Genomic DNA, 125,379 nt, shown 5'->3' with positions numbered 1-125,379 from the left:
GGAAATCTCATCGGAGGTCTCATGAGGCCTCGGATGTAACCTCTGAGACCCCGAAAGGCCTCGTAAGCACTGCTGTGCCACCAACACAACATGAAGTCATGAAGTTGTGACATCATGACGTCACGTTACATCACAGGCGTCATTGGGCACTCATAACCTAGGGGCTCAGGTCAGCACTCCTGTGTGTAGCTATGGTGCACAGTCAAAGGGGGCAGAGGGAGGTGCTGGCAATAGCAGCACCACTGACCAGATTGGTATGCCTCCAGTCAAAGCTAACCCATCCTTCTCATTGTGGTGGTGGGAGCAAGCCACAGCCACAGTTGGAATGGCCAATGACCAGTGGTAATGGGAGTTGTAGTCCAATAATATCTGGGCATTTTCCATCCCTGCTTTACATCAATTCCTCAAAAACAGTCCTCAAACTCAAAATTCTAAAAGAGCAATAAATGGAAAGATTTGCTATTCAAAAAAAATAAATAAATCAGAATTGCATTCTGAAATTCTGCCAGATGTTGAAGAATGATAGTGTTGTATAGACAGTAAAATGCATGCAATATATAGGATAGGGCTGTGCACAAATAGCCTCTCAAATTTCTCTGCCATATTTCCGGATAGACAAATTGGTGGGCTATTTTACTAAATTTCTGCAGGGACTGTCAGGGGCAGGGACCACAGTATCTCAGAAGTGGGGCCCAACTTTAGCAGTGGGAGCAGCACAGCTTCTTTTCTTTTTTTAATGAATTTAAAAATTGCTGCCACTGGAAATGGCAATAGCAGTTGCAGCAGGCAGTGAGGCAGCACAGGCATGGTGGCACTGCTCACATGCCTTCCCAATGCCAAGTGTCACTGCCAGTTCCAGAGAGGGAGAGGGAGAAGATGACTCAGGCAAGGGAAAGTCAGTGCTTTGATGCCTCAGCACAGAGACAATTCAATGCTTTTGCTACTGTGGCTGCATCACCCCTTCACCCTCAACAGCAGAAGCAATACTCCATTAATGCCCAGTATTTGGAAAGCAGTAATTGTGCTGGGTACAATTATGGGGACGCAGGTGGCGCTGTGGGTAAAACCTCAGCACCTAGGACTTGCCGATCGTATGGTCAGCGGTTCGAATCCCCGCGGCGGGGTGCGCTCCCGTCGTTCGGTCCCAGCACCTGCCAACCTAGCAGTTCGAAAGCACCTCTGGGTGCAAGTAGATAAATAGGGACCGCTTACCAGCGGGAAAGTAAACGGCGTTCCATGTGCTGCACTGGCTCGCCAGATGCAGCTTGTCACACTGGCCACGTGACCCGGAAGTGTCTGCGGACAGCGCTGACCCCCGGCCTATAGAGTGAGATGAGTGCACAACCCTAGAGTCTGTCAAGACTGGCCTGGGATGATGGCAGCCTGACCAACATCCTCACCACCAGCGCAACACCTACCCACCCAGTTCCTCAAATCTACCTGGATTTGTCATTTATTTATTTATTTCACCAAGCTTTTATACCACTCAAAACAGAAAAAAGAATATCAGAAATTGCCTTAGAAAAATCACATCTCAGAAATTTAGGCTCAGCTCCAGTATCACCCATAGATAGGTTGTGAGAGGGCAGACAAATGCGCAGGATTTTTATAAGGTAAAATTGGTTTTTTAAAATGACTTAAGTATAAAAAGGTTAAAAACTGGGGATAAGAACTTGTTGAATTTATAATTTGAATTGGAATATAAGAAGGGGAGGTGTGGGGAAGTCAGGGAAATATGTTATAGAAAATAAGGATTGCAAACTGTACATGTTTTTAATTTTTCTTTTTGTTATTTTCGTTTTGGCTTTTTAAAATGGAAAATTCTTAATAAATATTTAATTAAAAAAAAGACAAATGCGCAGGACTGAGGAAAATCATAATAATCCGCACCATATGAATGTTTGCTACTGTGGCCTCTGGTGAAAGATTTTCTTACTCAGTCTTTTCTTCAGGGCTCTTTTCACCTCCTCATTTCTCAGACTGTAGATGACGGGGTTCACCATGGGGATCACAATGGTGTAGAAGACGGACACAATCTTGTCTTGCTCCACTGCCTCAATGCCTCCAGGCTGCACATACATGAAGGTCAAGGACCCGTAATACAGTACAACGGCAGTCAGGTGTGAGGCACAGGTTGAGAAGGTCTTCTGTCTGCCTGTGGATGACCGCATCCTCAAGATGGTGGAAATGATGTAACCATAGGAGATAAGAACAATAATTGCATTCCCTACCACTACAAAAGTGGAAAGGGCGAAGAGTACAACCTTGGAAACATAGTTGTCTGAGCAGGAAAGCCGCAACAAAGGAGGGATGTCACAGTAGAAGGAACTGATTTCATTGGGACCACAGAAGGAGAGCCTAAAGACACCACTTGTGTGGACAATGGCAATAAAAAGTCCCACCAGGTAGCTCCCAGCCACAAGCTGAAGGCACACATTTCTGGCCATGGCAATAGGATAAACCAGTGGTTTGCAGATGGCAACAAAACGGTCATAAGCCATAGCAGCCAGAAGGTAGCACTCTGTTGTAGCATAGAGGGTGAAGAACCACATCTGGGTCGCACATGCATTGTACGAAATCACCTTCCTATTTGTAAGGAGGTCCCACAACAGCCTGGGAATGATAGTGGAGGAGTAGCAAATGTCAATGAAGGACAGGTTGCTGAGGAAAAAGTACATTGGAGATTGCAAAATGGGATCTGTCTGGATTAACACAATCATACCCAGATTTCCCATCACTGTTAGGAGGTAGATTAGTAGAAAGAGCAAAAACAAGGGTATCTCCACTTCAGAATGATCTGTGAATCCTAAAAGAATGAACTCAGACACCTGGGTTCTGTTCACCTCTTGCATTTCTCCAATATGATTAACTTTCAGTCAGGAATGACAGCTAAAATTAGGATAGATAAGGGGAAGGATTGGAAAGCAAAGTGAAAAGCTGAGGTAATACAAGGGAGTGCATTGCAAACCATCTTTTAAAACTGTGATTTCCATTATTGGAAATATACTTTTCAAAAACACCTGTTCCTGTTGCATAATGACCAAGGTGTTGGAGAAGCAGTTGAGATGGTTGCCCTAATTGTTTCTCCAACTGTCTGCAAGCCTGGCTAGGCTTTTATAAGGGAGAAAGTCATGTGTGTGTTCTGTGAGCGACAAAGAAATGGAGAGAGGTAGGGTGGTGTGTGTGTGTGCATGTACATGATTGTGGCTCCAACAAAGCATGGCGCAAAGGAGAAAGGGGGAGGATCACAAAGGGCTTTGTTCTCCTGCTGCTCTCCTTCCCACCTCTGAAAACAGTGCAGCCCTGTAGGCACCTGGTGAGCAAGTGGGAAGTTAAGATGGGTTAGAGTAGACAGGGTTAGCCAGTGAAGAGAGCAAGTTCACAGCCCAGAGTATTTTATCAATGTACGCCCCACTTTCAGCCATAGCTCTCTTAATGGATGACTATGTCCCTTTGAAACTGTATGGAGCAGGATACTCCATTCCATTCCCACTGTCTCTTTCCCACTCTTCCCTGAATAAACAGTGTTCTCTGGCCACTGATCATGCTCAGTTTTCATTGGTCTGTTTTTGTATTTTTCCCCAAGTTAACCAGGTTTGCTTGTTTTTTGCTATATCTACAAATCTTTCGGTTCCCCCAAAGTCTGCTGACACCTCTCTCATGGCTGGCGTTACAGTTTTGGCTCCATAAGGATTGACGCTTGAAGAATGAGTTCTGGACTGGTATAGATTGGGGTGGGAAATGGAGGGAAAGTGTCCCCAAAAGATGAATGTCACCGACCAATTTCATATGTAATATCTGGTCCATTCACTAAATAGTTTACCTAGTTTGATAGCCTGTTTTGTTATTTGAGCAAGAAGACAAAAAATCACTCTTTACACTCAGCAAATTTCTGCAGCGGGTACAAGGACACACAAACTGCATTGAAATTGCAATAAGTCTCTTTCAATAGATATCTGGCCAAATTAAACAGGGGCTTGTCTGATGGTAAGATATGAATTTGTCTCTTGGTGTGCTTAAAACAAAAGCCTTAACTCAATCCTTTGGCTATTTCCCAATGGAATCAGGGGCTGCTACTAATTTATAGCTCTCAGAAAACCAGGAGTGCTCTACAAAGGTTTGATTAGCACCTTACCTTGTAGCTTTAGCAGTGACGTGCATGAAATAAAAAAGTTTTGTAGATCATTCAGTGATTCTCCTCTGATATGGTCCATGTTTCTGGTTTAATCTTTCAGTTTTAGCCGGTCAAGGCTTAATATTAAAAGGAGTCAAGGGGAGTGTGACTTCCAATGGAGAAACAAGGATTTTATAGTTGGTTTTGGAAGTCTCTTTGGATATCATAACAATATAAATGCTCTGTGGACCTAATTAAAATATCTTGTTGCCACATCTTGAGAAAAGTCAAATTAGACACTGAGAACAACCCTCTATCACCATCCAAGTTTATTTATTTATTTAGATCTTTTTAACCCCATTCTTCAACTGACAAAAGTCTCTGTGAGCAGCTTACAAATATCAGTGGTAAGACAGTCTTTAACCCCAGGCTTGCAGACTAAAGCAACAGCAAAAAAGGAAAAGGGGGTGTAAGGCAAACACTTGGAAAGGTAGTATTAGAAGGCTGTCTGCAAGTCTTTGACTTCACCAGCCTTGCCTACCTCTTCAGTGAAATGGATGTTAGCATCTAGAAAAAGAAAACATTAAATGTGGATAAATCCACATACATATATAGGAATAGTAGTATTCCCCAATTTTTTTCAAGCTACACCCACTCATGGCAGTTATTTGGGGTCAAGAACCATCCCTGCCACCAGGAGCCCACCTCACTCACTCATTCAAAATCCCAAATTTACTATTGGGCTCAGTCTGGCATAAAAGGTTGGTCACCACTGATTTAAAGAATTGGGAGGTGCAAGGGCTGGGGGAGTTAAGTGGTGCTAAGATGCAAAGGAGAAGAGCAGAGAGGATAATGAACAGTGTATTCCAGCCACTGACCATGTTCTTCATTGGTCTGTTTTTGTGTCTTCCCCAAGCCACCCAGGTTTGTTGTCTTTTGGATACTTCTACAATCCTTTGGGTTTTCCCACCCAAAGCCAGCTGATACATATTTGCAACATAAGGATTGACAGTTGAGAAATGGGTTCTCTGCTGGTATATATTGGACTGGAGAATGGAGTTAATGGATTCCAAAACAATGACTACCAGAAACCAATGTCCTAAATAAAGTTTGATTCCTTCGCCAAGTATATTGCCTATGTTTTGACATTCCAACTAGAAAACAAAAGAGAACTCTTTACAATCAATCAATTTCCTCAATGGGTACAAGAACACATTGAAACTGTAGTAAATTTCCTTCAGTAGGCTTTTGGCCAATTAAACAGGTGTTTTATCTGAGGGCAAGACAAGAATTTTTCCTGGGGTCTTTGTGTTTTGAAATACCCTAACTAACTTAAAACAAGGGCTGCTACTTCTTTAAATCTTTCAGAAAACCAATAGAGCTCTAGAAAGGTCTATGACCAGAACCTTACCATTTGTTCTTTGACAAGTCAAGGGATTAATCATGCAGACCACACACTGAATTAGATGTTACAACAAAAACCAAACTAATACAGAACTGGTACAAAACAAATGTTAGGAATACCAAATACAGTGGTACTTAATTCATTCCTGAGGTCCGTACTTAACCTGAAACTGTTCTTAACCTGAAGCACCACTTTAGCTAATGGGGCCTCCTGCTGCTGTCACGCCGCCAGAGCACGATTTCTGTTCTCATCCTGAAGCAAAGTTCTTAACCTGAAGCACTACTTCTGGGTTAGCAGAGTCTGTAACCTGAAGCGTATGTAACCTGAAGCGTATGTAACCAGAGGTACCACTGTAGAGTCATATTTCATTGAGACTTGCCACCCCCATGATTGGCATATTATATACAGTAAGTAACAAATGGCCACAAAATGGAAGCAAGATCCATAGGTTTACCTAGATCTAGATGTACCCTTAATGTATAAGTCAGTTTCTCAAAAATGGGAACAAGCATTATTTTATAGAACCAAATATTTAAAGAAAAACCTGAGGACACCTTCCAGCCCTGTGATATTGTCAAATGAGCAGCTCCTATTAGGGGAAAAAATGTAAGTGGCTTGTTTATTTATTTATTTATTATTTATTTATTGAATTTATATACCACCCTATACCCAGGGGTCTTAGGGCAGTTCACAGAATTACATATTAAGTCTGTATTAAACAAATCAAAAATGGATAAAAGTCATAGTTACGGGTTTAAAGGCAACAGTTCACCTATTATTTCAGAAATTTCTTTCATTAACTCTTCTCAAAATTCGTATACATGTTTGCAAGACCACTGCATGTGCTCTTTCAATACATACCTTCAAACACATAGGGGACCCAAATTTAGATATATGTACAAGATGGGCTGGGGTCAAGACCCATCAATGGGCTACTTTTAAGGAGATTTCTCATGTATTTCTGGAGACAAATCAAAAAGGAGTAGGAAGCCATAGTTCAATTCCTGGCATGTTGCAGCAGAGCTGGGAATGTACCTAGCCTGAAATGGGGAAACAGTGATATTTTCTCTCTCTCCAGAAAAACGAGTTCTGATATATTTTGGCTCAAATCCAATATTGTGTGAGACAAAGGTGCAAGATAGGACAACATTTTAACAACAAGAACCACATGAATATTCACTGCTTTTGCTGCGGGAGTAAGATATTATTGCTTAGTCTTTTCTTCAGGGCTCTTTTCACCTCCTCATTCCTCAGACTGTAGATCATGGGGTTCACCAAGGGGATCACAATGGTGTAGAAGACGGACACAATCTTGTCTTGCTCCACTGCTTCAATGCCTCCAGGCTGCACATACATGAAGGTCAAGGACCCGTAATACAGTACAACGGCAGTCAGGTGTGAGGCACAGGTTGAGAAGGTCTTCTGTCTGCCTGTGGATGACCGCATCCTCAAGATGGCAGAGATGACATAAGCATAGGACACAAGAACAATAATTGCATTCCCTACCACAACAAAAGTGGAAAGGACGAAGAGTACAACCTTGGAAACATAGTTGTCTGAGCAGGAGAGTCGCAACAAAGGAGGGATGTCACAATAGAAGGAGCTAATTACATTGGGACCACAGAAAGACAAACTAAAGGTCCCACAGGTGTGAACAATAGCATTCACAAGCCCCACCAAGTAGCACCCAGCCACAAGCTGAAGACAGATGTTTCTGGCCATGGCAATAGGATAAACCAGTGGTTTGCAGATGGCAACAAAACGGTCATAAGCCATAGCAGCCAGAACGTAGCACTCTGTTGTAGCATAGAGGGTGAAGCACCACATCTGGGTTGCACATTCATTGTATGAAATCACCTTCCTCTCTGTAAGGAGATCATACAGCAGCCTGGGAATTATGATGGAGGAGTAGCAAATGTCAATGAAGGACAGGTTGCTGAGGAAAAAATACATTGGAGACTGCAAAAGGGAGTCTGTCTGGATCAACACAATCATACCCAGATTTCCCATCACTGTCAGTAGGTAAATTAATAGGAAGAGCAAAAACAAGGGTATCTCCACTTCAGAACGATCTGTGAATCCTGAGAGAATGAACTCAGACACCTGGGTCCTGTTCCCCTCTTCCATTCTTCCAGTATGGTTAACCATCGATCAGTAATGAGGGCTAAAATTAGGATAGATAAGAGAAAACATTGAAAATAATAGTGAAAACCTGAGATAATATAAGAGTGTGCATTGGAAACATTTTTTTTTTTAAAAAAAGAATGTGATTTTCATTTATATAATTTGGAAAAATATTTTTCATGTTGCACTATGAACCAAACTCCACTTACATTAGGCAAATGCATGGCCACTCCAGAGTTAATTTTATATTTGTGTACATTCATCAAAATAAAAAAGACAGGAGGGGCTTTAATGAGTGTGTGCCACCATTTCAGATTTTCTTTACCACTCTCAACTCTTCAGGGACCAACTGGTCATGCCTTCCTTTCATCACGCAGCCCCCACTGGAGGATTTGTACTGCCTCATCACAAGCCTGGGTTTGCATGAAATTATCATGGTGTATGGGAGCAAAAGAGAATGGAGGTTGCACACCAGCCATGGCCATGACCTGGGAATGAGAAGGCAAAGGCACTGAGAAGGGTAAGGTGGTGGTTTTAAAGAAAGGCAGACATTTGAGTAAAGCATGGATAGAGGAAACAGAGAATGAAGAGGTGGATTTAAACAATTGTTGCTGTTGTCGTTTAGTCGTTTAGTCGTGTCCGACTCAATGGTTCCTCTTCATCAATGGTTCCTCTTCATCCTGGAGAAGAGTGACTAGTGGGGTGCCACAGGGTTCTGTCTTGGGCCCGGTCTTATTCAACATCTTTATCAACAACTTGGATGATGGACTCAAGGGCATCTTGATCAAATTTGCAGATGACACCAAACTGGGAGGGGTGGCTAACACCCCAGAGGACAGGATCACACTTCAAAACGACCTTGACAGATTAGAGAACTGGGCAAAAACAAACAAGATGAACTTTAACAGGGAGAAATGTAAAGTATTGCACTTGGGCAAAAAAAATGAGAGGCTCAAATACAAGATGGGTGACACCTGGCTTGAGAGCAGTACATGTGAAAAGGATCTAGGAGTCTTGGTTGACCACAAACTTGACATGAGCCAACAGTGTGACGCGGCAGCTAAAAAAGCCAATGCAATTCTGGGCTGCATCAATAGGAGTATAGCATCTAGATCAAGGGAAGTAATAGTGCCACTGTATTCTGCTCTGGTCAGACCTCACCTGGAGTACTGTGTCCAGTTCTGGGCACCACAGTTCAAGAAGGACACTGACAAACTAGAACGTGTCCAGAGGAGGGCAACCAAAATGGTCAAAGGCCTGGAAACGATGCCTTATGAGGAATGGCTAAGGGAGCTGGGCATGTTTAGCCTGGAGAAGAGGAGGTTAAGGGGTGATATGACAGTCCTGTTCAAATATATAAAAGGATGTCATATAGAGGAGGGAGAAAGGTTGTTTTCTGCTGTTCCTGAGAAGCGGACACGGAGCAATGGATCCAAACTACAAGAAAGAAGGTTCCACCTAAACATTAGGAAGAACTTCCTGACAGTAAGAGCTGTTCGACAGTGGAATTTGCTGCCAAGGAGTGTGGTGGAGTCTCCTACTTTGGAGGTCTTTAAGCAGAGGCTTGACAACCATATGTCAGGAGTGCTCTGATGGTGTTTCCTGCTTGGCAGGGGGTTGGACTCGATGGCCCTTGTGGTCTATTCCAACTCTATGATTCTATGATTCTATGACTCTTCGTGACCCCATGGACCAGAGCACGCCAAGCACTCCTGTCTTCCACTGCCTCCCGCAGTTTGGTCAAACTCATGCTGGTAGCTTCGAGAACACTATCCAACCATCTCGTCCTCTGTCATCCCCTTCTCCTTGTGCCCTCCATCTTTCCCAACATCAGGGTCTTTCCCAGGGAGTCTTCTCTTCTCATGAGGTGGCCAAAGTATTGGAGTCTCAGCTTCACGATCTGTCCTTCCAGTGAGCACTCAGGGCTGATTTCCTTAAGAATGGAGAGGTTTGATCTTCTTGCAGTCCATGGGACTCTCAAGAGTCTCCTCCAGCACCATAATTCAAAAGCATCAATTCTCCAGTAATCATACTGGAAGAATTTAAACAATAGCAGAGGTTTAAGTAAAGTACCTTCTTACAATGGAATATATGAGGGCTCCACACCCTTTATATCTCACACATGAGATATGTGTGAGATAATGAAATAAAAAATAGTGACTATTTTAAACAATGACAGAACTTTGAGTGAAGCAGGGGTGGAGAAACACTGAGAGGAAAATTGTGGTTTTAAACAAGAACAGATGTTTGAGTAAAGCGGGAATGGAAAGACATAGAGGGAATTGCCCATTTTAAAACAACAACTGGGGTTTAAGTAAAGCAGAGATTGAATGATACAGAGGAAAGTTGTGGTTTTAAATGACAGCAGAGGTTTGGGGAAAGCCAAGATGGAAAAATGCCAAATTTAAAACAACAGAGGCTTGAATAAAGCAGGCATGTAGAAAAATTGAGAGAGGGAAAGGAGTGATCTTGAACAATGACAGAGGTCTGAGTAGAGTAAGCAGGGATAGGTGACACTGAGGGTGGGGAAAAGCAGTTTTAAGCCAAAATTAAAGCTGTTTACTCCATTCAGTGTGCCCCCCCCACTAAATTCAGAAATCACAGTTTAGTAAGCCCTGCATCCTCAACTAGATACTCATTGGTTTCCAGCTACTCAAACTAACTGAAAACAAAAGATTCAAAGTTCATTAAAATGGATATTTACCTAATTTTTTTAAAAAACACATTTCAGTAATGGCAACTACTATTCTTGCGGAAGAAAGATTATTCCTTCCCCATAAAAACTCAGCATGTATATTATAGGATCTGATTGCATCACCTCAGCCTTACCTGTAGTCAAACAGAATTTTCTTCATATTGTGCACTGATTCTAGAGGCTATGAGTGTACATGTGTTTTAAAGAACTGATTCTAGAGGTGATGAGAGTATATGTACTTATCGAACAACAGAAAGCCTTGGGGGCAACTTCCCATGACACTCATCCTAGAGAGACCACGCAGTAAGAATCACCATCTTGTTAGTCTCATCGGGTAATTGTAATGTGTGACACAATGCTGATTCCTTCCTTGCTCTGAAGCAGGGATGGGGTCCTGAGGCCCTTCAGATGTCGCTAGACTCTCAATCTTCTCCAGCAATCATGGCCAATAGTCAGGGATGATGGGAGTTGCATTCCAGTAATATCTTTGTGGCCCCCTTCCGAGATTACAGACTGACTTTGCAGATATGCCTCCATGCCAGGGCTATCAGCATCTTTTGAGTAAAGCTTGGATAGAGGAAACTGAGAAGGAAGTGGTGGATTTAATGATTTGTACTTTTTTGAAATGATTTGTACTTTTTTGAAATGATTTGTACTTTTTTGAAATGGGTCAAGGCTTTCCTGACCAGAAAGGCAGGTGCTGCTTCAGTAGTCAAAGCTCTACTGAAGGATATCATCCCCCAGTTTGGAGGTCCTCAAATAACAGAGCCAGATTTGGGATCCCACTTCAATAATCAAGCTGTTTAAACAGTGCTTACATCCTTGGGAATAACCCAGCAACTGCATCCACTGCATTGCCCACAGTTATCAGGGCTTGTTGAGAAAACTACTGGGAAAATTAAGGTGGGATTGGAAAAACTTGGTGAAGAAACATAGCTTAGAATCACCTCAATGGTAGGTACAAGCCTGAGCCCCTATGAAGTCCTCTTTGGAAGATTATTTCAGTTAACTGGGCCATTATGCATTCTATATGCTTCACTAATGGGAGGAGATTAAAAATTGGCTGAACATGTTGAAGAACTCCAGAATGCATTGACTCTCACTCTTGCGCTCTTTAGGAATACTCAGTCCTGGCCTCTGGATGTGGCCCTGTATGATCTGCAACCTTGTGACTGGGTCCTCGTAGAGAAGGTAATAAGAAAGAAAGAGCCACAGTGGGATAGCCCTCATCAGGAACTTCTGGCCATTCATCCTTCTGTAAAATGGGAAGGAAACAACACCTGGATTTGCTGCATGCAAGTTAAAATGAGTTCCTGGCCTGTTGCAGTTTTTACCCTGGAGGTTAGAGGAACACTGGGTGCCTCGGGGGAGCACAGCTAAGGGACTGACCTGCTAAGGGAAAAGGTCACTCCAGAACCAGACCATAGAATTACAAGAACGAGAAGCACAAATGGAGTTGGAGGAATCACAGATATTCCCCTTGAGGCTATGCAGATGACCAAACTGAAGCATTTCTCCAGAAAGACTGGTAAACTGAAACAAACTGTTTCCCTTTTGGAAGGCCAACTATTGATAGAGAAAATACTAAGATAGAAGATTTTTCAAACTTTCCATCTGAATGATCTGGACCTGAACGTCACCAGGGAGTTTCTCGCCCTTGGTGGAATCATAGTCTTTGGTGGGTGGTTGCATTATTATTTGTGGTACTTACTCCTTTGTTTTTTATATTTCTTTTTGGTTGGACTTAACATGTACTATAAATTTGTTGTTGCTTTTAAGTCTTTTTAGTTGTTGTTTTTTAAATCTTATACTTATGAACTGCCTTGAGATCTACAGATGAAGGGTGGTATACAAATTTAATAAATGAAATTTATTGCAATGTTTAATTCTTTGTCAGAAAACTATATCTCAACAAAATGAAAGGTGGGGTTTATTGCAAATACAGAGTATTGCAATGCAGCCTTTCTTCTGTACAGAGGATGATGGGAAGGACTTCAACTAATTTAAAGAAAATTTGGATGAAACCACTACAGTGGTATCTCGGGTTAAGAACTTAATTCGTTCCGGAGGTCCGTTCTTAACCTGAAACTGCTCTTAACCCGAAGCACCACTTTAGCTAATGGGGCCTCCCGCCGCCACTGCATGATTTCTGTTCTCATCCTGAAGCAAAGATCTTAACCCGAGGTACTATTTCTGGGTTAGCGGAGTCTGTAACCTGAAGCGTCTGTAACCTGAAACATCTGTAACCTGAGGTACCACTGTATGTGGCAAGGGTTGGAAGGATTCTGTTCTCCAGTATGATTTGTCACCAAGCATTGGGGTGATAGTATATTTCTGTTTTGCTTGGAGTCAGCAAATGCAACCGGCCCTATAGTTGGCATGTTATTGGCATGTTATTGCAGGCTGCCTGTTAAATGTGTTAAAATGGTGGGAATGGATGGTGGGAAATAAATGAATCAAACCCTCTAGGAAGTTACAAGGAACAGAAAACAATTCCAAAGGGCCATGCAACTACAATAATAGCAGAGGACCAGAATGGATACTGTATGGTTTCCCAGAATCCAATTTGACTATTTGATTAAGCCCTGAGAAAGGTTGGGTATTTAAAGATAAAATAAGTGCAAACTTCTCAATTCCTCAGTCCTTTTCTTTATATTTTTGGCAAGAGGCAATGTGTTGTGCTATGGATAACTCAGGTTTTAATATTTTAGGCTGGGAGCAAAATTGTAACTGGTATAGGAATACAGTGGTACCTCGGGTTAAGAATTTAATTTGTTCTGGAGGTCCATTCTTACCCTGAAACTGTTCTTAACCTGAGGTACCACTTTAGCTAATGGGGCCTCCGGCTGCCGCATCACTGGAGCACAAGTTCTGTTCTCATCCTGAAGCAAAGTTCTTAACCCGAGGTACTACTTCAGGGTTAGCGGAGTCTGTAACCTGAAGCATCTGTAACCCAAAGTACCACTGTAGTAAGTATAGGGGAAATTCACATGGCTTACCCCTCCACATGAATATTCATTCTCTATATTTTATTTGTGGACAAATAACATATAGAAGGTTATTTATGGGATGGAGGAGAAGGGTGCACAAGGCACTCATTCTAAGGGATCCATGACATCACTGAAAAAGAGAGGTACCATTGCTTTCAAAACAGTGCTGGTTGATGGGTTTCCCCTAGCAGCAGGTTGAGTGTGGCTAGTCCAATTTTAGTATATGTGCTGCCAAAGCGAGCACAAGTGTGGCTAGTCCAAAGGCAGGTAAAGGATTTAGCAATAGGGGAGGAGAAGACAAAGAAAGAACAAGATAACCACAAAACCAGTGAAGTTGAGAATCAGTCAAGTCTCATTCTCAAGCATTTTCTAGGGGATCTCATAACCTTGGTTGGCTTCAGGAATTTCATGAAAGAATAATTTATTAATTCATACAGGAAGACTCATCTTTCTATATTGTTTGACTTCCATTTTGTTGCTTTTACACTTGCCAAATTTTATAAATTAAGAAAAACCATTGCAGGGATAGCAAAGAACTTCCTTATACATTATTTTCTGGAAGCAACAAACTAGTGTGAACCATGGAAAGCAGTAATGATGACGGTTGTGTAAAGGACTGCAGGCCTTCCTGGGCCATCTGCCAGGCTGCCTGTTCACTCATCCCACCCACCTACTCACTCAGCTAAGCCGTCTGCTCGTTCAGACCCCAGGCTTCCCTCTGTTGTGCAATCATGGAAGCAAACAAACAGGCGGGTGGCAGCATCACAGGGAACAGGTGAAAGCCCACCTGGACTGCCTGCCCGACAGTGTGTTTGCTTATTCTGCTGGCCTGCTCATTCACATAGTCATCCTATCAGCTTTGCTCGTTCCATCCACTGTTGTCATGCTGCAGTTCACATGGTCACCTATTGGCGGCCACACAAACTGCAGCATGATGACTTTTTCCCTTCTAAAAATATTTAAATATAAACACAGTTATGGCCTATCGCTTCTAATTATTGGCAGCCACTTTATCAATAACCCACCCAGGTGTTCGTATTCCCATGTTGCCTCTGGATGGCAGATAGGCTCTCCTACAATTATTAACTTTTCACTCTCCCAGTAGTGTTACATCAGTGTTTCTCAAACTCGGGTCTCCAGCTAGCAGGACAAGTGGTCAGGGTTGATGGGAGTTGTAGTCCAAAAACAGCTGGAGACCCAAGTCTGGGAAACACTGTGTTACATTCTCTTTGCCACACTAATGAACGGAAACAACAACTATAAACCACTGGTGTTATGCCACTTTGATGTACAGTTTCCATACAGATTTAGGAGATGTGTGTGATGTCAGAGTACAGGCAATGGCATGTAGACAGAACATGATGTATTGACAATATTCAGGATACAGAGGTTGACAAATATAGTAAATTGATTAGCTACAGCTCTGGCCTTGGTTCACTTGTAGGATTAAATGATCCTCATTTACTTAACAATCTTGGTTCTAATTAGTAACTTCTTCAATAACTTGTGGCTTGCCCTGTGAGTCTTTATTAAAACAAACATTTCCTGGATTCTGCACCCCAGAGAAGACAAGCAAATGAATAAATAATTGTGTACAAAGGACATTATTAGGAGGATATTAGTGTTGGCATTCTTTGCTGATAAAGTCCTATTATTTTTAATTGCAACATACAGAACTCTGTAGCACAGTCTATAATTATTCCCTATGGGCTTTGTTTGTTCCATAACAAAATAACCCTTAGAGTATTTGTCACACTATGGAATGATATGATGCAAAATACATCTTAAAAGTGTACATGTGGAGTTTGGATGAGTATTGAAAATGCATTGAAAATCAACTGGAATCAGTATTTATGAAAGGCAGTATATAAAGGCCTCAAACAATAAATACATTAATAAGTAGTTAATGGTATGGACCATAACAAGGGAAAAGTTGTTGCTCAGATAATTTCCTAGCATATTTTGATGAAATAAAAACCCATCTAAATGATACATATTTTTTACCTGAAGGGAAAATTTTCCCCATGATTCTCAACTTTCAACTTTGTACATTAATTGAAGGTTAGGTATTCTCACCTCCATGGCATTAAAATAATTTCACAGACCTCTGTTTTTAATGCAGATTTTGTTTCAAGTCTTTATCATGCTTATTTTTGAAGATAGTCACTTCAGAATTGGTGAGGGAACATATTAGTGACTTTTTCTGAAGTAGAGTTACTATCTTGAAATCAGACCATGTGATCTGACCATGTGGCCAGCATGACTAAGCCGCTTCTGGCGAACGAGAGCAGCACACGGAAATGCTGTTTACCTTACCGCTGGATCAGTACCTATTTATCTACTTGCACTTCGACATGCTTTCGAACTGCTAGGTTGGCAGGAGCTGGGACCAAGCAACAGGAGCTCACCCCGTTGTGGGGATTCGAACCGCTGACCTTTTGATCAGCAAGTCCTAGGCTCTGTGGTTTAACCCACAGTGCCACCCGCATTCACTTTGTAGTTGTGTCTTAATTAATGTGGCCTTGTAGTGGGTCAGTGAAGTGCACTTACTGTTCCTCTTTCTTACCTGAATCACACAGGCAAAAAAACACCCAAGGGTGGGAATGGCAGCCTTCTACTGCCAAGGGTTGCATTCCTTTGGTGGAAATTTGTTGGCATGGAGGGCACATGCCCAGGGTGGACAGAGGCAGCGCAAATGATAGGCAAAGTTTTCTGAATGAACTAATTGAACATAAAGTGTCCCACTCCAGTTTTCAACATGGCTGCCTCAGGTATGGAGCTGACAGGCTGTCTGTGTAAGATGGCTGCCTAATTCCTCTTAGCTTGCCCTACCCACCTCACCTTCGCAGTTCCCCTCTTTCAGCCAGCACTAGCAGACGGAGGGGGAGAAACTTGTTGCTTTGGGGATGCTCTGACTAGGAGTACCCATTGCTCTGTTAATCTTCATCTAACCCAGTGAGTTTTTATAATTTTTACTGCATTCATTCTCTGTGCCATTGTAATTATTTGAAAGAGTAACTTTTACCCCTAGAGAAGACACAAGTTTTAATAGATTGTGTTCCTTTCTAAGCATACATCAGTTGAGAAGTATTTTGTCAGTTTTATAGAGAAGGCTAAAGAAGCAGTATCTGGCAATGCAGACTAATTCTCCATTTTTCTGAAGCAGGTTACAATATTACTATTTTCTGGAACTGGCAGTACAGGCTTTGCCTTTCCTCACTTCTCCTCTTCATCTCCTGTTCTGAAATTGTCTGGTGATGTCTGAGGGCAATCACACCACTGTGACAGAGTTCATTTTTGTAGGCTTCACAGATGATCCAGCCTAGAGGTTATCCTCTTTGTGGTGTTCTTATTGAACTACCTGGCAAATTTGGTTGGGAATGTGGGCAAGATCCTCTTGATCCTCCTGGATGAGCAGCTTCACACACCCATGTACTTCTTCATCTGCCAGCTCTCAGTAATGGACCTGGGCTACTCCACTGCCATTGCCCCAAACATGCTGGCTGACTTCCTGTGGCAACGTAAGGCCATCTCCTTCTCCAGTTGTGTCATTCAGTTTGTGTTTTTTGTGATATTTGTGGATGCTGAATGTTACACCTTGGCTGCCATGGCATATGACCGCTATGCTGCTATCTGCCGCCCTCTCCATTACTCCTCGGTCATGTCAAATAAGGTGTGTGTGGTGCTAGGGATTAGTTGCTACTTTGCAGGTCTGATGAGTATGGTGGCCCACACCAGTCTCACATTCAGCCTAGATTTCTGTGGGCCCAACGTTATCAACCACTTCTTCTGTGAGATCCCTCCACTCATAGCATTGTCTTGTTCTGACACTTCCATCAGTGAAATCCTCCTCTTCTTCTTCTGTGGAGTCAACGAGTTCAGCACCATCATTGTCATCCTTATCTCCTGTCTCTTCATCTTCGCTGCCATCTTGAGGATCCGCTCTGCTGAGGGCAGACGTAAAGCCTTCTCTACCTGTGCTTCCCACCTCACCGGGGTCACCCTCTTTTATGGGACAGTTATGTTTATGTATCTGAGGCCACCATCAAGCTACTCATTAGATCAGGACAAATGGGTCTTTGTGTTCTACACACTCATGAACCCCACACTGAACCCTCTAATCTACAGCCTGAGGAACAAGGATGTGAAGGAAGCATTTAGAAGAAAGCCACTTCCGAGGTGGAGAGTAGGTGGGGTTGCGGGCCCACCCCCCTCCCACTCACGCGGGGGCTGGCTCAATCGGCGGGCTGGGGACGCGTGACCTGGCTCATTTAAGGCCGGTGCGCCCGGGGACTGCCCTCTTTGCCCCGTACCACCTGCCTGGTTTTCCCATCCCACCCACCCTTTAGGGTTAGCTAGCTTTGACCTTGCTATGGACTCCGGTTGGTCGCCGCAAGGGGCCTGGTAGGAATTTTTCCAACTTGGCGCACTTCCAGCCTTTTGGTTTTTTCGCCTACCTCGTAGCAAATGTCACAGCTTCCTCGGTATTGGCGGTTAGGCATTGGCAGAGGTAATTGTTATGCAAATGAAGGGGGAGGGAAGCGCCATACCTTCCCCCAATGAAAAGGGTAGTCCGGTAGAGGACTCTGGGGGGCGTTGCCCTGTCCGAAACCTAGGGAGGTGAGAGCCCACAGCACACCCCCGAGTGGTGACACCTGTGGGATCCTAGTTGGCGTACTTCAACAGGACCCCCACGGCTGGTGGATAACCCTTCCCGGTCTCCATGCCGGGTAGTCGATAGGAGCCAGTGCCTAAGGCCAATACCTTCCAATTCTTGTAATCAATAAAGTTGTGGCCTTTTATGCCCATTAATCTTAAATAATGTGTCCAGTGTCTTCATTTCACATGGGGGGAGGGGACTTGCCACGCAATCATCAACAAGAAAATGTTTTCACACTAACTCTGGTTATAACTATGAGGTGGTTCATAAAGATTGATGAGGAAAGGGATGCACTGTGTACCTAGTAGAGCAGAGTTATTCTGTGAAGTCCTGGTTATCTACACAGCCGTACCTTGGTTTTCGAACAGAATGTGTTCTGGAAGTCCGTTCAACTTCCAAAATGTTCAGAAACCAAGGTGCAACTTCCGATTGGCTGCAGGAGCATCCTGAAGCCAATTGGAAGCTGCAGAAGCTGCACCGGACATTCAGCTTCCGAGGCAAAGTTTGCAAACCGGAACACCTACTTCCGGGTTTGTGGTGTTCGAGTTCCGAGTTGTTTGTAAACTAAGCTGTTCGAAAACCAAGGTATGATTGTATACCAAATACGGTAAGTCTATTTAAAGGAGGAAATGTATAAGGAATGGTACATAGGCTGGCTAATAAAGAACTGTTGTCATAATGTCTTTCAATATGAGTGTATGTATGTTTCCTGATGGAGCCTTTGGATGCAGAGGCAGCATACAACTAAATACCAGCTGCTAGGGACAAATAATAAGGGAAGCTGTTGTCTTCATGTCCCACTTGTGAACTTTCCAGAGGCATCCAGTTAGGCACTTTTGAAGCAGAATACTGAACACAATGGACTGCTGATCCAATTCAGCGTGGGAGGTGTATGTGTGTGTTTGTGTGTGGGGTGTTTCTATGTTGCTTTTCATTCAAATGAATCTCAAAGCGGCTTAAGAACAACAACATGATAGAACATAATAGAACATCACAAATACAACATAAATCGTATAGTATAATTAACAAATAATCAGTGAAACAATTACAATCTATAAAACACTGTCAACCAAGCAATGACGTAAAAATAAACTAAACATCACAATTAAAGCAAAAGTCATATTTTATGATTACCAAATAATATAGCATTAGTAATCTATAAAATAATATTCGGAACACTTAACAAAATAGCAACCAGAACATAAACTAAGCACTGTTATGTTAATACACATAATCTCCCACCCCTATGACTCATAATCTTGCACTCTCTTCAGCTCATTAGAATACACATACACATAACGCCTGCAGCAGCAACTCCCTTCTGAAGGTTCCTCAGGCTAGAGGTGGGGTGGCAAAGGTGAAACCAACAAACTCCTGATAGCAAACAGGGTGTGTATCCCCTAACAGTTCTTCTTCTTCTTCTTCTTCTTCTTCTTCTTCTTCTTCGTCTTCGTCTTCGTCTTCGTCTTCGTCTTCTTCTTCTTCTGGAAACAGCTCCCTTATGAAGGTTCCTAGGGCTTGAGGATAGGGCAAAGATGGTGGAAAAGCCATTACCTTCTGGCCAACACAGAGTCTCTCACCCCTCAATGGATATATTCTGAAATACAGGAGGACTACAGCATAGGACTAAGCTTCCAACTTTAGGTTTAAAAGAAATAGGCTGCTGGGCTATGGTATATAACATCATATACTTAAAGTATTTAGGTGGTCATTCCCTTTCCCCAGAGAATCATGGAAGAAGTTGTAGTTCTGTGAGGTGGGGGACATGAATGTCTAACAGTGACTTCTCATTAAGTACCCACTCAAAATATAATTTCAATGATCTTTGGAGGAATCCATGGCAGTTTTAATTATGAGGTACTCTACTTCCAGAAGAGGAACTTCAAAGGAAGCACCATCCACATTTGGCTGAGGAGGATGCTGTGACATATTGGGAGGACTGAGTCAATTCTAGGTATAATTTTCTGTATAACAGCACAAAATTTGTGTTGCTGAGGAAAGGTTCAAGAGAAAGAACTTCAATTAACATCTTTAATTATCTCTGTAAGGATGAAAGGGAGAAAGTGACAAGGGGAGTACCCTTGAGAAGTATTTTTAATGGCTTCCTGTGGAGCCATGTAATCCTTGCATCAGCCATCTGGGGTTCTGAGCTGGATAAATAAATACCACCTTTCTGACTTGCCAGTTTACAACAGCTAAGAAGCAGAGGAGAGGACAAAAGTATGGACTGAGCATCTAACTTTCAGGTGGGATAAAGTTTTTCAAAGCAGGAGGGGCTCAAGGTTGTGTAAGTAGATATGTGAACCCAAGCTAGCTCAGGGAATTTTGGGAATTTGAGAAGACAAGGTTTCTGCTTGAGGAATCCCCTAGCAAACATTGTCCATGCTAGAGAGTCCACCTTGCTTAGAATTCTTACTCAAGTTGACATTGAAAGCCAAGCAAGAATCTCCTGAAAGCAGTTGTTGTTGTTGTTGTCGTGCTAATAGAATTGGGCAACAGATAGGCACAACAATATTTAACAACCCAAATGCTGTGCTCTTCCAAGGGTAGTCTGGTTAAAATGGCTGGTGAGTAAGATGCAGTGATGGCCACTGACCTGGATGGCTTTAAAAGAGGATTAGACAAATTTATAGAAGAAAAGGCTATCAGTGGCTGCTATGCACGGTGGTTATGTTCTACCTTCACTGTTACAGGCAGCAATACTATTTGCTGTGAATCACAAATGAGGAGAGTGTCATTTCATTCATGTCCTGCTTGTGGACTTTCCATAGGCATGTGGTTGGCTGCTGTGATAGCAGAATGCTGAACTTAAGAGGCCTTCAACCTAATTCAGCAGGGGTTGGCTTTGCTTCTTAATGTTTACATATTCAAAACCAGGACAATTTCAGGGTCATTATCTTCTTTTATAGCAGGCAGAGCTATCAATTCAGGGGGATCTGCACAGGGAATATTTACTTCAGTGGAATCTGGAATAAGTCATGCAAACAGGGTGCTACAGAGACCATGGATATAACCCAGAGAACTAGTAGGACAATGGAAGGTTCCAGGCCCTGTGCTGCTCTCATGGTTCTCTCAGGGAAGGTTGGGTAGAAGGCCAGAAGATCCATTAGCTCCCAGGAAGAAGAGATGGTAGCAGGAGAAGAGTAACATCAGGAGAGTATAGATGCTTCCTCCCCTTCTCCCACAGATTAGTGATTTGGGGGAAAATTGTTGAAGATCTTTCATAACACCAGATTCCTCCTATGTCAGGGAAAGAGGGGAAGGAGTGTCTTATAGGAGCTATTCACCCAGAAGTCCCGTTTTTTAGCCTAACCCTATCTGCCATGGTGGAAAAGATTGCAGAAGCCTCATATCCTCAATCAACTGCACCAGTTACATAAATGTGCCCCTGGATGTGTTTCCCTTTTTACTGCACTCTCTGGCTACACTTTTCTAGATCCACATGCAAAGTATATGAAAAAAATTATTCACTCTATTGGGATCTGGTAAGAAATGGAGCTACCAGCATGGGTTTGACCAAACTGCAGGAGGCAGAGGAAGACAGGAGTGCCTGGCGTGCTCTGGTCCATGGGGTCACGAAGAGTCGGACACGACTAAATGACTAAACAACAACAACAAATGGAGCAAATAATGGTCAAGACTTTATAAAGCAGCATATTCTATCTGTGGCTTTAACTAAGGCAGGCTTTGATTCCAATCAGGGAAACGAATGAATAAAAATGTTTAATTATTGTACTTTCCTCCATATAATAAAATAACTGCTTTCTTTTCTTTAGGAAGAAACACTGAATGTGATAGTTTATGTTCCTTTCATAACATTGACTAAGGGGACTTGAAGTGATTGGTGGACCCAGTTGCAGAAGGAGTGCTGTATTCTCTGTCCAGCAGGGCAGACTGCCTTTCTCCCATTCTATTGCTCTACACTACAAAGCATTTCTTCTGACTCAAGTAGTGTCTTCTGTCTTCTGTCCGGATCCCAAGATCCCCAATTTGTCTTCAGCCACGATGGCTGAGGGCAATCATAGCCAGGTGACAGAGTTCATTTTCTTGGGCTTCACGGATAATCCACGCCTCGAAATGGCTCTCTTTGTGGTCTTTCTTTTCATCTACCTGGCAGATGTGGTAGGAAATGTGGGCATGATCCTCCTGATCACCGTAGATGAGCAACTCCACACACCCATGTATTTCTTCCTTTGCCACCTCTCCTTAGTGGATCTGGGCTACTCTACTGCCATTGCCCCACGCATGCTGGCTGACTTCTTACGCCAGCGAAAAATTATCTCCTTCTCCAGCTGTGCCACACAGTTTGCATTTTTTGTAGGTTTTGTGGATGCTGAATGCTATGTCTTGGCTGCCATGGCATATGACCGCTATGTGGCCATCTGCCGTCCTCTCCATTATACCACAGTCATGTCAAAGCAGGTTTGCCTGGTACTGGCTATTGGTTCCTACGTAGCAGGTCTAATAAGCCTGGTGTCCCATACCAGCCTGACTTTCAGTTTAGATTACTGTGGCTCCAATATCATCAATCATTTCTTCTGTGAGATCCCCCCACTCCTAGCATTGTCTTGCTCTGACACCTACATGAGTGAGATCCTCCTCTTCAGCCTCTGTGGCTTCATCGAGTTCAGCACCATCCTTATCATCCTTATCTCCTACCTCTTCATCTTTGCTGCCATCATGAGGATCCGCTCTGCTGAAGGCAGACGTAAGGCCTTCTCTACATGTGCTTCCCATCTCATTGGAGTCACCCTCTTTTATGGGACAGTTATGTTTATGTATCTGAGACCGACATCCAGTTACTCATTAGATCAGGACAAATGGGCCTCTGTGTTCTACACGGTTGTGATTCCTATGCTCAACCCTCTAATATACAGCCTTAGGAACAAAGATGTGAAGGAAGCTTTTAGAAGAGTTGTCAGCAGAAAAGTTTTAACCCAGTAATATCTTCTCTCAGTGCTCTTTCTAGTCAATTCTGCTTGTCCTTTGCCTAGAAAGCACAGGTCTGAGCAGTTTCCCACTTGTCTCAAACTTTCTAGGCATGGGTCCAAATGATTTTGCATTTGCCTCCCACTGTCCTCCAGAAAACCCACTCCTTAGTGCTAAATCTGAAGAAACAGTAACCTGTGGAAAATTCAATTGCTGTTTGTTCTGATTCAGCACTAAATATTGAGTTTCCCTGGGGGAAAGCAGCAGGGCAGCCTTCAGTGATGACATGCTAAGTTCAAAACATTACGAGAAGGAATACATTCCATGTCTTATGCTGCAATATAATATTGTGCAGGAGTCTATAGATGTTTACAGAGTATGATAATAGCTATTCTATACTGCTAAAGAAAGAGAAGGAAGAAGACTTGTTTCCATTAAGAGCTGTAATATTTGTTTCCATGTGTGTGGCTCTATGAATATAATGCAAATTTTAGAATAATTACAATATTTCCCAGTATTTTTCACTAAACACACACACACAATTATTCTCAAAACAAAAAAGAGTTAATGATAATATCTTACTTTCAAATGTTTTATTTATGAAAAACATTATTAGAATTTTTTTCTACTTTAATTTTGATTGCAGTGATGATGAGCCATACATAAAGCAAACATTTTAAGAGAGTATTATATTGATTCACATTTTTCTGCACCCAGAGAGTTGGAGTTTGAGAAAATTAATTACAGTTATGTCTCGTTGGTATTCATGGGACTGGAGTTGGTCATGACTAAGCTTTCACATTAATTTTAGTGGGACTAAGTGTTTCCTTTCATGCGTCAAAATATATTAGGGACTATGTCAGGACAGAAAAAGGACTATAAAAAACACTCCAGAAAAATTACTTTAAGAGGTGAGCTCAATCCTTTGCTATGCAGAAGTAAGTCTCATTGAGCTCAATGAGACTTTCAGGTATGTGTATAGGATTGAAGCCTTAGTAATTATTTAAGTTCTACTTACTACATTACACTCGCTGAAAGTTTTTGGGTTTATTTCTCAAGCTACTTATGGGAGATTTATGTGACTCTGGGTTATGTGAGGCTTGCATCAAAAATGGAAGGTGGAAAATGGTGGTCAAAATGCATAGTCAAATTATATGTTCTGCATCCTCATAAAAATGCAGCATAACAAGAGTCACTGAGGTGAAGGTATGGTTGCTTCCCAAAAGACAAATTCTACACACATTCCTGATGATTTGTGCTCATGATGCTCTAAAGACAGTCATACACAATCGTGCTTTCAATCTTGTTTGCTCCTCCAAATGTTTTGAGGTGGTCATTTCATGGACTGTGGCTGGATGAAAGACGACAAAGTGCTAGGGTAGCATCAGGTCGTTGGATAAAGGGTGAACAACTAAAATGATGTCTATATTTGCCTATATAGTGTAGATCCCAGTGGAAATACTTTGAAGATTCTTAGGATTCTGTCCTGTAATACATTACTGAATAAAGTCTGTCTGATTTGGAATTTAGTGTGGGCCTCCATACTTGAACCCCTCAAGGGGAATTCCCCCCAGAGTAGCCAATATGGTGCTCTCCAGATATTGTTGACTCCAGTCCCAGCCAATATGGCCAATGGTCAGGGATGATGGGAGTTGTAGTCCAACAACATCTGGATGGCACCACATGAGTTACCATTGATGTCAGAAAGATGCTCGTGGCTATAAGACTAGTCATTCCTTTACAGGGATAGGCCTGATCCTCAAACAACCCCTGCTCCACAAAGTGGCTTACTACTAAATATAGTGGACATATGCACTAATTTACAGAGGACATTCCTATATTTGAAGTCAGAAGGCAACCCTCAGAAAACCTGAGACCTCTGCACTGGCCTGAGACCTCCAGGTATAGGGCGGTATATAAATTCAATAAATAAATAAATAAATACTATTTGATGGAGTCTTCTATTTGAATGGTTCCACGACCCTAGCCCATTTTAAGATGAGAGAAAATAAGAGAGAAAGGGGACTTGAAATTGCCCAAGATCCTTAGCACCTGGGCAGCAGAATGAGTACACACTCAAGTCACCTGGAACACAGTTTCTCTATGTTGACATGTATTTCTATTTAAACTATAGTTGCACGTCAAGGCCCCGTACTCTCTCCTTTGATGAAATAAAACATTGGTATTTTACTGTAGGTTAATGGGTGAAAAAAAGGTCACAACTTTTATTGGTTACAGAATGTGAGTGGTATTGGCTTTAGGTATTGGACCCAAGTATATCTGACTCCTGCCTGCTATGCAGGAAGTCTCACAACGGTTGGCCACCTGTAGGGGGATCATGCGAAAGGCTGGGCTGGATGAATCCCTAGCTGGAATTAAGATTGCCGGAAGAAATATCAACAACCTCAGATATGCAGATGACACAACATTGATGGCAGAAAGTGAGGAGGAATTAACCTTTTAATGAGGGCGAAAGAGGAGAGCGCAAAATATGGTTTGAAGCTCAACATCAAAAAAACGAAGATCATGGCCACTGGTCCCATCACCTCCTGGTAAATAGAAGGGGAAGAAATGGAGGCAGTGAGAGATTTCACTTTCTTGGGCTCCATGATCACCACAGATGGTGACAGCAGCCATGAAATTAAAAGACGCCTGCTTCTTGGGAGAAAAGCAATGACAAACCTAGACAGCATCTTAAAAAGCAGCGACATCACCTTGCCAACAAAGGTCCGTATAGTTAAAGCTATGGTCTTCCCAGTAGTGATGTATGGAAGTGAGAGCTGGACCATAAAGAAGGCTGATCGCCGAAGAATTGATGCTTTTGAAATATGGTGCTGGAGGAGACTCTTGGAAGTCCCATGGACTGCAAGAAGATCAAACCTATCCATTCTTAAGGAAATCAGCCCTGAGTGGTCACTGGAAGGACAGATCGTGAAGCTGAGACTCCAATACTTTGGCCACCTCATGAGAAGAGAAGATTCCCTGGAAAAGATCCTGATGTTGGGAAAGATGGAGGGCACAAGGAGAAGGAGACAACAGAGGATGAGATGGATGGACAGTGTTCTCAAAGCTACCAGCATGAGTTTGACTAAACTGTGGGAGGCAGTGGAAGACAAAAGTGCCTGGCGTGCTCTGGTCCATGGGGTCACGAAGAGTCGGTCATGACTAAACGACTAAACAACAACAACAAGGGGGAGCCCTGCTGATGTACATCAACCAGGAGCTCCCCCATGGTAACCAGAAAGTTTGTGCCATGGCCCTAGCCACCACCTAGGCTTCGGGCAGGAACCATGACCCCCGGATTCCTTTAACGGAATACCCTTAAAGGGGAGAGTTAGGTGATGGCCACAACCTCCCCTCCCATAAGCCAAGCTTTTCCAATGCCTAGCCACCAAACCTTACAAAGTTGTGACAATGTGCTATGAGGTAGGTGAAAACCAAGTGGCTGGTGCCAATCTGCCAAGGCCCCTACCAGGCCCCTTCAGCAGGCGACCAACCAAAGTCCATAGCAAGGTCAAGGTGAAGAACACCAGAAGGGAGGGCGGGAGATCCGTGGAAGCCAGGATTAGAGAGGGAGATCTCCTGAGTGCGCAGTCACTTTCATGTGGCAAGCCACGCCCCCCAGCCAGCTGGATTGGCCTGCTGTGGTCATGACGCACGCCAGGGCTCCCTGTGATGTGGGGGCCTAAACATGCCTCCCCCCGTGCTGAAAGGCAGGAAGTGTGAGGCCCGCGTGCAACCCCGCCTCTCTCTGAAGAGAAGTGGCTCTAGTATTTCTAAATTTCAGAGAGGAACCAGGGGGCTTGTTGTTATCATCACTGATCAGCACTGACAACTAGACTCATTTGCAATGAAGCAATCAGAAGCACACTTTTTGGCCCCCAATCTGCTGGGGCAAGTAGATGTGGTTTGGAGAAAACGCCCTGGCAGGCCAAACTGGAACCCCCACCAGGCGTAATCTGGCCCACAACCAGAGGCTCCAAGCCCTCTGTTTTATTGTGTCACAATATTTTTTTGTATGTGTTTGCTGCAACAGACTAATGTGAGGTGATTCTTCAGAGACATCAAATCCCAAGTGTTTCTCCTACTTTTCTATAACCTTTGCTTTCCATCCTGTTTTTTCCTCTGCAGAAACATAATGGAGGAGTAAGAAAGGATCCTTGACAGTAACTTTTCAGCTCAGCGCTTGTTGGGTTGGGTTTTGGGGTGGGGGGTGGGGGGTGGAGTGTGGAGTGTGTTTCTGGAAAACGGCAGGGCAGTTACAGAACTCCAGGTAATATAACTGCTTCCTAACTGTGTTGCGAAAATGGGGCAAAATGCTAATGTTTAAATTTTATTTAATAACAACAGGAAGTCACCAATGTGCACTATGTTTTTATAATCACTGGGAACTGGTTCCATATACAACAATTTCCAGAAGAATAGCTGTGTTAGGTTTGTTGCAGCACAATAACAAAAAAGTCTTGTAGTACCTTAAAAACCAACATATTGATGGCTACATAAGTGTTCGTGGACTACAGTCTGGGATTTTGCAGGTTCTGTCTACTCATCCTTTCCACTTAACCATCCCCTTACTTATGAATTCCTGCAGTCAACTGACTTATGGCTAGGACCTAGAAACTTTTATTGTACCAACACTTTCCTCTGATTTTCAGAGCATTCTATAAATTAACAAGAAAAGAAATTACGTTTGAAAATTAACAAAGAGAAGAGAAAAATTTGAGGTGTGGGCTTGTTGTGCTTATCTTACTTTTAAGATCATCAAGGGGTTTTGTATGGCTGTCCTTTCTTTCACTGTACAAAGCATCTCTCTAGTGGCTTGCAGCCTTCCTGGGAGCCCCTGCTTCCTGAAAATCTTTGGTTCAGCTTTCCTGTAAGTGCTGGGTGGTGAGAAAGCTGTCCACCATGCTTCTGACAGCTATTCATTGTTGCTGTTTTGCAAATGAAGTCTCTTCTGCTGTTAAAGAAACAGGGGAGGGCATTCTGAAAGATGAAAGGAAGGACTTCCCTTAAAAACACACACCCCCAAACCCCCAAATTCTGAGGCTCTCAGTAACCTGATTCCTGGTTTCCTACACTTACTTCTCCAAACAGGGAAGACATCATAGAGCAGCTCCTCCCATGCACTTTTTCAGATTAGGAAGCAGAACATGGAAGCAACAGAGCAGTGGGGAAATATTTAATCAGGGGTGGGGTGGGGTGGAACCCCATACTTACTGAAAGCTTATGCTTTCTAAAGTCACCTGCAAATGAGATAGAAAAATGGATGTCTCTTTTGCAGAGAAAGAAAACTGCCAAGAAACTGGAAGAGAGGTCTTGGAACATCAATTTAGCATTCACCCCACCATTGAAATGCTACTTCCTTGTCTCCATTTCAAACACTATCATTAAGACACAGAGCTGCGTTGTGTTTTTTTCTCATGGAAAGGTAAGTTTTTCCCCCAGCAGTGGAACATCCATAGAGTACAAGGAAATTTGCAAGGGTTGCCATTCTCATCACTTCAGTGAGCATCAATACCAGGAGCAGTATATGTCACAAGGTGCTGATTCTGCACTTCACTTCATCTGCTGTTTTCCCTTATCCTCCTCACAGATTAAATGTGAATGAAAATGGTTGGCTGCAACAAAACATTTGTGGCCGAGTTCATATTTTTGGGGTTCTCCAATCAACCAAGGGTGCAGCTGGTGCTCTTTGTGGTGTTTCTGGCTTGTTATCTGCTCACAGTGTTTGGGAACGTCATCATCATCTCAGTTGTCAGCACTTACCCTCGGCTTCATACACCCATGTACTTCTTCCTTATCAATTTGTCTTTCTTAGACATTTATTATGTCTCCACCAATGTCCCCCAGATGCTGATGAACCTTGTGACCAGAAGGAAAACTATCTCATTCTGGGGTTGTGCAATCCAGATGTATTTTTCCCTGGCGTTTGGCATGACAGAGTGCTTTCTGCTTGGTGTCATGGCTTATGATCGGTATGTGGCAATCTGTCAGCCTTTGCTTTACATGGCCATCATGAACTGGAAGCTCTGTGCTCAGCTGGCTGCTTTTTGCTGGTGCAGCAGTTTGATGAGCTCCATGATTATTAACATTTTCACCTTACAATTGCCTTTCTGTGGTCCTAACATCTTGAACCATTATTTCTGTGAGGTGCCAGCAGTGCTGTCTTTGGCTTCCACTGACACTTACCTTGCTGAAATGGTTGTCTTTGTTTTCAGCATTATCATAGTCTTCATTCCCTTTCTGTTTATTATTGTCTCATACACCTACATTTTCTTAGCTGTGCTGCGGATACAAACTGCCCAAGGAAGGGTCAAGGCATTCTCTACCTGTGCATCCCACCTCACTGTTGTCACCATATTTTATGGGACAGCCATCTTCATGTACATGCGACCAAGGTCGAAGTCCTCACGAGACGGGGACAAAGTGATTGCTTTGTTTTATACCATTATAATGCCCATGCTTAACCCCCTGATATATAGCCTAAGGAACAAGGATGTGAAAGATGCTCTGAAGAGACCATTGGTGCTAATAAGATGATGGGTTTTTCTGACCAGATGGTACCCAGAAATAACTTTTTGTTATTAAGCAGCATATAAATCTCACTAAGGAATGATGGACATGTCAGTCAGGATTTAAGCCAGGTTCCACCCTGTATGATGACCTCTGCCAGGAGAGAGACAGGGGAAATGTGTTCCTGTTAATTCTCCTTGAACTCTCAGTAGCTTTCAATGCCATCAGCCACTTCTGGAGCAGGTGTCTGAGTTAGGGATGGGCAGCTCCACTTTGAAGTGGTTCCAGTCCAGCTTGAATGGTCATTTCCAGAGGGTGATGCTTGGGGAGTGCTCTTCAGCCCCATGGAGCCTTCAAAGTGGGGTTCCTAAGGGTTCAATTTCATCCCCTTTGCTGTTTAACATGAAACCACTGAGTGGTGTTATCCAGAGTTTTGGAATATGTTGTCATAAATATGCTGATGACACATAGCTCTACTTCCCCTTTACATCTGCAGTTGTGGCTGGGGATGTGCTGGACTATTGTCTTGCCTTGATAATGGATTGAATGAGAAGCAACAACTGTAGCTCAATTCAGACAAGACTGAGGCACTGTTTCTGGGTGGTTCCCTAGACTGAATGGATGGGAGGTTGCCTGCTCTTGATGGGGTTACACTTCTTCTGAAGGAGTGGGTACTTCTGGACCCTTTGCTATTGCTTGAAGCTCATGTGGTTTCAGTGGCACAGAGTGCCTTTCATCAGCCTATTATAGTGGTCATGAAGGCCCAAGCTAGACCAGTGAGAGCTGGTCATCAGCATACACAATGACAATGAAGTCCCCTAAACAATAGTCAGCAGTCCTAGTCAGGGCTTTTTTCCCCAGTTGGGACTCACTGGAACACAGTTCTAGCTCCTCTCAGATGGGCACCATTGCCATTCTAAGAGAACAAGAGAGTCATTCATGGTGAGTCCTAGCACATTGGTCCTAAGGTTCTCCAACACCATGCTGAAGACCACCTTCACTAAATCAGATAAGGATGAGGTGTCAGCATCCCCAGTGTGACTCTGTGACTCACAACTAGGTGCAAGGATGTGAAATATGTTCTGGTGAGACAACTGATGCCAATGAGCTGGTAGTTGTTGTTTTTTTCTGGACATTTCTCAGAGAACTTTTTGTTATTTATGAGAATATAAATCTCATTGATGAATTCCATGCATAAAAAGAAAGTTTGATCCAAGGAAGCCATGTCTGTTTATGGCCAGATGGTTGTCATTATTTATTTTTGACATGGTCGATCACGAACTCCTGGACCACCACCTTGCCGACGTGGGGATCCAGGGCACAGTCCTTCAATGGCTGCACTTGTTTCTCTCTGGTCAGGAACAGAGGGTGGCGCTTGGGGGGGAATTGTCATCGCGCCACTCCATGGTGTGTGGAGTACCTCAGGGTGCAATACTCTCCCCGATGCTTTTTAACATCTTTATGCGCCCCCTCGCCCAGCTTGTCCGGAGTTTTGGGCTGGGTTGCCATCAGTATGCTGATGACACTCAACTCTATCTGTTGATGAATGGCCATCCTGACTCGGCTCCAGACACACTGACCAGATGTTTGGAAGCTGTGGCTGGATGGTTATGTGGGAGCCGGTTGAAGCTAAATCCTTCGAAGACAGAGGTCCTGTGGCTGGGACGGGACAATATGGGATTGGGGGGGCAACTCCCATCCCACAATTAGTGCCAGCACCATCTGTTAAGAGTTTGGGTGTAATCTTCGACACCTCCCTTTCCATGGAGGCGCAGATTGCAGCTATAACAAAGGCGGCATTTTTCCATCTCCGCCAAGCTAAGCAGTTGGCTCCTTACCTCTCTCGCCCTGACCTAGCCACTGTGATCCACGCAACGATCACCTCCAGACTGGATTATTGTAACTCGCTCTACGTGGGGCTGCCCTTGAGACAGACCCAGAAACTCCAGCGGGTGCAGAATGCTGCAGCGAGACTCCTTACAGGGTCCTCGCTGCGAGATCACATTCACCTGGTGCTATACCAGCTGCACTGGCTCCCGGTGGAGTACAGGATCAGGTTTAAGGTGCTGGTTTTAACCTTTAAAGCCCTATACGGCCTAGGACCCTCATACCTACGGGACCGCCTCTCCTGGTATGTCCCACAGAGAAACTTATGGTCTTCAAATAAAAACATCTTGAAGGTCCCAGGCCAGAGAGAGGTTAGGCTGGCCTCAACTAGAGCCAGGGCTTTCTCGGCTGTGGCTCCGATCTGGTGGAACACTCTGTCACAAGAGACTAGGGCCCTGCGGGACTTGACATCTTTCCGCAGGGCCTGCAAGACAGAGCTGTTCCACCAGGCCTTTGGCCAGGGCACAGCCTGACTCCCTCCTTCGGCAATCTTCGCTGGGTTTGATTTGAATTAATTTTATAATGAATGATTTTAGAGTGTTGTGTTGTGTTGTACTGTTGTACTGTTTTATTGTTGTTAGCCGCCCTGAGCCCAGCTTCAGCTGGGGAGGGCGGGATATAAATAAAATTTATTTTTATTGATTGATTGATTGACTGACTGACTGACTGACTGACTGGCTTACGAGCCAGTGTGGTATAGTGGTTAAGAGTGATAGACTCGTAATCTGGGTTCGCGTCTCCGCTCCTCCACATACAGCTGCTGGATGACCTTGGGCCAGTCACACTTCTCTGAAGTCTCTCAGCCCCACTCACCTCACAGAGTGTTTGTTGTGGGGGAGGAAGGAAAAGGAGATTGTTAGCCGCTTTGAGACTCCTTCGGGTAGTGATAAAGCGGGATATCAAAATCCAAATCCAAAACTCTTACTGGCTTACTCACTTATTTAACTTGCATAGTTCCCTTCATCTGTAGATCTCAGGAAGGTTCACAGCATAAAAATACAAGATAAAAACACAAAATACGTAATAAAACAAGAACAAAAACAAAGAAAAAACAAAACCCTTCCCCCATTCCCTCCCATGAAAACATTTAAAAGGATATAGGATGTTAGTTAGCCCAAGGTCTGGTTGAAGAGGAACGTTTTCACCTGATGCCTAAAGGTAATGAAGACACCAGTGGAAATTATCTGCAAAAGCATTCTGCAATTGGAGAGCTACTGCAGGAAACTTGTGTTTCCACCATCTGGACCTCTCCCGGAGGAGGAACACAAAGAAGGGCCTGAGAGGATGATTGCAGGGTCCAGTTTGATTCAAATGGAGAGAGGCCTTGAGGTATTGCAGTCCTGAGCCATTTAAGGTTTTGTGGGTCAAAACCAACACTTTGAATTGGGCCCAGAAACTAATTGGCAGCCAGTGTAGTTGGGCCAGGATCAGTGTAATATGCTCAAACCATCTTGCCCCGGTGAGCAATCTGGCCACCAAAGCTGTGCCAGCTGAAGTTTCTGAACAGTTTTCAGAGGCAGCCCAACATATAACACATTGCAATAATCTAACCTAGAAGTTACCAGAGCACAGACAACAGTAGTTAGCTTATCCCTGTCCAGATAGGGGCATTACTGATCCACTAGACAAGCTGGTGGACAGCACTCCATGCCACTGAAACCACATGAGCCTCAAACACCAGTAAAGGGTCCAGAAATACCCCCAAGCTATGTACCCGCTCCTTCAGAAGAAGTGTAATCCCATAAAGAGCAGACAAGCTCCCATCTATTTGGTCTAAGGAACCACACACTAGCAGTGCCTCAGGAGATAAAACTGAACCCTGAGGAACCCTGCTTTGAAGAGCACTCCCCAAGCAACAGCCTCTGGAAATGACCATCCAAACAGGACCAGAACCACTTCAAAGTAGAGCTGCCCACCCCTTACTCAGACACCTGCTTCAGAAGGATATCATTGTTGAAGGTATCAAAATCCACTGAGAAGTCAAAGAGAATAAACAAGTTCACATTTCCTCCTCTTCAAATGCATGTGTTTGAAAGGATGTGTGAAAGATCAAGTTCTGGGCAGCCAAGCACAGATACCGGTACATTTACAAATTCGTGTGAGTGTGTGTGTGTGTGTGTGTGTGAGAGAGAGAGAGAGAGAGAGAGAGAGAGAGAGAGAGAGACTCCACAGGGCCATCCTGTTAGGCTGCAACAGATTGTAATGGATTGCTTTGAAGTCACTTCAGCACCAGATGAACCCCCCCCCCTGCAAACCACGCTAATATATAATGTGCAAAGGAGGGCAACCAAGATGATTAAGGGGCCGGTTCAACCAAGGTTGAAGGAGCTGGGTATGTTTAGCCTGGAAAAGAGACTGAGAGGAGATGTGGTTGCAATCTTCAAATATCTCAAGGGCTGTCACATGGAAGATGGAACAAGTTTGTTTTGTGCTGCTCTGGAGGATAGAACTTGAGCCAATACCTTCAAGTTACAAGAAAGGAGATTCTGACTAGACATATGGGAAAACTTTCTGATAGTAAGAGCTGTTTGACAGTGGAACAGTCTTCCTCAGGAGGTTGTGGACTCTCCTTCCTTGGAGGTCTTTAAGCAGAGGTTGGGTGGCCATCAGCCATGGATGCTTTAGCTGAGATTCCTGCTTTGCAGGGGGTTGGACCCTTCTGACCCTTCTGATCCCTTCCAGCTCTACAATTCTACGATTCAATGATTTCAGCTGAAAATTAAAAACTAATGAATATTTGTTGAAGCTCCCAAATAATATGGACTTCTAATGGATCTGCAGCCCTTACATTTGCTGCTTTTTCTTGTTGAAATCATAAAGATAAACACAATGTAGGTGCCTCATGCAAGTTTATGAACTCTAGGGAAGATGTTCACAAGACTTATTCCCTCCCCAAGGAATAGAGTAAGTAAACAAATCTTTACACAATTATCATATAGCAGCCCACCTGAGAGCAACAAACACCAAATGCAAGCTTTTAATTGAACCAGACCTCTGAAATGCCACCCCACTGACAGCACACTGGGAACAAGACCTTTAGAAAGAGAGAACGTTCTCCCCACCTATCCTTGGCAGTCAGGATTATTTGGCATGAATGAACGGAAGTACACACTGAGATCAGCTTCTTCTGAGAAGATTTATAATGCCATCTTTCCCTTTTTATATTCCAATTACAACATTTCTAGAACCCCATGCATTATGTGTGGAATGATGCCTACTTACTTTCCAATATAACAAGGAAAAGGTGGCACAGACACCAGAGCCATTCTTTGCAAGCAACAGAAAACCATGTGTTTATAACCCAGCACACCCAAAACTGACTTCCCGTTTTCATGCAATGTCGCTTTCCTTTTATGTGTCCTAGCTTTGAAAGACTTGCAGCATCTGAAAGAAAAAGAAGACCTCTCTCCTTGAATGCATTTGATGAGGTAAGGAAATCAGGCTTCAAGCACTGATGGTTCTGCTGCCAGAATGATTATGATGACTATGATTTTAGAACTGAAGATGTCTGGATAGCTTTTTTAAAAAACTCCATGTAATTCAATGGTTAGCTTAGAAGAGGGTAAAAAAAGAACAGAGGCTGTCTCTTCCCCACCTCCTTTGTTCTCTGTATTGTAGGTTGGTTCACACATGCATGTCTTGTCTGCAGCATCAGGTGAACAGCACAGACTGAACTTCCTCAACACCTCCGAACACAATTAGTCCAATACAGGAAGGGAGATCAGCATGTGGGTTTTTCACTCATGCAGCTGATGAGGATGCAAACATCTGGTTTGCATTCAAGCCTTCTTTGAACTGATCAGGTGTGTCTTTTGGTGTGGCTGCCAAAGAACATCTCCTTCTGGAACCATTGGCTGTGTATGCAGAAGCCATGGTGAGGCTCCACAGCTCACACCATCTCCATCCACACAAACTGCTGCAGCACACTGGGATAGAGAGGAGGATGGTTGTGAGGTAGGTGTGGTGCAAAGGTGCCAGCAGCGGCACCAGACTGGCTCCACCAGTGCATTTGCACTGTACCAACATCACTGCCACAGCACCCCTTCCCTTCCCTTCTCAGTCCCAGTATGCTGCACTGACTCAGTCAGACAGAGGTCTGGTGAACAGGGCAGTGTCACCATATGCCTGATTTATGTTATTAACTCATAAACAACACTTTTAAATAAAGTTAACTAACAGTTCTTGTCATCAGAAATTAAGTGGGACACCAATCTCCCTTATCATGATTGAAGCATTGAGTTATATGTAACAGAGTGGGAAGATGCAGAAGCACTAATATTCTTAAGTTTATTTACTAAGTCCTTTGGTGCTGTTTGATTAAACAAGTGAGAACTGCACCAATATGTCACAGTGTACCCTTGCATACTAACAGGGGTTTTCAGGGTTCCTGTCTCAATATTCTTGTAAGACATTCATATATAAAATGTATAATAATAGTTAATATGAACATGGAATAATTGCCATGTCTGGCCAAACTCTCACAATATGTAATTGACAGGTCACAATATGTAATTGACAAGTATGCATTTTCCTGTGTCAGTTCTCTGTACTCTAAACGATATTTTCTAATCTCTAGAAATTAGAGAACATTTAAATATTGCATAATAATTAGAAAACATAGAAATTAGACTGCATAATAATCAGAAAACAGAGAAATTAGAGCACATAATAATTAGAAAACAGAGAAATAAGAGCACATGTATTGAATAATACATAATAATATGCATGAACAGCCATAGTCACCAGCACTAGACACTTCAGAAATATTTTTTCAAAAGATGAAAAAGGAAGTGGTTAAAAATAATGATGAAACTGAGACAAAAATGTCAGGTATTTTACTTAGTAAAAAAAAAAAAAGCTTTGGTACAAGTGAGAAATCAAAAAGCCCAAAATAATTTTGAAGTGCATATTAGTGAGAATCTCATTAAAGAGGTAATCTCCTCCCTCCCCATTTTTAATTGCCCTTGTGAGCTCTCTGATTCAGAACATATTGAGGAAAAGGAGCTCTAATAGGACACCATGGTGCCATTCCAAGTGTTAAGTGTCCTGTGTGTTTTCAGGTCCTTCAGCCAATGATTGACAGAAGATTCATGGAAGGAGGAAATCACACCACAGTCACTGAATTCATCCTTTTGGGATTCACAACAAATCCCAAACTGCAACTCATACTGTTTGTGGTGTTTCTCATCATTTATCTAGCTAGTCTAGCCGGGAACATTGCACTCATTCTTCTAATCTGCAGCAGCTCTCACCTCCATACGCCCATGTATTTCTTCATTGGGAACCTTTCCTTCCTGGATCTGTGGTATTCCTCCATCTATACGCCAAAGATCTTGGTGAACTGCATCTCTGAAGACAAGAGCATTTCCTTTGGTGGTTGTGCCTCCCAATTCTTCTTCTCAGGTGCCTTTGCCTATAGCGAATGCTACCTTCTGGCAGCCATGGCCTATGACCGTTATGTGGCCATTGCTAAGCCACTGTCCTATGCCACTGCCATGTCCAAAAAGCTGTGCACAGTGCTGGTGGCCCTCTCATATCTGGGGGGGTTCATCAATGCCACTGTTGGAACCAGTAAAACCTTCTCGTTGAGCTTCTGTGATGGCAATGTCATTGATGACTTCTTCTGTGACGCACCCCCTCTGATAATGCTGGCATGTGATGTGACTGACAATTACCAGACTATGCTGTACGTCCTCCTGACTTTAAACATCATTGCCCCTTCAGCCTTCATCCTTGCCTCTTATGCCTTTATCCTAGCAGCCATCTTAAGAATCTCCTCCACTGGTGGCAAGTACAAAGCCTTCTCCACATGTGCTTCCCACCTGACAGCTGTCACCTTATACTATGGCTCCATCCTCTTCATTTACTCACGTCCCAGTTCCAGCTATGCTTTGGAGCATGACAAATGGGCTTCCACATTCTACACAGTGGTCTTTCCCATGCTGAACCCCCTGATTTATAGCTTAAGGAACAAGGATGTGAAAAAGGCTGTGAAGATGTTGATGACAAGGAGGACAGATTTCTAAATTAAAAAGACTGTAAGATCAGAAATAAGTGTGTACGGTAGTTTTGTAACATATCTGAATGCTGTTATCATCATAACTTCTAATCTAAAATATCAAAAGTCTCATTTGAGCACTGTATTGAAAACTCAAATGGTTGGCTTCTCAATTGCATATGACTGATAGCTTTCAATTTTATATGTGTCAGTCTCAAATGGAGGTATCTGTCCCATAGGAAATGTGAGCTGGAGTGCCAACTTGGCCCCACGACTGTGGTTTCCCGGGGTCATGGGTGCCATGCAGCCCTGGCACTGAAATTTATGAGTGCCCATCATGAGGAATTTTGTGGGTGTTCGGGCACCTAGGGCCCCAGGGAGTTGGCACCTATGAAAGTGAGCAGTAAAGATTCTCTTTTTCACCTTAGCCTTTCAGATCTCCTCAGAACTCTGTGGCTGTCTTATAACCTCTTAGTCAACTAAGTTATGTGGGACATAACAACTATGGAAGGGAGACAGGGTAGAGAATGAAGAGACACCTTTTGCTCCTGTTTAAGGCAGTCACAGAAAGGAATGCATCAGGGCATGTTTAGGGAGGAATCAGAAATGGTGGAACCCCACACCTCCCAGGCCAAGACATTATGAAAATATTTGGGACTCCTTAATAATGATACCTGCTGACAAAGGTCCATATAGTTAAAGCTTTGGTTTTCCCAGTAGTGATGTATGGAAGTGAGAGCTGGACCATAAAGAAGGCTGATCGCCAAAGAATTGATGCTTTTGAATTATGGTGCTGGAGGAGACTCTTGAGAGTCCCATGGACTGCAAGAAGAACAAACCGATCCATTCTGAAGGAAATCAGCCCTGAGTGCTCACTGGAAGGACAGATCCTGAAGCTGAGGCTCCAATACTTTGGCCACCTCATGAAAAGAGAAGACTCTCTGGAAAAGACCCTGATGTTGGGGGAAATGGAGGGCACAAGGAGAAGGGAACCACAGAGGACAAGATGGTTGGACAGTGTTCTCGAAGCTACCAACAGAAGTTGACCAAGCTGCGGGAGGCAGTGGAAGACAGGATTGCCTGGTGTGCTCTGGTCTATGGGGTCACGAAGAGTCGGACACGACTAAACAACTAAACAACAACAACAATAAGGATACAGCATTAGCATTGATGGCACAATTAAATAGCATGCATTCCACTGCTGGTGGTTTTGATTAAGCAAAGGATAGGTGTGCAGCAGATTAATTGCAATGTCATGTGTGATTCAATCACTCAAGTTTCTGATCACCTGTGTTTTCTGTGGGTATGATGTGTTGCCTCTGTGGCAGCAGAATCTTTGACCAGTAGAACCCAGTAGAGGGAGGCCTCTGCCTAGGGCCAAGAGAGGTGTTCTGTTTTGTTTGCATGGTAATGAGAAACTACCTAATTTGCACTTATTGAATCAAGATGTAAACAGAAACATAGCTCTCCTTCAAAATTCATACTTTTCCCAATTTTGCGGTGCTATTCTTTAGTTAAACCATGTGTAGGAAAAAAATGCATTATATTAGGGGAGCCTTTGCAAAAATGTATATGTTTGTCAAAACTGAACACTAAAATGGTGATAAATTTTCACGATGATTTATTTCTAAAAAACAACAACAACAACAACACCCAATTCAAAATTGCTTTGGAACTGTGGAAACCTGAATTTAAGATTGACAGATTCACTGTTATCTTCTTCCACCTTACACCAACGTCCTTAAGGAGCAAGGACTTCTGATTGTGGTGAAATCCTTTTTTCTCTCTGTTCTCAAAATGCTTATCAGAATTTTTGTTCACCATTAGGTTTCTGATGGGTGTGGAATGAATGAATGAATGGATGAATGGATGAATAAATAAATAAATAAATAAATAAATAAATAAATATTATTCATGAATTCAATATGTCATGATGCAACATGGTATATGATTGCCTTTTTTCATGCTTGCATGGGTTCTGTTATTCAGACATCTCAGTGACATCATGGTGCCCCACATCCTATATGATTGGCCTGTAGTTCTACATGGTTTCACATTCCTCAGGGTGATGTCAAGGTATCTCCGAACTAAAGAGCTAAGATCAACAAAGTGCATAGGGGCTGGTATGTGCAAATAATCTCAAGAAGTTGTGAGCTAAATATTACCTTCGTGTGTGTGTGCAAAGTGTAGGTAATTAATTTGACACAAAAATGGAATTCTGATGGATGGTTGGCTGTGGACTGTGGACATACAAGTTAATGAACTCTAGGGAATATGTTCACAACACTTATTCCTTCTACAAAGAATGTAGTGAGTAAACAAATCTTTACCCAACTACATAATCATATAGCAACCCACCTGAGAGCAACAGGCACCAAATGCAATCCTTTAATTGCACCAGAGCTCTGAAATGCAGTCCCACAGATAGAACCACTGGGGCGGGGGGGGGGAGAGAAAGAATCAGAACCTTCTGGATAAATATCCACTTGCTCTTTCTAAGCAGGACTGTTTGATGTGACGGAACAGAAGAACACTGAGATTAGCTTCATCTGAGGAAATTAAAAATGCCATATTCCCCACTGTTATATTCAAAGTAAAACTTTAAAGATACCTATTGATTTTCTAGTATAACAAGGAAAAGGGTACATAGACCCTAGAGCTCTTGGTTCCAGAGCTCAGCATCAGAACAGAGACACTTTCCATAACCTTGCAGTTCTTCCATATTGTGCTGCCAGAAGACACTTTAAGCTTATCGCCAAGAGAAAAATGACATTCTCTATCATTAATTGGCCATCAGTGGCCAGTGACAGAAAACATGTGAGCATAACCCAGTACACCTAAATTTGGCTTCCAGTTTCCCTGCAACTTTATTCTATTTTCATTTATCCTAGTTTGGAAAGCTTTGCAGAGCCTGGAAATAACAAAAAGGGGTCTCTCATTGGATGGGCTTGATAAGGTAAGGAAATGGTAAGGAAATGAGGCTTGCCTAGTTGAAAGGGTTCCGTAATTTTGGTGCCAGAATGATTAAGATGAGTATGATTTCAGAATAACAACTGAAAACCTCTAGATATATTTTTTAAAATGCCATCTGATTAAAGGATTACATTAGAAAAGGGTTCAACAACAAAAACAGGGGCTCCCCTCCTCTGTTCTTTATCTTCTTCTCACATGCTTGTCTTGCCTGCAGCATTAGGTGGTGATTTGCAGCTAAGCATGAGTCATCATAGGGGACGCGGGTAGCGCTGTGGGTAAAACCTTAGTGCGTAGGACTTGCCGATCGCATGGTCGGCGGTTCGACATCAGCAATGATTGAAGCTTGGAATTGAAAGGGAATACACAAATGGACTAATATTCTTACATTTAATTGCTGAGTCTTTTGGTGCTGTTTGATTAAATAAGTTGCATCTGCAACACAATGTCATAGTGTATTCTTGCATCCTAGCAAGTGTTTTGAGGGTTCCCATCTCATTCCAACTGCAATATATTCCTATATATGATTAAAACAATCTGTTTAATCTGAACAAAGATTTAGTTCCATGAATCTGGTCAAACTCTCATAACATGTAACTGATAGAGCCAGAGGTATGTATCTTCCTATGTCAGTTCTCTGTGTTCTTAACAATATTTCCTGATCTCTAGAAATTAGAGCACATTTAAAATACATTTTTCTGAACTGCCATAGTTCGGAATACTTTTTGCAAAATAACAACAAGAAAGTCAGATTGAAAAACAAACAAACTGAAATAAGTGTCAGATTAGAAAATATTTTATCACATTGGCCTGAATACAAGCCTCTCTTTTTTTCCAAATTCTGACCGTGAACAGTTAAAGTGTGATTTAACTTTGTGACCTTACAAAAATGGACATTTACAGTGTTGCTGTTGAAACAGATATGCGGTTTAATGGAATGGGTGTGAGTGCCTGCAGAAATTTAAGGAAGCGGTTTATATTCGGGTATTGTCTTGTTTTCTCTCCCTCCCCCCGCCCTTGAATTCTAAAGGTGAGGCTTATATTCGAGTGTGGCTTATATTCAGGCCAATATGGTATATAGACTTAGTAAAAAAATGGCTTTGTTCCAGGTGAGAAATCTGAAACCTCAAAATAATTCTGAAGTGTGTATTAGTGAGAATCCTATTAAACAAGTAATCTCCTCCCTCCCCATTTTTAATTGCCCTTGTGAGCTCTCTGATTCAGAACATATTGAGGAAAAGGAGCTCTAATAGGACACCATGGTGCTATTCCAAGTGTTAAGTGTCCTGTGTGTTTTCAGGTCCTTCAGCCAATGATTGACAGAATCATCTCCTCCCTCCCCATGGGATAGAGAGGAGGAGGGTTGTGGTGGTTGTGAGGTAGGTGTGGTGCAAAGGTGCCAGCAGCAGCACCAGACTGGCTCCACCAGTGCATTTGCACTGTACCAACATCACTGCCACAGCACCCCTTCCCTTCTCAGTCCCAGTATGCTGCACTGACTCAGTCAGACAGAGGTCTGGTGAACAGGGCAGTGTCACCATATGCCTGCTTTTATGTTATTAACTCATAAACAACACTTTTAAATAAAGTTAACTAACAGTTCTTGTCATCAGAAATTAAGTGGGACACCAATCTCCCTTATCATGATTGAAGCATTGAGTTATATGTAACAGAGTGGGAAGATGCAGAAGCACTAATATTCTTAAGTTTATTTACTAAGTCCTTTGGTGCTGTTTGATTAAACAAGTGAGAACTGCACCAATATGTCACAGTGTACCCTTGCATACTAACAGGGGTTTTCAGGGTTCCTGTCTCAATATTCTTGTAAGACATTCATATATAAAATGTATAATAATAGTTAATATGAACATGGAATAATTGCCATGTCTGGCCAAACTCTCACAATATGTAATTGACAGGTCACAATATGTAATTGACAGGTCACAATATGTAATTGACAAGTATGCATTTTCCTGTGTCAGTTCTCTGTACTCTAAACGATATTTTCTAATCTCTAGAAATTAGAGAACATTTAAATATTGCATAATAATTAGAAAACATAGAAATTAGACTGCATAATAATCAGAAAACAGAGAAATTAGAGCACATAATAATTAGAAAACAGAGAAATAAGAGCACATGTATTGAATAATACATAATAATATGTATGAACAGCCATAGTCACCAGCACTAGACACTTCAGAAATATTTTTTCAAAAGATGAAAAAGGAAGTGGTTAAAAATAATGATGAAACTGAGACAAAAATGTCAGGTATTTTACTTAGTAAAAAAAAAAAAAAGCTTTGGTACAAGTGAGAAATCAAAAAGCCCAAAATAATTTTGAAGTGCATATTAGTGAGAATCCCATTAAAGAGGTAATCTCCTCCCTCCCCATTTTTAATTGCCCTTGTGAGCTCTCTGATTCAGAACATATTGAGGAAAAGGAGCTCTAATAGGACACCATGGTGCCATTCCAAGTGTTAAGTGTCCTGTGTGTTTTCAGGTCCTTCAGCCAATGATTGACAGAAGATTCATGGAAGGAGGAAATCACACCACAATCACTGAATTCATCCTTTTGGGATTCACAACAAATCCCAAACTGCAACTCATACTGTTTGTGGTGTTTCTCATCATTTATCTAGCTAGTCTAGCCGGGAACATTGCACTCATTCTTCTAATCTGCAGCAGCTCTCACCTCCATACGCCCATGTATTTCTTCATTGGGAACCTTTCCTTCCTGGATCTGTGGTATTCCTCCGTCTATACGCCAAAGATCTTGGTGAACTGCATCTCTGAAGACAAGAGCATTTCCTTTGGTGGTTGTGCCTCCCAATTCTTCTTCTCAGCTGCCCTTGCCTATAGCGAGTGCTACCTTCTGGCAGCCATGGCCTATGACCGTTATGTGGCCATTGCTAAGCCACTGTCCTATGCCACTGCCATGTCCAGAAAGCTGTGCACAGCGCTGGTGGCCCTTTCATATCTAGGGGGGTTCATCAATGCCACTGTTGGAACCAGTAAAACCTTCTCACTGAGCTTCTGTGATGGCAATGTCATTGATGACTTCTTCTGTGATGCACCCCCTCTGATAATGCTGGCATGTGATGTGACTGAGAATTACCAGACTATGGTATACTTCCTCCTGACTTTTAACATCATTGCCCCTTCAGCTTTCATCCTTGCCTCCTATATCTTTATCCTGGCAGCCATCTTGAGAATCTCCTCCACTGGTGGCAAGTACAAAGCCTTCTCCACATGTGCTTCCCACCTGACAGCTGTCACCTTATACTATGGCTCCATCCTCTTCATTTACTCACGCCCCAGTTACAGCTCTTCCATTGGGAGTGAAAAATGGGCTTCCACATTCTACACAGTAGTCTTTCCCATGCTGAACCCCCTGATTTATAGCTTAAGGAACAAGGATGTGAAAAAGGCAGTGAAGAAGTTGATGACAAGGAGGACAGATTTCTAAATTAAAGAGACTGTAAGGATAACTTGATAGATCAGAAATAAGTGTGTAAGATAGTTTTGTAACACATATCTGAATGCTGTTATCATCATAACTTCTAATCTAAAATATTAAAAGTCTCATTTGAAGCGCTGTTTTGAAAACTCAAATGGTCGACTTCTCAAGTACACATGACGGATAGGTTTCAATTTTATATGTGTTAGTCTCAACTGGAGGTATCTGTCCCATAAGAAATGTGAGCTGGAGTGCCAACTTGGCCCCATGACTGTGGTTGCCCGGGGCCATGGGTGCCATGCAGCCCTGGCACTGAAATTTATGAGTGCCCATCATGAGGAATATTGTGGGTGTTCAGGCACCTAGGGCCCCAGGGAGTTGGCACCTATGAAAGTGAGCAGTAAAGATTCTCTTTTTCACCTTAGCCTTGCAGATCTCCTCAGAACTCTTAGTCAACTATGGTAGGTTATGTGGGAGATAACAACTGTGGAAGGGAGACAGGCAGTCCTGTTTAAGGCAGTCACAGAAAGGAACGCATCATGGCATGTATAGAGAGGAATCAGAAATGGTGGAACCCCACATCTCCCAGGCCAAGACATTATGAAAATATTTGAGACTCCTTAATAAGGATACAGCATTAGCATTGGTGACACAATTAAATAGCATACATTCCACTGCTGGTGGTTTTGATTAAGCAAAGGATAGGTGTGCAGCAGGCTAATCGGAATGTCATGTGTGATTCAATCACTCAAGTTTCTGATCACCTGGGCATGATGTGTGGCCTCTTTGGCAGCAGAATCTCTGACCAGTAGAACCCAGTAGAGGGAGGCCTCTGCCTAGGGCCAAGAGAGGTGTTCTGTTTTGTTTGCATGGTAATGAGATACTACCTAATTTCCACTTCTTGAACCAAGATGTGAACAGAAACACAGCTCTCCTTCAAAATTCACACTTTCCCCAATTTTGCAGTGCTGTTCTTTAGTCAAACAATGTGTAGAAAAAATGCATTGTACTAGTGTAGTCTTTGCAAAAATGTGTATATTTCTCAAAACTGAACACTAAAATGGTGATAAAATTTCATGAGGATTTTAATTTTTTTAAAAAACCTTCAACACCAAATTGCAAATTGCTGTGCAAATGTGGAGACCTGAATTTAAGATTGACAGATTCATCCTTATCTTCACCTTACACCAACGTTCTTCAGCAGCAAGGACTTGTGATTATGCTGTAAATTGGCAACAATAAGTGAAATGAGAGTCAGTGCAAATTAGTAAGAAGTGGTGGTATTTAGGGCAAATAAATTCTAAGAATGTGTATAGTTATGAAGTCTGAATTGGTTATATGTATCCACTTAAGAAAGAAATCTTGGGTTCACTGTTGTCAGCTCAGTGTTAATGAAATGAAAAATGTAAACTCAATGTATTCCCATTCTCATTATTATATTTGCAAATGCAAAAATTAAAATGGATTACTGTTTTAATACCGTATTGGCCCGAATATAAGCTGCACCCGAATATAAGCCATACTTTTAAAATTAGAGGGGGGGAGGGGAAAAAATATAAGCAGCTCCATTCCTCGCTGCTCCTGGCTGCATACTGGGGGAGGGAGGAGCTGTGCTGCGTTGCTAGCATCCTTTCCTCTTCCTCGCTCTCTCCTTTCCCAGCCTTGGGGGAGAGGATGGGGGACTACGTGCAGGGCAGGCACCACTTTGCTAGGCTCCTGGTGCTGTTTGCCCCGCGCTCCTGGCTGCATACCATAAGGTCGCAAATATAAGCCACACTTTAATTTTTCACGGTCAGAATTTGGGGGGGGGTGAGTCTTATATTCAGGCCAATATGGTATATGACCACAGCAGAGAGACTCCTTTGTGAATAAAGATGAAACATTTATTGTTCCTCAACACTGGAAGGAAAGTTGTTATGGAGAAAGACTACTGTTGACATTTATTGATAATAATCATTGAAGAACCACTTTTAGACTTCTTGTGCGAAAGGAAAACTGAATGAACTGAAATGTCTGGATCTGAAGACTGGGGAAATATTTCCTAGCAGAAGGAGGAACAGTTGGATGCCATCCTGGAGTGAATACTTTGAATACTTTGACTATTTATACAGTGGTACCTCGGGTTAAGTACTTAATTCGTTCCGGTGGTCCGTACTTAACCTGAAACTGTTCTTAACCTGAAGCACCACTTTAGCTAACGGGGCCTCCTGCTGCTGCTGCACGATTTCTGTTCTCATCTTGAAGCAAAGTTATTAACCTGAAATACTATTTCTGGGTTAGCGGAGTCTGTAACCTGAAGCGTATGTAACCTGAAGCATATGTAACCCGAGGTAACACTGTATATATATCTAACTGATAGACAGATAATCCAAAATCCTTCTCTCTCTCTGGGAGAAGAAAGGGAAGCCCCAATGAGAGCTGGGAGGGTCCACCCCGTTTTGTGTGAGAGAAGGGTTAAGATCTACCCTGGAGAGAGGGCTTTGTGGTTTCTTCATAAGATCCACTTCTCCCAGCTTCCTCACTCAGGTCTCGGTCATAAACACCACATTGGCTCCCCCACCCACTATCAAGTCTTGGATCAGTGCGATCATATTATGAACCAATCCGGCATTCAGCAACAGAACAGCCAGATTGGTGCATATTTTGGTGGTAGAGGAACGAGAAACCTGAGACTCCGTGGGGGCAGAGGCGGAGCTAGCTGCTCCGGCACCCGGAGCCGTGTACATGCTGTGCACCCAGGGGCGAGGCTAGCCGCCCCAGGGGTAGGGCGAGCGTCCCAGGGGGCTGGGCGGCAATATCATCCCCTATCAGGGATGACACCCGGGGTGGGCCACACCTACCACACACCCCTTCCTCCGCCACTGCAGGAGGGGGGAAGAGAAAGGTAAACCCAGGGCTTTTCCCACTTGGAACTCACCAGACCTCAGTTCTTGGCATCTCTTAGGTGGGCACCATTGCCATTCTTAGAGAACGAGAGAGGTGTTTGTGGTGAATTCCAGCATCTCTTTTTTCTATCATCATCATCCATGTATTGCACTAGCCAATGGCCATGGCATCATTCACAAAGGGAACAAAGAATAGCAACAATAAGCATAAAAAAAACCATAAAAACATCAGGCACCGCAGATACAATGAACCACAATCACTTCTCCTAAAAATTATTTGTTGCATACGATAGAATAGCAAGGGGTTCTCAGGTAGAATGTGCCAGCTTAAATGTCCGAATCACCTTTGCAATTGACCGCTATTTTATCTAGTTCTTTTCTCCTGATCTTCTTAGCTGCTAACGCATATAGTGCTACTTTATAAGTTATGAAGTCGTCAGTATAACTCAGCAGCCATTTCACCCTTTCCACCCTGTTCGAGTGTGTTCCATTCGTGAGCAGGGGTTTTATAAATCGGTCTCTTGGTTCTATATATAGTGGGCATTGGAATAAATAGTGGCACAGGTCCTCTACGCAAGGTTGCCCACACAGACAAAGCCTCTCCTTGTCCTGTACTTTGCCGTACCAATCATCCACCAACGCCGAGGGCACTGATTGGAATCGTAATTCTGTAAAAGTGTTTTTTCTAGAAAAATAAAGCACATGCAAGCACCAGGCATTCCCATCATAGGATTCCCTATGATGAAATCCTTTTCTCTTGTTCTAAACATGCTTATCATATTTTTTGTTCATCATTCGGTTTCTGATGGGTGCGGAATGAATGAATGAATGAATAAATATATAAATATTATTCATGAATTCAATATGTCATGATGCAACATGGTATATGATTGCCTTTTTATGCTTGCATGGGTTAATTTTTAATGCGGGTGAAAGAGGAGAGTGCAAAATATGGTTTGAAGCCCAACATCAAAAAAGAAGATCATGGCCACTGGTCCCATCACCTCCTGGCAAATAGAAGGGGAAGAAATGGAGGCCATGAGAGACTTTACTTTCTTGGGCTCCATGATCACTGCAGATGGTGACAGCAGCCACAAAATTAAAAGAAGCCTGCTTCTTGGGAGAAAAGCAATGACAAACCTAGAGAGCATCTTAAAAAGCAGAGACATCACCTTGCCAACAAAGGTCCGTATAGTTAAAGCTATGGTTTTCCCAGTAGTGATGTATGGAAGTGAGAGCTGGACCATAAAGAAGGCTGATCGCCAAAGAATTGATGCTTTTGAATTATGGTGCTGGAGGAGACTCTTGAGAGTCTCATGGACTACAAGAAGATCAAACCTATCCATTCTTAAGGAAATCAGCACTGAGTGCTCACAGGAAGGACAGGTCCTGAAGCTGAGACTCCAGTACTTTGGCCACCTCATGAGAAGAGAAGACTCCCTGGAAAAGACCCTGATGCTGGGAAAGATGGAGGGCACAAGGAGAAGGGGATGACAGAGGACGAGATGTTTGGACAGTGTTCGTGAAGCTACCAGCATGAGTTTGACCAAACTACGGGAGGCAGTGGAAGACAGGAGTGCCTGGTGTGCTCTGGTCCATGGGGTCATGAAGAGTCGGACACGACTAAATGACTAAACAACAACAAATGGGTTCATTTATTCAGACATCTCAGTGACATCATGGTGCCCCACATCCTATATGATTGGCCTGTGGTTCATATAGGATGGTTTCTGTCCTATAGGATCTGTCATATAGGATGGTTTCACATGCTTCAGGGTGATACCAAGGTGTCTCTGAACTAAAGAGCTAAGATCAACAAAGTGCATAGGGGCTGGTTGTGCAAATAATCTCAAGAAGTTGTGAGCTAAATATTACCTTCGTGTGTGTGTGCAAAGTGTAGGTAATTAATTAGACACAAAAATGGAATGTGCACAATTCAGCTGAAAATATAAAACTCATGAATACTCATTGAAGCTCATAGATAATATGGAATTCTGATGGATGGTTGGCTGTGGACTGTGGATATACAAGTTCATGAACTCTAGGGAATATGTTCACAACACTTATTCCTTCTACAAAGAATGTAGTGAGTAAACAAATCTTTACCCAATTACATAATCATATAGCAACCCACCTGAGAGCAACAGGCACCAAATGCAAACCTTTAATTGCACCAGAGCTCTGAAATGCAGTCCCATTGATAGCACCACTGGGGCGCAGGGGGGAGAGAGAATCAGAACCTTCTGGATAAATATCCACTCGCTCTTTCTAATCAGGACTGTTTGATGTGATGGAACAGAAGAACACTGAGATTAGCTTCATCTGAGGAAATTAAAAATGCCATATTCCCCACTGTTATATTCAAAGTAAAACTTTAAAGATACCTATTGATTTTCTAGTATAATAAGGAAAAGGGTACATAGACCCTAGAGCTCTTGGTTTCAGAGCTCAGCATCAGAACAGAGACACTTTCCACAACCTTGCAATTCTTCCATATTGTGCTGCCAGAAGACACTTTAAGCTTATTGCCTAGAGAAAAATGACATTCTCTATCATTAATTGGCCATCAGTGGCCAGCGACAGAAAACATGTGAGCATAACCCAGTACACCTAAATTTGGCTTCCAGTTTCCCTGCAACTTGGTTCTATTTTTATTTAGCCTAGTTTGGAAAGCTTTGCAGAGCCTGGAAATAACAAGAAGAGGTCTCTCATTGGATGGGCTTGATAAGGTAAGGAAATGAGGCTTGGTTAGTTGAAAGGGTTGCGAAATTTTGGTGCCAGAATGATTATGATGAGTATGATATCAGAATAATAACGGAAAACCTTTAGATATATTTTTTAAAATTCCATCTGATTAAAGGATTACCTTAGAAAAGGGTTCAACAACAACAATAAAAACAGGGGCTCCCCTCCTCTGTTCTCTATCTTATTCTCACACGTTTGTCTTGCCTGCAGCATTAGGTGGTGATTTGCAGCTAAGCATGAGTCATCATGGAGGAAAGAGGATAGGCTGAACTTCCATATCACCTCAAATACGATCACCCAAATACATCAAGGGAGATCAGCATGTAGGTTTTTCACTTATGCAGCTTCTGATGATGATGATGCAAACACAAGGATGGCATTCAAGCCTTCTTTGAACTGGTCATGTGTGTCTTGATGTGGCAGGGGATGAACATCCCCATCTGGAACCACCAGGTGTCTGCAGAAGACATACATAGGGCTGCACAGCCCTGCTGATCTCTGTCCAAATGAGTTGCTGCAGCATACCAGGATAGAGAGGGGAAGGAGTGTGATGCTGCTGACCTGGTACATTGGGAATGCGCCAGCAGAGCACCACATTGACTTCACGGGTGCATTTGCACTGTGCTGACCTCACTGCCACCACACCTCCTCCCCTCTCTAGTGACTCAGTAGGACAGAAGTCAGGCCGGCAGTGCAGACATGACATCCACTTCTAGCATTATGTTAATGGCTCATGACCATCACCTTTAAATAAAGTTAATTCACAAATCATGACATCAGGAATGATTGAAGCTTGGAATTGAAAGGGAATACACAAATGGACTAATATTCTTACATTTAATTGCTGAGTCTTTTGGTGCTGTTTGATTAAATAAGTTGCATCTGCAACACAATGTCATAGTGTATTCTTGCATCCTAGCAAGTGCAAATTAGAGCACATTCATAATACATTTCTCTGAACTGCCATAGTTCGGAATTTTTTGCAAAATAATAACAGGAAAGTCAGATTGAAAAACAAACAAACTGAGAAAAGTGTCAGATTAGAAAGTATTTTATCACATTGGCCTGAATACAAGCCTCACTTTTTTTCCAAATTCTCACCATGAACAGTTAAAGTGTAGCTTAATTTCGTGACCTTACAAAAATTGGCTTTTACAATATTGCTGCTGAAACAGACATGCGGTAAATTGGAATGGGTGTGAGTGCCTGCAGAATTTTAAGGGAGCGGCTTATATTCGGGTATTGTCTTGTTTTCTTTCCCCCTGTTGAATTCTAAAGGTGTGGCTTATATTCGAGTGTTTCTTATATTCAGGCCAATACAATATATAGACTTAGTAAAAACATGGCTTTGTTCCAGGTGAGAAATCTGAAAGGCCAAAATAATTCTGAAGTGTGTATTAGTGAGAATCCCATTAAACGAGTAATCTCCTCCCTCCCCATTTTTAATTGCCCTTGTGAGCTCTCTGATTCAGAACATATTGAGGAAAAGGAGCTTTAATAGAACACCATGGTGCCATTCCAAGTGTTAAGTGTCCTGTGTGTTTTCAGGTCCTTCAGCCAATGATTGACAGAAGATTCATGGAAGGAGGAAATCACACCACAGTCACAGAATTCATCCTTTTGGGATTCACAACAAATCCCAAACTGCAACTGGTGCTGTTTGTGGTGTTTCTCATCATTTATCTAGCTAGTCTAGCCGGGAACATTGCACTCATTCTTCTAATCTGCAGCAGCTCTCACCTCCATACGCCCATGTATTTCTTCATTGGGAACCTTTCCTTCCTGGATCTGTGGTATTCCTCCGTCTATACGCCAAAGATCTTGGTGAACTGCATCTCTGAAGACAAGAGCATTTCCTTTGGTGGCTGTGCCTCCCAATTCTTCTTCTCAGCTGCCCTTGCCTATAGCGAGTGCTACCTTCTGGCAGCCATGGCCTATGACCGTTATGTGGCCATTGCTAAGCCACTGTCCTATGCCACTGCCATGTCCAGAAAGCTGTGCACAGCACTGGTGGCCCTTTCATATCTAGGGGGGTTCATCAATGCCACTGTCCTTACTAGTGAAACCTTCACATTGAACTTCTGTGATGGCAATGTCATTGATGACTTCTTCTGTGACGTACCTCCTCTGGTGAAGCTTTCCTGTGATGTGACTGACAATTACCAGACTATGCTGTACGTCCTCCTGACTTTAAACATCATTGCCCCTTCAGCCTTCATCCTTGCCTCCTATATCTTTATCCTAGTAGCCATCTTGAGAATCCGCTCCACTGATGGCAGGCGCAAAGCCTTCTCCACATGTGCTTCCCACCTGACAGCTGTCACCTTATACTATGGCTCCATCCTCTTCATTTACTCACGCCCCAGTTCCAGCTATGCTTTGGAGCGTGACAAATGGGCTTCCACATTCTACACAGTAGTCTTTCCCATGCTGAACCCCCTGATTTATAGCTTAAGGAACAAGGATGTGAAAAAGGCTGTGAAGAAGTTGATGACAAGAAAGACAGATTTCTAAATGAAGAATACTTTATATATGACATAGTAGATTTATTTATAATGTAAACTGGTTTTATAGCACACATTTGTATGCTTTCATTGTCATACCTTCCCAATATCTCCCATTTGAGGAACTGTATTAAGAACTCAGTTTTTCCCCTTCTCAACTATACATGGCCCACAGCTATGAATTTACTATGTGTCAGTCTCAAATGGAGGCAACTGTTTCTGAATAAATATGAGCAATAAATATGCTCTCTTCCATCTTAACTTTTCAAATCTCTTCAGAACTGTGTTATAACATCTCTCTCTTTTTTACTCATAACATTTTATTCATTTTCCAACAATAACAAAAACAAAACAAACAACAACAATAAAAAAAACAGATTGACTTCCCCCTTTTCCCTTCCTTGATTCCATTGTATATCAATGTACTACATGCCCGTTATAAAGTTTTAACCATTTGCATTACTTATTATCTGTTCATAATAAATGACAAGTATTCTTAAAACCCTGTATATATGCAATAAAGTCCTTCCATTCTTCCTTAAATTTGTTGTCATCTCTTCCTCTTAATTTCATTGTCAATTTTACCATTTCAGCATATTCCGTTAATTTAACTTGCCAATCTGGGACACTTTCTTCTTTCCAATGTTGTCCTAATAATGTTCATGCAGCCGTGGTTGCGTACATAAACAAGTTCTTTTGTGATCTTGGTAAATCCATACCTGTAATACCTAATAGGAAAGCTTCTGGTTTTTTGTCAAAGGTTATTTTAAACATCTTCATTTCATTATAAATTATTTCCCAATACTTCTTAGCAATTTTGCAATCCAACCACATATGAAAAAAATGTACCTTCTGTTGTTTGACATTTCCAACACGTATTTTCCTCAGTTTTGTACATTTTTGCTAATTTAACAGGATAATAATAATAATAATAATAATAATAATAATAATAATAATAATACCCTGCTCCCCTCCCGGGCCAAAACCGGGCTCAGGGCAGCTAATATCAAATGTATGACACATTAACATAAAATCAGGCAATCAATTAAAATACATTCTATAATCATTACAGGATCAGAATAAAATCCAATCAGATGGCAACCTGCAGATTAGGGTTGGGGACCTTAAATGCTCACCAGGCCCAACTGTTTGTGCTGAACTTACACGAGCCTATGAGGAAAAATAGGAGGCCACTTTTATGCAAGTTCTTATGAAAGGGGAGAGGGAGTCAGACTGAACCCCGACCAAAGGCCTGGTAGAACAGCTTCGTCTTGCAGGCCATGTGGAAAGATGTCAAATCCCGAAGGTCCCTGGTCTTTTGTGACAGAGTGTTCCACCAGGCCGGGGCCACGGCTGAAAAGGCCTTGGCCTGGTCAAGGCCAGTCTAATCTCCTTGAGGCTCAGGACCTCCAAGATGTTATTATTTGTGGACTGTAAGGTCCTCTGTGGGGCATACCAGGAGAGACGGTCCCGTAGGTACGAGATACCATGTATACATCATTTTCATATAATTTTCTTTAATCACCACACATGGTGTAAATTTTATCTCTTTCTTCCATAGTTTTTCCCATTCCTCCATCTGTATATTGTGTCCCAGAACTGTGTTATAACATCTCAGTATACAGGCAATCCAACTCACCATTGAACCCATTGTGTTTTGACCAGATGAAATTTTGTCTTTTGTTCTTTTCCTGAACAAAGCCCCATGAAAATTGAGGGCTTCATTGACTCATTGAATTGTAGAGTTGGAAGACACCCCCACCTCTTGCAATCCAGGAATCTAAACTAAAGCACCCATGCCAGAGGATGGCCATCCAACCTCTGCCATGAAATTTATAGGAAATGATATTCATACTGTTAATAATAGATAAAGTAATTTTATCTATTTTCCCATGAAGAGAGTATTTGAATTTCCTGCACTGGTATGTGAAAAGTAACAACTGATTTTCACAGTCAACCAAATCACATGACTCAGCTGGATTCTACCCCCTTGCAGCTATGCTCTGTTGTGCTACAAATAGTCTGCAATTAGGTTTTATGCCTGCTGAATGAAGTTATGCTTATCATTATTCTTCCAAATCTGAGTCTCCTTTTTATCAGTTTCAGGTATCTAAGTAATGGTGCCTGCAATTTTCCTCTTCAAAAATATTCAAGGAAAGAGTATAATAGATATGTCTAAAGCTTTTGAGGTCAAAAGTTGAGAACCCACAAATTGTGCATATAGTAACTATACTTTTAGACATTATATCAAATGCATGGACGTCAGGTGAGGATGGGCAGGAATGTAAGGTACCATTGATATTAAAGAAAAAATAGATTAATTAAACTGTTCTTTACTACTTGTTTCATTCTGTACCAAAAGTCTTTTCATCTACCTTAAAATATGCCTACAACAATAATGTAAAATTCTTACACTGCAAGCAACCTGCTGTCGAATATTTCGATTTTAGGATTTGTCCTTCCGGCTCTCTTTACTAAGGTGAAGAAGCTTCAGTGATGATGGAATCAGTGAAAAGAGGGTTAATAAAACAAATTCAGAAAGATGAGGGGAAATATTTTAAGGCAGAAAAAGAACTTCTGAGCTCTTTCTTACAACCCAGTCGAGAAACTTTGGGAATCAATGAAATATTATATAAAGCCCAAGTCTTTTGTTTAGGAAGGAAATTATTTTGTTGGAAATGATGATGAAAAAAACCAAGTAAATGTTTTTCCTAATCCATAGTGGTCTCCGTCACTGAGTAGAGACAGTGCTTCAAACAGGATGGTGCGAGGCAGGCCCTGGACTGCCTGGTCTAATTTTATAGTGGAGTGAGATCAGGACCCTGGACAAGAACAAGGATGCTGAATCTGAATGTAGGAGCAAGAGCTTCAGGACTTCAGTAAGTGGAACTGAGGTAATTGAGGTTTGTAAAAACTACTTTAATTAATTAAACAGGTGTGTGATCTTATGAAGCAGCCAATCATTACAGTTAGTTACAAGATAATGGTGATGACTGAAGTAACAAAAACATCTCCTCCAGTCTGCACTAGCTATTCTGATGCTCGCCCTAAATAATCCTGATGTTCCCCCTACATTATGTTCCCTCTCTCCCTATCTTCTTGTTCTCTTTCAGCTCTTCCAAATATATACCTGAAGGCTCCAGAGAAAGAAATGACCACTAGAGAGATTTGGGGAATGGGTTCTCAAAGTCTATTTCCTCAACAAGTAAAACTCTTGATTTGCTTGCCCATATATTAGGTTATTCCAAAGGCATAAAACCAAATCCCAGCAGAGCATGAGAAGTTTTGTGTCATTAAAGAGGCCACTGGGGCAATATCCTCCAGAGACAATAGAATGCTCTGACTAAATATCAAATAATATTTTTCTGATATGAAGCCACTAATGGGTTGTGGGTGAATTGCTGGTTCCAGCACTTATATAAATCAGTCCAGAGATTGAATAAGCTCATTTTCTTCTGGAATCAGCACCATCCATGGCTATCATATTGTGCCCTATGACCAGTGGGTGCCATCAAGATTAAGAGCTAAATTTTGTTCCAGAGCTTTATCACCTAACAGGTTCAGCTTATTTGATTCTATAGATATTTGATTCTATATGATAAGAAACAGACACACCCTCTTTCACTCGTCCCTGCATACTGGCTTGTACAGCACAAAACCCGCAGAAGAAATCAGTTGACTGACCAAGCAAATCACATCTGAGAATCAATTCTCAAAGCGTATGTTATGCACCTGGTTGTTTTGTTGTCTTTGAAATGTTTTCTGGAAAGAACAAGGAGGAGAAGATTGATGACAAGCCTCGTTGCCTGGGCTGGAGAAGGTAAGGCAATCAAAGGCAACACACTTCAAAGACTTGGGTGCCCAGATTAAAATCAAGGTTATAATTGTGATGGAGATTGGTATTAATGGCAGCACTTTTAAAAGCATGCTTGAAATGCCTCTGGGTATATGTCAGTAATTTTTTTTAAATAATAAAATTGGATTAAAAACGATTAATGCAATATAATAAATATGGCTTTAAAACAACTCCCATTAAAATAAATTCATGTGTAAATCCCATTTTGAAAGCATATTTCTTAAGCAGAAATGAAGCACTTAAAATGGAAAGCAACTGTCCTTTCTGCTTCAGTTGCTGCTCTTACATATTGCTTTCTACTGGATTTCTATTTATGTTCCAAATACACTTACAGTGGTACCTCTGGATGTGAACGGGATCCATTCTGGAGCCCTGTTCACATCCTGAAGTGAACACAACACACGATTGCGCGTGCACGGGTTGCAATTCGGCACTTCCACACATGCTTGTGATGTCATTTTGAGCGTCTGCGCATGCGCGAGTGGTGAAACCTGGAAGTAACGCGCTCCATTACTTCTGTGTCACCGCGGAGCATAACCTGAAAACACTCAACCTGAAGCACATTTAACCCGAGGTATGACTGTATTCTAAACATCTGAGTTTACAAAGGAGGGGCAGAATATTATTATTATTATTATTATTATTATTATTATTATTATTATTATTAAACAACTTTGTATGCCTCCCTTCATCTGAACATCACAGGGCAGCTTATGACATAAGAAATGCAAACTGGGAATACAAAATGGATAATAAAATAAAAGCAAACCAATAGCGCCTCCCATAAACACATTTAAAAGGCCATAGAATGTCCAATCAGCCATAAAATGGTGGGCATGACCAACTAAATCAAACCTTTTAACAATAAATGAAATTTGGATTTTTATATAGCACATTGGATGGGGCAACAGGGTTGTGGAAGAATTTGGAGTGTGTAAGAGCATTGCTTGCATCCTTTTCCACTGTTGTCCTCTGCTACTTGTTAAGATCAGAGATCTCTTATTTTCCAGGTGCTGAGAACAGTACAAGCCATTTAGCTCAGAGGTGAGGACTTTTTTCAGCTCAGTGGTGTCCTTTCCTCAAGGGCAAGCTTCCAAGGACCACATGTCAGTGATGTACAGGGGCCAGGGCAAAACTGGGTGAAGCAGCAGCTGTGACACCTCTGCACAGTAAGCTGCATTCTGCCTGCGGAAAAATCAGAGGTTTCTGTGCACACAAATATATAGAGTGAGAGTGAGAAACAGAGATCCATCCAGTCAAGTAAAAGGCATTTTCACAGTTCAGGGACTCATTTCAGCCAAGCCAAAGTCTTCAAGATGCCTCAGGGAGGGGAGATGGGATGGATGGATCTGTCCATCTCAGTTCTCTCTGTTTTCCCCATTTCAAATTCCGTTCTTCACATTTTGCAGCAAGTTGCAAAATAATAATAATGAAATCCTCATGAAAATTCATCAGCATTTTAGTTTAGGTTTCTCCCAATAAACACATTTGTATACACAGTTTCCACTAAATTACATGTTTTAAATATCCACATTCCCATTATATATATGCACTTTTGTAAATAATGTTTGGTTGGCAAAGCGCATAGCAAAATCGGGATGAGTGAAAATTTCAAAGGATAGCTGTGTCTCGGTTTGCATAGTGGTTCCGAAAGTGCAAATTTGATAGATTTGGCTTCAAATTAGACCTGAATAGAATTTATTGCCCATCTCTAGAGGGACTGTAGCATGGAGAGGGTGTGTCGTAGATAAGGTCTTGAGGTTCTCCATCCCTGATGTAGCTCATAGAGAACTGATACTATTCTGATACACCAGAACTTCAGTGTATATCTTCAATTTCCTTACCAGCTAATCCCACATAGCTTCATGGAGGAAGGAAATCTCACCACAGTGACCGACTTCATTCTCCTGGGCTTCACAACAAACCCCAAACTGCAGCTGATCTTATTTGTACTGTTTCTACTAATATATATAGCCAGCCTGGCAGGGAATATCACATTAATTGCTCTAATCTGCAGCAGCTCTCACCTCCATACGCCCATGTATTTCTTCATTGGGAACCTTTCCTTCCTGGATCTGTGGTATTCCTCCATCTATACGCCAAAGATCTTGGTGAACTGCATCTCTGAAGACAAGAGCATTTCCTTTGGTGGCTGTGCCTCCCAATTCTTCTTCTCAGCTGCCCTTGCCTATAGCGAGTGCTACCTTCTGGCAGCCATGGCCTATGACCGTTATATGGCCATAGCCAAGCCATTGTTGTACGCCACTGCCATGTCCAGAAAGCTGTGCACAGCACTGGTGGCCCTCTCATATCTAGGTGGGTTCATCAATTCCACCTTAATCACTAGTGAAACCTTCACATTGAGCTTCTGTGATGGCAACGTCATTGATGACTTCTTCTGTGACTTACCTCCATTGGTGAAGCTATCCTGCAACGTGCCCAAGAGCTATCAGTCCGTGTTGTACTTCATTTTGGCTTCTAATGTAATTACACCCTCTGCACTTATCCTTGCCTCCTATGCCTTCATTCTGGCTGCCATCTTGAGGATCCGCTCCACTGAAGGGAGACTGAAAGCCTTCTCCACATGTGCCTCTCATATGATTGCAGTTACTTTGTACTATGGCTCTATCCTCTTCATCTACTCACGGCCCAGCTCCAGCTATGCTTTGGAAAGGGACAAAGTGGTCTCTGTTTTCTACACAGTAGTGATTCCTATGCTTAATCCCCTCATCTACAGCCTCAGGAACAAGGATGTAAAACATGCTCTGAAGAAACTAGCAATGAAATGGAGGACAGCATGAATGACTATAACTGGAAGCATGCAGTTTTGTTTCTAGTAGCTTAGCATTATTACTCATTAGTAAGATCTTTTGTCATGTGTTTTTATGTAGATGTGTCCTCAGAACCTCATTTGTATAATGCATCATTTGTGAGACACTATTTTTCATACTCATAAGACCCATTCATGTTGGACTAATTCTTCCTTTTCTCCCTCTGCCCATTTTGAGGCTGACTATTGCTGCAGATAACAATCATTTTAGATCATTTCCCCCGATAAAGTATCTGAACCCTAGGCTGCCTATACCCACTTACTGGGGCATCTCATTTAACTAAGGATGTATAAATCTGTCATTTTAAATGTGCCAGTTTTTTGGTTTTCCAAACTTAGGTTCAGTTCTGCACTTAAGTCCTCACAAAAATTCATCAGCACTTTCGTGCCCATTTCCCCAAATACAATGCATTTTTACACATAATTTAGTTGGGGAACTGCATCACAAAATTCAGAGAAGTGCCGATTTCAAAGGATGGCTGCCTTTGGGCTGCATATTGCTTCTGGAAGAAAAAATTAGAGGCAGTTTCTCATTAAGATGTTTATTGAACTTATCTCTGTATTTAACTCGATGAGACTTACTTTTGATAGAATCATAGAGTTGGAATAGACCACAAGGGCCATCGAGTCCAACCCCCTGCCAAGCAGGAAACACCATCAGAGCACTCCTGACATATGGTTGTCAAGCCTTTGCTTAAAGACCTCCAAAGAAGGAGACTCCACCACACTCCTTGGCAGCAAATTTCACTGTCGAACAGCTCTTACTGCCAGGAAGTTCTTCCTAATGTTTAGGTGGAATCTTCTTTCTTGTAGTTTGGATCCATTGCTCTATGTCCACTTCTCTGGAGCAGCAGAAAACAACCTTTCTCCCTCCTCTATATGACATCCTTTTATATATTTGAACATGGCTATCATATCACCCCTTAACCTCCTCTGATAAGGCATGCTACATAGGATTGCAATATTAGCCACTTGTGTATATCCTAGATCAATATATTGCTCTCATAGAGAACATCTATGAACATAACAAAGTTCACTCCTCATTTAGTTGAGATGCTATAATATAATTTGAAAATAAATATAAAGATAACAATTTCTTTTAAAATTGTATGCTTCCTGTTTAATAAAACAATGATAATAAATTAGAAAGTATATGATAAAACTGGCCTCTGTTATTGCAAAGGGTTATTTGTTCTGGGTGTTGGTGGCTATTACATCAGTGCTGTTGTGTGAAGAAACAGTAATTCAACATCCAGTGGCCCTCTAGAGGTAGTTGGACTCCAGCCAAGATGATCAATGTGCAGGGACGATGGGAGTTGTAGTCCAATAACATCCAGAGGGCAACAGGTTCCTCATCCCCATTCTAGATAAAAAAATTCATTGCATGACACAATTGTTCCACAGAAGTGTGTGTGAGGAGAAGAGGAGGAGGAGGAGGAGGAGTTTGGATTTGATATCCCGCTTTATCACTACCCAAAGGAGTCTCAAAGTGGTTAACATTCTCCTTTCCCTACCACCCCCACAACAAACACTCTGTGAGGTAAGTGGGGCTGAGAGACTTCAGAGAAGTGTGACTAGCCCAAGGTCACCCAGCAGCTGCATATGGAGGAGCGGAGATGCGAACCCAGGTCCCCAGATTACGAGACTACCACTCTTAGCCACTACACCACACTGGCTCTCAGGGCCCAAGGGAGCCAGCACCCATGAGTCAGGGACTTATGGAGCAGTTGCAGCAACAGGGAAACTCCCGCCTCCACCAGCTTATAGGTCCTCCCCTGATGGGTTGTGCTCCTGCAACCTGAGACTTCTAGCGACACAGAAGGTGCTGATTCTCTTCCCACTACAAGACCCTCCTGGTTCTAGGAGACAGCAGGCAGGCGAAGGTGGAAAGTTTACTGATCCATATGTTAGCTGAACTGCCTCTTCTTCTGCTGCCCCATCTGGTGTGCCTGCCTCCATCCCACTCTGTCCTGACTCTCCCCTGGCTCCTGCCTTGCAGGCAGTGTCAGGACCCATAAATCAATGGTCCCCTTGCCTAGGTAACTCCCCTGGTCCCTTGCCTCCGCTGCACACTCTTCAGAGTCCTGCCAGTCCTTGAGAGCGTTGGTGATGTCAGGTGCAGGAAGGAAAATGAGGGCCCCTGACGAACCACAATTAGTCCCATTGCCTGAGAAACCCTGCCAGAAAGCAAGAGAAATGGGTGCCATGTATTTTCTTTTGCAAGAGGGGAGGGGAAATGACAGGGAACACAATGAGAAAGCAAATTGCATGGGATGCCTATACCCTTGAAAGCTCCACAAAGATATGTCTCCTGATGAGGGAATCAGAGATCAGAAATCCTCTGGGGACAGAGCTCCCGGCCTCCGCCATTCCTACTCTTTAATTACCGCATCATTTTTCAGAGGAAGGAAATGCAATGCACAATAAATAGACACCCAGGAGTTTACAGGGTTCAGTAGGATGCTGACTTAACCAATGATCAAAACGTCAGAGTTCATCTCTCCCACCCATAGAAAGGTTCAAGGAAAAGACAAAGGGGAGAATCACTCAGGAACTCTGGATCTTCTAAAATCTCCACAAGAAGCCTTGGTAAGACCCAGCTATGTCATCATCAGCTTCGCAGAGCAACTGGGACCCAAGAAAACTTTGACATCTCATAGACTAATTAATATTTAAAACAACCCTGCCATCCACATTTCCTATATTTCTTCAGACCACTGTATCTTTTCCATAAAATGGTGAATGAAAATAGTACCACCATCACCGAGTTCATTCTCCAGGGCATCTCAAATGATCCAGGTATGAAAGTCTTATTCTTTGTGGTATTCCTGATCATCTACCTGGTAAATGTTGTGGGAAACCTGGGCATGATCATCTTGATCACACTTGATTCCCACCTTCACAATCCTATGTACTTCTTCCTCTGGCACCTGTCCTTCTGTGACATCTGCTACTCATCTGCCATTGCTCCCAGAATGCTGTCTGACTTGTTATCTGAGAGCAGGATCATCTCCTTCCCTGAATGCACTGCCCAGTTCTACTTCTTTGCTGCATTTGTGGATGCCGAGTGCTACATTTTAGCAGTGATGGCCTATGACCGCTATGTGGCCATCTGCAACCCATTGCTCTATTCCACTGCCATGTCCAAGTCCCTCTGCATCAGGCTCCTACTTGGCTCATACATTGCTGGCACAACTAATGCCATAATACACACAACAGCCACCTTCAGCGTGCAGTTCTGCAGTTCCAACCTCATCAACCATTTCTTCTGTGATGTCCCTCCACTGCTGGCAATTGCTTGTTCTGACACCCACATTAATGAGATTTTGCTTTTTGCATTTGCTGGCTTTGTTGAGATGAGCTCCCTCTCCATCATCCTCCTCTCTTACATCTTCATTTTAGCAGCCGTCCTGAGAATGCCCTCAGGGAGGGTCAAAGCCTTCTCCACCTGTGGGTCCCACTTCACAGGGGTCACTTTATTTTATGGGACTGTGATTTTCATGTATCTCCGGCCCACTTCTGTCTATGCCTTGGATCAAGACAAATGGGCTTCTGTGTTCTACACTGTAGTGATCCCCATGCTCAATCCTCTGATCTACAGCTTGAGGAACAAAGATGTTAAGGAAGCTTTCAGAAAACTCATTAACAAGAAACTGAACTCTGTCTTAAATTAAAATGCAATATTAATACTGAATGGAGTTTTTTTGTGAACTGGTTCCATAGGAACTTGACTTGTAGGTTTCAGAACGATTTCGTTTCCCTTATAGCTGATCATCAATTTCCTACTAGCTAGAGAACCAGAAAACGAAGGAATTCAACCACAGGGTTATTGTCTGACATTCATTGAGCAATGTCATTTGCAATTTCAAAATCATTTGTGCTGAATGAGGTTGACTGAAACTTCTTGTGGACTCTGCAATTTAACAAGGGTGAAGGGTCACCTGAAAGCAGGCATTCCATCAGACCACCTCAGTGGGAGAGATGGGAAGTGTTGTGTTGGGATATAAGGAAGATATCAGAAGGAAGTGTCCCTTTCTTTCTACAAGACAAGACTAAAATAAGAAATTCCCCTTGGAGTACTGCACCATGAAAAGCACAGGAGCTCAAGGGTCCAAAAAGCATTACATTCAAATACAGCACCTCCTAGCATACATAACAGGAAGATTCCACCATCTTCTTTAAAAATGTGTCATCATGAAAACAGCTGGTTTGCTATTTTATAACACTAATTCTCATCATCGGGTTGTATCCAACTAGCTTATACCCAGAGTAGACCCACTGAAATTTATCAGCTATGATAGTCATATCCATTTATATTCTGAATACGATTCATGTTCCAAGGTTTTTATGTCATATTGTTGTGTTGTAGTCTAATGAATTGTTTGTTTACTGTCCTGGGTATCTTTGGGTTGACAGGTTGGTTATAAATATAACAACAACAACAACAAAATGCTTGATGTTTCATGGAAATCACCACTAGAATGCAATCTGCCTAGTATATTGTGAGTGTTGTTAAGACTCTACTCTCAAAAATACAAAATGCTATACAAAGTAACCCAAGAGAATTGGGATTCTGTGGCCTCCTCCAAAGGTTTCCTGTGGCTTTTGCAATTTCACAAGTATGAGGCACCAGCTAAGCTGCCACTGACTTCTGCTCTGCATTCTGGCCAGCCAAACCAGAAGTAAACACAGGCAAGCCTATAGCAGAACTATGCAGTAGCAGCTTAACACTCAATGTACTCTTACCTCCCACAGCCTATGATGAGGGAGAGATGTGATTCAGTGCACATTTAAAGGTGAGCTTACCTAGCTTCCACTTTCTGGAGCAATGTGAACCAATAAAATTCCATCGGTCAAAATTCAGACTTCTCTAAATTTTGCTGCATAAAGAGACATGATAGCTATGTGGGGAAGAAAGAGAGCAGGAGAGAGGGCAGTAAGCAAATCCAAACCAAAATGCTTCCTCAGAGGAGATGGCAGGTAGGAAGGAGAATAAAACAGTGCAGAAATCAGGAGAAAGGAAGATTTTGGTTGTGGTCATACAGTGGCAAGCAAGCAGGGGATTCAGGCAAGAGTGGGAGGAAGCTGGACAGACGGGAGGCTGAAAGAGGTCTCAGCTTCATCTGCAGTTACCTTTATTTCTAGTAATTGCTGCTAGGAAGGTCCTTATGATGGACTGGCAAGTAAGGACACCACATGCATCCACTGCAGCCACTGAGAGATGCTATAGAATACTAGAGCAATAGTAGTGCCCTCTATATGTTGCTGGACGACAGCTTCCATCAGGCCTAGACAGAGTGGCAGGTGGTCAGGGATGACAGGCAATAAAGTCCAACAACTTATAAAGGTCACCAGGTTGGCAAAGGCTGCACAACTCTAACTCTCCCTTCCCCCAGAAAAATGGTTCTAACAACAACAGGAATAATGATGGACTTCATCTGCATTGGTATCAGAAAAGTGCATGTTTTATGTTTATAAACCCAGAGGGGTGGGAACCTCTTCTTTAATGTATGAGAGAAGACCTGAATTCTGCAGTCATTGTAGCTACCTTTTGTTCTTGAGTTGACTGTACAATCAGCAGGTGAGGCCTTGTTTATAGTGCCACTACTGGGGCTGCGGGGCTGGGGCTGACTTATGATAGGAGGCTTTTCAATGCTAGGCTGCAGCTCTCTAACACCTCAGTTAAACTGTGCAAGCAAAGGAACATGTCAGGGTTTATGATCTCCCTCTCACACCAAGAGATGGTAGACTGGTGACTTTATTACTCTATTAATTTCTTAGTATTTACACAATAGTTTCAGTCCGAGCACACAGCTCAGTCTTCTGCACTCAATGAGTCAGTTGCACCCACTGAAGGGTGGACTCTGCTAACAGGCTATCCTCCATTGGCTACCCCCTCTTACTGTTGGCCTGACGCCAAGCCTGGACTCTACCCTTCCTCCCAGTAACAGGAGACTATGGAGCCGCTTTCCCAGTTTGCCCCTCCTCCCCTGAGAATGTGTCTGAGATCTGCAGCTCCTCTACCTGCCTCACGCTGTCTTGGGAGTTTACGACACGCATTCCAGGACAGGAGGGACTCACCTCACCCCCTGTATGGGAAGAAGGCAAGCCTCTATCTCTTTCTGCCTGCCACCCCCCCCCCTCGTCATCGGAGCCCTGCTGTTGCTCCTGGAAGGAGCGTTCCTGACAGAAGAGGAGTTGCAAAATTCTGCTGATTAATTGCTTGCTGGTGCCTACAAACCCTGTATCCTTTGCCCACAGGTTATGAAATCAAACGATGTTGGAAAGGGATCGGAGGGTTGCAAGCACTGCCAATCACCTGGTTGGCAGCATCTGCAAATTCTGTTTTCAACAGGAAGCTGCATTTTTATCTGTCCCATAGCTGATATCACGGCCCATCCCAAATAAAGAAGACGCGCATCTGATAGTTAACTCTTTATTGGCAAGATAAACACTTACAGCAGCTCCCACAGTGCTCTAGATACACACACAAATATACTCCTCTAGCCAATAGGAACCTAAAGGTCTGGAGCCTATGGAGCAGTTGCAGCAACAGTTAAATTCCACCTCTCCACCTGCTTATACGTCCTCCCCTGGTGGGTTGTTCTCCAGCAGCCAGAGACCTCAACTGGTATGGAAGGTGCCACTGCCCTTCCCACTTCAAGCCCCTCCTGGATTTAGGAGACAGCGGGCAGAGGAAGGTGGGAAGTCTATTGAACCATCTGCCGACTGAATAGCCTCTTCTGCTGCTGCCCCGTCTGGTGTGCCTTCCTCCATCCCACTCTGACCTGACACTCGTCCCTTGGCTCCTGCCTTGTAGGCAGTGTCAGGACCCATAATTCAATGGTCTCCTTGCCTGGATAACTCCCCTGGTCCCTTGCCACCACTGAACATCCTTCAGAGTCCTGCCAGCCCTTGAGAGCATTGGTGATGTCAGGTGCATGAAGGAAAATGAGGGCCCCTGACAAACCACAATTAGTCCCATTGCCTGAGAAACCCTGCCAGAAAGCAAGAGAAATGGGTGCCATGTTTTTTCTGGGGAAGGGGGGGAGGGGAAATGACAGGGAACACAATGAGAAAGCAAATTGCATGGGATGCCTATACCCTTGAAAGCTCCACAAAGATATGTCTCCTGATGAGGGAATCAGAGATCAGAAATCCTCTGGGGACAGAACTCCCGGCCTCCGCCATTCCTACTCTTTAATTACTGCATCATTTTTCAGAGGAAGGAAACACAATGCACAATAAATAGACATCCAGGAGTTTACAGGGTTCAGTAGGATGCTGACTTAACCAATGATCAGAACCTCAGAGTTCATCTCTCCCACCCGTAGAACGGTACAGGGAAAAGACAAAGGGGAGCATCACTCAGGAACTCTGGATCTTCTAAAAGAAGCCTTGGTGAGACGCAGCTATGTAATCATCAGCCTCGCAGAGCAACTGGGACCCAAGAAAACTTTGATATCTCATAGACTAATTAATATTTAAAACAACAATGCCATCCACATTTCCTACATTTGTCCAGACCACTGTATCTTTTCCTTAAAATGGTGAATGAAAACAGTACCACCATCACCGAGTTCATTCTCCAGGGCATCTCAAACGATCCAGGTATGAAAATCTTATTCTTTGTGGTATTCCTGATCATCTATCTGGTCAATGTTGTGGGAAACCTGGGCATGATCATCTTGATCACACTTGATTCCCACCTTCACAATCCTATGTACTTCTTCCTCTGGCACCTGTCCTTCTGTGACATCTGCTACTCATCTGCCATTGTCCCCAGAATGCTGTCTGACTTGTTATCTGAGAGCAGGACCATCTCCTTCCCTGAATGCACTGCCCAGTTCTACTTCAGTGCTGCCTTTGCGGATGCCGAGTGCTACATTTTAGCAGTGATGGCCTATGACCGCTATGTAGCCATCTGCAACCCATTGCTCTATTCCACTGCCATGTCCAAGTCCCTCTGCATCAGGCTCCTACTTGGCTCATACATTGCTGGCACAACTAGTGCCATAATACACACAACAGCCACCTTCAGCCTGCAGTTCTGCAGTTCCAACCTCATCAACCATTTCTTCTGTGATGTCCCTCCACTGCTGGCAATCGCTTGTTCTGACACCCACATTAATGAGATTTTGCTTTTTGCATTTGCTGGCTTTGTTGCGATGAGCTCCCTCTCCATCATCCTTCTCTCTTACATCTTCATTTTAGCAGCCGTCCTGAGAATGCCCTCAGGGAGGCTCAAATCCTTCTCCACCTGTGGGTCCCACTTCACAGGGGTCACTTTGTTTTATGGGACTCAGATTTTCATGTATCTCCGGCCCACCTCTGTGTATGCCTTGGATCAAGACAAATGGGCTTCTGTGTACTACACAGTAGTGATCCCCATGCTCAATCCCCTGATCTACAGCTTGAGGAACAAAGATGTTAAGGAAGCTTTCAGAAAACTCATTAACAGGAAGCTGAACTCTGTCTTAAACTCAAATGCAGTATTATTACTAATTATTATTTTTTTGTGAACTGATTCCATAGGAACCTGACTTGTAGGTTTCAGAACGATTTCCTTTCCCTTATACCTGATCAACAATTTCCTACTAGCTAGAGAACCAGAAAGCGAAGGAATTCAACCACAGGGTTATTGTCTGACATTCCTTGAGCAATGTCATTTGCAATTTCAAAATCATTTGTGCTGAATGAGGTTGACTGAAACTTCTTGTGGACTCTACAATTTAACAAGTTTGAGGGGTCACCTGAAAGCAGGCATTCCATCAGACCACCTCAATGGGAGAGATGGGAAGTGTTGTGTTGGGATATAAGGAAGATATCAGAAGGAAGTGTCCCTTTCTTTCTACAAGACAAGACTAAAATAAGAAATTCCCCTTGGAGTACTGCACCATGAAAAGCACAGGAGCTCAAGGGTCCAAAAAGCATTACATTCAAATACAGCACCTCCTAGCGTACATAACAGGAAGATTCCACCAACTTCTTTAAAAATGTGTCATCATGACAACAGCTGGTTTGCTATTTTATAACACTAATTCTCATCATCAGGTTATATACAACTAGCTTATACCCAGAGTAGACCCACTGAAATTTATCAGCTATGATAGTCATATCCATTTATATTCTGAATACCATTCATGTTCCAAGGTTTTTATGTCATATTGTTGTGTTGTAGTCTAATGAATTGTTTGTTTACTGTCCTGGGTATCTTTGGGTTGACAGGTTGGTTATAAATATAACAACAACAACAACAAAATGCTTGATGTTTCATGGAAATCACCACTAGAATGCAATCTGCCTAGTATATTGTGAGTGTTGTTAAGACTCTACTCTCAAAAATACAAAATGCTATACAAAGTAACCCAAGAGAATTGGGATTCTGTGGCCTCCTCCAAAGGTTTCCTGTGGCTTTTGCAATTTCACAAGTATGAGGCACCAGCTAGGCTGCCACGGACTTCTGCTCTGCATTCTGGCCAGCCAAACCAGAAGTAAACACAGGCAAGCCTATAGCAGAACTATGCAGTAGCAGCTTAACACTCAATGCACTCTTACCTCCCACAGCCTATGATGAGGGAGAGATGTGATTCAGTGCACATTTAAAGGTGAACTTACCTAGTTTCCACTTTCTGGAGCAATGTGAACCAATAAAATTCCATCGGTCAAAATTCAGACTTCTCTAAATTTTGCTGCATAAAGAGACATGATAGCTATGTGGGGAAGAAAGAGAGCAGGAGAGAGGGCAGTAAGCAAATCCAAACCAAAATGCTTCCTCAGAGGAGATGGCAGGTAGGAAGGAGAATAAAACAGTGCAGAAATCAGGAGAAAGGAAGATTTTGGTTGTGGTCATACAGTGGCAAGCAAGCAGGGGATTCAGGCAAGAGTGGGAGGAAGCTGGACAGACGGGAGGCTGAAAGAGGTCTCAGCTTCATCTGCAGTTACCTTTATTTCTAGTAATTGCTGCTAGGAGGGTCTTTATGATGGACTGGCAAGTAAGGACACCACATGCATCCACTGCAGCCACTGAGAGATGCTATAGAATACTAGAGCAATAGTAGTGCCCTCTATATGTTGCTGGACGACAGCTTCCATCAGGCCTAGACAGAGTGGCAGGTGGTCAGGGATGACAGGCAATAAAGTCCAACAACTTATAAAGGTCACCAGGTTGGCAAAGGCTGCACAACTCTAACTCTCCCTTCCCCCAGAAAAATGGTTCTAACAACAACAGGAATAATGATGGACTTCATCTGCATTGGTATCAGAAAAGTGTATGTTTTATGTTTATAAACCCAGAGGGGTGGGAACCTCCTCTTTAATGTATGAGAGAAGACCTGAATTCTGCAGTCATTGTAGCTACCTTTTGTTCTTGAGTTGACTCTACAATCAGCAGGTGAGGCCTTGTTCATAGTGCCACTACTGGGGCTGCAGGGCTGGGGCTGACTTATGATAGGAGGCTTTTCAATGCTAGGCTGCAGCTCTCTAACACCTCAGTTAAACTGTGCAAGCAAAGGAACATGTCAGGGTTTATGATCTCCCTCTCACACCAAGAGATGGTAGACTGGTGACTTTATTACTCTATTAATTTCTTAGTATTTACACAATAGTTTCAGTCCGAGCACACAGCTCAGTCTTCTGCACTCAGTGAGTCAGTTGCACCCACTGAAGGGTGGACTCTGCTAACAGGCTATCCTCCATCGGCTACCCCCTCCTACTGTTGGCCTGACGCCAAGCCTGGACTCTACCCTTCCTCCTAGTAACAGGAGACTATGGAGCCGCTTTCCCAGTTTGCCCCTCCTCCCCTGAGAATGTGTCTGAGATCTGCAGCTCCTCTACCTGCCTCACGCTGTCTTTACGACACGCATTCCAGGATTGTAGGGACTCACCTCACCCCCCATATGGGAAGAAGGCAAGCCTCTATCTCTTTTTCCCTGCCGCCACCCACCCCCCTCGTCATCGGAGCCCCGCTGTTGCTCCTGGAAGGAGCGTTCCTGACAGAACAAGAGTTTGCAGAATTCTGCTGATTAATTGCTTGCTGGTGCCTACAAACCCTGTATCCTTTGCCCACAGGTTATGAAATCAAACGATGTTGGAAAGGGATCGGAGGGTTGCAAGCACTGCCAATCACCTGGTTGGCAGCATCTGCAAATTCTGTTTTCAACAGGAAGCTGCATTTTTATCTGTCCCATAGCTGATATCACGGCCCATCCCAAATAAAGAAGACGCGCATCTGATAGTTAACTCTTTATTGGCAAGATAAACACTTACAGCAGCTCCCACAGTGCTCTAGATACACACACAAATATACTCCTCTAGCCTATAGGATCCTAAATGTCTGGAGCCTATGGAGCAGTTGCAGCAACAGTTAAATTCCACCTCTCCACCTGCTTATACGTCCTCCCCTGGTGGGTTGTTCTCCAGCAGCCAGAGACCTCAACTGGTATGGAAGGTGCCACTGCCCTTCCCACTTCAAGCCCCTCCTGGATTTAGGAGACAGCGGGCAGAGGAAGGTGGGAAGTCTATTGAACCATCTGCCGACTGAATAGCCTCTTCTGCTGCTGCCCCGTCTGGTGTGCCTTCCTCCATCCCACTCTGACCTGACACTCGTCCCTTGGCTCCTGCCTTGTAGGCAGTGTCAGGACCCATAATTCAATGGTCTCCTTGCCTGGATAACTCCCCTGGTCCCTTGCCACCACTGAACATCCTTCAGAGTCCTGCCAGCCCTTGAGAGCATTGGTGATGTCAGGTGCATGAAGGAAAATGAGGGCCCCTGACAAACCACAATTAGTCCCATTGCCTGAGAAACCCTGCCAGAAAGCAAGAGAAATGGGTGCCATGTATTTTCTTGTGCAGGAGGGGAGGGGAAATGACAGGGAACACAATGAGAAAGCAAATTGCATGGGATGCCTATACCCTTGAAAGCTCCACAAAGATATGTCTCCTGATGAGGGAATCAGAGATCAGAAATCCTCTGGGGACAGAGCTCCCGGCATCCGCCATTCCTACTCTTTAATTACTGCATCATTTTTCAGAGGAAGGAAACACAATGCACAATAAATAGACATCCAGGAGTTTACAGGGATCAGTAGGATGCTGACTTAACCAATGATCAGAACCTCAGAGTTCATCTCTCCCACCCGTAGAACGGTACAGGGAAAAGACAAAGGGGAGCATCACTCAGGAACTCTGGATCTTCTAAAAGAAGCCTTGGTGAGACGCAGCTATGTAATCATCAGCCTCGCAGAGCAACTGGGACCCAAGAAAACTTTGACATCTCATAGACTAATTAATATTTAAAACAACCCTGCCATCCACATTTCCTATATTTCTCCAGACCACTGTATCTTTTCCTTAAAATGGTGAATGAAAACAGTACCACCATCACCGAGTTCATTCTCCAGGGCATCTCAAACGATCCAGGTATGAAAATCTTATTGTTTGTGGTATTCCTGTTCATCTATCTGGTCAATGTTGTGGGAAATCTGGGCATGATCATCTTGATCACACTTGATTCCCACCTTCACAATCCTATGTACTTCTTCCTCTGGCACCTGTCCTTCTGTGACATCTGCTACTCATCTGCCATTGCCCCCAGAATGCTGTCTGACTTGTTATCTGAGAGCAGGACCATCTCCTTCCTTGAATGTACTGCCCAGTTCTACTTCACTGCTGCCTTTGGGGATGCCGAGTGCTACATTTTAGCAGTGATGGCCTATGACCGCTATGTGGCCATCTGCAACCCATTGCTCTATTCCACTGCCATGTCCAAGTCCCTCTGCATCAGGCTCCTACTTGGCTCATACATTGCTGGCACAACTAGTGCCATCATACACACAACAGCCACCTTCAGCCTGCAGTTCTGCAGTTCCAACCTCATCAACCATTTCTTCTGTGATGTCCCTCCACTGCTGGCAATCACTTGTTCTGACACCCACATTAATGAGATTTTGCTTTTTGCATTTGCTGGCTTTGTTGCGATGAGCTCCCTCTCCATCATCCTTCTCTCTTACATCTTCATTTTAGCAGCCGTTCTGAGAATGCCCTCAGGGAGTCTCAAAGCCTTCTCCACCTGTGGGTCCCACTTCACAGGGGTCGCTTTATTTTATGGGACTGTGATTTTCATGTATCTCCGGCCCACCTCTGTGTATGCCTTGGATCAAGACAAATGGGCTTCTGTGTTCTACACTGTAGTGATCCCCATGCTCAATCCTCTGATCTACAGCTTGAGGAACAAAGATGTTAAGGAAGCTTTCAGAAAACTCATTAACAAGAAGCTGAACTCTGTCTTAAACTAAAATGCAGTATTATTACTGATTGATTTATTTTTTGTGAACTGGTTCCATAGGAACTTGACTTGTAGGTTTCAGAACGATTTCCTTTCCCTTATAGCTGATCAACAATATCCTACTAGCTAGAGAACCAGAAAGCAAAGGAATTCAACCACAGGGTTATTGTCTGACATTCATTGAGCAATGTCATTTGCAATTTCAAAATCATTTGTGCTGAATGAGGTTGACTGAAACTTCTTGTGGACTCTGCAATTTAACAAGTGTGAAGGGTCACCTGAAAGCAGGCATTCCATCAGACCACCTCAGTGGGAGAGATGGGAAGTGTTGTGTTGGGATATAAGGAAGATATCAGAAGGAAGTGTCCCTTTCTTTCTACAAGACAAGACTAAAATAAGAAATTCCCCTTGGAGTACTGCACCATGAAAAGCACAGGAGCTCAAGGGTCCAAAAAGCATTACATTCAAATACAGCACCTCCTAGCATACATAACAGGAAGATTCCACCATCTTCTTTAAAAATGTGTCATCATGAAAACAGCTCTGATCTACAGCTTGAGGAACAAAGATGTTAAGGAAGCTTTCAGAAAACTCATCAACAAGAAGCTAAGTCCTGTCTTAAACTGAAATGCTATGTTATTACTGAATGGTTTTTTTCCCTTTCACTTATAGCTGATTCTCAATTTCCTACTAGCTAGAGAATCAGAAATATGCAGAATGAGGTTGGCTGAAACTCCTGGAATGACTCAATAGTAAGCGGTTGGAAAATTACAGCCTATCAGGTTCATTTCAAATAAATCCCTTTACAAAATGGCACAAGTCACAGCTCATACTACATGCAGTATTGATGCAGATACGTCCTCACATATGTATTAATAATGAGAAAACAGACCAGTTATCATCTACATTGCATCACTGTGCACATTTATTTACATGCAAGATGCCACATGTGCAAAAACACTTTTGTTAAGCAATTATGTCATGAGTGGCAACCTGTCGCCCTATAAATTTTGCTGAATTCCAGTTTCCATCAGCCTCAACTGATATGGCCAAGGTCACAAATGACGGCAGTATCTAGAAGGACTACAGCAGTATCTAGAGGGCCACAGGTCCCCCAACCCCTGAATTATGTGATTCCTTTTTGCAATAATAATGTAATCTACTCACATTTGGGGCAGGGTAATAAAATCAATAACTATCAAATATATTGATTGGTTTGTGTCATCTGGTGTCTGGTGACTGAGGATGCTTTTCTATATATGAGGAAATGGGACCTGTGGCCTTCCAGGTGTCATTTATTCCAGCTCCAATCAGCCCCAGTCAAGGCAAATGGTCAGAGATTATGGGAATGTCATCCAACAACATCTAGAGCAGTGTTTCCCAACCTTGGGCCTCCAGCTGTTTTTGAACTACAATTCCCATCATCCCTGACCACTGGTCTTGCTAGCTAGGGATGATGGGAGTTATAGTCCAAAAACAGCTGGAGGCCCAAGGTTGGGAAACACTGATCTAGAGGACGATAGGTTTCCCAGTTTTGCTGTATGCCTTAATTGGAGTAGAGACCCATTGACCTCAGTAGGACTTACTTCTGAGATGATATGTATAGGATTGCACTGTAAAGCTTGTTAACTTTACTTGAATGATTCATATATTGTATTTCTGCTTTCTGCTTTCTCTCTCTCTCTCTCTCTCTCTCTCTCTCTCTCTCTGTGTGTGTGTGTGTGTGTGTGAAAGTTCAGTCTTGCACTGGGCTTATTTTTGTAAAATATTTGTTCTCCATTTTATTCATTTGAAAGAAATGAGCTCAAATCCACACATAAATATGTTACAGTACATTTTCTATCACTAAAACAGCACAACTTGGCAACTCCTCTAGAATATTATCCTTAAAGATTGTCTTTGATTTGATTTACTATACTTCTATGCTGCTTTTCCTTAAAATGAATCCCAAAGCAGCTTCTGAACAATAAATATTAACATGATAGAGCATAATAGAGTTTCACAAATACAGTATAAATTATGAAGAATGTAATTGTTTCACTGGTTATTTATCAATCAATCAATCTATAAAATACTATTAACAAAGCAACAAAGCAACAACTATAAAATAATCATTACAATCAAAAAAATCATATTATATGATTAAAAAACCAATACATCATTTATAATCTATAAATCAATCTTAACAACATTAACAAAGTAGCAAGCAAAAACAACAACTCAGCACTGTTATGTTATCTGATGGACAGGCATAAACATGACAGAGATTGTGCTGATGGGGGATCTTATTTTTTGCATGCCACAGAAACTTTTGTTGTTGTTGTAAAACAACACAGCTTTTTCTCTGATAAATGAAATGTGCCTGAAAGTGGACCCATTGAAATAAATGGGCCTAAGTAACTCATTACTAGCTAAAGTCCATTGATGTCAATTGGTTTACTCTGTGTTTTAGTCATACCATCCTATAAAACCATTGGGAACAGTGTAAAGAAAAGGAACAAATTCTCCCATCCCAGTATTCTCTGGGTATGGCTTCTAGAAGAGACATGACCAGGAGTCATGGGCAGAATAAACATTCTGTGAAATTCTGGCAGTAGACAAAGCTGCATTGTAACTTTTGAATAAATGTTTGGTTTTAAATAAATGAATGAATGAATGTTGAATAAACATATAGCCATATATCTATTTAGTTTCCAATTCATATTCTTCTCCAGTATTTTGGGGTTTCAAACACAGTGGGGTTTCAAAAGAACAAGGAAATGTAAGTAACAATGTTACCTCTGTAAGTTGGCCAGTGTCTATTAGGATTCTTGCTCCATGTTTGCAGTCATGGGATTGTTGTTCTATCACATGATGGTGTATGTTTTCATTCCACAGTGTGGGAAGTGACGGAGACAGGATGTTTGTGTTACTGTGTTCTGTGAAGTGGGACTATTCTCCTTTGTTCTTTCTCTTTGATGTCTAATGAGAAAGAGGAAGGAGCTAAGTCAGAATGCTCCAAGTGTATTATATGTAACTAAACGTAGATTAGCCAAAATGCTGTGCTACTGAGATCTGTTACACGAACTGCAAATACTCTGCAGGATCCCTAAGTGTGCTGATGCTTCTTGGTATCAGTCACTGTGATGTTCAGGCTGGAGAAAGCTTTTGAAGCTCCCGAATGACCGACCTGGAGGGAGACAATGTGCCAGTTGGGCATGTGTCTCTGCCAGGGTCCTACACGCGAGTAGGATGATCCTAATAGTGTCACAATAATCATGTGTGTCCTGTTGTGGTTCCTGGCATGTGTTCTCCTCCTCCCCACCCCATGCCCAAGCACAGGACCACCTCATTCTGGCACTCCTTCAGAGAGCAATACAACAGAATGATTTCAAAATGACAACAAAATACAAGCAACCAGAGTGTAGGAGGACTAGAGACAGGTGCGCTGTAGGGATAGACTAGTCATTGAGAGGAGTCAAAGTACTCTGATGCTGTTGAGGTTGTTCCAATTTAATAATCTGCCTTGGGTCTAGTTAAATGTAGTGGTTCCATGAGACCAATATGTCAACATTCTGCCCCCTCTTATTGTAGACAAATTCATTAAAGCCTAATTAGGACTCTGTAAGAAGATGAACACTTTCAAGAAACTATCCCAGTGAAAAACATCAGTCTGTCAAAATGGAGCAAGGTCCTGAACCCTGGCAAATGAGTAGCTCCATACTGAAACACCCTGGAGTTTGTAGCTTTTAAAATGTGTGGTGCTTGTATACACAAATAATGACCTGAGGCACATAAAGCCAACATTACTGCTTTCTTATAACAAATTTTTGGATGAGATGCCACTCCTATCCAAAAATCTGTTGTCATGAAACAACTGAATTTCTGTTTTAAGATGCTAATTGGTAATATAACAACAACCATGATGATGTTATCAGATCTTTGATTTGAAATCACCACCAGAATGCAATTTGTATGGTATGTTGTCAGTGATGCGAGGACTCTGCTCTCAAAAACTCAAAATCCTATTCGAAAGTAATCTAGATTCCACACCAAGAGAGCCAAGATTCTGTAGCCTGTGTGAATTAAGTTAGAATATACATGTTGTTTTGGTTTTAGTTTTGCTTTTTTGCGTAACTTACTCTGGTTTTTCTAGTCATTTACAGTAGAAAGGAACTATGCACAATACCTGAGCTATTTCTTATCACTAATGGATCTTCTCCAAAGCGTTGTTCTGGCTTTTGCAATTTCACAAGTGTGAGGAGTTACCTGAAAGCAGGCATTCCATCAGACCGCCTCATTGGGAGAGATGGGAAGTGTTGTGTTGGGGTATCAGGAAAGCATGTCAGAAGGAAGCAGGCCTCTCAAAAAACAAATGTCCTTTATTACTATAAGGCAAGACTAAAAGAAGAAACTCACCCTGGAGACTACAGGGGCTCAAGGGTCCAAAAAGCAGCACCCCCAGGCTTACATAGCAGGAAGCAGGGCTCACTTGCAGGCAGGAAGTGTCTTGTTTAAATGATTGTATGTAAGCCACTCTGGTAACCATTTTGGCTGAAGAGCAGGGTATGGGTAACAACAACAACAACACAGGCTATACAGTGGGTGTTTTAAAGGTCAATCAATGCTATAACTTCATTCATTAGCTAAAAACACTGAAAGGTGGGGAAATGCTAGCTTCTTTAAAAAAACAAATGAGAATAGAGCCTGAACATTTTGCCTCGTATTTTTGGATCTAAAAATGTTTGTACAATTTCTTTTGAACAGGTTATACCTCAATTTCTACATTCCAGTAAAGAGTCCCATCCCACAAGTTTCAGTAATACCCATAAGGTTCCAATTCATCTTGCTTGTTACCCATACTCTGTGCAATCGTATGGAGACAACAGAAACCATGAGTCATTCCCTCCAGCTGCTTCCTTCTTGTAGTTGCTTGCTCTTTACCAAGTTTCTGTAGCACCACTTCAGTTTTCTGTGCAGCAAATGAAGCTATTATCCCCAGTACCAGGTGTTCACCTGTCATCTGTAATACTGTCTCCCTTCTCCTTAGGATTTAGTTTAAAGCACTCCTGATCAGGTTCAGGAGACTCTTAGCAAACATATTGTTGCCAACCACTGTGTGAGGTGCAACCCATCTCCTGCTAGAAGTCCTTCCTCAAGCATATAACACCTGTGTTCAGAGATCTGCACTTGTTGCCAATCTGTGACAGGACCAGGTTCAAGGTGTTACTGTTAGTATTTAAACCCCTTAACAACCAGTCTACCTACGATATCGCCTTACCCCATGTATGTACACAATCGACAGAATTGGCATGTTTACAAATCAACAAAATACCTGCACCACATCTGTAAGAACATATCATTTGGTGTGCCAGCACTGACACTTTAGAACTCCCTGATTTTTTATATCGGACAGGTGCCTTCGCTGTATTCCTTGCTGTACCTGTTAAAGGCATTCTTATTCAGATAAACCTACCCATATGTTTAGAAATTTTGCAGGAGTTTTAATTGTTTTAGTCTATTTTACTGCTGTTGTAACATTCGGCATATTTTAAATTACAGTTGCAAAACTTTTTAGTGATACAGTGGTACCTCGGGTTATAGACACTTCAGGGTTCAGACACTTCAGGTTACAGACTCCGCTAACCCAGAAATAGTACCTCAGGTTAAGAACTTTGCTTCAGGATGAGAACAGAAATCGTGCTCCAGCGGCGTAGCGGCATCAGGAGGCCCTATTAGCTAAAGTGGTACCTCAGGTTAAGAACAATTTCAGGTTAAGAACAGACCTCCAGAATGAATTAAGTTCTTAACCTGAGGTACCACTGTACTGCTTTTCAACAAGTGTATAATCAAGAAGTTAATATATCTTTTCTTCTCTTCTTCAAAGAGGATATTTCTTGAGACTTGTAGACTTCACTGGACAGATGCTATCAATTACTCTTGGCTCTTTCAGAGGAATTGGCTATTGAAGATATCATGCAAGAGAGGAATCCTGGATATATTTCCGCAGTAGTCCAGTATCTGACCCATTGCAATATTTTCTTTCTTTCTTTCTTTCTTTCTTTCTTTCTTTCTTTCTTTCTTTCTTTCTTTTCTTATTTCCTCTCTCTCTTACTTTTTTATCTTCCAGTTAAACATCAGCCAAATGTCAGAGACACAGCTGCAACCATCCAGCAGTCTGTACCAAAAGTCCTATATCAATTATAAGCTTTAACATTGTCAGGCAACGTACTTCTCCATCACACGTCTCAAAGCACTCTTCACTTCCTTATTCCTCAAGCTGTAGATGAGGGGGTTTAGCATGGGTATTACCACTGCATACAACAAAGAGGCCACTTTGCCTCCATTTCTTGATGTATTAGGTTGGAGATACATAAAGATAAAGCTTCCATAAAGGATAATAACAGCCATTAGGTGGGAAGAGCAAGTGGAGAAGGCTTTATGCCTGCCCTCAACTGAGCGGATTCTCAAAATAGTGGCAACAATGTAAGAGTAAGAGATAAGGACTGTCAAATGGGTGCTTATCAGGTTAAAGCTAGCAAATGAAAACATGACAAAGATATTGAGGCTGGTATCAGAACAGGAAAGTTGAAAGAGTGGGGGACCTTCACAGTAAAAATGATCAATGACATTAGGACCACAGAATGATAAACGAGTCATGCAACCTGTGTGTATCACAGCATTGACAGTTCCAGCAATGTATGAACCAGCGACCAGAAAAGCACAAACTTTCTGAGACATGGTGATTGTGTAGGTGAGTGGGTTGCAGATGGCCATGTAGCGGTCATACGCCATAGCAGCCAGGAGGTAACACTCAGTGGTGGCAAAAGTTACATAACAATAGAACTGAACTATACACTCATTGAAAGTAATCACTTTCTTTTCCCTTAGGAGGTCTTTCAGCAGCCTGGGACTGATGGTAGTTGAGTAGCAAATGTCTAAGAAGGACAAATTACTAAGAAAGAAATACATGGGGGTGTGAAATCGAGCATCAGCCCTGATTAACATAAGCATCCCAAGATTCCCCACAATTGTGATGAGATAATTGACTAGAAACAATGCAAACAAGATGGCAGCCAACTCTGTACTGTCAGTGAATCCCGTGAACACAAACTCCTTCACTCTACTGCTGTTCCTGTCAAGCATTTTTCCCCCCTGATGGAATCAAAGAGAAACAAAATGGTGGTGGGTGAGGAGTGGGAAGATTTGGAAATCAGTCACCATCAGAAATGAGGTAATCAGTCTTCACCGCTATATGTGCTTTTTTAAATAGAGAAATTGAGGTTTAAACCCCTGAATTACGGCTGGAATGTGAAATTTAAAGGATCACCATTGGTGGAGAAGGCCTTTAACATATGAGGATGGTGTTTCCATATCTCCACCTTCAGAATTTAAAGCAGTGGCACTCTATTACCTTGAAATAAGGCAGTATACATAGCTTTACACAGCATAAAGAGAGGGTGATGTAGTAGGATGGCCATATGTCCAGAACTTCCCGGACATATACGGAATACTGCAGTCGTAAGCAGTGTCCAGCTATAAATCGACAAAAATGTATGGGACAATCCAGACACATGGCAATCCATGTTGGCAGTGTCATTTGGGGGTGATTCCAATAAAAAAGCTAAACAGCTTTAGGCAAAACTAAAAAAGGTAAACGACTTTGGCAAAAAACCCAAAACCTTTTGTGTCCAGATTTTCACTTTTTGAAATACGGCAACCACATGATATAGGGAGGGCAGAGGGGGACTGAGCCCACATTCCGACATGTGAAGATTCCCCAGAAACACCTCTGTCTGTGGCCAACTTGCCGGTATTGAACACTAAGTGATTATTATCAGCAATGAACTAGGCCTGTCTACAAAGGGTGACCAATATATGTGCACATCTCATTCTGTTAAAGAAAACACATGGAAAACATATGCTCTTAAATTACACTTCATTTTGCAGTTTAATTCTGAGACTATTTCAGCGGAGCCCTTTCACAAACATGCATGCAGAAACATTGAAATCTCCTTGCTTGCAGTACTTACGACACCATCTTCCTGTAATGTTTGTGTATGTGTGTGCACTTTGCAAAAGTTACATGCATTTAAGAGAAAAATAGTTAATTGATTCTATTCAAAGTGTGCAAACACAAAATATTGGCACTATTATTTCATATCCTTCAACATTTCTATGATGAAAATAGGGACGTTCCATTCCATAATGATGATTTTACTATTTATACCCCACACATCTTACTGGGTCGCCCTAGCCACTCTGGGCAGCTTCCAACATATATAAAAACATAATAAAACATTAAACTTTTTTTAAAAAAAACTTCCCTGTACAGGATTGTCTTCAGGCGGCTTGGGGATCGAATAACTCCATACCCTCCAACATTTAACCAATGAAAATAAGGACATCCTTAGGGAAAGTGGGACATTCTGGGATCAAACCAGAAACTGGGATGACTTATCTAAATCAGGGATGTCCCTGTAAAATAGGGACACTTGGAGTGTCTGTTATTTGCTAACAGCAATCATAAGTTAAATGTGCAGTTTCATTTTTTTCCAAGAGAAGGGATTCAATTAGAACTTCTTTTTAACTCACTGTAGATATGAGGCTATCTCACATGTTTTGACCTTTAGAACTGTAATCTCCAGGTTGAAATTCCTGAATCAGGCCATATTTAAAGCAGTCAATAGCCTTTTGATGAACTTCAAATTCTTGGGCTCCAAGACTCCTCAGATCTTTGGCTCCTCACATCATTTAGGCTGCACTCTCTTCTCTGCCCTCCTATCAGACCAGACAGGCTTTGCCCACCAGCTCCTTTCACCTTCCTCAATAAGGGGTGTCTGCCTTCTTTGACCCTCTCTTTTTCCATGACTTACTATAGTGCTTATAAGCCATCAGGAGGAGTCTGGAGGCTTGGAAATTCTTATCCTCACCTTTACCCACCTGTAACCTATCGTGGTCAGCATGGTTAGGAGCAATGGGCTGGTCTAGCAGCTTCTATCCTACCATCAGGAAGTTACCTGGGATATCATTCTTTCCTTTCGTTGTGTCCTCCAGTGGAAGCAGCTACTGGATCATTTGCTCTTTCATAGATCCAAGAGTGGAATCTGAATTCCTCCAAGGTCCTCTAAGATTCAAACAACTGTTTGATAGGCAAGCATACTCTTGACTAAGATTGCTACAGATATTAGTGAAAGGCCTGCAGTTGCTGCATTGATTGAAAAAGTTCAGCATGTGCAACATAACATAGACCATAAAACTCTACAGTAGGGGTAGTCAACCTTTTTATACCTACCACCCACTAATGCATCTTTCTGGATGGTAACATTTCCTTACAGCTCACCAGTGCTCTATGGAAGGAGGATTCAGCTTGTGCAGTACAATCTCCTACCACCCACCTAGAATCCTGAAACGCCCACTAGTGGGTGGTAGGAACCAGGTTGACAACCCCTGCTCTACAGCATCAAATAGTTAATGGTCTCTTGTTTACTGCTCTAAGGTTGTTGACTTCCAGTTTAATAATCTCCCTTGCATCAAAGTTAAATGCAGTGGTACCATGAGACCAACATGCCAACAATATCCCCCCCCCCCTTGTGTACCAACTCCTTATGGGTTAATTAGTGCTCTGTAAGAAGAGGAAAGCTTTCAAGCCACTGTTCCTGTAAAAATAGCAGACCTTTCAAAATGGAGCAAGGCCCTCAACTCAGGCAATTGTGTAACTCCATACACACAATGAACATCCTGGAGTTCATAGGCTTCTGAATGTGTGGTGCTTGTTACATGCATGTATATACAAATGCACACCTGAGATACATGAAGCCAAAGTCACTGCTTTCATGTGACAATTTTTTAAATAAGATTCCACCAACTTATTAAAAAATGTGTCATCATGAAAACAGCTGGTTGGCTGTTTTATAACACTATTTGCCATTATCGGGTTTTATCCAATTTATATACAGAGTAGACCCACTGAAATTTATCAGCTATGTTAGTCATATCCATTTATATTCTGAGTAGGATTAGTGCTCCATGGTTTTTATTGTTGTGTTGTAGTTTAATGAATTGTTTGTGTGCTGCCTGGGTACCTTTGGGTTGAAGGGTGGATTATAAATACAACAACAACAACAATAAGGAGAAGCATGATGATGTTATCAGATCTTTTTAATGGAAATCTCCACTAGAAAGCAATCTGCATGGTACATTGTCAGTGTTGTTAGGACTCTGCTCTCAAAAAAACAAAATATTATACTAAGTAGCCCAAGAGAACCAGGGTTCTGTGGCCTCCTCCAAAACTTCCCTGCTGCTTCAACAGTTTCACAAGTATGAGGCACCAACTAGGCTACCACTGACTTCTGCTCTGTACTCTGGGCAGCCCAACCGGAAGTAAACACAAGTATATGGAGGTCACCAGATGGGCAAAAGCTGCTCAACTCTAACTTTCCCTTCCTCCAGCAAAATGATTTTAACAACAATGGGTATAATGATGGACTTTATCTGATTGGTATTAGGAGAGTGCATTTTTTTATGTTTACATACCCAGTAGGGTAGGAATCACCTTTTTAATGTATGAAAGAAGACCTAAATTAGAAAGCTCATGAACTCCAGTCATTGTAGCTACCTGTTGTTCTTAAGTTGGCACACAGTATACCATCTCCAATCCCAGCTACAATAAAATTTTAAAAACCAGTTTGTTTGTTTTCTGTGGAGCATCAACTACTTCTCCAACAAAGAAGACCAGAAGAATGGCTTAATAAAAACAAAACAAGAAGTTCCTTCTCTAGAGTCTAGACAATGGGTGCTTAAAAGGTGAAGCAATGCTATAACCTCATTCCTTGGCTGCTGAAAGGTGGCAGCAAGACAAAAGAAATGAGAGTAGTGTCTAGAAACTGGGATGTTGCAGACGCTAGAAACTGGGACATTGCAGACTAATGCTCATCCAGGGGAGGAGCAACTGCTGCTTTTGCAACCCTTCCCCATGGAATCCCATGTCTTTTATACAGCGTCCACTAGAACACCCTGACTCTGTAATCACAACATTACAAAACCCTCAGCAGTATGGACTGATGTAATACTAATAGCAGACTGTGTGGCCTTCATCAATCCATGCTCAATCAGCCTCAATGCGACTATTTAAAACATTATTTAAGTGCCTTGTTGAATCAGTTGAAGGCTCGTCTAGCTCACCATCTTGTCACCAACATGAGCCAGTCAGAAGCTTCTGCATGCAGGGAGTTTTGGTGCTGACCATCTTCCTGTTGCTTGTCCCAGATATATGCTTCTTTTATCCAAAGAGGTTTCCATTAGCAATTCTGACTAGAAGCCATTGAGGTATCTATCCAATATAAATATGCCTAATAAGAAGAAGAAGAAGAAGAAGAGTTTGGATTTGATATCCCGCCTTTCACTCCCCTTCAGGAGTCTCAAAGCGGCTAACAATCTCCTTTCCCTTCCTCCCCCACAACAAACACTCTGTGAGGTGAGTGGGGCTGAGAGACTTCACAGAAGTGTGACTGGCCCAAGGTCACCCAGCAGCTGCATGTGGAGGAGCGGAGACGCGAACCCGGTTTCCCAGATTACGTGACTACCGCTCTTAACCACTACACCACACTGGCTAATAAGATAATTCTCCATGAAATCACACTTCAAAACGACCTTGACAGATTAGAGAACTGGGCCAAAACAAACAAGATGAACTTTAACAGGGAGAAATGTAAAGTATTGCACTTGGGCAAAAAAATTGAGAGGCACAAATACAAGATGGGTGACACCTGCCTTGAGAGCAGTACATGTGAAAAGGATCTAGGAGTCTTGGTTGACCACAAACTTGACATGAGCCAACAGTGTGACGCGGCAGCTAAAAAAGCCAATGCAATTCTGGGCTGCATCAATAGGAGTATAGTATCTAGATCAAGGAAGTAATAGTGCCACTGTATTCTGCTCTGGTCAGACCTCACCTGGAGTACTGTGTCCAGTTCTGGGCACCACAGTTCAAGAAGGACACTGACAAACTGGAATGTGTCCAGAGGAGGGCAACCAAAATGGTCAAAGGCCTGGAAACGATGCCTTATGAGGAACGGCTAAGGGAGCTGGGCATGTTTAGCCTGGAGAAGAGGAGGTTAAGGGGTGATATGATAGCCATGTTCAAATATATAAAAGGATGTCACATAGAGGAGGGAGAAAGGTTGTTTTCTGCTGCTCCAGAGAAGCGGACACGGAGCAATGGATCCAAACTACAAGAAAGAAAATTCCACCTAAACATTAGGAAGAACTTCCTGACAGTAAGAGCTGTTCGACAGTGGAATTTGCTGCCAAGGAGTGTGGTGGAGTCTCCTACTTTGGAGGTCTTTAAGCAGAGGCTTGACAACCATATGTCAGGAGTGCTCTGACGGTGTTTCCTGCTTGGCAGGGGGTTGGACTCAATGGCCCTTGTGGTCTATTCCAACTCTATGATTCTATGATTCTATACTATGATTCTATGAAATTTGTCCAAAGTAAGGACTATAATATGAGCTTACCTTACAGGAGTTTGGTAAGATGCCAGAGAGAATGTACGTAAAGTGCTTCAAACATTTAGTTATTTGCTTTTATTTGATCAGAATATGTATCAATATACATAGCTTTTCAACATCTGGACTCAAAGTAGTTCATACAGTAAAGCTGAACAACAACTTGAAACACCATAAAGTATATTTCACTTCTATCTTCTGCTCTCTTAATCAAAAAGGATATTCATTGAGTCTTCAAGGCTTCACTGGGAAGTTGCTATCAACTTCTTTTGGTTCTCTAAGAGAGGCAGCTATTGGAGAAGTCCTATTGGAAAATAGTCCTTGAAATATTTCCACAAGGCCCAGTTTCTGCCACAAAATTATTTATTCTTTTTAAATATTCCAGTCAAATATCAGCCAAATCCCAAATAAACAGCTGCTATCCTCCAGCAGTCTTCACAGAGCATTCCATATCAACACTAAACCTTAACATTGTCAGGCAATACGCTTCTCCATCACCCGTGTCAAAGCACTCTTGACTTCCTTGTTCCTCAAGCTGTAAATGAGAGGGTTTAGCATGGGAATTACCACCGCATACAACAAAGAGGTCACTTTGCCTCCATTTGTTGAATTAGGTTGGAGGTAGATAAAGATCAAGCTTCCATAAAGGATGATGACAGCCAGCAGGTGAGAGGAGCAGGTGGAGAAGGCTTTGTGCCTGCCCTCAGCTGAGCGAATTCTCAAAATAGTGACAAAGATGTAAGTGTAAGAGATAAGGACGGTGAAATGGGTGCTTATCAGGTTAAAGCCAGCAAAAGCAAACATCACATACAAATTGATGCTGGTATCAGAACATGAAAGTTGAAAGAGTGGAGGACCTTCACAAAAAAAATGATCAATGACATTAGGACCACAAAAGGATAAATGAGTCAAACATCCTGTGTGTATCATAGAATTGACTGTTCCAGCAATATATGAACCTGCCACCAGAGAAACACAAACTTTTTGAGACATGGTGATTGTGTAGGTGAGTGGGTTGCAGATGGCCATGTACCGATCATATGCCATAGCAGCCAGGAGGTAACACTCAGTGGTGGCAAAAGTTACATAGAAATAGAATTGAACTAGACACTCATTGAAAGTAATCACTTTCTTTTCCCTTAAAAGGTCCATCAGCAGCCTTGGACTTATGGTGGTTGAATAGCAAATATCTAAGAAGGACAAATTACTAAGGAAGAAACACATGGGGGTGTGAAGTCGAGCATCAACCCTGATTAACATAAGAATCCCAAAATTCCCCACAATTGTGATGAGATAATTGACTAGAAACAATGCAAACAAGATGGCAGCCAACTCTGGACTGTCAGTGAATCCCAAGAAGACAAACTCCTTCACTCTACTGCTGTTCCTGTGAGGCATTTTCCCCCCTGATGGAATCAAAGAGAAACAAAATGGGAAAACTGCTTAGTAGTTTTCTGTCTGAAATGAGGTAAGAAATCTCCACAGTTATATGGGTTTTTAATCCCTAGAAGACGACAGCATTGTCATTAAAGGATGGTAATCGGTGGAGAACAGAACTTCATGTAGATGAGTACTGTAGAATTTCCATCTCTCCAGCTTCAGAAATAAAACAGAGTCACTACATTACTTGACATAGTGTTGCAATAAATAGCCTTACACAACATAAAAGCTTGTAACTTTAGGAAGGGCAAAGTGGGACTCAGCCACAACCACACCCTAACCCACATGTAGCCAACTTGACTGATGACTGATCAACCTGCTTCTGAGCAAAAGGTTGCTCTAGCAGCTTCTACCCCGCCATCAAGAAATTACCTGGGATATCATTATTTTCTTTCTCCAGTGGAAGTTTTTACTGGTGCAACTGCTCCAATTTAGGTTCAAGAGTCCAAGAACCTATAAAATGCATCTTACACTGTTTGATAAGGAAATATCCTCTTAGCTTGAATTGCTACAGACAAAGTGGAAGACCTGAAGTTGCTGCATTGACAGAAAAAGTTCAGCATGTAGAGCATGACATAGTCCATAAAGCTCAACATAATCCAATACGAAATGGTCTAAGATGGTTGACTTCCAGTGTAATAATTTGCATTCGGTCTAGTTATATACGATGGTGCCATGAGACCTAGATGCCAACAACTGTTTCCCCTTCAGGTAAACAACCCCCTTAAGGGCTAATTAGGACTCAGTAAGAAGAGGAACGCAGGTGGCATTGGGACGCAGGTGGCGCTGTGGGTTAAAGCCTTAGCGCCTAGGGCTTGCCGATCGAAAGGTCGGTGGTTCGAATCCCTGCGGCGGGGTGCGCTCCCGTCGTTCGGTCCCAGCGCCTGCCAACCTAGCAGTTCGAAAGCACCTCCGGGTGCAAGTAGATAAATAGGGACCGCTTACCAGCGGGAAGGTAAACGCCGTTTCCGTGTGCGGCTCTGGTTCGCCAGAGCAGCGATGTCACGCTGGCCACGTGACCCGGAAGTGTCTTCGGACAGCGCTGGCCCACGGCCTCTTGAGTGAGATGGGCGCACAACCCTAGAGTCTGGCAAGACTGGCCCGTACGGGCAGGGGTACCTTTACCTTTACCTTTAAGAAGAGGAAAACTTCAAGGTCTTGCACCTGGTAGAAATCTCAGGCCTGTCAAAATGGAGCAAGGCACTCAAGTGAGGTGCCTGAGTAGCTCCATACATGCTATAGATACTATGGAGTTTATAGCTTTCTGGATGAGTGGTGCTTCTTCCCATGGCACCTGTCCTTCTGCAAGACCTGTTGCTCATCTACTATTACTCCCAGAATGCCATGTGTCTTATTATCTGAGAACAGGACCATCTCCTTCCCTTGGGGCACAGCCCAGTACTTTGCTGCCCTCTCCATCATTCTCATCTCTTACATCTTATCAAACCCATGGAGTGTCAGGCTTCGAGAGAACAGCTTCCTCCCTCCCTTTTTCTGTGGATAAGCCGAACAAAGCAAAAATAGTCTCTTATCATTCAAAGAGATTACATAAGGAATCCAGCTCAAGAACAATGTGTCCATCTCAGAGGAAAGGTGCTCCCAATTAAGGTTTCTACCCACTTCCCCCATAGTCACTTCCGCTGCTTGCAACCTGATCTTGCAACCACCGTGCCTTTTGTGCAGCTACCTTATTTAATCTCCTGGACAACTGGACACTTTCCAGCAAACCAGAGTCTGTTAACTCTCTCTCTCTCTCCCTCCCAGTTCTTCTTCTTCTAGCTGTCACCCCAAGTTCCTCCCAACCTTTGTCTTCTGAACTATATCCCTCTGCGAACCACTGTTCCAAATCTATACTGTCCCACTGCTCCTGGGAAGATTCAGGATCCTGATCCAGGACCGGGGGGGGGGGGGTTCCCACCATTCCTCATCTGTGCAGCCCTCCTCAGCACGGACCCTGACATGAAGCCTTCTTCTGTGTATGTCTTTGAGCAAGACAAATAGGTGTCTGCATTCTACACTCTAGTGCTCTTCATGCTCTTCATGCAGTCCTCTGATCTGCAGCCTGAGGAACAAAGGCATTACAAAAGCTTTCAGAAAACACATGAACAAGGAGCAGAATTCCATCTTAAACTGAGATCCAGTGTTACTACTGATTCTCTTTTTGTGAGCTCAGTTATTAAAATGAGACTAATTCTACAGTTTTCCAAATGATTTCCTTTCACTTGTAACTGAATAAGAAAACAAGAGACTTTGGTTTTGTATGACATTCAGTGAGTAATTTGGTGCAAATTAAAACCAACTAAAATGTTGACTAGTTTATCAAAACTCAAGTCCAAGGTACAATGTAAATCTACATGGTAGCAGGCAATTTTAAAAGGGTGTTGTTGCCAGTAAATAAAATAAGCAAGTAAAATCTATTTATCTTTTTTCAGTAGCATTGCGAAGATTGTGTCAACAGAACTCCCTCACAGGGATAACTGCAACAGAAAACTACATAAGGTTTATAGTGTCATAGAAAAAAAAACATGATTTCTGGTATTAACAATGTTTTTGATTCCCAATTTAATAATCTGTCCTGGGCCTTGTTAAATGCACTGGTGCCATGAGAACAACATGCCAAAAACTGTTTCCCCCTCTTATTGTAAATAAACTCCTTAAGGGCTAATAAGGACTCTGTAAGGATATGAAAGCTTTCAAGGACTGGTATACAGTGTTGTATTCATCTAACATATATCAAGAGTAGACCCATTGAAATATATAGGCCTAGATTCGTAATGTCCATTGATACCCATGGGTTACTCCAAGTAGGACATACACTGGATGCAATCTACACCTTTTCTTTTGTACTCTTGATCATATTTTCATGAATGGTTTATGTACTGCCATGCATACTTTTGGGTTTAATTAGATGAAGACTCATTCACCCCAGCATTCTGTCTCCCGCTTAGAGGTGCCAAGTTCCAAGGGAGAATGGGGGCAGAACATCAGGTCATTGGGAGGAATCAGGAGGTGAAGCTGAACATAGCAGCAGCAGACCTTCAATGGCCAGTGGCCATTCCTCCTCCTCTTGCCACCACAACTGCCTGGGAGCTGCTTACCTGCTCCTTCTCCTCAACAGCAGTAGAAGGAAAAGGTGCCAACCACTGATATCATGTCCCACTCAGCTCTGCACTTGGCCTCCTGCACCCCCTTTGAATATTGGGGACCTGGCCCCCTCCCTAAAAATATTGGGGGGGAGGGCTCAGCCTCTGGGAGATGCCCTCCCACATGAGCCAGCCTGCTGCTTCTGTTAACAGGGAATGATAGTGTTGCACATCTTCCTGTTTCTTTTCCTTGATGTATTCTGCTTCTGAACAAAGAGGATTGATTTAGCTATCCTGGCTAAAAGTAATTAGGGTTTCTATCCTCTATTCATGACCTGACTTTACCCAGTGTTTACATACCCTCCATGACTTTACCCAATGTTAGGAGAATAACACCACATTACTTTACATGATTGTTCCACAATACCAGAGAGAATGCATGTGAAGGACTGTGAATATCTAGTTATTTATTTCCATTTATTTAGAATCAGTATATACTGCTTTTCAATGACAAATGTACAGTACTTAACGGAATTTATGCTTTAAAAGTGGACAACAAATTAACACATCCTAAAACATATTTCTCTACTATTATCTGTTCCCTTACTCAAAGAGGATATTCCTTGAGACTTGTAGGCTCTACTGGATAGATGTTTTTGGCTGTTTAATCAGACCAGATGGCATATTGGAAAGAAGCCCAGGCAATTTTTCTGCAAAGGAGCCCAGTTTCTGACCCACTGTAATCCTTCCTTCCCCTTCCCTTTTGCTTTCCAGGTTTCAGTCAAACTTTAACCAGATACATAACTGCAATCATGCAGCAGTCAATATTTATATAAAGCTTACTGTACAAATAGTTAATATTGTTAGCGAACATACTTCTCCACTACCCGTCCCAAAGCACTCTTCACCTCCTTGTTCCTCAAGCTGTAGATGAGGGGGTTTAGCATGGGTATTACCACTGCATACAACAAAGAGGCCACTTTCTTTCCTTTGGTTGATGAACTAGGTTGGAGATACATAAAGAAAAAGCTTCCATAAAGGATGATGACAGCCATCAGGTGAGAGGAGCAGGTGGAGAAGGCTTTTTGCCGACTCTCAGCTGAACGGATTCTCAGAATAGTGACAACAATATAAGAGTAAGAGATAAGGACTGTCAAATGAGTGACCACCAGGTTAAAGCCCACAAATGCAAACATTGCATACAAATTTACACTTGTATCAGAACAGGAAAGTTCAAAAACCGGGGGACCTTCACAAAAAAAATGATCAATGACATTAGGGCCACAGAAGGATAAACGAGTTATACAACCTGTGTGTATCATAGCATTCAGTGATCCAGCAATGTATGAACCAGCCACCAGAAAAGCACAAACTTTCTGAGACATGGTGATTGTGTAGGTGAGTGGGTTGCAGATGGCCATGTACCGGTCATATGCCATAGCAGCCAGGAGGTAACACTCAGTGGTGGCAAAAGTTACATAGAAATAGAATTGAACGAGACACTCAGTATAAGAAATAACTTTCTTTTCCCTCAAGAGGTCAATCAGCAGCCTGGGACTGATGGTGGTTGAATAGCAAATGTCTAAGAAGGACAAACTACTAAGGAAGAAATACATGGGGGTGTGAAGGCAAGCATCGACCCTAATTAACAAAAGCATCCCAAGATTCCCCACAATTGTAATGCCATAGTTCACAAGAAACAATGCAAACATGGTGGCAGCCAGCTCTGGACGATCAGTGAATCCCGTGAACACAAACACCTTGACTCTACTGCTGTTCCTGTCAGCCATCTCCCCTCCCCCCCCCCCCGAATCAAGGAAAACAAAGGAGGATGAATGAGGAATGGGACAGTTCTTATTAGTGTGCTATCAGAAATAAGGGAATCAGTCTTTTCAACTATATGTATTTTCTTACAAATAAATAAAAGACAGACAGAGAGATTTTAACCCCTGAAAGTTGTCAGGACTATGAGATTTAATGCAGACAATGCAAACAAGATTGCAGCCAACTCCGGATGATCATTGAATCCCAAGAGCACAAACACCTTCCCTCTGCTGCTGCTCCTGTTGGCCATCTTTTTCCCCCTGATGGAATCAAAGAGAAACAAAATAGGAAAACTGCTTAGTAGTTTCTCTCTGAAATGAGGTGAGCAACCTTCACAGTTATATGGGTTTTTAAAAAGAGAGAGGTTTTAATCCCTAGAAGACAGCAGTATTGTCATTAAAGGATGGTCATTGGTGGAGAACAGAACTTCATGTAGATGAGTAGTGTAGAATTTCCATCTCTCCAGCTTCAGAAATAAAACAGAGCCACTACAATACTTGACATAGTGTTGCAATAAATAGCCTTACACAATATAAAAGCTTGTAACTTTAGGAAGGGCAAAGTGGGACTCAGCCACAACCTAACCCACGTGTAGCCAACTTGGCTGATGACTGATCAACCTGCTTCTGAGCAAAAGGTTGCTCTAGCAGCTTCTACCCCGCCACCAGGAAATTACCTGGGATATCATTATTTTCTTTCTCCAGTGGAAGTTTCTACTGGTGCAACTGCTCCACTTAGGTTCAAGAGTGGACTCTGTATTCCTCCAAGAACCTATAAAGTGCATCTTACACTGTTTGATAAGGAGCTTGAATTGCTACAAAGTGGAAGACCTGAAGTTGCTGCACTGACAGAAAAAGTTCTGCATGTACAGCATGACATAGTCCATACAGCTCAACATCATCCAATACAAAATGGTCTAAGATGGTTGACTTCCAGTGTAATAATTTGCATTGGGTCTAGTTATATACGATGGTGCCATGAGACCAAGATGCCAACAACTGTTTCCCCTTCAGGTAAACAACCCCCTTAAGGGCTAATTAGGATTAGGCAAGAAGAGGAAAACTCTCAAGGTCTTGCACCTGGTAAAAATATCAGGCCTGTCAAGTTGGAACAAGGCACTCAAGTGAGGACCCTGACCTCCCTGCCAATTTGGATACAATAATGGAACTGGAGGCCCCTTGACTGTCCTTGGGTCCAGTATTGGGCCACTTTGGCCGGATATCCCCAGCCGATGTAGACAGAGTCCTCTGAGCTGGAAAGCCCACCATCTACCCTCTGGACCCGTGCCCATCCTGGCTGATTAGAGCATGTCCAGACAAGGTGCGGGGGCCCCTCAGTGAGATCATCAATTTGTCCCTTGGCACCGGGACATTCCCAGGGTAATTGAAGGAGGCAGTGGTGCACCCGCTCTTAAAGAAAACATCATTAGATCCTTTAGATCTATCCAATTACCACCTGGTTTCGAATCTTTTGTTCCTGGGTAAGGTGATTGAGAGTGCGGTTGCTGAACAGCTTGGTGGGTTTCTGGATGAAACATCGGCTCTGGATCCATTCCAATCCATCTTCCAGTTTGGACCACCTGGTATGTCCCACGGAGGACCTTATGGAGGACAATATAAGAGTAAGAGATAAGGACTGTCAAATGAGTGACCACCAGGTTAAAGCCCACAAATGCAAACATTGCATACAAATTTACACTTGTATCAGAACAGGAAAGTTCAAAAACCGGGGGACCTTCACACACAAAAATGATCAATGACATTAGGGCCACAGAACGATAAACGAGTCAAACATCCTGTGTGTATCATAGCATTCAGTGATCCAGCAATGTATGAACCAGCCACCAGAAAAGCACAAACTTTCTGAGACATGGTGATTGTATAGGTGAGTGGGTTGCAGATGGCCATGTACCGGTCATATGCCATAGCAGCCAGGAGGTAACACTCAGTGGTGGCAAAAGTTACATAGAAATAGAATTGAACTAGACACTCAGGATACGTAACCACTTTCCTTTCCCTCAAGAGGTCAATCAGCAGCCTGGGACTGATGGTGGTTGAATAGCAAATGTCTAAGAAGGACAAACTACTAAGGAAGAAATACATGGGGGTGTGAAGGCAAGCATCGACCCTAATTAACAAAAGCATCCCAAGTTTCCCCACAATTGTAATGCCATAGTTCACAAGAAACAATGCAAACATGGTGGCAGCCAACTCTGGACGATCAGTGAATCCCATGAACACAAACACCTTGACTCTACTGCTGTTCCTGTCAGCCATCTCCCCCCCCCCCCGACAGAATCAAAGAGAAACAAAGGAGGATGACTGAGGAATGGGACAATTCTTAATAGTTTGTTATCAGAAATAAGGGAATCAGTCTTTTCAACTATATGTTTTTTCTTACAAATAGAGAGAGAGAGAGAGAGAGAGAGAGAGAGAGAGAGAGAGAGAGAGAGAGAGACTTTAACCCGTGGAAGATGTCTATGAGACTATGAGATTTAATGGATTGCCATTGGTGGTGAACAGAACTTAATGAATTATAGGAGGGTGGTATTGAATTTCCATCTTTCCAGCTTCAGAATTCAAAGCACTGCCACTACATTACTTAACAGAGTGTTGTAATACACAACATTAAAAGGTGGTTGATGGAGGGAGTGCAGAGGTTTCCTCAGAAACACCTGTATCTGTGTACAACTTGTTGGTTTACCAACCCTGAGTCATTATTACACACAACAAACTAAACCCGTCTATTAGGTGTGGTCACCATAGGTGCAGATCTTATTCCTTTAAAAATAGCTTCTGTTTGAAATATATTGATAGCACTTTATTTTTGAGAATAGTTAAGTCCAAGCATTTGCATGCACATTCATGAGCACACACTGAAATGTCTTTGCTGACACATTCCCAATATGCAGGTCTGAGCATGATGTTGTCCTACAATGTATTTCTGTTTTGTAAATAGGTGTGTGTATCTACAGAAAAACATTCTGATTGTTTTGGTTATAGTGTCCAGACAGAAAATATTACCACTATTAATTGCCAATTGTAAGTTAAGTTTGAGCTTTCTGCCCTTAATCAAGAAGGAGAATAAATTATCAGCTTCTTTTTAGCACACTGTAGGTATGAGTATGTTGTATGTCTTGTGACCTTTGGGGTATACAGTGGTACCTCTAGTTGCGGACATAATCTGTTTTGGGGTGCCGTTCGCACCCCAAAAAGTCTGCAACTAGAGCGCCTCTTCTGCGCATGTGCATGGCGCGATTGAGCATGCATGGGCGGTGAACCTAGAAGTAAACACTTCTGGGTTTGCCGAGTTCATAAGCTGAAAGTCCATAACAAGAGTGGAACACAACATGAGGTATGACTGTACTGTTCTGTGAGAACTCCTAGATGGAGAGCCCTTTGGTGAGCTTTAGAGACCTGGGATCCCAGAACCTACAGACCTTAGGGTAGCTGCCCCATGCAACCTTTAGACTGCACTCCATTCTTTGTCCTTCTATCAGACGGGAGCAGCCCTGCTCATCATGAGGAAAAGTAGATAACCCAGCCCACCACCTCAACTTCAAACCCAAACCCCATCAAGAAATGGCCACAGTCTTCTTCCACACTCTCTTTTTCCCTGACTTCCATTCAGGCTTCTAAGCCATTGGAAGAAGACTGAAAGTTTAGAGACTCTTAGCCCCAGACCCACCTTACCCAACTGCAGCCCATATTGACTGATTACTAGTCAAGCTACTCGTGTACAAGTTGACAGTCTAGAATCTTCTACTCAGCAATTAAGTTACCTGTCCTATTATTTTTCCTTTACTTGTAGCATCCAGTGGAAGTGCCTACTGGTGAATCTGCTGGGGTTTTTTTGGTTCAAGTCTTCCTCCAAGGTCCTCTAAAATGCACCTTACACTGTTTTATATCCAAGCACACTGTTAGCTCAAATAGCTGCACACATAGTGAAACATCTGCAGTTGTTGCATCAGTGGAATTAGTTCCACAGGCACAGCATGGCATACTGCATAGAGCTCTACATCATCCAATAAGAAATGGTCTCTTGTGTACTTCTGGTGCGTTATATCTCTGAGATCTGTCTGCTGACATCTTGAGAGACCACCAGGTAGGCTATAAACAATTACATGGGTGGCAATAACTACACAGTTTTCTATGATAAACATGTTTTCCTTAAAACAGAAGTAACCCTAGTCCCAGAGGATCAATCCATATCTGCCCACACTTCTTATCTACATGCAACAATCTAGCATACCCTTTGGTTGGTTACACTATCAGATCATAAACATGTTTGTTGAGAAATAGGACTTAGAATGCACATTGCGCTTCCACCTCCTCTGGATGCCATTATGTCGGAGGAGAACATGAGAATTTATTTACCCTCTAGCCTGTAGACTAGTCTTTTACAGACTCTGTCCCATAGCTTCCAGCCTGTAAAGAAGTTGTGGAATTGTTTACACAACACGTGAGTCCATGTTGTGTCTTTGGACAGAGAGATGGTCACCCTTGGATCTGGACCACTGGACCAAAGTGGTTCCCCATCCCTTTCTTAAAGTACAACATTTGGAGAAGTTGTATGAATAGCAGGTGTTTTGGAAGCAGGTGCCTTTATCTGTTTCAAAAACAGCTTTTGTAAAACACAATATTTATTTATTCCCAGAAGGCACTTTTGACCTCCTGGTTCTTCAGGCCTATAAAAGTGAAGCAAGTTCTTCAACTGACACAACTTACTAGCTCCACACTGGAGTTTGTAGCTTTCTGAATGTGTGAGGCTTCATACATGCATGCATATACAAATGCTCACCTGAGGCATAGGAGGCCAAAGCCACTGATTTCTTGTGACAATTTTTTGGATGCCACCATGTTATCCTAAAATGTGTCCGAATAAAAACAGCTGGATTACTGTTTTATAATGTTAATTGCTATTATGGGGTTGTTTCCAACTATCCTATACCCAGAGTAGATCCACTGAAATGTATGGGCCTAAGTTAGTCATGTCCATTGATTTCAATGGGTTTGCTTTGAGTTGGCCTGACATGGGATACAGCCCCTGGTTTTTATGTCATTTTCTTAGTTATATTTTCATGATTTTTGTGTATTGCCCTGGGTTCCTTTGCATTGAAGGGTGGGTCATAAACACAACAACTATGATGACGTTTTTCTATTGTTATGAGTTGGGGGGATGTGTTGCGTAGTATGCCTGACTCCGCTTCTAATTCCTGGATGGATTCAATTTCTGGAATAGCCAGGTTAGCTTTCTGGAGAGGTAATTGGCCACTAGGTATGGACCATTAAGGTAACAAAGGAAGTGGTTTTGTGCCAGACAGAAAATGAGTGGGGGCCCCTCCCTCAATGGTTGGGTGTGTGAGTTAGAAGGTAGAAGCTGGCAGGCTGGGCAGCTGGGAGACAGAACCATGCCTGATTTCTGCTGGAGTTCAAGGCTCTGGATATGGAAGAAGCAAGACCATCTTGGGGTGTTAATGCTGTGTACCCCTCCATCATAGGTTCAGATTGTGTGTGTATACACACACACACACACACACACATATATATATATATATATATATATATATATATATATATATATATGCAGGTTTTGGTGTCTTCGGGTGTCTTCCCGTGTAAGAGTTGGGGTGTCTAGGCGACGTTTCGACGAGGTCTCACTCGTCATCTTCAGGCTGGTGCTTTCGGCTTCTTGTTACTGGAACAGCTCTGTTCCAGTAACAAGAAGCCGAAAGCACCAGCCTGAAGATGACGAGTGAGACCTCGTCGAAACGTCGCCTAGACACCCCAACTCTTACACGGGAAGACACCCGAAGACACCAAAACCTGCATTCCTGTACCCGTGAAAATCTACGAAAGCAAATATATATATATATATATATACACACACACACCATATATCATAAAGACACTACAGTCCCCAATGTCTATCATTCTGAAGGAAACCAAACACTGAGTAAGTGCCTGGAGGCCCTGGAATCAGAGATTGGGGTGGCATGAAACAGTATCTTTTATTGGAAATCACCATAACAATGCAATTTCCATGACATATTGTCAGTGTTGTGCAGACTCTGCTGTCAAAAGCATCGAAAGCCTATCCCAAAGTAACTCAGTTTCCATACCAAGAGAATAAGGATTCTGCAGCCTCCTCCAATTCTCTCCAGTGGTGTTTGTAATTTCACAAGACTAAGGGGTTAAGCTAAGTTGGCACTGATATCTGCTGTGAACTGTGGCCAGAACAACTGGATGCAAACATAGGAAAGGGTGGACACTGAGTTATGTAGTGGCGGCTGGCTCTCTCACCCCACAGCTAAAGAAGGTTAATAAATTCTGCATTGGCATTAGGAGAGTAGTTTTATCACAGTTATCTATTAAGCCTTATTCCACACAGAGAAAAGTGAACCCTCCTTGCTCCCACCTAGCTGTTTCCTCCTCTTCCCCCAGCCTCCCACGCAGAGAGATCCTTTCTATGCTGCCTCTCACACAGCTTACTTCATCTTCCATAGTTTTTTTTCTTAATGTTTGCTAACCTGAAAGTGTGGAGTTGTCACCTTTTTCCTGTGTGAGAGAAGGCATGAACTAGAAAGCTCAAGAAGCTCAAGTCTTTGCTACTCCCCACTCATGGCCCCAGGAAACTTCTTCTCCAAGATATCGACTGCTTTTGAACAAAGGGGTTTCATTTATGGTATTTTTCCGTGTATAAGACTATGTTTCTTTCCTTAAAAATAATGTCAAAAATTAGGGGGCATCTTATACACAGATACATCTCCCCCATTTTCTTAAATCTGAGTCCCGCAAAATAGGGGGCATCTTATATATGGGGGAGTCTTATAGACGGAAAAATACGGTAGTTATCCTGGTAAAAAGTCACTGGCAGATCTGTCCAAGATAAATGTGCCCAATCAAATTTTCATCATGGATTTCTCCAGCGTTACTAGCTTACCTTACACGGTTGTTGTATACCAGAGAGAATGTACGTGTAGTACTATGAGCATTTATTTAGAATATGTATATGTTTCTTTTCCATTACAAATGTACTCAAAGTAATTTACACAGTAAAATTGAACAAATGTTTTAAACATCTTAAAGCATTCTTCTCTACTATATTTGGTTCCCTTTCTCAACTAGAATGTTCCTTTCCTTCAGTCTTGTAGGCTTCTCTGGGTAGATGCAGGGAGTTTTATATAAATATTAAGTGTTAAATTGTTACGTAATATATTTCTCTATCACCCGTCTCAAAGCACTCTTCACTTCCTTATTCCTCAAGCTGTAGATGAGAGGATTTAGCATGGGGATTACCACCGCATACAACAAAGAGGCCACTTTGCCTCCGTTTGTTGATGTATTAGGTTGGAGATACATAAAAATCAAGCTGCCATAAAGGATGATGACAGCCAGCAGGTGAGAGGAACAGGTGGAGAAGGTTTTGTGCCGGCCCTCAGATGAGCAGATTCTCAAAATAGTGGCAACAATATAAGAGTAAGAGATAAGAACTGTCAAATGGGTGCTTATCAAGTTAAAGCTAACAACTACAAACATCACAAAGATATTGAGGCTGGTATCAGAACAGGAAAGTTGAAAGATTGGTGGACCATCACAGTAAAAATGATCAATGACATTAGGACCACAGAATGATAAACGAGTCATACAACCTGTGTGTATCATAGCATTCAGTGATCCGGCAATGTATGAACCAGCCACCAGACAAATACAAACCTTCTGAGACATGGTAATTGTGTAGATGAGCGGGTTGCAGATGGCCATGTACCGATCATATGCCATAGCAGCCAGGAGGAAACACTCAGTGGTGGCAAAAGTTGCATAGAAATAGAATTGAACTAGACATTCAGTAAAAGAAATCACTTTCCTTTCCCTTAAGAGGTCTATCAGCAGCCTGGGACTGATGGTAGTTGAGTAGCAAATGTCCAAGAAAGACAAATTACTAAGGAAGAAATACATGGGGGTGTGAAGTCGAGCATCAAACCTGATTAGCATAAGAATCCCAAGATTCCCTACAATAGTGATGAGATAGTTCACTAGAAACCATACAAACAAGGGGGCAGCCAATTCAGGACGGTCAGTGAATCCCAAGAGCACAAACTCCTTCATTCTACTGCTGTTCCTGTCAGCCATCTTTTCTCTCCCTGATGGAATCAAAGAGAAACAAGATAGAGATGGGTGAGGAATAGGTAGGTTCTTAATAGTTTGCCAAAAGAAACCATAGAAATTTGGTAATCAGTCTTCGCAGCTATGTTTTAAAAAACAATAGGTTTTAACCTCTTGAATATGGCAGGTCAGCGAGTTTTAAAAGATTTTTAAGAGGATGGTGTTGAATTTTAATCTCTTTAGCTTCAGAATTCAAAGCACTGTCACTTGCCATCATATTGTGATAAATAGCCTTCTGCAACATAAAAGGGGGGTTCATGTAGTGGGAGCAGAGTGGGATTGGACCCCCATTCAGACCACACAAGAAGATTCCCCAGAAACACTTGCATCCATGACCTACTTGTTTATATTCATCACTTGGTGATTATCAACAATAAACTACACTTGTCTGCAAGGTGTGTTCACCATAGGTGCATTTCTCATTCCATTAAAGTGGGTTCCGCTTGACATATAGTGATAGTATGACTAGGGATATTATGATATACAAAAGAATAGGGGGGAAACACCTGGACAACCTATGCTCATATATTACACTAATTTTTTTTAGTTCAATTTTGAGAATATTTCAATTCAGGCATTACCACACATATACATTCACAAACAATAAAAAAAAATTCCTGACTCTTACTGAAATATGATACCCTGACCTGCAGTTCTGAGCAGAACATCTTCTTAAAATGTATATATGTGTTGTACTTAGTTGCATTTATTTAAAAAATATTACTAGTCATTAGGTTTAAAGTGTCCATACAGGAAATATTATGACAATTTAATGCTATACATAATTGAAGGTTAAGTGTGGGCATCCTCTTCTTTTTCAAGCACACCTACATGACAGGGCAATCCCATCATATATGGTAGAAACTGCCCCACCAGTTGCAATTTCTCTTTTGATTGGTTTTAACAGGTTTTTACAGGGGAGAAATGGAAAATTATTCTGAGCATCATCTCTCTAATGTGAGGTGAAATTTCAACTTCTATTTAATGTACTGTAGGTATGAGTATGTTGCACATATTGTGACCTTTGGGCTATTCTGTTCTGTGATAACTCCTAGGCTGAGAATTCTCAAATTAGCCCATATTTAAAGCCCTGTATCAGCCTCACAGTCCTGGGACCTGAGAACCTTCAGAGCTTAGGGTAGCTGCTCCTTGCTATCTTCTCCATCTTCCTGTTAGACCAAACAAGCCCTGATGATAGTGTTAGAAGGTAGATAACCCATCCCACCACCAGCAGTGCCTTTCTCTTCCCCCAAGAAATGACCTATGCCTTCTTCCAGCCACTCCTTTGCCATGACTTTCTTTGGGCTCATAAGCCATCGGGAGGAATCTGAAGTCTTGGAGACTCTTATCAACCCCAGGCCCTCCTTACCTACCTGCATCCGCTCCTGACTGATTAATGGTCAGGCTACTTGTGAACATGTGGCCAGTCTAGCACATTCTACTCCACAATCAAGAAGTTACCTGGAATATCATTCTGTTCTTTACTTGTGCCCTCCCGTAAGTGTGTCCTCTGAGGCATCTGCTCTTTCTTAGGTTCAAGAGTGGAATCTGTATTTATTCAAGGTCCTCTACAATGCATCTTACACAGTTTGATAAGCAAACATACCATTAGCTTGAATAGCTACAGACATAGTGAAAGATCTGCAGTTGCTTCATCAATGGAATTAGTTCAGCATGTACAGCATGGCATAGCGCATAGAGCTCTACATTATCCAATAAAAAATGGTCTCTTGCTTACTTCTGGTGCCTTATATTTCTGACAATTCTCTGCTAACATCTCCAGAGACTGGCAGCAGACTATAAACAATTGTTGATTAATTACTTTGCAGTAACTGCAAAGCTTTCTATGAAAAGGGTTCCTTTTGCTCAAAACAACAGTAGCAGCCTTGTCCCAGAGGATCCTTGTCTCAGAGGAGTCCATGCACTGCAGAGGCTTTTGATGCATTACTGTGTTTTAATATTGTGTTGGAAGCCGCCCAGAGTGGCTGGGGAAACCCAGCCAGATGGGCGGGGTATAAATAATAAATTGTTGTTGTTGTTGTTGTTGTTGTTGTTGTTGTTGTTGTTGTTGTTGTTGTTTTGAGGGAAACAACTGCTCACAATTCTTATCTACATGGATCCATCCATCCACCTTTCTATTTAGGTGGCTTTACTGTCTGATTGAAAATGTGTTTGTTTAGTAGAATAAGCTGGAAAGCAAATTGTGCTTGCCACCTCTTCTGGATGCCACTGTAAAGGCAGTGGCGTAGCGTGGGTTGTCAGCACCCGGGGCAAGGCAAGTAGCGTATTTTTCGCTCTATAAGACGCACCAGACCACAAGACGCACCTAGTTTTTGGAGGAGGAAAACAAGAAAAAATATTCTGAATCTCAGAAGCCAGAACAGCAAGAGGGATCGCTTCGCAGTGAAAGCAGCAATGCCTCTTGCTTCTGGGATAGCTGCGCAGCCTGCATTCGCTCCATAAGACGCACACACATTTTCCCTTACTTTTTAGAAGGGAAAAAGTGAGTCTTATAGAGCAAAAAATACGGTAATTTGCGTCCCCTAACCTAATCTGCAAGTTGTGCATATTCTGTCAACTTCAGTTGCCAATCCTCTTTAGTTGGGATCTCGCTCACTTTCCATTTTGAGGCTAACAAAACATGGACCACAGTTGTTGCATACATAAATAACTTTTTCTGACACCTGGGAATTTCAGTCTGGGTTATCCCCAACAAAAAGGAACTGCTTTTTTTGGAAAAGTAGTTTTGAACATTTTTTCCAATTCATTATAAACCATTCCCCAATACTCTCTCTTTTTTTAAAATGATATTTATTAAAAGTTTAACAATTACAGAAAAAAAGAAAAAAAAGAAAACAACACAAAATTTAACAAGACATACATTACAATACATGAAAAGGAAACCATAAAAAACAATACAACAATATAACAAAAAAGAACAATAACACCAAAAATCCAATATTCCATATCTTTATCTTTCATTTACTTGTTTCATCGACCTCCTCACACCTCCCTTTTTGTATTCTAGTTCAATTAATTGTTTCAGCAAATTCTTTCCATCTTTCTCAATTTTTGTTCTATAATTTATCTTAACAGTCTAACCTATTTATTAACTCAGCAAATCCTTCCCATCTTTAACTGTATTCTGTCATTAAATTACCTTAATTTATTTTAACCTTATCTTACCATAAAAAGCCTTAAAACTTAAAACTTAATACTTATTTATACATAACTCCTTATATCATTCCTACTAAAGCCAAGTAGTTTCATTCCAACATTTTCCCTAACACTCATTAATTTTACACTAATTCTCAAAATGAATTTTTAAAAACTTTCTTCCAATCTTCATCCAACGTCTCTTCTTCCTGGTCTCGAGTTATGTCAGTCCTTTCTATCCGTTCCATCTAGTCCATCAACCTGGTGATCTTCTGTCCGAGGCTCTTAAGTCTTTTCCATGTCCCTTCTGCAGATCTTCTTCTTGTTTATACCTGCACTTTACTTTGTCTTTTGCTGATCTTATTCTTAATTTCCTTCCTTTCTCATTGAGGAGTAGGTCTCGGGGAGACTCCAACCTAACCATGTCTCCATCCCCCCTCAGCAGGTCAGCCCATTCTCCACAGTCAGCACTGTAATCCAAAAAGTATTTATAGGCATGTTTCAAAGTCCCTCCAAAGTTAAGAACCCCCACAATTCCAGACTCCCCCTGGCCCAAAACCATATCCCAAAAGCCGAGACATCCCTGCATAGGGGGGTCCATCCAACTTCCCATCTCCAAACCAAACAGTACTCCATCTCTCCAAATCTGACTTTCTCCAGATTCAGTCGTCAAAGACAGCAGCTTATGTTCCGACAAGGCCTTGGGTCTCTCCATTTGTGTTACTTGAGGTTCAACAACAACCTCCTCCATTATCTTCTGCACTTGCCCTGTCAAAGCAGATTCCTGGGTTGGTTCCTGAGTGGTTTCTATATGAGTATTCACTGTTTGTCCAAAATTACTGACTGCAACAGTCATCAAATCCATCTTCTCATGCAGCTGCTCCAACAAAGCACTTGTCTTGCAAAAAGCAAGCACCAAAACTTCTTCTAAGCACATTCTTATCCAAGGTCAAAGTCTGGTCTCACGATCCTTAATCTCCACAGCTGTGGAATTCCCCAGATCGACTCCAGCAACAGTTTAACAAGCTCCCTCTAGAGGAGACAATTTCTATTTGTATCCATCTTTTGAAAGCAGGTCCAGCAAGGAAAAAAAATTACTTTCGTTTTTCAAATATTTTGTTTCTTTTAAATGCAAAAGGCAACATTGGAATCAATATGTTTCTCTTTTTTAACTATCTGTCAAAAGACGTTTCATTCACAGTCGATGAACTTCCCCAAAACGTCTGTCTCTGACACCCCGTTCCCAGGTTCGAGGCGGTGGAAATTTATCTTTCTTTACTCTCTCTCCTGCAGGTTTAAACAATCTAAGATTCCCCCCCTCTTCTCCTGCTTCCAAGAGGGGTTTTGGTAATTTTAACTGAGGGAAATTTAGTCCTTTATATACGACTTTCCAGACTTTAGCTTGCAAAATTTTTGCTTCAGTCTATTTACAAAAGCGGAAGGCGGACTTCCTGTTTAGAACCTTCCCGCTTCAGTGCCAAATTATAATGTTTCGTAGTCCAATTTTCCGTTCTACTCACGGGTAGTTGTTTAGAGTCCAATTGTCCACAGGAAAAAGTCAGTGCTCTCTGGCAACGGCTGTGCGGCTTCACTCCGTAAAAGTAGCAGTTGATTCAAAACACCGCGCCACTCACCCCACTTCGCTTCGGATCCCCTAAAAAGGGTTTCCCCGCGAGTAGGGGAGGCGCTCTTGGTGTTAGCCGAATCCCATGTTCCCAGGCTTCCTCCGCCTGGGATTTTTGAAGGGTCTCCGCCTTCGCTGCGGCGGCAAGACCCGATTTTCACGGAGTGGGTTCCTCTCGGTCAGAGGAACGCCGCCATTGCCGATGGCGCTAACCCGGAAGTCCCCCAATACTCTTTTACCTTTCTTCATCTCCACTACATGTGGAAGAACGTTCCCTCCACTTCTTTACACTTCCAACACTCAACTTGAATCTGTTTTATAAATCTTATCCAACCTACTCAGAGTTAAGTACCATCTATGAATCATTTTAAATAGTTCTCTTTCAATGAATAGCATGCTGTAAATTTCAGGTCGCTTTTCCAGAGTTTCTCCCAGAGGTTAAGATCTATATTGTGTGCTATATCTATTGCCCAGTGTGTCATTGAAGTTTTAAGAAGCTCATCTTTTGTTTCCCATTCTAATAGAAGATTATACATATTAGACAAAGGTTTATCCCTATTTTGCAATAGTTCTTTTTAAAAAGGTGAGCTTTAATCCAAAAATCCATTCTTTCTATCTAATTTAAACATAATGTTTAACCGATGATATTACAACCAATCCACAAATTGGCTCCTTAGGTTTTCCATTAGTTTCAGTTTGGGTCCGTCGTCCCCCTGCCCCCGCCCCCCGCACCTGTGGAATCCATGAGTTCCCAGTAAGTCGCTTACTGTCTGTCCATATTAACTCTCTTAATTATAATTGCTTTAATGGGAGATAGCATATTCCGGCCGAAAGTGGCTCCCCATCCCTGTCTTAAGTTACAGGTGTTGTAAGGAAAGCAAAAGTCCTGGAAGCAGGTGGCAGAATCTATTTTATAAAAAAGCTTTTGTAAAATGTAAGATTTCTTCCCAGGACTTTTCGGAAGGCACTCCTGACTTCCTGGTTCCTCAGACTGTAGATCAAAGGGTTCAGCATGGGAGTCACCACTACATAGAACACGGAGGCTATTTTGTCAAGGTGGTGGGTTTGCCTAGAACTAGGTCTTATATACATGAGGCCACCAAATCCATAAAAAATTGTGACAACCATGAGGTGAGATGTGCAGGTGGAAAAGGCTTTCTTTCGGCTCCTAGCACAGTGGCTCTTTAAAATAGTGACCAGAACATAAGTGTAAGAAAAGAGAATAGTCGAAGTGGTTGCTATAATATTGAACCCAACAAAGACGAACATCAAAATTTCATTGAGACTAATGTCTGAGCAGGACAGCTGCAGAATGGGAGGAATTTCACAGTAAAAATTCTGAATGATGTTTGGACCACAAAAGGATAGTCTTGATGCAGCAACGGTGTGCACCAAAGCATTTACTGTACCAGCTGCATAGGAAAGAGCAACTAACTCAATGCACTTTCTTTGGGACATGGTGATTAAGTAGAGCAGTGGGTTGCAGATAGCCACATAGCGGTCATAGGCCATCACTGCCAGCAGGTAACACTCAGTGGTGGCAAATACAGCATAAAAGAAAAGCTGAGTAAAACAATCAGCAAAAGAAATTACTTTCTTCTCCTTTAAGAGATTACTTAGGAACTTTGGGGTAACGGATGAGGAGTAACAGATGTCCAAGATAGACAGGTTGCCAAGTAAGAAGTACATTGGGGTTTGCAGTTGTGGGCTGGACCTGATTAAGAGAATCATGCCCAGATTCCCCACCAGGGTGGTGGCATAGACAGCACAGAAGATCACAAAGAGGGCAATTTCCACCTGAGGAAGGTCTGTTAGCCCTGTGAGTAGGAAGCTGTCCACCAACGTGTTGTTTCTTGTTTGCATCACGGTGACGCTGTGGAGGTGGGAAGAACACAGAAGTCAGCATTGCTTGTTCTTTTAGACTCCCAGGGACTAAAAGACTGACACAAGCATAGTGGGGAAGGTGCCTCTTCTGGTGCTTTCTTAAAAAAGCAAAAGATATGAGAACAGTGTTTTGAATGGGTTATGGTTTTCAGCCAAGTAAACTGAAGTGAAAAATAACTGAAGATAATTTTCAGCAAGGTTTTTATAGGCAGGTAGGAGTGTTATACAAAGCACAGTGATATACAATGAAGGACCCAATGTCTATATCATAGGTGTCTCAGAGCATATCAGTGGCTACCAGAATGGAGGCGTAGCAGAGCAGCCAACTTCCCCGAAGGAGACAAGTACCCAAGCATAATCTACACAAAGTCTTAAAGAAGAAACTCCAGGATTATGACACCTGTATTCTCCTGACTCTGACCATGTAATATAGAGCCCTCATAACCACATGCCTCCAAATATTGTTGGGCTACAGCTACAATTAGTTTCAGCCATTGTGTTCGATTATCAGGGGTGATGGGAGCTGTACTCTTAAAACAGTGGATGAGTAGCAACTTGGGGAAAACTGCCCAATTACTTTCTTTTGTTGAGAATTAATTCCAGGTGCTTTTGTACACCATCATGCATGTTGTATCTGCAGAGGGTACATCAATTTATGCTTCTCTAAGGATCCAATTGGTTCACCCTTTCTTATTTCCCCAAACACAAAACTTGTTGCTAGTGAAACATTTTGTATGGCTAAAGCATATTCCAGCAATACTGATATGCAGTGGCAGCAAAACAGTTGTGCTAGTGTCACAATGGCCTCTCACAGGACTGAAAAAATACGTCTGAACTTACTGTCTTCCTCAAAGTTCAGTTTTGTCATCAATAGCTTGAAGCTTTCTGACTCTTTCAAGCTGAGTCTTCGGTGCCGGTGAACCTCTGACTTGTGAAACCAATAGCAAAATGCTTCTAGTGATGTGAACAAAGCCAGATCTATTTGTGTTCTATATGACTCTAGGGCTTTTTATTGTCACAGCAAACAATGATGTTGCCTTCGCTTTCTTTGGGATCATTGGGGAAATCTTAATGCTCCCTGAAGTACCTCACGTCCCAAGAACAGACAAGAAAATATCTAAAATTGACCTCATAGTCATGTAGTGAAACTAATGGGAGCCAATATAAAATCCCTCACACATTTTAAAGACCGTTTGAGAAATTGTACATTTTGATATGTAAGGTTATAATAATTCATATAGCACTCGGTCCCTCACCCAATCTAATTCTCAAAGGCAGCGGGAAGTCTGTTTAAGAATGGTCTGAATACCTCCTTCCTTTCATCCTGGGCAAGCTGGCCTCCATCTCCCAAAGTAGGGGATGAGAGACAAAATTATCCATCCCCTGCTAGAGGAAGGGGAGTAGGAATACCCATCCTTTGTTGTGATGGCTTGGGAATCTGATTCAGAGGCTGAACCTGAGGAATCCCAGCCTGCACAGGAGTCCCCACCTCCAGGGCCGGCTGAGCCAGGGCAGGGGCTTGAACCGGAAGGGCCCTCACCTGTGCCGGATCCTCGGGGGAAGGTGAGGTTGCCTCTGGGTCCAGTAACCCTCCAGCCTCTCCTGAGCTGCAGAGGCTCAGGGCAGAGAGGCGGAGGGAACTAAGTTCTCGCAGGAGGAGTGCTCGCCTCCAGGCCAGGAGAGGCGAGTCACCTGTGGACCAGGGCCGCCCTATGCCTCAGAGGAAATAAAGGCCAGCCCGCCCAGTCCCAGGTTGTGGGAGCAACATCGTTGGTAACCTGTTCCTGCTGGCACCCTGACCTGCTCTCCTGCCAGAGTTCCTGACCACGCCCGACTCCTCGCTTTGGACCTCACTTTGCCCCTGACGGACAGCCTCCATACCCTCGACCTAGGACCGGACTTAGACCACGCAGCACAGTAACACCCCCCCCCCCGGGCCAGCACAGTTTGCTCCCATCACACCCGCACTCCCCCTTCGTTGGGGTGCATTTGGGAAGAACTAGAAGCCATGGCTGACCAGGCGGCTGCGCTGTGGGCATTGGCCAAGGAAAACCAGGCCTTGTCCCACACTGTGCAGCAGCTTAGCAATGCAGTTACGGCGCTTCAGCAGCGTTTGAATGCCTTACCAGCTCCTGCTGCCGAGGCCCCAGTTTCTGGCAAGTACCCAGTAGCCCTGCCAGAGAAATTTGATGGGTCCCCGGCCAGCTTTCCCATGTTCCTTGCCCAGGCCAAGCTGTACATTCGGGGGCGAGCCCAGAATTTTCCTGACAATCGCACCAAGGTGCACTTCTTGATCAGCTTGCTGAAGGACCAGGCGGCCAAGTGGGCTTCGCCACTGCTCCTGCAAGACTCTCCTTTGCTGACGCACTATGTGGGGTTTTGTAACCACTTGGAGACTGTGTTTGGCAACCCTCTGAAGGGGAGGCAAGCCAATCGGGCGATTCGTCAGTTGAAACAGGACAAGTCCACAGCTGCCGCCTACACCACAGAATTTCGGCTGTTGGCGCAGGACTTGTCCTGGAATGACTCTGCACTTTGGGACCAGTATCTCGAGGGGCTTTCGGACGAGATACTGGACCAGCTGGCCACGATGGATCGTCCCACCACGCTGGACACCCTCATTCAGCACAGCCTGCAGATAGACGATCGGTTGGAGGACCATCGCCAGGCCCGGGACCGGCAGCACTCCCGGCTTCTGGCTCCAGTCCTTCCCAGCAGGTCCACGGCTACAGCCAATTTGTCGGACGAGCCAACGCAGCTCGGGGCAGCGCGGCCTTGCCTCTCCCCCTCAGACAAGACGCTGCATCAGGAGGGGAACCTGTGTCTCTACTGTGGTGGAAGTGGACATTACACCCGATCCTGTCCCGAGAAGATGGCGGCTACAGGGAAACCACCAACCCGGTAGCCGAAGGCCCTGGCCACTTGGTGTCCCAAACCATGCAAAGGGGGTCCTCAGCGGTGGAATTGCGACACCTCATGGTTCTGGTGCTCCTATACCCCCATGGCGGGCCCTGGATTCTCACCCATGCTTTGGTGGATTCAGGGGCAACCCGCTTGTATATGGACTCTGTCTTTGCTGCCCATCATCAGGTGCCACTCCAGGATAAGTCGGAACTGGTACAGGTGGAGGCAATTGACAGAAGGCTCCTGCGCTCGGGCGCCGTTACTCAGGAGACCCAGCCCTTGGTTCTGTGTCACCAGCAGCACCGGGAGGTGCGAACTTTGGACATTGCTACCATGCCCCGGTTTCCCCTGGTGCTCAGGATGGACTGGCTGAGTCTCACAGTGTTCAGATCGACTGGGTCAGTCAGACTGTGCACTTCCCAGACCCGTGTCCCCATGCTCGGTCCAAGATACTAGCGCCCCCCCCAGGAGGCTGCATCAACGCTCCCTGCTGTTTACCAGGACTACCAAGACATGTTTGAGGAACGGGGGGCAGACCAGCTGCCACCCCATCAGTCTTTCGACTGCAGCATAGACCTCCAGCCTGGGGCGCCGCTGCCTGTGAGTCGCCTATATTCTTACAAAGCCGGAGCGTGAAGCTTTGCAGGACTTCCTTCGCAAGAACCTGGAGCGTGGGTGCATTCGGCCTTCCACCTCACCCACCGCCACTCCAGTGCTCTTCATTAAGAAGAAGTGTGGGGAGCTTCATCTTTGCTATGACTAGCGGGCCCTGAACAAGATTACTATCCCAGACCGGTACCCCTTGCCCCTTATCTTGGAGTTGCTGGAGTGGGTGCAAGGGGCGTAGGTGTTCACCAAGCTAGACCTCCGGGGGGGGGGCTACAATTTTATTTGGATCCGAGCTGGGGATGAGTGGAAGACCGCATTCAGGACCCAGTATGGGCAGTTCAAATACCTGGTAATGCCTTTCAATTTGTGCAATGCGCCCGCCGTGTTCCAACGGTACATCAACCACGTGTTCCAGGACTTGCTAGACAAATTCGTGGTGGTGTACCTAGATGACATTCTGATTTTCTCCTGCGACCCAGATCGCCATGAGGGGCATGTCTGGACAGTGCTGCAGTGCTTGCGGGAGCACCACCTGTATGCTAAGCTTAGCAAGTGCGAGTTCCATCAGCGGTCGGTAGACTTCCTTGGTCACCGACTCTCTCCAGAAGGGGTGCAAATGAATCCTGGGAAGGTGGCTGCAGTTCAGGAGTGGGCGGCACCCCGGAACCGCAAGGACCTACAGCTGTTCCTGGGGTTCACCAACTATTACCGGACCTTCATTGCAGGCTATGCTCATCGTACCACCCCATTGACTCGACTGCTGTCGCCCAAGATGCCATTTTCCTGGGACAAGGAGTCTGAGGAGGCGTTTCAGGGGTTGAAAGCCTGTTTCCAGAGGGCGCCAATTCTGCAGCATCCTGATCCCTTTCGACCCTTCATGGTGGAGACCGACGCCTCCAGCACGGCACTTGGTGCCGTCTTGTCCCAGCAGCACGGACCGGATGCACCACTGTTACCATGCACCTACTATTCCCGCCAGCTCCTTCCGGTGGAATGTAACTATACCATGTGGGAGCGGGAACTACTGGCCATCAAGGTGGCCTTTGAGGTCTAGCACCATCATGTTGAGGGGGCATGACATCTGGTGGAAGTGAGAACCGACCACCGGAACCTGGAGTACCTGCAAACCACCCGCAAGTTGAGTCAAAGGCAGATCCGGTGGGCGCTGATCTTCTCTTGGTTCCAGTTCCGGATCTGCTACATCCCTAGCTCCCAAAACCAGAAGGCAGATACCCTGTCCCGGAAACCTGAAGACGTCGCAGACACGGTACAGTAAGCAGTACCAACCACGTTTTTACCACTGGCCGTGTTCCTGGCCACTCAGGAGGCTGAGCCACTGTGGGCTCAGGTGCGGGAACAGCAACGGGTCGACACTTGGGCTCAAAAACGACTACGGGAACTGGCCGAAGGGTCATGCTCTCAGTATCTGGGACTGGTTGTGCACCAGGGCCTACTGCTACACCACGGTCGCCTGTACATCCCACCAGGACCACTGCGGGCTGAGGTTCTCCAGATGACCCATGACGCCCCAGCAGCAGGGCACTTCGGGCGGTATCGGACCCCCCATCTGGTAAGCCGGGGGTTTTGGTGGTGGGAACACCATTATCTGATTATAATGCACAGAAAGGCCATTTGGGTGAGATTTCTAAATCACAGGATTCACTGAAATTGTATTTATATCGTAGAAGTTGAAATGTATCGGAATTCATATATATGGTTCTAATAAATAAAGGGTGATATATATTTATTTCATTTTAAAGTTCATATTCCACCTTAAATTTCACAAATGGCACCTCAATCTTGCAATGTACAATATGAAACACCAAACAAGGCACATATAACAATCAATCATCATCATCATCCCATAGCTGCAGCATTGTAAGATCATCCTGAGGCAGCACAGGCCTACCTCAAAACAATCTGGGGGTGTAAGATGGTGAAGATGAGGAACAGGAGGAGCCATCACAGGTTGCCTATATGTGTCTCCTTCTACCTTGACTGCATGTTTAATTGCTGCTTAAAACCCTGTGGTTGGGAGCAGGGCAGAGGGACTGAGCTCACATGGGAAAAATCTGACTTCTCAACAGAGCTTTGGGGACTATTATGAAACACAATAAAGTAGTCTCTGCACACCACTTAGATTTACACAGCAGGAGGTTTAGCGAGCCCTACAGCTTCTTGGCTGTTCTCCTCCTCAAAGAAGATGCCCCTTGAGTCTTGTAGGTTTCACTGAGCAGATGCTAAACTCTGCTCTTGGTTCTTTCAGATGAGGTGGTTATGGAACATGTTATATTGGAATGTAGTCCTGGAAATATCTGTTCATGGCCTTGCTTCTGACTCACTGTGATGTGCTTCCACCATGACCTCCCCCCACATGTTAGTGTTCCAGTCAAACATCAGCCAGCTACACAGCGGTAATCACACAGCAGTCCATAAACAAAGTTTTATCTAAATACGAATCATTGACATCTTTAGGAAATACACGTCTCAAAGCAATCTTCACTTCCTTATTCCTCAAGCTGTAGATGAGAAAGTTTAGCATGGGGATTACCACAACATACAGCAGAGAGGCCACTTTGTTTCCCTTTGTTGATGTATTGGGTTGGAGATACATAAGGTTCAAGCTGCCATAAAGGATGATGACAGCCAGCAGGTGAGAGGAGCAGGTGGAGAAGGCTTTCTGCCTTTCCTCTCAGCTGAGCGGATTCTCAAATTGTGAAAATGGGAGAAGCATAAGAGGTAAGGGCTGTCAAATGGGTGCTTATCGGGTTTAAGCGAACAAATGCAAACCCAACACACTTATTGACACTTTTACAGGAACAGGAAAGTTGTAAGAGTGGCGTACCTTCCAAGTTAAAATGACCAATAACATTAGGGCCACAGAAAGATAAACCAGGCCCAAAGTTCTTGCCCACCCCTTTCTTAAATTACAACATGTAGAGATGTTGTAAGGAAAGCAAAAGTCCTGGAAGTAGGGGCCACCATCTATTTTATAAAAAACCTTTGGTAAAACACAATTTTCCTTCCCAAGGTTTTTCGGAAGGCACTTCTGACCTCTTGGTTCCTCAGACTGTAGATCAAAGGGTTCAGCATGGGAGTCACCACTACATAGAACACGGAGGCTATTTTGTCAAGGTGGTGGTTCTGCCTAGAACTGGGTCTTGCATACATGAGGCTACCAAATCCATAAAAAATGGTGACAACCATGAGGTGAGATGTGCAGGTGGAAAAGGCCTTTCTTCGGCTCCTAGCACAGTGGCTCTTTAAAATAGTGACCAGAACGTAAGTGTAAGAGGAGAGAATAGTCGAAGTGGTTGCTATAATATTGAACCCAACAAAGACGAACATCAAAATTTCATTGAGACTAATGTCTGAGCAGGACAGCTGCAGAATGGGAGGAACTTCACAGTAAAAATTATGAATGATGTTTGGACCACAAAAGGATAGCCTTGATGCAGCAACGGTGTGCACCAAAGCATTTACTGTCCCTGCCACATAGGAAAGAGCAACTAGCTCAATGCACTTTCTTTGGGACATGGTGATTAAGTAGAGCAGTGGGTTGCAGATAGCCACATAGCGGTCATAGGCCATCACTGCCAGCAGGTAACACTCAGTGGTGGCAAATGCACCATAAAAGAAAAGCTGAGTAAAACAACCGGCAAAAGAAATTACTTTCTTCTCCTTTAAGAGATTGCTTAGGAACTTTGGGGTGACGGATGAGGAGTAACAGATGTCCAAGAAAGACAGGTTGCCAAGTAAGAAGTACATTGGGGTGTGAAGTTGTGAGGTGGACCTGATTAAGAGAATCATGCCCAGATTCCCCACCAGGGTGGTGGCATAGACAGCACAGAAGATCACAAAGAGGGCAATTTCCACCTGAAGAAGGTCTGTTAGCCCTGTGAGTATGAAGCTGTCCACCAACGTGTTGTTTCCTGTTTGCATCACGGTGACGCTGTGGAGAGGGGAAGAACACAGAAGTCAGCATTGCTTCTTCTTTTAGAATTCCAAGAACTAAAATACTGAAAAAGGCCCAAATTCCTCTCTGATGTTGTATCAAAGTGTTGGAGAAGGTGAAGAGATGGGCCTATTCCTCAGATATAGCTTTTGTTCTGATAGATGCGTCCACACAGTGAAAAACATCCTGTATGATTGTACAGCATTAACACATCAATATCATTTCCTAAATATACTGGACATACATTGATGGTGAACAGTGTTTGAATGGGCTTTGGCTATAAGCAAGATAAGCTGCAATGAAATATAATAACAGGTTGTCGTCTACTAGGTTTTTGTAGGAATGTTAGACATTGCAGAGTCATGTGTTATTATACAACCAAAATACAAGTACTGTATATGCAAAGTCTCAAAGAGGAAGAAACAGACAAGAAGCTAGTTGACTGCAGACTTCGACCATGTACATAGAGCCCTCGTAACCAAAGTGTGCCTTCCATTTCAATGCAGATGTACATAGTTCCTCACAGACCATCAAAATGAAAAGGCATTTTGACCAGCAAGAAGACTGAATACTATTGCTTAGAGCAGCCTTTCCAAACCTGAGGCCCTCCAGATATTCTTCAACTGTCATCATTTGCAGCCTACATGTTCAATGATCAGGGATGGTGAGAGTTGCAATCTAAAATTCTGATGGGCACCACCTTGAGTTAGGCTGCCCTAAATCTTTCCTGCTTTGAGAATTAATCGCTGATGCTATGCTGTATCTGCAGAGATTTCACCAGTGAATGCTTCTTTCAAGTTCCCAACCATTCTCCCTTTTCCTTATTTGCCAAAATGGAAAAAAAAACCCTTGTTAAGATCTGCGGTTGGAATGATGTGTGTGTGTTTGTGTCTAAAACATAATCAGGCAACAACAGCACGAAGCAGCAGATAGTTGCATTAGTAACCACAATCCTTTTTCCACATAAACTGAGAAAATGCTCCTGAACTTACTCTCTTTCTTGAAACTTCATTGGGCCTTCAATAGTTCGAAGCATTCTGTTTCTTTCAAGACGATTTCTCACCTGAATGCAAGTGAACCTGAATCCTTGTGAAACCAAAAGCAAAATCCATCTAGTGGTTTGAAGGAAGCCAGATATACTCCAACGCTTCGTGGCTCTAGGGCTTTTTCTTTTTTTTTACCATAATGACAAACAATTATGTTAACTTGGCTTTCATTATGACTAGTGGGGAAATCTTGATGCTCCCTGAAGTACCTCAGATCCCAAGCACATGCTTACAAGACAATATGAAACATTTGTCTAATGTTTACCCAGTGAAGTCAATGGAGGCCAAATTGCAGTTGCCCCCATACCCAGAAAGAACATTTGAGAAACATAACTTTTTGTATATCAAGTTACATTTAATGAAGCATCAGGATCTTTATTCAATGCACCTAACTTTCATAGTGCAGGCAGGCAGAGTCTGAGTAAGGAAGGTATGGCTGTTTCCTTCCTTTTGCCCAGAACAGGATCACTCTAGTGGTGGCATGTAGGTGTGTGTGGATAATTGTTCACAAAGTACATATCTTAAGGGTGTGCATGTGTATTACTTGGAGGAAAATGTGTGAGGACTATAAAGATGGAAATATATCCTCTCTCTCACTCACACACAAGCATTTCAGTGGCCACTCACTGAAATTGCCTACCCTCTGCCATCCAAAATATTTACACTCTCTCTAGACCCCATCTCTGGGGTTGCCTTCACAGTTTAATGTTAAAGTACCACTTGCTATACTTATGACTAAAGCTCCATTTCTGGCAAAGTGGTGTTCTCATTTCTGTTGCTCTCTGTGTACCTGTGGCCATCTATTAGGGATTGTTTTAGCTGTGATTCCTGCATTGCAGGAGGTTGGACTAGATGACCCTTGGGGTCCCTTCAATTCTATAATATGGAAGTCAAAATAGCCTGAGGTTTGAAAAGTTCTATATACATGAAACATTTTTTTCAAAAAAATCCTGGTCTGAACAGAATGAAGTCCCTCAATACTTCAGCCACTTAAATTCATCCTGAGTTGGACACCCCACATTTACTCTCATTTCACTAACTATAATAATGCTGTATACCTTACTCTTTTGTATCTAAGTAAAATACCTCTTCAGCAAAGAACCCCCCCCCCCAAAAAAATAAAAAAGTTTAATTCCTAAAACTGAGATCTTGAGACCATTTCTTCTGAGGTTCCACTGACGTAAATAAGATTTACTTCCAAGTAAACATGGTTTATTTTCTACCTGGTGATCTTTTGCATTTTCATATCAGTTTGCCACCTTACCTAACACTGCCTAAGTACATAATTTGTTTCCTTTCATCTCAATATTCTAGCTGCATCTTCGTGTAGATGAGTGGTTTTTCAGTTATATTCCATAGAATCCTGGCATTTCTCAGTTAACAACAAGCAACGACATACAAGCTTCTTTCCAAGGCGGCTTTTCCACCATTACACACCTTCCCAGTGAGCTCCAGCCAAGTATCCTTGGGTACATTTCAAAGCTGCATTTTCAGTTAATTTGGAAAAGCAGTACAGTCCAACTCACCTGGTCCCTGAATGAATTTTGTGTGGATTCCTCTGCAATGTTTCCTTGGTACAAATGCACACGTGGGGTCAGCAACAAAGTGTTGCAGTCTGCAGTATTCCTGATCAGCATTCCATCACCCAGTTTCCTTCCCCACCTCACCCACCCGGTTTTTTGTCTCCCCCTCCTAACAGTCAGTCAGCATTCCATGTCCACCATGCATGCCTATGTCATAGAGTTGTTTGGGAGGGCTCTGTCCCCTTTAGTTAAGGATGTTTGCTAAATATTATTTCTCCTTCAGAAAACTTTGGGGTTTCCTCAAGTCTGCCAGTACCTCCCTCATGTTTCATGTGGTTCTGTTTTGGATACCAAAAGATCCACACTCTGGGAATGAGCTCTCTATAGGATGATGATTCATCATCAGACAAGCAGTGCAGGAAATTTCAAAACTACTGTGTAGGTCCTATATCTTCCCCTTAACAGCTATTTATTTAAACTGGTCTTGTGAAGTATCACTCATGCTATTTCTGCAGACTTTTGTTCAGTACTTCTCTAAATATCCAATCAGTTCATTTTAGTTCATTTTTTTAAAAAAAAAATATGCTTCTCTCACAGCTGCTTCTGGAGGGATATTGATAACAAAAGCATATTCCAGCAAGCAAAAACATAGAGCTGCTTAAAAATTAGACTGCTAGTAACCACACTGTGCTTCTTAGACTTAGAAATGCACCTGAACGTACTTGCTTTCTTTCCGTTCAGTTGCATCTTCAGCATTTTGTCATTCTGTTTCTTTCCAGTTTAATGCTGATTGCTTGATGGGTTTCTCTGTGTGGAGCGCACAGCAAAATGCTTCTGCCAGAGTAAGAAAATTAAAAACCTCAAAATAATATTGAAGCTTCCCATAATCACAGCAAAATGATGTTGTTTCTTTTGCTCTCTTTGGAACTAAAAAAAGAGAAGACGATCCCATCGAGGAAAGTCTTGGCTTTGGGACCTTATCCCTAAAGGACTTCACACCCATATGAACATTGATTCCTACCAATTACATGGTGAAGACAAATGCGAGCCAAATTACAACTATCTGAAAGATTTGCCACTGGGGAATGTGAAGCACAACTGGGATGATTTTGTGACACTCCCCCAATATTTATTTATTTATTTTATTTATTTATTTATTTATTTATTTAGGGTTGTATACAACTAACCTGTCCCGTCAGTGCAAGGATTTCTGCTCATGCAACTGGACTTCCCTTGCTCTTCTTCCTGTCTCTTATATGCCATTTGCCCTCCCCCAACCTGTTCTGGAGGGTTGGGGGAACCCCCAAAACAATTTGGGAGAGGACGGGGGGAGAAGAGGGGGGATAAAGTTTCGTTGCACAATCAGAAATCCTTGCACTAATAGAAAGTTCATTTAGAATGTTCGACTCCACCCATTACATTGATCCTATACCTTCAACACGATAATACTTCCCACCTGTTTGACACGGCCAGGGCAGCTAATGAAAATGTAATAAAAACAATGTATGGTAAGATAATATTGCATTCTACACAGGGCTTTTTTTCCAGCCATTAATCGCTGGAACTCAGTTCTGGCACCTCTCAGGGGGGTGCCATTGCCATTATAAGAGAACAAGCTTTTTTTATATAGAAAAATAGCACTGCACAAAGCCAAGGATTCTTGACAGGGGCCTAGTTCACATTTTAAACTATGGAAGATGGGAGGGGTATGTGTTGGAACAACTGTTTGTTGTTCAACAAATAATGAGCAGGGCCCAGTATCCCCGAAGGAGCGTTTCCACCCCCATCATTCAGCCCAGACACTGAGGTCCAGCTCCAAGGGCCTTCTGGCAGTTCCCTCACTGCGAGAAGTGAAGTTACAGGGAACCAGGCAGAGGGGAGGGCCTTCTCAGTAATGGCACCCATCCTGTAGAATGCCCTCCTATCAGTTGGCGGTTTGAATCTGCACAATGGGGTGAGCACCCATTGCTCTGTCCCAACTCCTGCAAACCTAGCAGTTTGAAAGCATGCCAGTGCAAGTAGATAAATAGGTACCGCTGCAGCGGGAAGGTAAACAGCGTTTCTGTGTGCTCTGGTTTCCATCACGGTGTCCCATTGTGCCAGAAGTGGTTTAGTCATGAGGCCACATGACCTGGAAAGCTGTCTGTGGACAAATGCTGACTCCCTCGGCCTGAAGGCAAGATGAGTGCCACAACCCCATAGTCGCCTTTGACTGGACTTAATCGTCCAGGGGTCCTTTACCTTTACTTATGCTTTTTTAAAAAAAAATAATGTAGAAATTAGATGGAAAACAGAAATAGATTGAAAGTAGACTGATTCATCCATCCCGAGTCTATATTTACATGGTACACTCTCTCTTAATGGTGGAATGTTCTCAAATTCCTATTTATAAGTAGCATCACAATGCATTCGGAACACACACACTGATTTTGCAAGTGATCACTGATCTAAATAGTTTATAGTACCTAACAGCACATTGAGGGCAGCAGTTCAATATAATATCACCAATACAGTAGCAGTACCTCTAAAACAGGCAAACCTGTGACCTTCCAGATAGAACAGGACTACATCTCCCATCATCCCTAACCATGAGAATGCTGACTGGGGCTGATGAGAGTGGTGGTTCCACAACAACCGAAAGGCCAAAGATTCACTACCTCTTTTCTAAATAGATACTTTAATTGGCTACTTTCTGTTAAACATCCTTTATTCATTGCTTTGTATTTATCAATTTTAATTGCTCTGTATCTTATAAGTTGCTGGGAAATGTGTTCACTTCTTTAAAAATAGTCTTACTGAAACTTTTTATACACTTGGTTAGGGTTTTTTGTATCATTTGGTATAGTACTGCCACACAGTGGTTGCTGGTTATATTATTGTTGTCATGCTGAAATGTTTATCATATTTGTTATTAACTGATTATTTCTTTTATGATGACTTCAGAAATAAAGTGTTCCTAGTACTTAAACTGAGCTATTTGTTAGCTTGCTGTTTTGCTTTGAAATGATTTTGTATTTGCTTTGCATTGTAGTGATGTAATGATTTGCATTTTTGTTGTTCTGTTGTGAACCCCCCTGGGCAAATTTATATGAAGCAGCGGCATACAAATTTAAATAATAAATGCCCATCCAAGATAGGCTAGAACAATAAAATTTTCAAAATACCAACAATAAAAAACCATCAACCACCCCTCCCCACAAGATAACAGCCAATAAAAAATTCAGTCAGTCAATTAAAACATCTTGTAGAGCAATAACAAGCCACAATCCAGAGTATTAAACATCAATCATAAATATGTCATGTCATGGTCTTCTGAAAGGCTTGTAGCATGGGAGCCTGTCTACTGACAGGGAGTTTGAAAGTCATGAGGCTACCACAGAAAAGGCCCTTTTCCTTGTAGATCAGCCTCACTGATCTAGGTAGTGGGCACACAAGGAAGGTCTCTGTTGTAGATCTCAGTGTGCAAGCAGGCTGATATGGGTGCAGGAAGACCATGAAATAGCTTGGGCGCAAACCATTTTAAAATGTGAAGATAAAAACCAGCCCTTTGAATTGGGCTTGGAATTAAAGCATCAACCAGTACAGTCATGGTGTTAACAGAATCTAAGGACCTCAGTCCCCTCAGAGTTCTGGCAGCTGCAGTCTGAACTAGCTGAAGTTTCCAAAATCAAACCCGGACATTTAATTTGTTTTCCTTTCATCTCCATATAAGCAGACTAATCATTGACTGTCACTCCGACAGCTTTGCCCCTGTGTGCTTCTAAGACCAGAAAATCCTCAGGGAACAGCTCCCCACGCTGCAAATTCTCAATATAAAGGCTCCTGTCTATGGGATGCAATGCCATATGTAGGAAGCAGCTTGCTTTGCATGCAGAGATTTCAGAAATTTATGACTGGGTAGAGGTAGAAAGGCATGGAGCGAAGGGAGAATTTCTTTCCATAGAAGAGACAAAGATGCTACGCCCAGAACTAGAACCCAAAATCAGTGCAGGAATAACCAAAACACACAGCCCATAAGGGAAGATCCCAGAACCAGACAAGAACACAACCTGGTAAGTTTAAATTAATACTGGCTCTAGAATAACAACCTAATGTAGTTTGAAAATATTTCTTTAGCAAGACCAAAGAAAACAGCAATTTGCCCTTACACAATCGGCCAGGTGATGGAGGCAGAAATCTGAGGAAAGTTAGAGCACCAATTCTAGTCAGATTAGTGAGTGACTCTGTTTTGTTATGTCTAAGTATCTTCCTTAGAAAGCAAAGTTGTAGATTTTGGGTAGAACATTGCACTAACTTGAATTTCTGACCAGTGCAAGCCCTTCTGCTTGTCCAAAGAAATGTTCTCCCCCTTTCCCCCCATACACTGTTCTGAGTGTTCTCTCAACCCTGCAAGGCAAATTAAAGGACACCCATGTGGGAAGGATAGGGGGACTAGCTTTCATTAGCACATCAGCCTATTACAGTGGTACCTCGGGTTACAGATGCTTCAGGTTACAGACTCCGCTAACCCAGAAATAGTACCTTGGGTTAAGAACTTTGCTTCAGGATGAGAACAGAAATCGTGTGACAGCGGCACAGAGGCAGCAGGAGGCCGCATTAGCTAAAGTGGTACCTCAGGTTAAGAACAGTTTCAGGTTAAGAACGGACCTCCAGAATGCATTAAGTTCTTAACCCAAAGTACCACTGTATCTCATTCAGCAGTTAAAATGGACTCCAGGGTTGAATTTCCTCACTGGCACACTGCAAAGTCATATGCATGCATTTGTTTCCTTTGCTCAGACTGGAAACTGTATGGTATAACAGGGAGAATTGAGTTCCCAAATGTAGAGAAGGATTTGTTCCCTTAAGAGCAGAAGTTTGTTTCCTAGGTTCTGAGTAATAGATTCTTACAAAGGGAATGTAAGAACTGAAGGGGAGGAAAGAAGTTGTAAAACAGGGTTGAGGAACTGGATCTGGCCAACAAATTTTAGTGTCAGTGTTTTTATTATATATAGATATCATTGCAAACTGCTTTGAATTAAATAATATAGCAGCACATATATATATATTTAATAAATAAATAAAACAAGCCAGAACTGAATCTCCCCCACCCGCATGAGCCACATTCGACCCACATGCTTTGAAAGTAAGCCTTGCAGGTGCAAACATGCCCTGTGCAGTACTTTGAAGCCCCCATGATCAGATGATAACCAGGACTCCAAAGCTCAGCACAGAGCCCTGTGTGGTGCTTTGAAGCCCCGACGACCAGGTGGTTGTTGGGGTTTCAAAGCACAGCACTAAGCTCTAGGCAAGGGCTGAGCTTTGTGCAGATGCCTGCAAACCCCATTTTTTGTCCAGCCACCTCTTTCCTAGCTCCATGCTCAGTTTCACATATGACATCAGATAAAGACCAGGTAAGCATGGGTTGGCAAAAATTACCTTGCAAACCAAATGGTGTAAACATGTTAAATTTGCATAATGATACTGAATATTATTGCCTTAACAATGTTTTAAAAGATCAAAGGTAGCATCCAACTTTAATCAGAGAGCAGATGACCTATGGCCCCGGTAGCTTAGCTGGATAAAATCCTGAAGATTTAAATGCCTGATCAAGCTAGAATTGAGTCCTTTGGTCTTTCACACTCAGGAAGTGTATCTTTATGATCCTGATACTTCTTAGTGCTTTATGATTGTGTGTGTTAAGGTATATTTTGCTCTTGCTAGTTCTAGTTAGTTGTGTTATTTTTTGTACTGTAGTTTTATTCTGTTTTCTTTTAGAGTTTCTTGTTGGTCATTGTTAACTTTTATTGTTAACCATCCAGAGGACATTGCTAACTGGCTGGTATGCAAATGATGTAAAATAAATAAATGAATGCACACACAAGCTTAGCATTTTGTTTCCTGCCTAGGGAAATGACAGGCACCTGCCAACATTTATGCATCACTTATCCAACGTTCATCTAAACTGATGTAAAATGCTCAAGAAATACATTATATACACATTACTTTTTATTTTTCAGTAAAGAATATATACATTTTTAAAATCCCTAAATTTGCATATCCATTTCCCACATTTTCCATCATACAGGATGATTAGGAGGATGACAGGTATGGTCTGTAGCAGCAATAGTTAAGTTAGTGTTAGTTTTCAACCAAGTTTAAGACATCACCATTGTTTCTCTCCACTGTTTTACAGGTTTTGTGTTCTGTTATGATGGCCCAATGGAATCAAACCACAGTTTCAGAATTCATTCTTGCGGGATTCACAAACAACCCAGTGCTCCGCATTTCCCTCTTTGCAGTGTTTCTGACCATCTACGCGATCACTCTTCTGGGAAATCTCGGGATGATAGCACTGATTCACCTTGACCGCCACCTTCAAACACCCATGTACTTCTTCCTCAGCAACCTGTCCTTCTCAGATCTCTGTTACTCCACTGTCATCGTCCCCAAAACGCTGGCAGATTTCTTGGCTGAGAAGAAAGCCATTTCGTTCGCTGGCTGTGCTGCCCAGTTTTATTTCTATGCTGTCTTTGCCACTGTAGAGTGTCTCTTGCTAGCAGCCATGGCCTATGACCGTTATGTAGCAATCTGCAACCCGTTGCTTTACCCAGTTGTCATGTCTAGGAAGGTCTGCATTTGGCTTGTACTGGCTTCATACCTGGCGGGGTGTGCCAATGGCATGATACACACAAACACCACCTTCCGCCTTCCTTTCTGCGGCTCTAATGTCATTAACCACTTCTTTTGTGATGTACCCTTAATACTGAAGCTTGCTTGCTCCAACACAATGCTCAACCACATCCTGCTATTTGTGATCTCTTCCCTGATAGGTCTCTGTTCATTCCTCACCATCCTTATCTCCTACATCTACATCCTCATCACCATCCGTCGGATCAGCTCATCTGAGGGACGCAAGAAAACCTTATCTACCTGTGGCTCCCATATGATGGCTGTCACCTTGTTCTATACCACCATCCTTTTCATCTATCTGAAGCCTACCTCAAGTGATGCTGATGCCCAAGACCAAGTTGCTGCTGTCTTTTATACAGTGGTGATCCCCATGGTGAACCCTTTGATCTACAGCCTGAGGAATAAGGAGGTGAAGGCGGCTCTGAAAAGGATCGTGAGGAAGAAAGGTATTTCCGCTGAGGCATAAATTATGCACTTTGGGTGCTTCCAGGTGGGTGATAATTGTGAGATCGGTGCTCCTCTTACATGCAAGTCTTTGGCAGGGCTAGCATGACATCATTGTCATCAAAACAGCACGTGCTAAGATCCTCCAGTTGAGAACTTCTGTTGGTTCCCCATATCCCTGAGGTTTGGTTGGTTGGTCACCACTAGGGATAGAGATTTTAATGTGGCAGGCCCTGACCCATGGTATTACTTGCCTGCAGAGATTCAACGGAAATCCTCCCTTCCTTCATTCAGATGTCTCTTGAAGTCTTCCTTGTTGGGCCTGCCCTTTGCAACATTAATTTCCTTTATAATCCGATCAGTATTTATGATGTTTTAAATGGATATCTTTGTTAACCTTGCTTTTGCATGTTGTATTCCACCTTGTTATGTTGTTTTATGAATGTGTGGCCTATAAATTCATGAATTAAATAAATAAACTCACTGCCTCACATCTTCATAGATGATTAAGTGCCTACTTCCCTTGAGCTCTGTGATACATTCTTGAGGGATCTGCAGAAGGGCCTATGGGGTATTATAGGGATGCTTGGCTAGGTTAGCTTCCTCTTGTGGGAAGAAAAGTGCAGGATACAGTGGTTAGCACCCTGTGGCATCAGATTATGAAGAGATTCTTACCCAATCCTGCCACTTGTAGCTTTCCAGTATGAGATGTACTTGCCTAGACCTTTCACCTGGTTCATCTGTGTGGGATCATTTCCTGCTTGCATGGTTTCCAGTCTGTCCCTTGTAATACTACCCCTGATCATCAGCACAGTTTCCACCTATCACATGCAGCACCCTGGTTTGCAAGAAGAATCAGCTCAAAAACAGCCAGCAAGGTCAGGTTATCAGTTCCCTTAGGGAGTCACCATGGCTTCAAACAAATAAATGACACTTGCTTCTCTTGGGTGGATGTGCAACCCCAACCCAAGGGAGAGGACTTGTGCTTTCAGAGAGTCATCCAACAATATATCACAATATCCTCTTTGTCCCACAATATATCACAACAGCATGGTAGCACATTGTAAGGAATAAGCACACTTCAGGGGAATTTGTAAAGTCATGCTTGTGAGCAAGCAAGTTCCCTCCTAGAACCCCTTCTGTTCACATAGTGAGACCTCAAAATATACTCAAGCATTTTCAATGGCAAATTAGCAACATAACATCTTACTGCATCTTTACACAACATAAAACTCTAACCAGTTTTCTCAGTTGGCATCTCCATGCAGCACAGACCAGGAGAAGGTGAGACACCTCTATTGTCGAACCAAAATGCAAGGGTATAGATAGAAGAAGGAGAGGGCTTAATCCACATAACAAGGCACAGAAGCATAATCCTGACTTTGTGTCTTGATTGTCTTCTGGAAAGGTATAAATCTTTGCCCCGTCTCTATTTCCTGTTGATCTTCAACACTTTCCTTTTGCATACCTTTAGGATTTCTTTATTCTTTGGAATAGAGTGTGTGAATGTATTGATGATAGTAATTCACTGTTTAAAAGCTATGTACTGTCTGTATTTTTCTTGAATTAAATTGATCTTTTGAGAGTTTCTTATTGTGGAAAATTATTTATCAGGAATAAAGGTGAAGGGTATACACACATTTAAACAAATGCACCTCTGTCTGTGTGCTGAAGGTTTCGTTCCTCTCATAGAAGTGCATGTTGGAGGTCACATGAGCAGTAACACACATGTGGATTCAGAGATAAACATGCAAAACCACTGCAGTCATTGATCCCAAAGGATTATAGCTTTCCTCCTTTGCACTTGCTTAGGTGGACTGGAATTATGAGCCATAATCAGTTTAAGGTCAAATTCAAGGTTGTGAGCCTGGATGGGGTCAACTAAAGAAAGCAAACAGCAGGAGCGATCACCTAGTTCTAATCTTGAACTATAAGGCTTTGAAGAAGGCAGTTAAATTATCTATGTTTTGTTTTAGATCTAATAAGTCTCCCCATGCTGAACCCTTTGATCTACAGCTTGAGGAACAAAGAGGTGAAAGATGCTGTGAGGCAGCTGATCAAGGGGAAGGGCTTTCTATAGAACGGGGGGGGGGACACACCCATAGATTCAGTTATGTAAAAGAATGAATGAATCAGAGGTAGCCAACGTTGTGACCTCCTATTGTTGCTGGTTTGCAGCTCCCATTACCCCTGACCATTGGCCAGGCCAGCCTGGCAGAATATGGCAAGAGTTGGAGCGAAGATAATTCAATTGATGACATGTATTCTGTTACTCTCTTCAATTAACTTTATTAGGTAAAAGGAAGAGTGGAAGGTTTTTAGGAATATAAACAAAACCCAGGAGGTTTTGAGGTGCTAAAACACTGGTTTTCAAGGTTCCTCATCTAGGGCTTGCAATTAGATAAGAGATAAACCAGAATTTATAGCAGGAAGGTAGCATGTTACATGTGGTTAATAGGTTAATCAGGATGAGGAAATGAGTCTGTTATAATGTTATGGGGCTAAAATCTGGTTTAAACATTCAAGAAGTGGTGATTTAAGATTAGAACAAGCTTTGGGGCGATTGATTTACGTGGCACTGAAAGAATTTGAAAGGCACTGAGAGCTTCATGAAAAACTGTTGGCTAGAAACCAGGACGCCTAAGGAAAAAGGCAGTTTAGGAAGCTGGCTTGTGTTCCTAAATCAGGGGTGGGGAACATTTTTCAGCTCAACAA

At 42.8% G+C, this 125,379-nt stretch overlaps 18 protein-coding genes and 1 pseudogene across 19 annotated transcripts in view; 11 read left to right on the top strand and 8 right to left on the bottom strand.

The window, feature by feature from the left end:
- Window positions 1–1,904: 1,904 nt before the first annotated feature.
- Window positions 1,905–2,852, bottom strand: LOC310714165 (olfactory receptor 5AR1-like; the record flags this gene model as incomplete). The annotated part of the gene is made up of 1 exon (XM_083519305.1): window positions 1,905–2,852. One exon carries the CDS (start codon window positions 2,850–2,852, stop codon window positions 1,905–1,907), a length of 948 nt encoding a protein of 315 aa, XP_083375431.1.
- A 3,843-nt stretch (window positions 2,853–6,695) lies between these two features.
- Window positions 6,696–7,646, bottom strand: LOC310689302 (olfactory receptor 5AR1-like; the record flags this gene model as incomplete). Its single annotated transcript, XM_083466855.1, has 1 exon — window positions 6,696–7,646. One exon carries the CDS (start codon window positions 7,644–7,646, stop codon window positions 6,696–6,698), a length of 951 nt encoding a protein of 316 aa, XP_083322981.1.
- An 8,939-nt stretch (window positions 7,647–16,585) lies between these two features.
- Window positions 16,586–17,589, top strand: LOC310689299 (olfactory receptor 5AR1-like; the record flags this gene model as incomplete). Its single annotated transcript, XM_083466836.1, is given in 2 exon segments — window positions 16,586–16,646; window positions 16,649–17,589. Coding segments are annotated over 2 exon segments (1,002 nt in total).
- Window positions 17,590–21,993: 4,404 nt separating this feature from the next.
- Window positions 21,994–22,932, top strand: LOC310685754 (olfactory receptor 5AR1-like; the record flags this gene model as incomplete). Its single annotated transcript, XM_083458624.1, has 1 exon — window positions 21,994–22,932. The coding sequence occupies one exon, from the start codon at window positions 21,994–21,996 to the stop codon at window positions 22,930–22,932; it is 939 nt and encodes a 312-aa protein (XP_083314750.1).
- A 5,589-nt stretch (window positions 22,933–28,521) lies between these two features.
- LOC310686646 (olfactory receptor 2G3-like) lies at window positions 28,522–29,457 on the top strand (the record flags this gene model as incomplete). The annotated part of the gene is made up of 1 exon (XM_083460605.1): window positions 28,522–29,457. The coding sequence occupies one exon, from the start codon at window positions 28,522–28,524 to the stop codon at window positions 29,455–29,457; it is 936 nt and encodes a 311-aa protein (XP_083316731.1).
- A 6,950-nt stretch (window positions 29,458–36,407) lies between these two features.
- Window positions 36,408–37,344, top strand: LOC310686601 (olfactory receptor 9G19-like; the record flags this gene model as incomplete). The annotated part of the gene is made up of 1 exon (XM_083460438.1): window positions 36,408–37,344. One exon carries the CDS (start codon window positions 36,408–36,410, stop codon window positions 37,341–37,343), a length of 936 nt encoding a protein of 311 aa, XP_083316564.1. The 3' UTR covers window position 37,344.
- Window positions 37,345–42,818: 5,474 nt separating this feature from the next.
- Window positions 42,819–43,754, top strand: LOC310686480 (olfactory receptor 9G19-like; the record flags this gene model as incomplete). The annotated part of the gene is made up of 1 exon (XM_083460224.1): window positions 42,819–43,754. One exon carries the CDS (start codon window positions 42,819–42,821, stop codon window positions 43,752–43,754), a length of 936 nt encoding a protein of 311 aa, XP_083316350.1.
- Window positions 43,755–50,953: 7,199 nt separating this feature from the next.
- On the top strand, window positions 50,954–51,889 carry LOC310686537 (olfactory receptor 9G19-like; the record flags this gene model as incomplete). The annotated part of the gene is made up of 1 exon (XM_083460332.1): window positions 50,954–51,889. The coding sequence occupies one exon, from the start codon at window positions 50,954–50,956 to the stop codon at window positions 51,887–51,889; it is 936 nt and encodes a 311-aa protein (XP_083316458.1).
- A 5,711-nt stretch (window positions 51,890–57,600) lies between these two features.
- LOC310689294 (olfactory receptor 9G19-like) lies at window positions 57,601–58,536 on the top strand (the record flags this gene model as incomplete). Its single annotated transcript, XM_083466825.1, has 1 exon — window positions 57,601–58,536. One exon carries the CDS (start codon window positions 57,601–57,603, stop codon window positions 58,534–58,536), a length of 936 nt encoding a protein of 311 aa, XP_083322951.1.
- Window positions 58,537–60,855: 2,319 nt separating this feature from the next.
- LOC310714788 (olfactory receptor 5AR1-like) lies at window positions 60,856–62,266 on the top strand. Its single transcript, XM_083520403.1, has one exon. It carries the CDS (start codon window positions 61,301–61,303, stop codon window positions 62,237–62,239), a length of 939 nt encoding a protein of 312 aa, XP_083376529.1. The 5' UTR covers window positions 60,856–61,300; the 3' UTR covers window positions 62,240–62,266.
- Window positions 62,267–66,112: 3,846 nt separating this feature from the next.
- On the top strand, window positions 66,113–67,087 carry LOC310689289 (olfactory receptor 5AR1-like; the record flags this gene model as incomplete). The annotated part of the gene is made up of 1 exon (XM_083466810.1): window positions 66,113–67,087. One exon carries the CDS (start codon window positions 66,113–66,115, stop codon window positions 67,085–67,087), a length of 975 nt encoding a protein of 324 aa, XP_083322936.1.
- Window positions 67,088–70,821: 3,734 nt separating this feature from the next.
- Window positions 70,822–71,860, top strand: LOC310685852 (olfactory receptor 5AR1-like; the record flags this gene model as incomplete). The annotated part of the gene is made up of 1 exon (XM_083458884.1): window positions 70,822–71,860. The coding sequence occupies exon 1, from the start codon at window positions 70,922–70,924 to the stop codon at window positions 71,858–71,860; it is 939 nt and encodes a 312-aa protein (XP_083315010.1). The 5' UTR covers window positions 70,822–70,921.
- Window positions 71,861–78,048: 6,188 nt separating this feature from the next.
- Window positions 78,049–78,975, bottom strand: LOC310686944 (olfactory receptor 5AP2-like; the record flags this gene model as incomplete). The annotated part of the gene is made up of 1 exon (XM_083461504.1): window positions 78,049–78,975. One exon carries the CDS (start codon window positions 78,973–78,975, stop codon window positions 78,049–78,051), a length of 927 nt encoding a protein of 308 aa, XP_083317630.1.
- A 5,834-nt stretch (window positions 78,976–84,809) lies between these two features.
- LOC310687109 (olfactory receptor 5AP2-like) lies at window positions 84,810–85,733 on the bottom strand (the record flags this gene model as incomplete). Its single annotated transcript, XM_083461695.1, has 1 exon — window positions 84,810–85,733. One exon carries the CDS (start codon window positions 85,731–85,733, stop codon window positions 84,810–84,812), a length of 924 nt encoding a protein of 307 aa, XP_083317821.1.
- Window positions 85,734–89,721: 3,988 nt separating this feature from the next.
- On the bottom strand, window positions 89,722–90,648 carry LOC310686887 (olfactory receptor 5G9-like; the record flags this gene model as incomplete). The annotated part of the gene is made up of 1 exon (XM_083461366.1): window positions 89,722–90,648. The coding sequence occupies one exon, from the start codon at window positions 90,646–90,648 to the stop codon at window positions 89,722–89,724; it is 927 nt and encodes a 308-aa protein (XP_083317492.1).
- A 228-nt stretch (window positions 90,649–90,876) lies between these two features.
- On the bottom strand, window positions 90,877–92,958 carry LOC310689284 (olfactory receptor 5AU1-like; annotated as a pseudogene). The gene is made up of 2 exons: window positions 92,262–92,958; window positions 90,877–90,942 (listed from the first exon to the last, which is right to left on the bottom strand). The product of its transcript is annotated as an olfactory receptor 5AU1-like (transcript).
- Window positions 92,959–97,887: 4,929 nt separating this feature from the next.
- On the bottom strand, window positions 97,888–98,814 carry LOC310689279 (olfactory receptor 5AP2-like; the record flags this gene model as incomplete). The annotated part of the gene is made up of 1 exon (XM_083466782.1): window positions 97,888–98,814. One exon carries the CDS (start codon window positions 98,812–98,814, stop codon window positions 97,888–97,890), a length of 927 nt encoding a protein of 308 aa, XP_083322908.1.
- Window positions 98,815–112,009: 13,195 nt separating this feature from the next.
- Window positions 112,010–115,689, bottom strand: LOC310713590 (olfactory receptor 5J3-like; the record flags this gene model as incomplete). Its single annotated transcript, XM_083518015.1, has 2 exons — window positions 115,552–115,689; window positions 112,010–112,976 (listed from the first exon to the last, which is right to left on the bottom strand). The coding sequence occupies exon 2, from the start codon at window positions 112,964–112,966 to the stop codon at window positions 112,010–112,012; it is 957 nt and encodes a 318-aa protein (XP_083374141.1). The 5' UTR covers window positions 112,967–112,976; window positions 115,552–115,689.
- A 6,052-nt stretch (window positions 115,690–121,741) lies between these two features.
- Window positions 121,742–125,379, top strand: part of LOC310689277 (uncharacterized protein) — a gene marked incomplete at its 5' end in the record, with an annotated part of 12,988 nt that continues 9,350 nt past the window's right edge. The window contains one exon of the mRNA XM_083466769.1: window positions 121,742–122,684. Within this exon, the coding sequence (XP_083322895.1) occupies window positions 121,742–122,684 (943 nt within the window). The remainder of the gene's footprint in view (window positions 122,685–125,379) is intronic.

This window comes from Podarcis liolepis, assembly GCF_965112155.1.
Source record: "Podarcis liolepis genome assembly, chromosome: 1".
Taxonomy (NCBI): domain Eukaryota; kingdom Metazoa; phylum Chordata; class Lepidosauria; order Squamata; family Lacertidae; genus Podarcis; species Podarcis liolepis.
This window is presented reverse-complemented; position numbering and strand designations above follow the sequence as displayed.

Coding starts and splice junctions, on each gene's coding strand:
- LOC310714788 (XM_083520403.1), top strand. CDS start 61,301: ATGGTGAATGAAAATAGTACCACCATCACCGAGTTCATTCTCCAGGGC.